We start from the raw sequence: 143073 nt of genomic DNA on the forward strand, positions 1-143073 counted from the left end.
AGAAAGAAAGAAAGAAAGAAAGAAAGAAAGAAAGAAAGAAAGAAAGAAAGAAAGAAAGAAAGAAAGAAAGAAAGAAAGAAAGAAAGAAAGAAAGAAAGAAAGAAAGAAAGAAAGAAAGAAAGAAAGAAAGAAAGAAAGAAAGAAAGAAAGAAAGAAAGAAAGAAAAAGAAAGAAAGAAAGAAAGAAAGAAAGAGACCCGCAAGGTCGTCTCCAGTCGTCGGTACCTGGCTCCCTCTGGTGGCCGACGGCAGTACTGCAACAACATGCCTGTATCGAAATCGTCATCTCTCGTTGGATGGACCAGACAAATAATAAAATATGTACAAATGACTTTATTGGATGGTGTACATGGTAAGCCTGAGTACAAATGACTTTATTGGATGGTGTACATGGTAAGTTTTGGGCTTCTTAAGTTTAGAAGAAATAAATAAGAGGCTAACTGGTCAGCTGGCTAGCTATAAGTTTAGAATAGCAACTTGTTAGCTGGCTAGCTAGCTGGCTAGCTAGCTAGCTCTCAGGTCACTGCAGCTTAAACAATGAATAATAGGATGGTAAAGGTAACTATTGGAATGTAATTTCATGTCTAATAATGTTAAAAACCATATTTAGAAATGTTTAAAATGCTTCATTTAGGCAAAAATACATAAATGTGCAATCTTTTGACTAATAATAGGCCGTATTCAACCACAAAACAGCTTGATTTATTTATTTTTGAAAATGGAGTGATGCCATGGAATTCTAAGCGCAAAGTGGCGAGTACACAGGAAGTATGCCTGAAGAGTAATGAAGTCATTAAATGGTGACTAAACAAAGATTAGTTGACATTGACTTATTATTAATGTTGGCTTTTCCTCGTGTGCAATACACACAATGTGTGAGGACAAGCCACATGGGCGTGATGGTGCTAGCAAAGACGGAGCTAGTAGCAAAGCTAAAAAAAAAAAAAACCTTTTGTAAAAACTTTGACAACATTGGGCTAACACAAATTTTCAACCTTTTCATAATTCAAGCAGACCAAAGAGCAAACACACATTCACTCACGTGCTGTTTTGCTAAATATTATAAATATTACAGCTATGAAGGAGTATTTGGGCCACATAAAAAAACTATGACATTTTGAGAATAAAGTTCAAAATTGATGAACAATTGATGTACATTTATGAAACAAATGTCAATTTACAAAAATAAAGTTGTAAATTTAAGAAAATTAAGTCGTGTATTTACAAGAATAATTTTCAGGAGGAAAATGTCCTTCCCTCCTGAAGGACGATGCTCTATTTTCACTCGGACACAACTTTGTTGTACGTTTACATTTTATTCTCATAGTATTATGACTTTTTTCACAGACATTTCTGACTTAAAGTCGGGAATTACGAGAAAAAAGTTAAATAAAATAAATTTACGAGAATAATTTTCATAGATTTATGACTTTTTTTCTCATAAATTGATGAGGAAAAAAATCACTAATTTAAGAAAATTAAGTCATAAATGTACAAAAAAGAATAATTTACAACTTTAAGTCAGAAATTTCGGAGAAAAAAAAGTATAATACTATGAGATTAAATCATAAATGTACAACAAAGTTGCGCCAGAGTGAAAATGGAGCTTAGTCCTTCAGGAGGGAAGGACATTTTCGTCTTGATTCAGGCAAGCTTTTATTCATAACGTGGCAGCAAAAAGGAGTAGTTGGGCATAAACAAGTTATCATGTCTCATGCCTGTAATATAAAGTTACATTTTTCTTCTGGGAAATTTCCCACTTTATTCTCAAAATAATTCCATAACAGGCATTGCCTGAGACACCTATGAAAAGGGAGGACTTGTGACCTTTGGCCTGGAGCAAAGACAAAATGAAGACTTTTTTCTCCTAAATGTACAAGTCTACTCTAGTAATGTCTGAGTTTTTTTTTTCAGTGTGGCAGTGGTCCTGGTACTCGGTGGGATAAAGCTCCAAATTGAACCTAAATGCATGAATGGAATCCCGACAGTCTCTTATAAATAAAATGGATTTAATAACACAGACGCGCTCAATAACAACCTGAGGAGAATATGCTGAAGTAGGAATAGAATATATTTACAACAGGAAGCGTGTTAGACGTATTTGAGCTAATGCTAATGCTAATGGTGGTGTAGCCAGTGGTGAGTCCCATCCTTCCTATCAGTGAGTGTAAACAATAGTGTGATTGGATGCTAGAAACAAGAAGCTTTCAAAGGGAAACTGGAATAAAGCAGATAATACGGAAGATTCAATAGCACCTGACTAGTTTACCAGTTCATGGGGGGGGGGGCATGTATTCAGTGCAGCGGTAAACCGTGGGGCGCCATCATTGTTAGTACGAGTGTTCCACGTGGAGCAAAGAGGCACTTTTTATGTTCTGGTTTGTCCAAGTTCAAACTCCGTCCCTCTCCCGCTCTCACACATGCAGGGAATAGCACCGTCCTCGGACACGAGGAAGTTTGGAAGCCAAGTGTAGGGAAGTCGGGATGGCGACGGTGGTTGGTTGGAGGTGGGGAGGGGGGGCAGATGTCTTGATGATTATGTCCTCTTCATGCACACCTGACAGCGGCTTATGTGGGTTCGCAGATTTCCCGCTTTTAGCGTCGTCGGGACGGGTTTCCTGGGGATGAAAGCGTCACAGGTGACTTTCATGGTAACGTTCCCATATTATCACATTCCAATCCTATCAATGACGCTTTGCATGTGTCGCCAGGAAAAGATGGGAAAAGGGGGAGCGGACAGGAAGTGACGTGGAGCCGTACAGGAAGAACATGCAAACTCCACACAGAGATGGCCGAGAGTGGAATTGAACTCGGGTCTTGTTACAATACTATTAATGTTGCTGTACTATCATAATTGTGAAGAAATCCTCCTAATGTGGTTGTTATATTTTACTTATGGCCAAAATAGGGTGTGATACAACCGTTTGAATCCTGATCCGAACATCACAGTTGACATCACATGACACAGTAGTTGTAGTTGCTAAAATATCGTGATACTGTTGCCAAAATATGATATTGTTGGTATACAGTCGCTAAAATATTGTGATGCAATCATTGTATTTCCAAGATCATGATACTGTTGTTATAGTTGTGATATTATCATTCATCATCATTGCCAATATCTCATGATGTTCCATTACTTACGTAAACATCTCGCTGTCTTCGATGGTCGCCAGCCAGAAGCTGTAGGAGTTAGCGTAGTAGTTGCAGGTTCCGCGACCGTGACACTCAATGAACGGTGCACTTCGGAATTCCTCCAAGCAGGAACCGGGAGAGGCCAGAGCCTGGCCTGATCCCTCAGCACCAGCGCTGGTATGCTACACAAACGTAGGGTATGATCAGTAGGGCTTGGCAACAATATGGCCGTACCATACGTATCGCCATACCAGGCTCACGATACCATATATCACCATATATCACCATATATCACCATATATCACCATATATCACCATATACCGTGGAAAGAAGTATGGTGATATATGTCCAAAACCATATTTTCCTCCACCCCAGTGATCAGTGGCATGGTACGGATTGTAGCAGCCAAGGTGAACAAGGACTTGAACCAAAGTCGCCTTGCGTGGTCAAATGTGATATTTTGGGCTTTTTGCCCCTTCAGGGATCCCGTACACATCCTGCTAGCATCCAAAAGCACCTGACCCCGTCTGGCTCACCATGACAAAGGAGTATCCGATCCACAGGGAGTCCCAGCCGTAAGGACACGGCGGGATCATGATGGTCTGACTGTGGACCGCTATGACCATGGCCGGGGCTTCGCACACGGCGCACCTACAGACGGATACGGCAGGAAGTGACGATAGAACACGATGAAGAACACGACGCCGACAAGAGTGGCACACCTGCTGATGAAGGGTTTGATGCTGTCCCCGGTGACGGGCGCCATGCTCATGGGCATGGGTTCGGGCGAGGTGAGCCAGTAGGAGTAGTCGTTACGGGAGGCGAAGTTGCACACGTTGTTGATGTTACAGAACAGGAAGGGCATCGGACTGAACTTCCTGAGACAGCTACCCGCCGTACCTGAAACCCCAAGGATTAGAAAACCTCCCTCCATATTCCTCACCGGTCTGGAATTCTCACCAAGATCCTGGCCGTGGGAGCGTTCGTTGCCTTGCACGTAGAGCAAAGAGTAGCCGTCATAAATGGGTGAGGTGCCTTCAGGACAAACTGGAATCTCCACGGTTTGGCTGTGACGAGTCACCAGGAAACCGTGATCCATTGAGGAGGGTCCGGGCGGTCCCACTTGTCCTGGAACACCATCAGGTCCTGGAGGGCCGGGATACCCTCGTGGTCCTAAAGCCACGATACGTTAATACTTGTGAGGACGTGATTGGTATGATACGGTCTTCTAACCCTGTGGTCCTTGTAAACCGGGTTCTCCTTTGGATCCTGGCTGGCCGTGATATCCGGGGAGGCCGTCTTCTCCTTTTGGCCCAGGAATGCCAGTCACACCTGGGAAAATGGACATAAACATAAAGTTCTTCAAGTAGGCAGGCGGAGACCTTCCAGATGATTCCACTGGATCATCACCTTGTTGTCCTTTCTGTCCTGGCAACCCAGATGGACCCTGTGGTCCTGGTAAGCCCGCAGTACCCTGTTGGCCAATGTCTCCTTTGATAAAGGTATGTGGGCCAGGGGGACCAGGGAGACCCACATTACCTGAAAGACAGTGAAGACAAGTACTTCGATAGCGTAGCTGACCTTCATCTGTCCAGGAGGAATGTCCGCATGACCTTCAACAGGATCAGCAGATGGCTGTCAATCATCTTACCCTTTTCTCCCGGCAATCCTCTGTCTCCAAGTTCTCCCTTAAATCCCAGGTCCCCAGAAGAACCCCTAGTGCCTAGACAATAGCACAGCGCTTTCTTTAGAAGATGTTTGCTTTCATACACCAGACCAAGGTGGAGTTCTACTCACCTGGGAAGCCCGGCACACCCTGAAGACCCCTCTCACCTTTGGGACCATGAACACCTGGAAGACCAGGTTGCCCCTGGACAAAAAAAGCACGCAAAGCTAAAGACGACAACCTGCGGAGCTTTTTCCTCAAGAGAGCGTTAACGGCACATCTCCTGTATCACGTTACGTACGGGGAATCCAGGACCACCAAGGTCACCCTTTTGTCCCGTCTCTCCCTGGAAACCTGGCAAACCCTGATCTCCTTTGTCTCCCTTATGGCCGTCTCGTCCTGGAACACCAGAAGGTCCTGGAGCTCCTATACTTCCTGTTAAATAGTGACGGAATGCAGATTATACATCTGGCCTTCTTCTTCTTCTTCTTCTTCTTCCTGTACGTGGACTGTAGACCTGGTTCTCCAGGTTGTCCTGCATCCCCCTGATCTCCTTTAGGGCCCTCAAGAGAGATTCCTGGAAGTCCGATTCCTCCTGGTTCACCCTGGTTCCCCTGTGGTCCTGGAAGCCCTTTGTCACCTTTGATACCAGGGACGCCGGGATAACCTGGGGTGCCAGGAAAACCAGGACTACCCTTGTCACCTGGAGACCAAGACACACAGGAGATGTTCTCACAGTTAAAACCTCTTTGATCATCGGGAATTGTGGCTTATTTCAACCATGGAAGGGAGTTGCACCTTTGCTACCGAGCTCTCCGGGGGGTCCCGGAATACTTAGTCCAGGTAAACCTGCAGTAGATAATTATACTTATAAGTAGTACACATAATTACTTATAATCATATTTATAGATTTCCATATGTTCCTTTGGACTGGTTCTTAAAGCGCTAAAAGGCATAGGAACCTGGATCGCCTCTCTCCCCTGATGATCCAGGGATGCCATCTACCCCAGCGTCTCCTTTCTCTCCAGGAGAACCAGGTGGTCCCTGCAAGCCACCCTCACCTGATGGAGAAGATGTTCAACAAGGATTTCAGAACTTTAGGACCAGCAGCTGAATTTATACTTGCATGGATATTTGAGGACTAGACATGTTCCTTACCGGGCCGACCATCACGACCAGGCTCTCCTGCAGACCCTGGTAGCCCGGGAACACCCTTCTCGCCCGGTATGCCCGGCTGGCCTACATGGATCACATTTGGAATCAAACCTTTCATCTTCTTGGATATTTGGAGCAACAACACACTTGGAAATCTGACCTGGAGTCCCAAGGAATCCTTTTTCTCCCTTAACTCCTTCATGTCCTGGCATGCCGGGTGTTCCCACATGACCCTTCTGACCCTTCTCCCCTCGTGGTCCTGGGAATCCTGCTTGACCGGGCGTACCCTTGGAGAGGACAACCAATAAGGCGCCACGTAACGTCCAGGAAGAGGCTAATAAGAGCTCATCATTTTTGGAATCCTAATATATCGAAAAGTATCATTCCAGCAAGTAGATTACCCTTTCTCCTGGAAATCCTGGGAGACCAATTCCCGGCTCACCAGGCGATCCCAGTTCTCCTTTCTCTCCATCCGTGCCTCTGAAACCAGGATGTCCTGGTGTCCCTACATCTCCTTTAGGACCCTGCGGACCAACTGGACCTAAGACAAAAAATGGAGTTTTTGTTTTCCATTTGTGTCCAAATGAAGCAATCCGGGTATCCCAATCATTCCTGGAGTGGACACGCCCCCTCGCCGTTTTGGGGTTTGATCTTCGCAGCGTCGCTCTATCACCATTTTACCAAATAAATACATGATCATTGTTTCGTGATGGACTACCGCCAATTATTAGTCAAAATATGATGCATATTGGCGCATAATATTTAGCCACTCCAAGCTAAAACTCAAACCGCAACCTCTGACATCACTTCCTGTCCTCCACACGTCCAGAACACGTTTATTACAACACACACGACCATGAGTCTTATTAATGTCTTAAATGGATTATGTGAACAATAATGGTAATATAAGCGTTAAGGTGACTATAGGGGTGTTATTTCATGCCTACGGGGCTCTAATAATGTAAAAAAAACATATTTTGATTGTCCTAAATTGGTGTTCTATGTTGGTTGTAAGTATGGAAATATTAGATTTATGAATAAAGAGTACTCTGCTGAAATTCACTTCAAATAATAAAATATGTGACATTAGACAGATATTAGCAATTAGCTTACCTGGTATTCCCATCTCTCCCACCGTGCCCTTCTGTCCTGGTGGCCCCATACTGCCTGGTTCTCCAGGAACCCCAGTGTCCCCCTTTTCACCTGAGACACATGAACCAAAGAAAACCCTTAACTAGAAGTTCCACAGACCACCCAACATGTGCAGCAAAGGCATTTGGTTCTTCTTCAATTCTAATCCTGCCATCATCGTCATGTTGGGAATATGGATTGAGACCTGGCTGTCCGGGTAACCCGGCTTCTCCATTTTTGCCCGGCATTCCAGGGTCTCCCGGTAGTCCACGATAGCCTTTCTGTCCTGTGACTCCAGGGTTTCCTGAAAAGTGAGAGAACAATCTGGTGTGAGACAAGAGTGGAATTTCATGTTGCATGGACTTCCACGGGCGTTCCCACCTGGGTCTCCAATGTCTCCCTTCTCCCCCTTCATATGCTCCATGTCCACTTTGCTCATGTTCCCTGGAGGTCCCTGAAGACCCTGCTCCCCCCTCTCTCCTTTAGGTCCGGTGTCTCCAGTTTGTCCTCGTAAGCCAGGAACACCAGGATCACCTGATAAAGACATGTTGGAAATGGGAATGTTGATTTTCCAGAAGTACAAACACCATCACCCTTAACCAGCTACGGAACCGGGTAGCGACCCATCCCACTTGGGACACCCGTAGTGGGATGTACATCAATTATTGTTTATGATTCATCACCTCTCAAGCCTTGACTTCCTGGTACACCGGCTGGTCCGGGAAATCCTGGCAATCCTGGAGTCCCAATGACTCCCATTTCACCTTTGACACCTGGCCAACAAACACAGGACACACAAGTTGACACCAGATTATTATTAGTTATTATTATTATATTAATTTATTAAAAAGTCTTTGTCACCTTGATTTCCTATCAGTCCATCCCTTCCTGGTAAGCCTGGTGGTCCTGGCAGTCCTTTAACACCAGGGGCTCCCGGGAAGCCAGAAACTCCTTTTTCTCCCTGAGGCCCCGGCATGTCGAGGCCGGGAGGACCTGGATGGCCCTTCTCTCCTTTTTCGCCTACTCTACCTACAAGTACACGCACTATGTAGTAAAGGAACTATCTAGTACTGCAAAATTACCAGGGAAAAGATTCCTATTGGATCCAAATGAGTAAAAAAACAGAACTTTGTACATACCAAATGGACCAGGCTCTCCAGACAGTCCTTGTGGTCCGGGGGCACCTGGCAACCCCTTTCCTGGAGCCCCTGGTAACCCCACCACTCCAGGAGGCCCGGGGGGGCCCATGCTACCTAAAACCCAAAGAAAGGATCGTAACAGTATCGGGGTCCTTCATCTAGACCACATGACCAGAGTACGGTACCTTTGACCCCCTGAAGTCCTGGTGGTCCTGTTACGCCTTCTTGTCCAGGAATGCCAGGCAGTCCCATGCCACCTTTCTCACCTGGGAAGCCAATAATTCCAGGAGGACCCTGTGAGCCTTTTGTGCCTGGGAGCCCCATTCCTGGTTCACCCTGTCCAGAAACGGGAGATGATTTAGATTCGTCCATCAGTCCATCAGGCGTTTGTTTGAAGATCGTGAATATGACACACTTTTAGTCCCTGTGGACCAGGTTGTCCAGAAATACCATCCTGTCCGGGTCTTCCTGGCTCTCCTGGCAATCCCGGAGCACCTGGAATTCCACTGATTCCTGGAAATATAAGCATAACCTGTCTAAAATAATGTTTATATATGAACAACATCTTTTCAAAGAAAGAAATAAGCAAATGTCAAACATCATAAAGACAACATTCCCAAACTCAAATATCTCCCAAAACACGTGGATCTCCATGAGAAGATTGGCATGGCTACGGAGGAACCAGTCAATGTATGGGAAGTTACGGAAGAAATAGGAACAGCGTGGAAAGTCTACCTTTGGGACCAGTCGGGCCGGGAAATCCAATTCCAGGAGGCCCTTGTTCACCTTTTTGACCAGGAAAACCGGGTATTCCAGGGTCTCCTTGGAGACCTCTGTCCCCTGCAGCCAACGAGATGCTTTGATCAAACAGGCTGATTCCGTCAAATTCCCATCGAACAGACAACATCTTCACCTTGGAGTCCGTCTCTGCCGGTCTCCCCTCTTGGTCCAGGTACCCCTTGTGGTCCAGGGGTGCTCACCCCTTTACCTGGCTCACCTTTGGCACCTGGACACAAATGACATATTTTGCATGTGAGTTTTCAGAACCTTGTAGCAGGGCGCATGAAAAATTCCCGATTGGAATATCATACCAGGGACTCCGGGTGATCCAGGAATACCTGGACTCCCCTGGCCTCCCTTGTCCCCAGGAACACCAGGTCGCCCATAGCCCGGCAGGCCTGGAGGACCCCTGTCCCCTGGCAGGCCTATAAGACCAGGGTCTCCAATCTGTCCCCGATCACCCTTGACGCCGTCTTTGCCCTGAAAGTAAAACGTGTCAAATGAAGGAAGGCTACAGTTTTCCAAGTTCTCTCCAAGTTCTCTTACAGGTTCTCCTTTGTGGCCCGGGACTCCGGCAAGGCCATCCCTCCCTGGTTGCCCATCCAGGCCCGGCTGTCCTGGTGAACCAGCCAGCCCGGGAAAACCCTTGTCCCCTTTCAGACCAGGGGCGATAAAAATATCTCCCGGTGCTCCAACTGCACCCGGTTCCCCGATCAAACCGGGAGCGCCATTGAGGCCCTAAATATTCAAATATATTCACAGACGAGCCATATTGACCAAAACCTTTTAGCTGCTACTTACAGGTCTTCCTGGAGATCCCGGGGCTCCTGATTGACCCTTGTCCCCTTTGCTTCCCACAGGACCAGGAGGACCTAACAACAGGAACATGTCCAATCCTTCCTGTGTATTGCTGACCTTCTCCAAGGTCCCACTAGTAATTGGCCTCATATGGCATAAGAAGCAAAGCCACTTACCTCGCTCCCCTTTAAGGCCCTGGGGTCCGGCTATTCCTGGGGGTCCGAACCCTTCACACTGAACACAAGCGTCCCCTTTGTCTCCTGCATAAAAAGATCATGTGAATATTACAGGAGTCAAAGCTCAAAGTTGGATTTCATTGTGTGCACCTTTCTGTCCCAGCTCCCCTTGAAGCCCCGGGGGTCCGGGTGGGCCCGAGGCGCCTTTTGCAACGTTGCATTCATTGGGGTCAACTGTTGAATCCCAAAACACGTAAGACAGGAAGACAATCTGCGTCGCCCGTCCGTCAAAGTCAGCGTGACAATGTAGCATACCTGGGGGTCCTGGAAGTCCTGGGGGTCCCTCTGGTCCTGGTTGTCCCGGGGCTCCGACCAGAGACTCACCTTCTAAACCCTGGTCTCCTTTCTGACCCATGTCACCCTTTTGGCCGGTCTCTCCACGAGGGCCTTCAAGATAACGTCCTGGAGACCAAGAGATGATGTTAGTACCACCAAGGTGAATCTGGGGGGGGCTGTGAAGGACCATGAGGTTGCTGACCTGGTGGCCCTGCTTCTCCTTGGGGACCAGCAAATCCTTTAAGAAGACAACAAGACGGGGACTAAGCATAAGGGACTCGGGGGCTGCTTTAGGAATGGTATGTTTGTTGAGGGCATCGTTTTACCTTTCTCTCCTTGTAGCCCAGGTAGACCACGAGGACCAGGGGGACCAGGGGCGCCACTGGCCTGTAAGCCCCAAGACCAAGAAGCATATTTTAGTGCTTCTAACTATACGTAGTATTTAGTACATGTTACTGCCTTCTTATCAGGCAGGAACATGTAGCATGTACTACTAGCCAATCAGTAGCGACAGGAAACCATAATAATGAAAATATTTGAATATTGAAAAGTGTTTGAATATTTGTATGTACTGAACAGATATTTAAAACACACACAGACTCTATTTTATGCTTATAATATTCCTTGAATTATTATTAGGTAGAAACCAACTGGCAGGCCGGATTCAAATGCTTGGCGGGCCGCATGTGGCCCCCGGGCCGTAGTTTGCCCCCCCCTGTTCTACACCCAATAAGTGAATTGTCTTCTTGAATATTTTCATAGTTAGAGTATTGAAAACACAGATTTTTAACATTAGATGCTTAATGCATGCTTAATTAAAAAATGCTTAATTAAAAAAAATAATCAAAAATATGTAACATTTGCTTAAATGACTAACAATATTCAACCACAAAAATGGCATTATTTGTAATTCATATTCTTGAAAAAGTGTGAAGAAAGAGTGAAGGCACGAGAGTTGGTTACACAATAAATAAAATTATTATATGATAAATGCTGGGTTCAAAAGTAGAAATAAAAACCATAGCTTACGTATCCGGGGGGTCCTCTCTCCCCCTTCTCACCCTAGCAAAAAGCAGAAAACACCATCAGATATTAGAAGTGTCATCAAGTGTTTTCTTACTGTACAAGCTACTGTACAGGCTACTGTACAAGCTACTGTACAGGCTACTGTACAAGCTACTGTACAAGCTACTGTACAAGCTACTGTACAGGCTACTGTACAAGCTACTGTACAAGATACTGTACAAGCTACTGTACAGGCTACTGTACAAGCTACTGTACAAGCTACTGTACAAGCTACTGTACAAGCTACTGTACAGGCTACTGTACAAGCTACTGTACAGGCTACTGTATGAGCTGCATTGTTTACCTGAAGTCCAGGATAGCCAGGATTTCCAGGAAAGCCCTTTTCTCCCTGCAAACAAATGTATTACATTTTACAGATGTTACAAATATTTCATATCATATGATCATATGATATCATATTTAAAGTAATAAATAGAAATGTGTCTCTTATGTGTTCTTACCTTCCGCCCTTCCTCTCCTTCCTTGCCGGGTTTGCCCTAAGAAATGAAATCATATGCAAACGTGTTTTTTATTTTCATTCCATGAATGCCACACAATTGCAGGAATCGCTTTCTCTGCCGCTTACTATCGGTCCTGGGGGGCCTGGTTCCCCCTTCACGCCATTCTGGGATATATTGCAGACGCCCTGCACAGCAACACCACATTGATGAAACATGGTTATGATTCATGTACCATCCATGAGATACCATAGAGACATCTACTAAATACTAACTTTATCGCCCTTCTCGCCCGGGTAGCCTCGGTTTCCCTGTGGACATAGGACATATAGGAGATATAGGAGATATAAGATATAGGAGATATAAGATATAGGAGATATAAGATATAGGAGATAGGATATATAAGATATAGGATATATAAGATATAGGAGATATAAGATATAGGATATATAAGATATAGGATATATAAGATATAGGAGATAGGATATATAAGATATAGGATATATAAGATATAGGATATATAAGATATAGGAGATAGGATATATAAGATATAGGATATATAAGATATAGGATATATAAGATATAGGAGATAGGATATATAAGATATAGGATATATAAGATATAGGATATATAACATATAGGATATAGGATATATAAGATATAGGATATAGGATATATAAGATATAGGATATAGGATATAGGATAGAGATAAGAAACTACATATTAACAAAGATGCAACAACAAAACAAATGATGCTATCATGCTACATATTAACAAACAATAAAACAAATGATGCTATCATGCTACATATTAACAAAGATAACAACAAAACAAATGATGCTATCATGCTACATATTAACAAAGATAACAACAACAAAACAAATGATGCTATCATGCTACATATTAACAAACAATAAAACAAATGATGCTATCATGCTACATATTAACAAACAATAAAACAAATGATGCTATCATGCTACATATTAACAAACAATAAAACAAATGATGCTATCATGCTACATATTAACAAAGATAACAACAAAACAAATGATGCTATCATGCTACATATTAACAAACAATAAAACAAATGATGCTATCATGCTACATATTAACAAAGATAACAACAACAAAACAAATGATGCTATCATGCTACATATTAACAAACAACAAAACAAATGATGCTATCATGCTACATATTAACAAAGATGCAACAACAAAACAAATGATGCTATCAAGCGTGAATGAAGTACCGGTGGTCCTGGTATGTACTCGGTGCCAGGACCCTCCACTCCCAGAGACGGGGGTCCAGGGGGGCCGGGTGGGCCTCGGAAGCCTGGTTCGCCCTGCACAGACGCAACCATGTGACTCGTAGCGTAGACTGAGAGGTAACCAACGATACATCGTAGACTCAACAAACATGTCAGAGAAGAACTTTAGAAATGGAAAAAATGTCCTCATTATAAAACAGTATCAACGAATACAATAAACGACAAATATATTTTAGCCGTGTATGAGTATCAGAGAAACAGTTATGATTTCTTTTTTTGGAGGGGGGGGGGATTTCTAGTGCCATATATTAGCGTTTATGAGGGCAACCACATCACAAAACAATGCAGGTGAGTGTTGAAATGTTTATCGTCCCACAAATTGACACTAGATGACATTTCTGAGACCAAATAAAGCGCTGTTATGATCATATATAATGCTAATAATAATACCATATCACAATAACGTAATATTTCCTAAAAACTCACCTTGTCTCCTTTCTCGCTCACAAAGGCCAGCCTGTCACCCTTGGTGGAGTAAAAAACAAGGAAATGAAATCCATATTCTCACAATGGGTGTGGCTCCTATGTTTCCAAATGTACCTTCTCTCCAGGGGGTCCTGGCAGGCCGGGATCTCCCTGTAAGATGGCAAAAATAAATGTTATTATACCATTTATTATACACCTTCCTGAATTGAATGGATGGACCAGAACCGGAATAGCTCACCTTAGGTCCAATGTAGCCCCGAGGTCCTGGTGGACCAGTAGGACCAGGAGGTCCCATGGATCCCTTGAGAAACAGGATGTGATTAAAGTCTGAACACACGTGCAGAAGCTTAGCTTGTATTGATCGTGGTTTATTTCTATTGGACATGCTCAACAAATATACTCAAGTACAACACGGTTGGAATATTATTACTATGATAGTATCACGATCCAACATGTCCCAAAAGGAATTTTGGGAAGGATTTAATCCTCATCCCATCACGGATAGTTTCAACTAGAAACAAATAGAGAATACATTTCAACAAATTAAGAGCTTTCATGGAATGTGTGGACCATAATCATCATCAGAATGATAGAAATAATAGAGGAGTGCACACACACGCATGTACACACAGGTACACACAGGTACACACAGGTACACACAGGTACACACACGTACACACAGGTACACACAGGTACACACACGTACACACAGGTACACACACGTACACACAGGTACACACGGGTACACACAGGTACACACAGGTACACACACGTACACACAGGTACACACACGTACACACAGGTACACACAGGTACACACAGGTACACACACACGTACACACAGGTACACACGGGTACACACAGGTACACACACGTACACACAGGTATACACACGTACACACAGGTACACACAGGTACACACACGTACACACAGGTACACACAGGTACACACACACATACACACAGGTATACACACGTACACACACATACACACACGTACACACACGTACACACAGGTACACACAGGTACACACACGTACACACAGGTATACACACGTACACACACGTACACACAGGTACACACAGGTACACACACACATACACACAGGTACACACACGTACACACAGGTACACACACACATACACACAGGTACACACACGTACACACATGTACACACAGGTACACACAGGTACACACGTACAGGTATTCCAGGTGTACCAGGAAGTCCTCTGTCTCCTTTTAGAGGAATAATTCCAATCACGCCGCCCGGATCACCCTGCAAAGTCCAAATGGGCGTTATGATCCAAATGGCGCATGGAAGGTGAGATGTGATTGGTGGATGTTGGCGTCATGTGACTGCAGCTCACCTTCATTCCAGGAAGTCCCGGGATGCCCTGAAAGGAGAGAAGAAGGCCATGAAATGTAGCAAACTGATCTCGGGTCAGTCATGCAGGTGGGTGGGGGCGCTTACGGGTGGTCCTTGAAGACCATCAAAGCCGGGACTGCCGTCTCGCCCTCGGTCGCCCTAAAAGAAAAGACAAACATCTCAACATGGAAGTGCTAATAATTATGAAGCTAATTGCGCTAATTCTGGTCCTAAAGGAAGCATTTCCAAGCATGGATTAAACCAAGTCAAATGCTTGTTTGTCTATATGGGCCCTGGGATTGGCTGGCCACCAGTCCAGGGTGGACCCGCCTCTCCCCCAAGACAGCTGGGATAGGCTCCAGCAGTAGCGGTAAAAAGCGGTAGAAAATGAATGAATGAATGAATGAATGAATGAATGAATGAATGAATGAATGAATGAATGAATGAAGTAAAATAGACGGCAGATGACGCTTTGTAATTGACTTTTGTAAATGTAGTATCCCACATTGACCACTAGGTGTCAGTGTTTGCTGCAAGTTGAAATGATCTCACATGTTAACAACACGGGCTACTGAAACTCAGACATGTTAGGTATAAATGTAAATGGGACTATAGGGCTGTTATTTCATGTCTGGAGGGCTCTAATGATGTTAAAAATCTATTTAGAAGATTGTAAACAGGTTTTTTATCCCAAAGGAATAAAAATATTCCATTTATTAATATCGAATCCTACTTTGCCGGTTCCAATTTCCAAGGATAAACGAGGGACGACTACATTCCAGAGTCAGCAGCTTACTTTAGTCCCGTTGCATCCTGGGATACCATGAGGACCCGGGGGACCGTCGTTTCCATTGATTCCCTAAAAGAAGAAGAAGAGCAGGATTAGAAAGAATAATGGGAATAATGCATGAGGATGATGCATACACACTTACTGGTAAACCTGGATTTCCTGGGAATCCTGGAAGACCAGGAGGACCCTGCAAGTGGACAAGTACATGACTTTTAACATTCATTCACAATAACGTGTCAGTACAGACTTTTCCCAACGATGCTTACCCGCACTCCTTTTATTCCAGGAGCACCAAACTGACCCGGATCTCCCTGAGAGGAAAATCATATAGAGGAGTTACGTATGGACAAGAAATATGTTTATGAAGATGATACATTTGAGTAGGATGGTGTTCGTGTCTGCTGACCTTGGGACCCATGGGTCCGGGTGGCCCCTCATGTCCTTGCATTCCTGGGAATCCCATATTACCTTGAAGACCGGGGAGTCCACGCTCACCCTGAGATATGCAAATCAGTCTATTCATCTTTGAGTGTAAACTTCACTGGAGGAAAATATTTTTTGTAGTGAAATCGTAGTGAAAGGTTTTAAAAGGGGCTCAAAATGCCAAAAAATTAATAACTACGAACTAACACCCTCCAAAATGTAAAGAATTAGCTCATATCTATCATTCCGATCAATGTTTTGTTGACAATCAGAGTCCCAAAAGGCCCCGCCTCCGCCCCAGCGAAATACACTGGCGTGTTATTTCCACCATCTGCCACAAGAGGGCGGTATTACACAACGATGGAGCTGTTTGCTCCCAAAGCAGAAGGAGAGGGAGAGCAAAAAAAAAAAAAAACAAAAAACTGGCAGCTTGCTGTGAAAACGTATCATGTTTGGATCAAACTTAATCCCCCAGAACACTTAACACCTGATTGACATCTGTTGTGTGAAATGTTGCGGTTTGAGCTCCGGGAGCCGTTAAGAAGCTTCCATGACATTGAACAACCCAGATGGGAAAGTTCAGCCAGTCTGTTTATTGGCTTGATTGTGGACACCATGACACCCACATTGACCCTACCAAGTGGTCTCTTGTTGTTACCGACATGGAAAATATGTCAATATGGCCAAGCAAGGCAGAGGCCTCAAAGAGCACACAAATGCCTGAAACTGCTGAGAACTTTGCTAACATTGTGATAAGAGTTCTTACCTTGGTTCCTTTCACGCCGCTGCAGTCACATTTTCCACATGATGCCCCGCAGCCCTGATGAGGAACAGAAGCACCTTCATTATATATTATATATTAGTTATATTAGTTCATGTTGGTTTTATTAACCATATTAGTTCATGTTGGGCTGCTACAGTATAACATAGAGTGCAGGACCAGACCTATGGGATCAATAATAATAATAATACATTTTATTTGTATAGTGCTTTTCAAAATACTCAAAGACGCTTTACAGTGAAGAAAAATAGAGTTGAGTAAAAAACAGAGTAAAAGATGCATTAAAATACAACATTTGTACATTCATTCAGAGCTAAAAACAAGGCTAAAAGTGGCTATCCATTGACAAGATGTCAAAAAAATATATATATATACATTAATTGGAAAAAATTTATGATGGAAAATGCATTATCATGTAAATAATCTTATGAATAATTATTAGAAATTTTATAAATGTATATATTATAAATTCTTATTATAAATATATATTTTTACAATTGATATTATTTGATTTAATTCCAACAAATATAATCAATGACTTGTGTAATTATTGGAATGTGCCAAATAAATAAAAATGAATAAAAATGTAAATCAATAAAACAAAAATTCTAAAATAAAAAAAGCAATGTTAAGTAAAAACAGGTCCAAGTCCCTCCGGTTTTTCCTTTGACTGCTTTAAACCAACTGGTGAGAAGGTCCATATGATGGGAAATGCCATAAATCTCTCCAATTTGTCTTAACTGATGTCAGGCGGGACATCAACACAGCTGGTCTGAGAAGCCCCCCCACCCGCCCCCGCCCCCTTATCCCCCTGCTTCCTCTCTTCTGGGGTCTCCAGAGGCCGGACCCTGGGAACGAAAACGAATGAGCATCTCTTCCCCTTCCACTTTCCCCTTCCATAGTGCAGCTGTTTCTGGACTCACGTGCCAGGCGCCTGGCCAGGACCCTGTCAGGGGTTGGGGGGGGGGGGGTCTGGCTATGCTCTTTTTAGAGTCTTGTGGAGAAGACCACAAGAAATGCCTTGCTCGTTCTCACAGCGGCAACAAATAAGCAGCTCAACGTGAAACCTGCATGCTGATTTCTACTCTTCCACGCCATCTTCATGCCATAAGTGGAGCAACATGTGCACCGCAGTCTCGGAATATCATGGGAATCTCTCTCAGACGTTCCTACTGGCTCTCTGTTTTCACGTGTGGCCTCGCTAATGTGCCTCATTTCCCTCTCCAACACCTTTCACTGCAGCTCACCTCTTTTCTTGCTGAACGCACCTGCTTCACGTCACGTTAGCACCAACCCGACCTGAGGATCTGCACTGGAAGGGGGCCCCATGTGGGCTTCACGTCACGTTAGCACCAACCCGACCTGAGGATCTGCACTGGAAGGGGCCCCCATGTGGGCTTCACGTCACGTTAGCACCAACCCGACCGAGGATCTGCACTGGAAGGGGGCCCCATGTGGGCTTCACGTCACGTTAGCACCAACCCGACCGAGGATATGCACTGGAAGGGGGCCCCATGTGTGCTTCATAGGGGAACTAAAACCAACCTGAGGATCTGCACTGAAAGGGGGCCCCATGTGTGCTTCACAGGGGAACTAAACTGGGGGCCCGCAGCAATAAGACCTGCTCCTGGTGTTGGATTTCCATAATTCCTTTTGTTTTTGCGTGAGAGAACATGTGGGCCTTTCAGGACCACCTCCATGTAAATCACATCTGGAAGGCCAGGAAGTCCAAAAAGTACCCCGTAAAGACAACACCTTAAGGTATTCATTATGGAGGGAAAATGTATTTTTACAATAACATTACATTTTATTATGATATTTATGATATTTCTATCATGGTTGGAGGACAAGCAGCATTGAAAATGGTTGCAATGCAGCCTCTGTCCACCAGAGGGAACCAGAGGACCTGCAGCCCACAGGGAGGCTGATGTCATTGCAGCACGCCAATGAATGCATTGCTCGGATGCAATGTCTTATGGGAAAACTTTAAAACATGTTTTAAACACATACTGGCACATGTTCTGAAGTACACTTTTGGGGTGTTAAGTTGCTGTGTGATGAATTGAGTGCTTTCAGTAAAGTGTTCTTCATAAGATGACACCGTGAGTCAGACCGTTACGTCACACTGCAGTTACTTGGATAGACCTCCTGCCATTTTCAGCTGGTTGTGAGTGCACTGCTTGCTTGTGATTGGCTCCTGCCAAAGAAAGACTCACAATCGGTATCGTATTTAAAGAAGTAGTATTTCTGAAGTAAGATTACAATTTATCCATAGATGCAGGGTTGAAAGTGTAAAACATTTTAAAGACATTTTTTCATTTAAGAAAAAACATCATATTTCCAGTGTGTGAGTAACAGGAAGAAAAGCTCCGATCACTCCAGACCACTTGTTTGCAAACTTCTCTTGCAAAAGAGAAAAATATAACATTCATTTTTATTTTCTTGCAATGAAAAAGATTGCGTGAGTGACAGGAAGAAAAGCTCTGGCTGGTGATTTGGTGCCGCCTGTTGCTCTGCATGTATTTACAGTATCTGTAGACCCCAAATAGAAGACACGGGAAAGGTTATGGAATGATTTCAGTAAAAGCCATCAACAGCAGCGTTCCCAAGACGATCCACGGAACAAACAGAGCAGTCATGAGTCATGAGGATCGCTTGCCGGCAGCCTCACGTGTCTCCGGGTTCTAAATGTGGATGACGGCAGACAAGGATTCCTGTGAAGAACCACCAAGGTGTGTTCTCGTAACCTTGGATGCAACACAAAACACGGCGTAGCGGCGGAACCGTGCTTGTTTAGCACATGCTAGCCAAAGGAGGATGTGGCGGTGTGCGTGGCGGCGTGCGTGGATGGATCCGTGCGTGGGAGTCAGGAAGAGGTTGAGCATCCGTGTCCTGGTAACTCTGACAGGATCTCAAACGTACGTCATTTTGGTCAGAAAAGAAATGACCCGCAAAAAATGCCACTTATACTCCGAGCGACTTTTTATACCTTTTTTTTTCTTTTATACCTAATTATGCATTTTGGCCTTGTGCCACTTATAGTCCAGACAATACGCTATACGTATAAGACATTTCATATTTAGAGCACAGGAATCCTTCTGGTAGTGGGTAAATCCTTCTGCACTGTGTGTGTATGCTAGCAGCCCCGCCTCCACCCACTGAGACTGTATGACTGACAAAAGGGTTCACTCCGTTCGTGCCATTGTTCTATGGCGTGTTTTACAGCCACAGCAGCAACTCCTGTTAATAATAATAATAATAATAATAATAATAATAATAATAATAATAATAATAATAATAATAATAATAATAATAATAATAATAATAATATTATTATTATTATTATTATTATTATTATTATTATTATTATTATTATTATTATTATTATTATTATTGTGGTTGCTGTGAGATCATTCAAATATCAAGTCTGGTGCTTGTGTGTCCCACCCAGCATTACAGTAACATTACTGACACCCAGTGGCCAGTGTAGAATACTACATATCACAATGTGAATGCATCTTCCGAATGCCTTATATTTGGCAATTTTCATGCCTGAAAATGTAAATTGAGGTAAAAATCATAAATATATATTTTACACATTTATGAGCCATTCATGATATACAAACCTCCTAAAAAAAAGCCTTTGTGTCGTGTTGTATTACGCTTCAACATTCCCAGGATTTAAGTTTGCCTGTAGGGTTGATCATGACCTTTCATGACCTTGAACACATTTTTGGGAAACATGTTATTTTAAATCTGATTTTTTCCGGCAACATATCGCCTCATGTAAACACGTTGTTGCATCACTATGGGGACAACTTTTTCATCAAAATGATGCGACGTCGCCACCCTGTGGCCTGGATGGTTTATTACAGCCAGTCTGCAACGTCGTTTGTTGGCCTGTTGGACTTTCCTGCTTGATTCCTGGACTAATTGATGGTAATAACATCAGGCCGTGTTGCCCACGCAGGGTCTAATATGTCTAATATGTCTAATATGTCTAATACGTCTAATATGTCTAATATGTCTAATATGTCTAATATGTCTAATATGTCTAATACGTCTAATATGTCTAATACGTCTAATATGTCTAATATGTCTAATATGTCTAATACGTCTAATATGTCTAATATGTCTAATATGTCTAATATGTCTAATATGTCTAATACGTCTAATATGTCTAATACGTCTAATATGTCTAATATGTCTAATATGTCTAATATGTCTAATATGTCTAATACGTCTAATATGTCTAATACGTCTAATATGTCTAATATGTCTAATATGTCTAATACGTCTAATATGTCTAATACGTCTAATACGTCTAATACGTCTAATATGTCTAATATGTCTAATATGTCTAATATGTCTAATATGTCTAATATGTCTAATATGTCTAATACGTCTAATACGTCTAATACGTCTAATATGTCTAATACGTCTTATATGTCTAATATGTCTAATATGTCTAATATGTCTAATATGTCTAATATGTCTAATATGTCTAATATGTCTAATACGTCTAATACGTCTAATACGTCTAATATGTCTAATACGTCTTATATGTCTAATATGTCTAATATGTCTAATATGTCTAATATGTCTAATATGTCTAATATGTCTAATATGTCTTATATGTCTAATATGTCTAATATGTCTAATATGTCTAATACGTCTAATATGTCTAATACGTCTAATATGTCTAATACGTCTAATATGTGTAATGTGTGTAGTATGTGTAGTATGTGTAATGTGTGTAGTATGTGTAACATGTGTAATGGTGATTTCATTGAGCGTATCCTTCAGTGTTCATCTCCTGTTTGGCTGAGCAGTGAAATGGTCCTCGGATGACGCGGTGGTCACATGACTCCTTCATGGACCATCAGGTGTCATAGTTGATGTAGAGCAGCAACGTCGTCCTCGTCTGAGCTGTTTAACTTTAGTAATCATCCGTAAAGATGATAAACCACATCATGACTTCCATATGCAGACGGTCGGGATAGCGTCGCCCCGCATCCATGTCAGGATTTTGGGAATTGGAATTTCCAAGTCTGAGAAGTCAGGTAGAGCTCGGACATTCCTGACCTTCTCTGGTACTGACGGGTTGGGATGAAGAAAGAGATAGAGAAGACCGTGAGTGGAATTTTCTTTCCATACTTGGAAGACCAGCCTCCCGCTAGGAATGTCTCCGTAAACAGCGTCAACGTGTGCGGAGGTGAGCTGGAATGTTGTGATGTCCGAATGTTGATGACGTCAACTTGAGGCAGCAAATGAAACAGGAAATGGCGGGCGGCACATTTTACAGTCAGCTGGATAGAATGTCATACATTAAGATGGTCTTCTATTCTATTCTATTTATTCTTACAATCACACATTTATATATGCTACTACGTACGTAGCGTACGGGTTCATGTGGACTCAATGTATTATTATTATTATTATTATTATTATTATTATTATTATTATTATTATTATTATTATTATTATTATTATTATTATTATTATTATCATTATCATTATCATTATCATTATTATTATTATTATTATTATTATTCTCTTCTGTTGTCATACATGAAAATGAATGACTGAATACATCACACTCTACTGCACTGTGTGTGTATGCTAGCAGCCCCGCCTCAATCAAGCTGAATCAGACTTAAATGACAACTAAGACAAAGCAGTAAAACATCCCAGGTGTCCAACCAGACATCCGTGTTCCAGGATATGGTACGGTGTCCAACCAGACATCCGTGTTCCAGGATATGGTACGGTGTCCAACCAGACATCCGTGTTCCAGGATATGGTACGGTGTCCAACCAGACATCCGTGTTCCAGGATATGGTACGGTGTCCAACCAGACATCCGTGTTCCAGGATATGGTACGGTGTCCAACCAGACATCCGTGTTCCAGGATATGGTACGGTGTCTAACCAGACATCCGTGTTCCAGGATATGGTACGGTGTCTAACCAGACATGTTCTGAAATAAAAACATCTTCATTTGCTGATGTAGAACATGTCCTGCTTCTGTCTGCGTCCATTCATCTTGGAGCGCTACAAACAATGGAGGCCGAGTGTAACTAAAAGCAGATGCATCTACGGAGATGTTCCCACACACACGGAGGCCAAGTAAAACACGCCGGCGGGCGGGCATGAGTGGAAACACACGTGCAAGGACGTAAACATGAAAAACAGGCAAATGAAAGCCAGACATTGGATCAATGATCAAACGGGATCTACTACACGCTGGTCACCACCAGATCCTACACAAATCCACCTACAGTCACAGCATGGGACATCGTGATGGGGAAATGACAGCTACCACATCATGTTCATGTGACCCAACGGGGGGGGGGGGGGGGGGGCTGCATCTCCGTCTATGGCACCACTCACTTTTATGATCTTTTCTAGTGGTGGACCTGGGGGGGTGCTGGAGCCTATCCCAGCTGTCTTGGGGCGAGAGGCGGGGTCCACCCTGGACTGGTGGCCAGCCAATCCCAGGGCACATATAGACAAACAACCATTCACACTCACATTCATACCTATGGACAATTTGGATTGGCTAATTAAGCTAGCATGTTTTTGGAATGGAGGAGGAACCAAACATAAACATTCCAAAAATGTAAATATTATTTATGTCTTAATTGTGTTGTGCCTTATTTTCTGCTATGTTTACTATAAATGTGTGCAAAAGTGACTATAGGGGTGTTATTTCATGTCAAGAGGTCTCTAATAATGTTGGAACCTTATTATAGAAGATGGTAAAGAGGTTTTCTATGCTCTATGAACCATAAAAATATCCCATTTCTAAATAAGGAACCCTACTCTGCAGTAATTCTCAGGTCTGGACAGAAACTCCAAGAAATCGGGTCCTGCTGCACTAAAATTCCGATGCTTCCAATGACTGAAGAGGGCGCCAGGGAGCAGAAACAAAAACCCTCACAGGCCGAAAGGCCGCTGACGGGATTCCAGTACCAAGCAGTCCTTGCAAAGGCATCCACTGGGACAACTACAAGATGTCAGCAGCTCTGCAACATGAAGCGAGACATTAGGCAGAACTCCGAGCCATGCAGGAATACTCCGATGTACAAAAACGAGCCCCGTAAATGGGAAAATGGTTGGAGGGCATTTCTCAGGGAATGACACAGGGAATGCTGTGTTTCAAGGGAAGACGAGGGAAGACTCCAACAGCAAACTAGTGAGTGTGGGAGTTAAAAGGGATGCAAAGAGTTAAAAAAGGTGCAAACGTGTCAATTAGCTGAATGAAATGAGCTCAGAGGTCATCACGCCCGACCTTTAGATGTTGATGGTCACATGGAGGCGACGCAGCGCATGAAAGCCCCCCAAAGAAGAAATATGTCCTCAATAACTGAGGTCTTTGACCCCCTCCTAATCAGTGGCATCTCATCTTGACCAAGTCGCATGACCCCGCCCGGCTCATCCTGTTGACCTTTCACCCCTGGTGAGGTCATTAGAAAGGATTTCAAGTCAAAGAAAAGCCTTCAATACGAGAACATCTGGATGAAAAGATACTTTGTTAACTCATTAGGCAAGGCTCTAATCATTGCACCTTAAGGGGGGGGGGGGGGGGGGGGCTTTACTCCAAACACACACATCTGATGATAGTTGGAAAAGAGTAAAAGACGCTTTTTTCCTACTTAATTCTGACTTTATTCTCATAAAATGACAACTTCTTTGCCGATAATATTACTAATAATCCATTGTAATAATACATTGTAATAATACACTGTAATAATACATTGTACTAATACATTGTACTAATACATTGTACTAATACATTGTAATAATACATTGTAATTGCATTTTCCTTTGAATAAAGTATGACAACTTTGTTTCTTGTGATATTCATGACATTATTCCAGTCAATTAGGACTTAAGCCGTATAAAAGTGTGGACTATTCTTCCAAGATGACGCCATCTTTTTACACTTGTATAGTAATAATATTTATTTATTCCCATAATTCATTAACATTTTCCATAATATTCCAGAAATTCCAAAGAATGTTAACTTTGTTCATTGTTTTGTTAGTTTGAAATGACTACAAAAATGACAATGACTACTTTTATTGGTTAGAAGTCTTTCCTCCTCATACTGTCGCTTTATTTTGGTAAAATTGCTGCAGATTTTTGCATTTCTGCTGTCGTTGTTGTTTTTGAATGTGATTATGAAATGATATATTTGGGATGTGGCGATGCAGGATGGAAGTGCCCCCCCCAGAATAGCGAGGATGTTGCGGGTGTGGGAGCGTTTTCTAAGCGTGCAACGTTCTGCCACAGCGTTTGCTGTCAGCTGGGCGAGGAAGGCGTTGAAGAACACTTGAGCCGTGCAGCGGCGTGACACAGGATGTCGGCTTTGGGAAGCCATTCTTTGTCCGATGAGGAAAGCCTCTCTTCCTTGCCTTTTATGCTCACAAAGACAAGAAGGGCTGGGGTCAGGCGGTCCTCTCAGGAGGAAAGAAATGATGTCAGCCAAAGAACCACTAGAATATTCTCACAGCAGCGGACGCTCACCGGACACATTATTAGGTACACCGTGCATGTCACGGTCACGGTGTCATGTTTCTAATGTTAGAAATATATCCCAAAAACTTGTTTAGACTCTCTACTCTTTTTAGAATCCTAATAGTTAAACAGCAACATTTCCACCATCATTATTTAAAATGTTTAAAATGTAAGCTCTATCACCTCGTACCTTGTACTTCGGTACATGACATATAATTTAAAAAAAAATAAAAAAATAAACAAAATTAAAAAATATATTTAAATATTTAAAAATTAAAAGATTTAAAAATTAAAAGATTTTTAAAAATTAAAAAATTGAAAAAAAATATGAGGAAAGCAGGAGGTGAACAAACGGAGGTGAACGTGAAAGATGTTTTTGCCTTAAAATGCCTTCAAAGCATGCTGCATTGAAGTAACCCTGCGAGTTGACTTGCCTCAAAGGAGCCTTTTAGTCCCAACATCCCTGTGATGATTGACAACCATCTCCAGGCCCAATTGGCCTCTATTGTTGTCTTGACATGACATCACATGACATGACATGAATCACATGACATGACATGACATGACGTCATGCTGCCGTTGGAGCACGCAAAGTGGCAGATGCTCAACATTTGATGACAAAAAGTACTTTTAGATAAGATAACAATGACTTAATGCACCGTTGGGACTCCAGAAGTCGTTCATTTCCTTCACGTGAGGGGGGGGGTCATGTGACCCGCTGAACTGGCTTCCTGCTGGAAGTGATCTGATTACGCTGACTTGTGCTCGCAGCGACAACAAGGTAGGTGGAGATGAAGAAAGCATGTGCTCTTCTCATCCAAAGTGGTGAAAGAATGCAGGAGATTCTGGGATCGAAAGAACGACCACCAACTCTGGCTTTGCAATCAGGCCCACCATGCCGATGGACGAAACAGACCACAAACGTTTGGCCGGGGGGGGGGAGTATGCGTCTTCTCTCATGTATGTGAGGTCACGTGGCTTTACTCCCACGTGCACGTCCCACTTCCACAAATACATCATGGACGCCATAACAATGACAGTCAGTACCTTCACTATTCAGCAACCATCTGACCGATAAACGTTGTTACAAAGTTGTATACTAGGCTTCAAGCCTTATATGGGCATGCCCGGGTACAAGCTGAGTGGGGCCAATCACAGTGGAGTGCATGGGTCTGGAATAGCTCGGTGCAGATTCCGGAAGATCTAGAAAGCTTTCTGTGCGGGTTATTGTGTGTAGCTGCTCTATAGGAGTCAGAAAATGACCATCCAGGACGCTCGTCTCCATCTTGTCACAGAGATGGAAGCTGGCTGGGAAGAGCTGAAGATGAAAAGCAGCCAAACTTCCCTCTTTGTGGTGATAGATGTTTGGACGCCATCACCAGCATCTTCATATCTTCGTGAGCAGCAACAAATGGACGTGCGGGTCAGGACGCAAGCCAATGACCTTCATCTCCATCACTGCTCACCTACGTGTCACACGGATCTATGAATCAATAACCATTCCAGGAGATAACGTCCATGAGGACTTTTGCGTGTGAAAAGTCGAACACAGCTGTGACAAGTCACAGCAAAACGACGGGACCACAGGGAAGTGTTTGGCGGCTGTCAACTCAATCTGGAACGATTTGGCTGTGGAGTCCTGGATAAAGGAGCCCAGAAGGTCACAGGTTGGAGAACATCTGCTGGGAAATACTACTAAATACTACTAAATACTACTAAATACTACTAAATACTACTAAATACTACTAAATACTTCAATTGGGGCTGCTTGGTTGAGGAAAGCAGGCGTTGCCTTTTTTCAAGGCTATCACAGGGTATTATAGGGTAATGGTAATGGTAATGGTAATGGTAATGTAATGGTAATGGTAATGGTAATGGTAATGGTAATGGTAATGGTAATGGTAATGGTTTAATTTCATTTGAACATGCATCAGATTCCAATTGAGTGCATCCCATAATCAGTTCCCAGTTCCACATGTCCAAAAGGAGTAGGAAGAAGCAAAGCTTATTAAATCCTACCCCTCCATCTGGTACTTTTACAATCACTAACTCTTACATTTGTTCACTTCCTGCTTGCCTAATTTTTGTTGTTGTCCCGTACCAAAGTACTGTGTGATATGAGCATCCAATGCCATAATGTGTACCATAGTGCGTGTCAATATAGTGATATATATAGCACATCATGACTGGTTCAAGACTCTTCATCCTTGGATTTAGCAAACATCAACTGCTTGTATTGTTTCTTGAATTGGCTCATCGTTGTGCATTGTTTGATTTCCTTACTCAATCCATTCCATAGTTTGATTCCACATACTATTATTAGGCGCCTTTCACACAGAACCCAGCAGAATGATTGACAGCACCAATTGCTTTCATCACTACCAGTCTGCAAATGTAAAAAGTAATTGGTGACAACCAACAAGGTTGCTAAGGACGATGGCCACCATGAACAACAAAGTCAAGGAACTCAGTGAAGATCTAACTTGGAGGTACGTATTCTGTTGCAATGGTGGGAAAACACAATCAGACGTGTCCGTTACCGTCTAAAAACGATCTGTCTGCAGCTTAGGGATCGAGCCATGTGGGGGGTTTTCGGGCCGATGCCGATTTTTTTCACCCTTAGCTGATGGCCGATTTTGCTTGGGCCAACATTTGTAGCCGATACTGCTTTTGCTCCCACAGTCGCCACACCGCTTGAGCATCAGGGTCAGAAAAGACTTCCCTGTGTTGCTCATGAGCTCCTGTCAAAATAGCGACACAGCGTCACCATGGCAACTCTTCCAAATGTAGGCATTTTTACAATGCCGAGAACAGGAGGTCGGGAAGGTTACGCCTTCCCAGGCCTGCTTGGCTGGTGGCCCGTCACCGTGAGGGGACCAGCTGTCGTCTCGGGAGGGTGGCCGACTTGTTAGCTCGATTGGGCGCCAAAGCAGAACACAAGCTTGGGCACATCGCACTGGAAATGGCCGACAGGTTGGAGAATCCCTTCCGAGGCATTCCTCGGGTTGCGGGAGGATTAGCAAATGTCACAGCTCCCTGAGGGCCAAACCAGGACCAGAGGTTCCATTTCCCTCCAGCTACCAGCTAAACTTCCAACGCATCCCACACACAAACGCTCCCCTGCAGGAATCTGCTAATCACCTAAGCTGGAATTCTCCTCCTCCTCTTTCTCCTCAAGGACTCATTAAGACCACCTTAGTGACCACCTAGGCAGAAGAACCAGTGTGACGCTGAGCTGGAATGTGACGACCATTCATTGAAATTTAGACGCGGAATGGTTGGAGTTGGTTGCAAATGTGGGATTTTACAATGGGAATTCATGGAAAATGTGGATCTACGGAAGAATTGGCTCATTTTGAAATGCGGAAATCAGATGGACCAGATGTCTCCAACCAGCTGAAAACATTTTGACGGGTCAACGCTTTGAACGGGTGGGAATATGTGGATGTTGTAAGAATTCCCGAAATCAAGATTTTGTGTAATATTACCACTTTATTCTTGTAATATTACAATCTTGTGCTGGAGAAGGGGGCCGGGGACCGGAAGTCTGGGCTTCCCTACTGAGACTGCTGCCCCCACGACCCCAACCCGGATAAGCGGAGGAAAATGGATGGAATTTGTGACGTTTTTCTTGGAAATTTCTGACTTTCTTCTTTAATCTCACATTTTTTTCAATGTGTCCCTAATACTCCGTCCTAGCCTGGAAGTTTTTCATCTCTAATTATAATTTGGCGCATAAAAGGTGTGCTATCAAGCATTTCAAAAGGAGCAAGAGGTGAAAGGAAGGACGATGATGTCGTCCTAAAGTCAGCCTGACTTATTGCACTTTGCTTCAGGGTTGCGGCACGACGCCGTGTTTATACGGTATATTCATTCACGGCCTTGGTTCAATAGCAGCCATTGTGAAATAAAGCAAACAACACGTTAGCGTCTCAGCGTTGGGTCCTGTGAAGGACACACAAAGGAAGTATAATCAGTCAAAAGATGACAAAATGGATGCAAGATTGTGTCAATGTTTGACTGGAAATATGCCTGTGACGACACCCACCCCCCCCACACGTCTTTACGCCGTCCCAATATTCCAAATAAGCCACTTTCATTGGTGTCATCGGATCAGCCGCAAGATGTTCAGCCAAACCTCCTCGTCCTCCAAAGTTCTTCAGAGTCTCTTAATCAGTCCAGATGCTTCATGTCACTTGGAACGGAGATAAGCTGACAGCTGTACATTTGAAACACTTCTATGCTAGGACTACGTTATGCTAGCCATAGCATTTCAGTATGTGGAATCAAACTATGGAATGGATTGAGTAAGGAAATCAAACAATGCACAACGATGAGCCAATTCAAGAAACAATACAAGCAGTTGATGTTTGCTAAATCCAAGGATGAAGAGTCTTGAACCAGTCATGATGTGCTATATATATCACTATATTGACACGCACTATGGTACACATTATGGCATTGGATGCTCATATCACACAGTACTTCGCTACGAGGTACATTATTTAAAAAAAAAAAAAAAAAAAAACAACCTTAAACTATATTATGGAAAGCAGGAAGTGAACAAATATAAGAGTTAGTGATTGTGAAAGTACCAGATGGAGGGGTAGGATTTAATAAGCTTTGCTTCTTCCTACTCCTTTTGGACATGTGGAACTGGGAACTGATTATGGGATGCACTCAATTGGAATCTGATGCATGTTCAAATGAAATTAAACCATTACCATTACCATTACCATTACCATTACCATTACCATTACCATTACCATTACCATTACCATTACCATTACCATTACCATTATTACATATGAGCAGCAACATCTACAAAAATAAGGAGGTGTCATTTCCTCTCATTGAGTCTGGTCTTCATCTTCTTGACACGGACAGAGATGCTGCACCAACATCTCCGCCCCCTCACCTGGACCAGCATTACTGGTCTGTGTGGGTGAAGAATGTTCTGGTGTGTCATGATAGCAAAGCTTTTAAGCAGACTCATCTCTATTACCAAAAAAGGGCCAACTCGGCTGGATTTCGGAGAAGCAACCAGACTAGGTTCCAGAAAAGTACAGTGGATCTCCACGTATTTGCGGTTCAAAAAAGCGTGTCAGCGCTAACTACACGATAGCATAACACACTGAGTCTCACAGGAAATGCTTAGAAGCAAACTTGTACTCTTCTCTCTGCTAAAAAGAAGCTTAGCAGCAGCACGACAGATGAAAACAGATGTAATACTTCCTACAAAAAGCTAAATGTTATGACAATAAAGTAAATATATTATGGGAATAAAGTCATACCTAAAAGAACATTTAGTAAAAAAAAACATAAATATTTGGAATATGCAAAAAAACACCCAAGACCAGAGAGTTGAAATATATATAATATATATACATATATATATACATATATATATATATATATGTGTGTGTAAAGCTTCGGCTTAGGTTGTCTGATTGTCGCTCGCAATCTATTCTAATAATCACAACAGTCCCCTCCCTTTATTGCAAATGTTGATCCAAAGTTAGCAGGAGACTTTGGCTTTCTTCCATTGGGGTATTTTCGATGTGACTAACGTGAGCATTTTGGCTGATAAGCGATGGTTTGAGGCCATTGAGCCCAATGAATTCTACCCGGCAACAGGTGACAGCGCAAAGAAGTGAGCAGGAAACAGAATAGGACTAATTATGAGCCTTTTTTCCAGAATAATAGCACCATTTTTGTCTTCTTCTACAGCTGCGTCATGCTGACGCACACGCCTCGCTGTTGCCCCCTGCACAGCGGAGGAAGTACTGCAAGAAGAAACACTTGTGGAATTAAACCTACTCTGATTTGAGGGGGATGGATCAATAACAGCACCATCATGTGGGGGATTGTTCATGAAAAACAGTAGCAGCATAGTAGTGCATGTATTCATAAATAAATATGTTCCCATTATGTTCCCATTGTTATATGACCCACACATACATACACATACGTACACATACATACACATACATACATACATACACATACATACACATACACATACATACACATACATACACATACACATACATACATACATACATACATACACATACATACATACATACATACACATACATACACATACACATACACATACATACATACATACACATACATACACATACATACATACATACACATACATACATACACATACATACACATACACACACATACATACACATAGGCCCTGCCCAACACCTCCACCCTACCCCCCGTCCCCACACGCCCGGTTGGGGTGGGGGGGTCAGCCTAAGACTGGGGTGGGGGCCAACAGCAGCACCAGAAGAGCAAGGAAGAGCGGCATGAATGAACTCTGCACAAACTTTGAAAGCATTAAAGCAAATGAAAGCAAAAACATGGCCGCCCGACCCACGTGACACACAGTGTGAATAACAACACAATAATAATAATAATAATAGCAAGCATAGCAAGAACAATAAAAAGGGCCATTTCCGCTCCAGCAAAGGACTAACCTCAGCTTCGACCATCCCCAGCCCGGACGACGAGAGAGCGGCCAGCAGCGTCAGCGTGGCCGCAGGCAGCAGCATCACGGCGGCTACAGAAGGAGCGTCTCCCCGCAAAAAGCGCCTGAATCTCGGCCTCGCGTTCAGCGGCGGAGAGCGTCGGCCTGCATGTTGTGGTCCACAGGCGATATGAAGTTCTGATCGATGCGAGAGCGGGTTTAACTTGGGGGGCTTCGTTTGCGCCACCCCACCCCAGCCCTCCCCTCATCCACACCCACCACCCACGGCAACGACCACCCTCGCCCATAACGCGCACCGACAAACACTTTGGACTTTTCGGTGTAAGGAGAGGGTCCGCTCGGCACCCTTTGGTGGCGTTTTGGGGGGACAATAGTCCAGGAAGTTCGCCGTGAGACGTCCCGGGCAAGCCTGAGGTGAGTGACGCCTTCACGTCCGCTTTAATGGCTCAACTCGGGCTTAAGTTGACTTTTATTCAGTCAAAATATGTTCGTTACATTGGGGGTCTTTGGTGCGTCACAGGTGGGCTTCAGTCATGCTATAAAAAAAGTTCCACGCGGCGTGGGACTCGTTTTGCACAGGTGGAACTATGCAAGGAATTCGCAACAGAGTGACGCATCTGAGGTGAGTTTGTGCGCCAAAGTTTCCTGCAGTGGTTTCCTCCAATCACAGCCCGCCGTCACCTCTACCCGGAAATCACCTTGCAGGTTGCTGATGCTGCTGCTGTGGGTGGCCGTCCTCGCCTCAGGTGTCCACGCAGTAAGTACACCCCCCCCCCCAAACCCCCAACTATCGCCTCCTCACGTGGTGTTTGTTGTTGATTTATTGCATGTACTATGTATGTAATACATGTAATACATGTAATACGTGTAATACATGTAGTACATGTAATACATGTAATACGTCTGTGCTTGACATGTTCACCTGCACGTTGTTTGTTGTTGCTGCTTTGAAAGATGGGGGGGGGGGGGGGGGAGTCACGTGTAGATTGTAAGAGTGGGCGTGTCATGAGAGGAGGATGGCTAAATGCAAGAAAGGCCTCAGTCGGTGACGATATAGATTTTAATAACAACATCATTTGATATCATTTATTTACGGTCTACTTACTACACAGTATCATGGACTCATTCATTCATTCATTCATTCATTCATTCATTCATTCATTCATTCATTCCTTTTCTACCGTTTATCCTCACAAGGTTCACGGGGGCGCTGGAGCCTATCCCAGCTGTCTTCATCTTATTGTAATACTTTAATGGGATGGAGGAGTTTGAATTGATATTGTTATGAGTAGAACAATACTGTGTGGAGTGTGGATAGCCTAGCCTGTGGAAGCTAGCCTAGCCTGATCAAGAGCGCCCCTGCTGGTTGCACCAAGTAGTGCACTCCATTTTAGCCTCAACTACGTATTGAGACATGTCCGTCTTGCTGTCCCACCTTCAGTCAGCAGTCTACATAAGTCAAATGATGGATCATCCGGCTGTCGTTTGGGTGTTCCCACCAGGGGCGTCACTAGGTTCTTAGGATGGGGGGGCTTAGCCCCCTGGAGATGCACAGGATATGGAGGAATGTAGTAGATATTCCAAAAAATCCAAAAACCAAATAAGGAAGAAGAAGCGGGATATAAGTTTCCCATTTTTTGACAGATTTAGTAGAGATACTGAATAGTTTTAGGCCACCATTAAATGTACACAAGTACACACAATCTATACTGCAAAACCGCTGCTCAAGCTCTGGAACCATTCTGTTCAGTGGACAGTCATCAATTACTATATAATAATCATTATTATATTATTAGAAAATACATCCATAAGTGGCATTTTTTGCGGGTAATTTATTTTATGACCCAAACAGACATTAGGTCCTCTTGGAAGGCAAGTTGTAAGAATAAGAATAGAGAACAGGCTGAATAGGTGTAAGATATGCTAACACAATGCTAATTCAGATACACAAACAATAAACATGAACACAAAAGGTGTCCAGTGTTTTCCATGTATAAGTCGCTCTGGAGTATAAGTGGCAGGAACAGCCAACCTATGAAAAAAAAGTGCCACTTATAGTCCAGAAAATACGGTATATGAAATTTGTCAGAGATTTTATTTTGTAAAAAAAAAAAAAAAAAAAGAATAAATAAATAAATAATATAAAATGATGAAGAACATTTTAGGGGGGCTGAAGGCCTAATGACGCCACTGGTTCCCAGCATTGTGTTGCATTATTATTCCCATCAGTTCAGACCATCCCTGAAACTTAGACCACAGGGTTTTTACATGGATGGCGTCCGTCTGGATGTCCAGTCAACAAAGATCTACATTTCACCCGCACACGTTACAATCATTGCTGAAAGAAGTGGTTTTCACACACGTAACGAGTGGACTGGTTCCCATTAGGGATCAGGGGTTGTTCACTCAGCTGCACGTTAGAACATTAGAACATTAGAACATTAGAACATCAGAACATTAGAACATATGTTTCTGTTCAATGTCATATCCAAAGCGCACCCACGGGACTGTTTTGGATCCCTCACCCACATCCCCACCTCTGCGCCTCAACAACTTTTTCCCACCATCCATCCTCACTCTCCGTGTTTTACATGGAGGACCCCCCCTGCCCCCTCCCGCCCCCCCATTCTTCATTCAGTATCCAGAATAACACGTGCAAGATGTTTTCCATTTAAGATTGGATCATTTGTCTACGCTCTTTCCTGATATTATGTAGTCAATGGGTTGGGGGGGGGGGGGGGTAGTTGGGAAGATGATAAATGGATAGATGGGTATGCTTTTGGCCATGCCTGTATGCTGGAGCCTATCCCAGCTATTGTATTGAAATAGGTTCCACTGTACGGCTATACGGAGGGAAAGCAGAAGCAATCATACTTCTTCACTCATCCGTTGGAGGACGGAAGGCTTCCGAGGTGCCAGATGTTAGCAGGATGTCCCGTATCACAGCCTTTCATTCAGCTTGAGAAGATATTTCAAGATGATGCCGGAGCGTGAGGGAATGAGGCGACGTAGGTGGAGTTCTGGCAAGGAATGTTACGGGAAGACAGATTTTCTACTCTACCTGGCAACCGAGCAGCATCGTCTGCTTTACCAATGACTTCCTTTATTGTGGTCAGAGTTGTTTCAATGTGCTCTTTAGCTTTGGTGTTCGAGTCAAACTTGGAGTCAAACCTATCAGCCAAGGTTTGGAGGCTTGGCAACCTCACGGGAATGTTATCACTGGGCCAAACACAACACGCGTGAAACGTGCAGGAGATGTGGTTTAACACAACTCCTTCCTTGCCGTGTTTTGGACTTGCTCAGCAAAGGACATCAAGTCAAAGAATATTTTGCACGGCAGGGGACCCTAATTGTGGTCATGTTGCGGTCTCTCTGTGTGTAAACGAGGCTGTTGAGTGTCAAGATGCCTTTTGCGCCAGTCATTGGCCAGTCTACATCACATCAGTCCAAGTAGAGTGGTAGGATGTGAAAAGGAAGGAAGGTGTTGACCAAGAAAAGGCGATATTCCCAAATCACGAGACGGCGTAGCTCGTGCATATCGCTCATGTGGCATGCTTGCAAGTCAGGAGGAAGATGTCTGCCCGTGATAAACCAAGGAAAAATGTCAGGAGTGACGCCCGGCCAAATGTGCTGGTGACCCAGCTGGCCCCAACAATCGGGGGAAGAGGCCATTGTGCTGCGAGGCAGGAAGCCAACACCACCGTACGCCAGGCGGCTCGGCTATCATGGCCGAGCCACGGAGGAGCGGTGGCGTGTACGTTCCATCCAGGTGTTTCCACACCTTCACCGCTGACCTCCTGTGACCTTCGTACTCGTGTCTGCCGTGGGACCTTGGAGTGACGTCACACCAGATTGTTGCCTCCAGGTTTTGTTGGCTGCACAATGACTCTATTTTCTCTCTCGGAAGGATCACGATGTTTGGCTCGTTGGCACACAAACGATAAAACGGAATGGAAAGTCGATAATTGGAAGGGGTGGTTTATTTCCGTCTTTTAAATGCTAGCTTGACACGGACAACACAAGTCAAACTGGGTCACCTTCATTGAAGACCTGATTGTTGCCAAAGACGCCATGTGGCGGCGAGATCAACACAGCCACCACCTGCGTGTTTTGCCATGAGTTATTTCTCGTTTCCCGCCTCTTCTCTGCTTTTGTTTTGATGCCAAAGAACGTTACAAGTACCAACATTTGACTCATGTCAAAACATGAAGGTGGTGTCCGTGTTGATCTCGCTGCCACGTTGCGTCTTTGGGAACAGTCGAATCTTCAATGAAGGCAAAGTAAATGTATTCCCTCAATTTGTCATTCATGTGTACTTGGAATATTATATGTATGTAAAACTATTTAGCATAACTGTGTTTGTTAGCAAAGAACGATAGATTGATAGATCGATAGATCGATAGATCGATAGATCGATAGATCAATAGATCGATAGATAGATCGATAGATAGACTTCTTTTATTGTCATTGCACAATAACACTGCAGTGAAATTGCCAACAAAATGTCGTTGCCTGGCTCCCGTATAATAATAATAATAATAATAATAACAACAATAATAATAATAATAATAATGACATCATAGAGGGGCGACCTAGCTGACTTCCGCTTCCTGTTTCTACGTAGCATCAAGCTAGTAGCATGTTGTACACAAAATTTAGGCGTGAAGTTTTAAGGGTAACCAAAAAATACAGATGTTCCACCCGACTTCAAATGCACCTACTGCCACCTTGTGGGCAAGATACTAAGAGTACAGTGTACTAAGAGTACAGAGTACCAAGAGTACAGAGTACCAAGAGTACAGAGTACCAAGAGTACAGAGTACTAAGAGTACAGAGTACTAAGAGTACAGAGTACTAAGAGTACAGAGTACCAAGAGTACAGCGTGCTAAGAGTAAAAAGTAACACTCCCAACAAAAAGTACGGCAAAAGTAGGTCAAATTTGGTCCCAACTATGAGAAAGTCATCCAGTCATTGGCCGATCGGCCGCTGGTTTTTCTCCTGCACATCAAAGACTAGTTTTAAAGTGATGGGACCAAAAACTGCGCCAGTTTGAGCCTCGTTAACGCTGCTTTAGTACGAGCACGGATCGGCCTGCTTCCCTTCCTTCGTGCGGCGAGCGTGGTTGGAGTTTATCGGAGTCTAACAGGCTCCATGGGACTTTTATGGGGAACATCCTGAGCCAGCCCAGCATTGTGACGAGCAAGTAGATTATCCTCACAAACAGGAACAGGAAGGGGGGTGGAGGTTTTGTACTGGCCCGTCGGACCTTGCATATTTTGGCTACTGGTAACCCTTTGCTTACTGGAACTACATCTACTTCATACTTATTGGAAGAATATGGACTGAATGTCCACAGCTAGAACCCTCGTGATCACAACAACGGCTTGGGATGGGACCATATTCCTCACCGAAGGACGTGAGGAATGTCAGGTTTAAATGCTAGATTGATGCCGAGTCATTGCTCTTTGTTCGAGTCTTCCACACGACAAAATAAGTCCTAAAAGTATGTATGATTTATGCCGATATCACGTATGGACCTGTAGTCAAGGCTGCAATATCGATATCGTATCGGAAGTGAAAGATCGTATCAGGACAGCCCCGATTGGAAGTCTAGAAGACACCGCTGGTAGGCTACCATTAGCCACGTTTACATGAGGAGTTTTACTCTTTCCCAATGGAATCTTTAAGAATGACTTTTCCGAAAACAATGGTATCCATGGAAAGGAATATTCCGATCTCTTGTCTCCATGCGCCGCTGTAATCAACCAGAACAGTCAATGGGGCATGCCCAGTAAAACGTAAACACCAACATCACGTGATACCAATGCTTGCCAACCGCCAATAAACAACAGAAGAAGAAGAAGAACAGTCTGACAACTTTCCATTTGAGCGGGTACAAGATACCTCAATCGGATTGGGGAAAGGAATATTCCACCTCTGGGAATCCCATTATATATTCATTGGGATTGGCCCTTTTCTTTGGGAATGAGGTGTATACAAAGGTTACATTCTTTCCGTTTGGATGCAATTGGAATATTTGGGTCCATGTATCCGTGGCTAATGTCACCACTGTTTTATGAACGGAGTACATTTGGGAAAAGCCACTGACGTATACGTGGAAAATCCCTATTTAACATATGTGACCTTTACTCCACGTCTTTCTGATTCATGAAAAGAAAGAATCCCAATTCCTCATCCCTTCCTTTTATAGCCAAGCTGGTCACCATCTCTGTTGTCTGGCGTCCCCCCCGCCCCCCCCCCCCCATGCTCATTTATCTCCATAACGGACGCCGTGCGTCCTGTCCTCCCTCGCTTCCACTGTTTTCTCCGTCATGTGACTGGTTGCTGGTCTACGGGTCAGGAAGTTTGGTCCCAAGCTGAAAGATCCAAAGTGTAGATGATGAACTGCTCGGTTCAAAGGGTGTTCACATAACGAACGCATCTGTTGACGAGCCGCTGTTTGATTTATTCGGCGGTGCAGATGGTACGACTCAGCGCTCACCGAGCCTTCGTGTGCACGCCTCCACCTTCCCGTTTCCATGGCGGCTGGAACTGGTTATTCCGAGTTATCTCACGTCATGGGAGGAATGTTAACCCGGTTACAGGCAAGCTTTGTCATCACGTGACCGCCTCCAATTCCTCCTCCTCCTCATTCATCCGTCCGTCTTTCATAGAGAAGATGTTTGATGTTTGATAACTCATTTGAGGTTGGGGACCAAACGAATATGCACATTAGACTCAATAACGTCATCACATCGTCCCGTCATGCATTCCCACACAGTAGCAGCATTTGGGGACAAATATGACATGAAGACAAAGGGGAAGACAGGATAGTAGTTTATCTGTGCAGCTAAACGGTGCGTTCAAGGACCATTGAACAAAGCGGGACGGCTTGCTGATAAACATGTAGGATTTCTAACCATACACGTTTTGGAATGAAATAATGGCCCATAGTCCCCCCTCGGCCATCTCTTGTGGAGTTTGCATGTTCTCCCCGTGCATGCGTGGGTTTTCTCCGGGTACTCCGGTTTCCTCCCACATTCCAAAAACATGCTAGGTTAATTAGCCACTCCAAATTGTCCATAGGTATGAATGTGAGTGTGAATGGTTGTTTGTCTATATGTGCCCTGGGATTGGCTGGCCACCAGTCCAGGGTGGATCTTCTTGCCTGAAGACAGCTGGGATAGGCTCCAGCACCCCCGTGACCCTCATGAGGATAAGCGGTAGAAAATGAATGAATGAATGAATGAATGAATGTCCCACAATTCCAAAATGTTATTTCTTTTATTTTTGATCACTGCGCCTGAAAGTTTAGCAGCATACGTACGCCATCACTTGTTCATGAAGTTGTAGGATGGTGACGGTTTGACCCTGGAACAGATTGAAGGGCATATGAAAGCCAAACAAATCCAAGGTTGAAGTGGCTAAGAAATGACGGATGAAGCGTATTTTTTCTCGATTCTCAGGCGTCTCCCATTTTGTCAATTTGATCGTTCCGTTTGCTTGTCACTCATCATCTCATTGTGGGATCGAACAGTGGGAACTTTCACCATAACACCGCCTGACAGGTGGACATGTGAGCACGGAGGTCCAGAATAGAACGGGGACTAATCTCATCTCCATTTAGTGGCAGGAAGCACAGATTAGGAGCATGGCCCACTGGGAAATGAAGTCCAGGCTGTGGTGTGACCCACAGCCGGCCAGTGGAGGGGGGGGGGGGGGGGTGGGGGGGGGGGGGGGGCGGAAGGGCAGGTCCAGCTGTGTCAGGCTTTGTGTTTCCACTGGAGCGTTGCCAGGGAAGCGCAGCGGGGGAGTTAGCGGTGCTTTCAGGTCCTGGTCCAAATTATGACCTGTTCTTTGAAACACTTCCCTGACCCCCCTCCCCCCCTGCCCCCATACCACCTTAGTTTTAGAAGTCTTGGCAAAACATGTGCCAAAATTGAAGGAAATAGCAGCTGATTGTCGCAAGTGATTGATGCTTACGGTGCCCCGCCCCACTTTCCACATGACAATCATGAACATTCGGCAACATTAGCTCCAAACTAAAAGACAGCAGGGAAATAAGTCGATGATGACGACAGGGAATTTTGTCCATGGCCGCTTTGTCAAGCTTGAGCGGGAGGAAGGACACACAGTTGCAGATATCTGCTGGAGAAGAGCATCCAGAGCATAGCCGCATAAAGGGGAGGGAAGGACACACAGTTGCAGATACCTGCTGGAGAAGAGCATACAGAGCATAGCCGCATAAAGGGGAGGGAAGGGACACACAGTTGCAGATACCTGCTGGAGAAGAGCATAAAGAGCAATAGCCGCATAAAGGGGAGGGAAGAGAGCTTATGTTGTGTTGCCAACAGCCACAGCGAATGTATACTGCTATACAAGCTGTACACTGACTACTCTAAAGTATACCCAAGTTGACTATCTCTAGTGGTGTCCTTGAGCGGCCATCTTGGAATAAAAATGGCCGATGAAATGAAATTGAGTGAGATGTGTGACCTCGTTTGCTTCATAGAAAATCACATCAACTCTTTTCCCGTTTCCTGGTGTTTTTCCGATTGTGGATGTGTTGTTCCGAGCTGATGTTCCAGACTGTGACAGGAAGTTGCCACAGGACGCTGGAATAAAGCAATGCTGGGAAAAAACACATGAACAACCTTCTAGCCAGCACTCACATTTTCCTGATCGCCATAACGAAGGCCTTTGGGATGAAGATACGCATCGGCTGGGAAAACAAAATCCCACACAAACAGTTTGGGTTGGTCAGTTAGCTTGTTAGCTTTTGCTGGAATGCTATTGACTGATGAGTCGGGACGTCCGAGGGCTGGTCCACGGTGCTACCCCACTGTGACAGGAAATGACAAGACACATTGGTCAATATGTGATGTTCCACATATCGGCATCGCTTGATATCGGAAGTGGAATTTGTGAGTTTGACGATATCGACATTTGGGTTATCAGCAAAAAGCCGATATCGGACATTTGACGTACTCCCCGCTGGTTTAGCGTGAACAAATCAGTAAAGCATTTCCGCCGTTCAATCAGTGAGCAAGGATGGCTGCCAAGCGAGGAAAAGGGAGGATCTCACACCCACGCTGACGTACGACACGGAACCGCGTTCCCATCACAGATCTCCTCCCTGAAAGCCGCCGCTTTGCTCTGATGCGCCATCATTAGTGTAAAACATGGCAGCTGTTGTCCTGGCGTGAACAGACCCGCTTTGGGAAGTGAAAACGCACGGGACAAAGAACCATTCATGAAGATGATGACGGAACGATACCGTGTGATACTAATAGTAATGCTGGTTAGCAAACCTTACTTTTATTTAGGTTGAAGGACCATCTATTATCATCAGAGCATCTCTTTGGTGGACCATTTCTTCTCTGACCTTCCCAATGATTTCATCTGTACTCCGTCCACAACAAAAAGCATCCGCAAATAATTCCAGCTTTATAATAGTCTAAAACAAAATGGCGTCGGGTGACCATATTCAAGCATATGAGTGGCGACAACCAGCACTGGCATGAAAACAGGAGTTCAGAACATTCATAGGGGGACATATTTTCACTGAAGTCAAATGATAGATTGAAGTTGATCCCAAAGCTCCATGCTGCTCCACAAGCCCCATTGCTTGAACTCTGAGGTGTTTAGTTGGTCTACAATTTGGTACACGCCTTTTGGAGACGGACGAGCACGTCTCAGACGTTTTAGCAAGATTGGAAAAACATGGCCGTCATCAACCAAAAACTGGCATGACTTAGCAAACCAGCTGGATGCAGGTGATGATGATAAGATGTCCAGGCAGCATCTCCACGGGGCGGCGCCCCTTAAAACTAAACTAAACATTGCGTCAGACGCTACTTGTTGACTCAACGCATTCTCCGTGACCATCAACACTTTAAATCTCCTCCTTCCCATCATGTTGTCCTCCTCAGGTTCGTCATTCTCCACCAATCTCACATCAAACCATGATGTCCTCCATGATCCCGTTCATTTGACACCACCAGCTGTGGGGGTTCCCTCACAAGAACTATTTATGCCCACCATGTTGAAAGATGAAGAAGAAGAACCCATCACAGAAGGTCCTTTGACTGCCTGACTCTTTGTACAACAATGGATAGAAGATAGTGTTCAACCTGCTACAGAAGGTCCCAGATCAGCCCTAAAATCACTTGTCATGTGACTCAGCTCCTGGATCTAATGAGTCTTTTACCGTAGGAGATGAGAAGAGCGTACAGCTGCCGTGTCCACGTCGCCAGATCGCTGTTGGCCGCATGGCGCTCTTGTTCTGCAAACAATCTTCTCAAACAAACCAACATTTGTGCGGATTGGGCTGAACGTCTTTCCGTGCGAGACATTTCAAGTCCGTCCCACTTATGGGGCTAAAGAGTATTTAGTACGACGTTAGATTGACATTTGTGTATTTCTTTATGGTGGTGGTACTTTTGTTAGGGCTAAAGAGTATTTAGTACGACGTTAGATTGACATTTGTGTATTTCTTTATGTTGGTGGTACTTTTGTTAGGGCTAAATGAACTTATGGGGCTAAAGAGTATTTAGTACGACGTTAGATTGACATTTGTGTATTTCTTTATGGTGGTACTTTTGTTAGGGCTAAATGAACTTATGGGGCTAAAGAGTATTTAGTACGACGTTAGATTGACGGGACGTATGTTGCTTCTGTTACCTCCCCCGGTCTTTACCGTCTCATTCCGGATGTGGGTCGATGCTTTCAGATAGTGTCCAGTAAATTTAATATAGCCAGCTGGATCGACACCCCCCCCCCCCCCCCCCCCCCACTTCTGTGTAATTTGTGTGTCTGCAGGCTCCATGTTCGTTCTGGATGAGGTTAGGATTCAACAACCAACTGCTTCTCAGCTTTGTCATACAAGTAAAAAAGCGTATTTTTAGTATGACCTTTGCTGGGGGGGGGGGGGGGTTCCCATTTTTGTAGGTTTTTTTCAAAACTTTTTCCAAACATTATAACTTTTTCCCTAATCTTACAACTTACATTCTCTCTTATTTCAACTTTATGCTCCTAAAATGAAATATTTTCCTCATAACATGATGAAATTAGTTTGGCTTTTACAACTTAGACCCTTTTTTCGTTAGATTCCAGCTTTTTTCTCTGCATATTTTGCCTTTATTCCTGTAAAATGACTGCAGATTTGCGTTTTTCTGCTGCTGTTTTATAATGACATGATATTTTTAGGATGGGCCATAAAAAGAAACATGCTAGGGTCACAAATGGCCCCTGTGCAGCACTTTGGACACCCCTGGTCTAATGATTAGAAAACGTTGATGAACTGTGATTTATGCACGCTAGCTTGTCTGCTAAGCATGATAACTCCAACCCATAGGGGGCGCCACTTATGTCATCTACAATCACTGCTAATGCAGCTTGAAGCTGTTGGAAAAAAGCAAAGATGATGATCCTGATCTTAAGCCGTGTTTCCACAAAGCGGTACAGTCGGGATCAGGTTGGCCCGGATGGAGTAAACAGGATACTGCTTTTGTTTGTTAGTTGAATCCAGTCATCTGCTATTTTTGGGAACGGACGCTACGTTGCTCTCCGTCAGGAGCTAAAGTCCTCTATGCGGAAATGACCTAGTCCATTGTTTGATTTTGTTGTCTCAAGGTGGGAAGGGGGTCAGGTGGGGACTGTCCTGCATCCACATCGGGGTGAGGTGATTTCCTGTCTTTAGCCAACGTTCGGAATCGGATGCTGGGTCCTTTATCCGCCTCCCAATTAGGACTACACAGCCAACAAAGACCATCGGGACGACCAGTATCGTGTGTGGAAAAGATGAAAGCCAATGAAACCCTCATTGGCTTTAACAGACCTTAACACAGAAATGCCGTCTTGGAGATGAAGAGGCTCTTTTAGTTGGAGTGACTAGTGGGACGAGTGGGACGAGTGGGACTAGTGGGACTAGTGGGAGCGTTGAAGGACGATGGTAAAAGAAGGCCTTTGTGTGTGCGAGGGTCTCAATGTCGTCCTTTGTCAGCAGAGGGGGGATTATTCTGATTCCTGAGCCACCAACGTGGGCACACATTGGCCACTTTCTACCAAGGAATGGAAGACAGTTGGCACCCTGTGGTATTAGCGTGTGGGTGGAAGACGTGGGACATGAACACATAGGATGGACTCCAAACCGCATGAGCCAATTTCAGCTCAGTCACCCTTTAACATGGTGACTTTAACCATTTAACATGGTGACTTTAACCATTTTAACCATTTAACATGGTGACTTTAACCATTTTAACCGTTTAACATGGTGACTTTAACCATTTTAACCATTTAACATGGTGACTTTAACCATTTTAACCGTTTAACATGGTGACTTTAACCATTTTAACCGTTTAACATGGTGACTTTAACCATTTTAACCATTTAACATGGTGACTTTAACCATTTTAACCATTTAACATGGTGACTTTAACCATTTTAACCATTTAACATGGTGACTTTAACCATTTTAACCGTTTAACATGGTGACTTTAACCATTTTAACCATTTAACATGGTGACTTTAACCATTTTAACCGTTTAACATGGTGACTTTAACCATTTTAACCATTTAACATGGTGACTTTAACCATTTTAACCGTTTAACATGGTGACTTTAACCATTTTAACCATTTAACATGGTGACTTTAACCATTTTAACCATTTAACATGGTGACTTTAACCATTTTAACCATTTAACATGGTGACTTTAACCATTTTAACCATTTAACATGGTGACTTTAACCATTTTAACCGTTTAACATGGTGACTTTAACCATTTTAACCATTTAACATGGTGACTTTAACCATTTTAACCATTTAACATGGTGACTTTAACCATTTAACATGGTGACTTGAACCATTTTAACCGTTTAACATGGTGACTTTAACCATTTTAACCATTTAACATGGTGACTTTAACCATTTTAACCATTTAACATGGTGACTTGAACCATTTTAACCATTTAACATGGTGACTTTAACCATTTAACATGGTGACTTGAACCATTTTAACCGTTTAACATGGTGACTTTAACCATTTTAACCGTTTAACATGGTGACTTTAACCATTTTAACCATTTAACATGGTGACTTTAACCATTTTAACCATTTAACATGGTGACTTGAACCATTTTAACCGTTTAACATGGTGACTTTAACCATTTTAACCATTTAACATGGTGACTTTAACCATTTTAACCATTTAACATGGTGACTTGAACCATTTTAACATTTAACATGGTGACTTGAACCATTTTAACCATTTAACATGGTGACTTTAACCATTTTAACCATTTAACATGGTGACTTTAGCCATTTTAACCATTTAACATGGTGACTTTAACCATTTTAACCATTTAACATGGTGACTTTAACCATTTAACATGGTGACTTGAACCATTTTAACCGTTTAACATGGTGACTTTAACCATTTTAACCGTTTAACATGGTGACTTTAACCATTTTAACCATTTAACATGGTGACTTTAACCATTTTAACCATTTAACATGGTGACTTTAACCATTTTAACCATTTAACATGGTGACTTTAACCATTTTAACCATTTAACATGGTGACTTTAACCATTTTAACCATTTAACATGGTGACTTGAACCATTTTAACCGTTTAACATGGTGACTTTAACCATTTTAACCATTTAACATGGTGACTTTAACCATTTTAACCATTTAACATGGTGACTTGAACCATTTTAACCATTTAACATGGTGACTTGAACCATTTTAACCATTTAACATGGTGACTTGAACCATTTTAACCATTTAACATGGTGACTTTAACCATTTTAACCATTTAACATGGTGACTTTAACCATTTTAACCATTTAACATGGTGACTTTAACCATTTTAACCATTTAACATGGTGACTTTAACCATTTTAACCATTTAACATGGTGACTTGAACCATTTAACATGGTGACTTTAACCATTTTAACCATTTAACATGGTGACTTTAACCATTTTAACCATTTAACATGGTGACTTTAACCATTTTAACCATTTAACATGGTGACTTTAACCATTTTAACCATTTAACATGGTGACTTTAACCATTTTAACCATTTAACATGGTGACTTGAACCATTTTAACCATTTAACATGGTGACTTTAACCATTTTAACCATTTAACATGGTGACTTTAACCATTTTAACCATTTAACATGGTGACTTTAACCATTTTAACCATTTAACATGGTGACTTTAACCATTGTTTCAATGGCCATTGAAACCTATAAAGGTTTACAAGGGTTGTTTTTTTTTTTGGAAAGTGCAACTTGAAACTATTTTATTTTTGGTCAGGCTGCCAAAACGGTGGTAATTAATTTCTCCAATTAACACAAGCTCGTGCTGCTCGCGAGTCAAACAGTAGCTCTTTTTAAGTTGTCCCATAATGCATTGCGTCTCAGCAACACATTCAATAGGGTGCTGCAATGACGTCAGCCTCCCTTTGGAGTCTCTCCCTCTAGTGGACAGAGGCAGCACATTGCAGCGTCATCATTCCATTTTCTATGCTGCTCGTCCTCCAATGAAATGCTTAGCTCAGATGAAATGCATGATGGGAAAATTTCAATATATTTAATTTCAACCTTCTATTGGTACATGTTTGTATATTTATTACGTATACCTTTGAAGCTATGTAAGACGACATCCATTTACAGTGGTAGACTTGACTACATCACATGATAATTGTACTTCCTGTCGCTCACTCAACGTGTTTCCATGGGAACAAAAAGCATCCCGTTACCAATACATGTATCGCTACAGCCCGACCTTCAACAACCACAACAGGCTGGTAGAAGCTGGTAGAAGCTGGTAGAAGCTGGTAGAAGCTGGTAGAAGCTGGTAGAAGCTGGTAGAAACTTTACACCGCTGTCCCGGCCCGATGGCCTTCCTTGTTCCACGGTTCCATCTTTGATACTCCGTTTGAAGTTGGAACCTGTCATTCCAGCAACCCAGTAAAAGGGCGCCATCAAACGCTCCGTTTTCCCTGTTTTGGTATCTGCTCCCTGCGGCTAATAGCTACATGTGGTATGTTTGTGTCCGCAGGGCGGGAAGAAGCTCAGCGGTCCCTGTGGAGGAAGAGACTGCAGCGGCGGCGGCTGCAAATGTTTTCCAGAGAAGGGTGCCAGGGTAAGTCCCGACTCTTCTACATCGCTTGATAAATAAACCTCTGGGTCGTCACACCGGGACCGCCATATATGGCCGCCATCATGCAGCAAACGTCTGCAGGGGTTGGCAAAGGTGCAGCAGTCAGGCTCAGCCTAACTACCCCCAGCAGTCAGGCTCAGCCTAACTACCCCCAGCAGTCAGGCTCAGCCTAACTACCCCCAGCAGTCAGGCTCAGCCTAACTACCCCCATCAGTCAGGCTCAGCCTAACTACCCCCAGCAGTCAGGCTCAGCCTAACTACCCCCATCAGTCAGGCTCAGCCTAACTACCCCCAGCAGTCAGACTCAGCCTAACTACCCCCATCAGTCAGGCTCAGCCTAACTACCCCCAGCAGTCAGACTCAGCCTAACTACCCCCATCAGTCAGGCTCAGCCTAACTACCCCCAGCAGTCAGACTCAGCCTAACTACCCCCATCAGTCAGGCTCAGCCTAACTACCCCCAGCAGTCAGGGTCAACCCTAACTACCCCCATCAGTCAGGCTCAGCCTAACTACCCCCATCAGTCAGGCTCAGCCTAACTACCCCCATCAGTCAGGCTCAGCCTAACTACCCCCAGCAGTCAGGCTCAGCCTAACTACCCCCAGCAGTCAGGCTCAGCCTAACTACCCCCATCAGTCAGGCTCAGCCTTAACTACCCCCAGCAGTCAGACTCAGCCTAACTACCCCCATCAGTCAGGCTCAGCCTTAACTACCCCCATCAGTCAGGCTCAGCCTAACTACCCCCAGCAGTCAGGCTCAGCCTAACTACCCCCATCAGTCAGGCTCAGCCTAACTACCCCCATCAGTCAGGGTCAACCCTAACTACCCCCATCAGTCAGGCTCAGCCTAACTACCCCAACGCCTCAGCAACGCCTCAGTTTCCATAGCAACTGTCGCACATTCGAGCTCAAATTCCAGCATTAGCCACGTTTACATGAGGAGTTTTTCTCTTTCCAAATGGAATCTTTCCGAATGACCTTTCCGAAAACAATGGTATCCATGGAAAGGAATATTCCAATCTCTTGTCTCCATGGGCCGCTATAATCAACCAGAACAGTCAATGGGGCATGCCCAGTAAAACGTAAACACCAACATCACGTGATACCGACTTCCTGGAGTTTTTCTTTCCCGTGTTGGAATAACTCCGTATTGCCTGAAATAACCCAAATGGAGTAGGAATATTTGGGTCCATGTACACGGGGCTAATGTGTCTCATCCTCAAGCACCACAAGGATGCAGAAGATGAGGTGGACTTCCAGTCATCCAGGAGACCCGTGACGTAGAAATACAGAACTTTTGTAGCTGCTAAAGCCGTGGAATTGGAACCAATTGGAACCAATTGGAACCAATTGGAACCAATTGGAACCAATTGGAACCATTAATCACCGTAGAAGCAGAAGGTGAAATGTGGAAGTGGTGTGTAGCGTGTGGGAGAGCCGCTAAGGAAAAGCAATGAAAGACGGATACAAGTGTGAGGAACCCGATGCGAGGGTTTAAAGCCGTCCGGTCAGACGTAGACTAAACACGCTGGGATCATCATCCCCCATCCAATGACGACAGGCAGCCTCCTCGGAAACACGTGTGTCCATATTGGTACATGACTTCACGTCCTGTCCTGAAAATGGGACAAGCCACGCCTACCATTTGGATCTCCGTCTGCTCCATAGAACCACTTAGGAACCTGTCAGCAAGATTGGGAAGAACGTCTGGGCAAATCAGCCGTTCATTGCTTCCGGATCACCGTGATAAGTGAATTCCCATGAAGTAGGATTCCTTGTTTAGAAACGGGTGTGTTTTCATAGTTAGACCATAACTATGTTAGACCAGACCATAGAAAACCCGTCTAGCACCCTTCTGGTCTTCTGGTCATGAACTAAGACCCCTATAGTCAACCTTACCATTGGCCGCTGGAGTTGGCTTAGTAAAGAATTTACTTTTAAGACAGAAATATTACGATTGTTAGTTACTAAATTCCATCATCAAAGCTGACACACGTCCGGTACACTATTGTGGTAGCGGATTAAAAACACAATGGTGCCTTGCTCAATGTCATGAATCCATTCCAGGAGGTCCAACTCTCACCAAAGCAAACTTCGCCCTGGAAAAGAATCTTTGGCATGTTCTAAGATAGAACCGTAAAGAAACGCTAAACCGGCCACCGCTTCCGGGGGCGGACGTTACCCAGGTACCCAGGTACCCAGGTACCCAGGTACCCAGGTACCCAGGTACCCAGGTACCCAGGTACCACTCTAGTCGGAAATACTACAAAGGAGAACTTTACACTCCAGGTTCTTACATCGTCATGTGACCAAAGGTGCTCCTACCCAGACTGAGACCTACACAAGATGATTGACTTTACAGTAGCGCTGCCCTTTGACCCCAGCCCCCCGAGGAGGATACAGGAAAAGTCCATAAAAAGGCGACGCGAGGCGCGGAGAAGGAGGAAGTTCCACATTCCACATCTGAGCAATGTGCGACGAGACGGTCAACAGATTAGCTTTATCTTCCTCATCCTCGCTATCTGCGTCAAAAGGATTTCCATCACGCAGTAAAAACGCGATAACGACGTGCCGAGCGTGAGAAGACATCACAAGGAGGAAGTGTAGCCCCGCCCACAAACGCTTTATGTTCCTATAATAAGATAAGATAAGATAAGATAAGCCTTTATTCGTCCCTCAGTGGGGAAACTTGTACTGCACAGCAGCAAGAGTACAGAATCAGTTAAGCAGTACAAAGTACAAAATACACAATAGAAACAATAGAAACAACCCAAGTATTACCAAAGCAACAATTTTACCAGGAGTTCTATCCAATTGTATACGTAGAAACAATGAGAACATTGACTGTAGCTTCCTTTTCCCTAAAGGAACATGCTCTCCAAGTACAAGATGTTTCCTTGCAGATGTGTTGACGCTCGTCTTACTTCTCCTTCTTCTCCTTCTTCTCCTTCCTCCCAGCCGCCTGATTTGGCCAAGTCTTTACTCAGCTGCAGTGCTGCTGGATGACGCTCCTTGAGACGCCATCCTAGCATGCTAGCAGAGTGATACAAAGGGGGCCTTAGTGGGAACCAAATACGCTAGCCTCGTAAATCTAGTCCTGCATCCCAAGCCCCACCACCCACACCCCTGGCAGAAAGGGGAGGAATGCTGAAAAACATCTCCTCCATCAATCATTCGTCTGCATCATTGATGATGGTGTTGTGAAGACCGTAGTGTACAACTAATATAAATATATATTTTCCCCCAAACTACTATTGGAACACGTAACATAATTCCACTGTTGGTTGTTTTATTTGACATAATTGTGTGTATTTTTATATAATAGTATTTCATATCCGTTTCTATGAAATATACATCAAAAATATGAATTATATTGTGGATATGACTTAACTCCATTGTGTTTATTGAAAAAGCAACCAAACTACACGACGTGAATAGAGACTCAAACCTAGCATTTGATCAGGAACAACACACGTGGCAAAGGGTGTGACGTTTAGCTGCATGCTGGGAATGGGAAACGCTAGCACCATCTGGTGGACAGATGTCAAAATGACACGGTGAAAACCTTTTGTCCCATGAAGGACTGCATTCGTTTTATAAAGATACATTCATTCATTCGTTCGTTTTCTACCGCTCATCCTCACAAGGGGGTGCTGGAGCCTATCCCAGCTGTCTTCAGGTGAGAGGCGGGGTCCACCCTGGACTGGTGGCCAGCCAATCACAGGGCACATATAGACAAACAACCATTCACACTCACAATTTGGAGTGGCCAATTAACCTAGCATGTTTTTGACAGAGATGGCCGAGGGTGGGCTTGAACTCGGGTCTCCTCGCTGTGAGGTCTGGGCACTAACCACTCACCCACCGTGCAGCCCGTTAAAGATACATGTGGGATGAACTTTGGAATGGTTTGCAACGGTACAAACTTCCGTTTTTCACGATTCTAAAAATGAAAATGAAAATGAAAAAATGAACATCCTCTGATAAATGACACCGATATTTCTTCAGAAAATAGAAAGCAGAACAGAGCTCAGCATGTGGCCCGGATCTCCAAGGAAGCTCACAAGGCCGCTGTTGAGGTGTCATCAGCTCAGTCAATAGTCAACACAGACCAGAAGGGTCCGAGTAGAAGAAAAGGCAACTCTGTCCTCACCCAGAAGGCATTTCTAGCACATCAATGGCGTCTTTTGTTGGACCTTCTTCATCCATTCAACCATCACAGGCTCTCAAATGCCTTCAGACGTAACCCAGACCAAGCGACTTGGAGAACAGTCGTGTCTGTTTGAGGCCATCTTGGTGATGTTTGGGTATCGGTGGTGTAGACGTTATGCGGATGTGGGGGGCGGGGGGGGTCCCTTCCATCCTGGGAAACATTACCCGTCAGCTGATATTGGGACAGGAAATGACACATCTCTCAGGAAGTAGAGTACAATGACAATCCAGTGGTCTGTTTCTGGTTCTATAGTGGCTTCTGTTTGGGTGGGAAAAAGATCACCCGGGTTTTGGTTTTGGTTGTTTTTTTTTGGGGGGGGGGGGGTGCAAATAGTGGGATGGGGATGATTGCCAACAGTGGCTAAAAATGGCTGACATTTCCATTCTGTTCTACATTGTGGTTCCATTGCCCGGGACCAGGACCAGGACCAGGACAGTGGCCCCACGTGGAATGTTTAGTTCAAGGACTTTAGAGAGTGTTTTCACCGCAAAGGATGGAAGTCCTTTGTTGTTTTTGATAGCTTCCCTCTAAAGGATCCCAAGCACTTGGAAAAGCCCTACTTTATAACCCTCGGGTGCGTCGGATCATGCCAGAACAATGGAAACGCTTCCAGAGGCGTGACGTACATGCTTGGTGGAGAATGCCATTTCTTAAGCAAACAGGAAACTGTGGATGAAGACTAACCCTTGAACTTGAAACTCTGGATCACCTCCCGGATTCCTTCATACTGGAGCATCCGATTTAAGGTAGACGGTGAACCCCTGGGCTCCTTATTAGATCCCCTAAGATTGATGGCAGCGAAGAGAAGGACCAACTGTTTGGCAAAGAAGAAAAATGGCGATTAGTTGAGGGGATGGGAAAGTCTGGGAAGTTCACAACCTGTTGCTGTCACTGACACTTGGGATTAGATTGTTAGGCTTGGACCTTCTCCATGTGGAAATTAGACAGAAACGGAGATCTTCTTGTGTGTTACCATGTAGTCGGACTTTAGGAATGACGTTCACCATTGGCAACTTGTGAGCAACAGGTGCGGGATTTTAAGGATGAGATGTTTCGTCCAGTTAGAAGAACACTAACAGACAACGTGTTCTTCAAAGAACTTAGAAGGATTTAGTGCAAAAACGTGGAGCACCGGGTGAGGTTTGAGCGACGCACTAAAAGAATGTTCTGCTGTGTTTCTACTCCACAAACACGACGTGGATGAGATGACAACTACCGTATTGCTACATATATTAGCCATATTGCTACATATATTAGCCATATTGCTACATATATTAGCCATATTGCTACATATATTAGCCATATTGCTACATATATTAGCCATATTGCTACATATATTAGCCATATTGCTACATATATTGCTACATATATTGCTACATATATTAGCCATATTGCTACATATATTAGCCATATTGCTACATATATTGCTACATATATAAGCCATATTGCTACATATATTAGCCATATTGCTACATATATTAGCCATATTGCTACATATATTGCTACATATATAAGCCATATTGCTACATATATTAGCCATATTGCTACATATATTAGCCATATTGCTACATATATTGCTACATATATAAGCCATATTGCTACATATATTAGCCATATTGCTACATATATTAGCCATATTGCTACATATATTGCTACATATATTAGCCATATTGCTACATATATTGCTACATATATAAGCCATATTGCTACATATATTAGCCATATTGCTACATATATTAGCCATAGTGCTACATATATTAGCCATATTGCTACATATATTAGCCATATTGCTACATATATTGCTACATATATTAGCCATATTGCTACATATATTAGCCATATTGCTACATATATTGCTACATATATTAGCCATATTGCTACATATATTGCTACATATATTAGCCATATTGCTACATATATTAGCCATATTGCTACATATATTGCTACATATATTAGCCATATTGCTACATATATTAGCCATGTGACTCAGTGTAACCAAAGTTACAGGCCATGAAAGCAAAACAATAAGGGGAATGGTAGAAGAATGAGCCCTTCACGTTATTTATGCTACCTTTCATTTAATGGACCCCTAACGGCCCCCAGAACAGATGAGCCTCACTGGCAGCAATAACAAACAAGGATCTGGAGACATTTAGTGCCAGACTCCCTATGACTCATAAAATAAATATCACAAGATCACACCGCAAGGAAATGATTCTCCTTATCTATTTTTTTCCCAACGTTCCAGTCGGATCCAATCCATGTTTGGCTCTGAGTGGTGCGCCCAGCTGTGTGTCTAATTCCGAGTGTTAAGATGATAGGTGCTGCTTCTGGAACAACGTGACTACTGTTGGCTAATAACTATGAAAGCAATCTTCACTCGCTAAATGTACCGCAAAAAGGTCAGTAAGGATAATTCATAAGGCCGCCTACAGAGAACATACTAACTCCTTATTTCTACATTCACTAATACTTCAACTTGCTGATATAATCATAATAATATATTATTATTACATATAATAACAATAATATAATAATTATTATAATATTATTATGATTATATCAGCAAGTTTAAGTTTATTATTATTATTAAGAATAATAAGTGAGGTTTTTCTAATATAATAATAATAATAATATTTATTATGATTATATATTATATATATATATTATTATTATGCTCTGAGAAGGCAGCATTTCATCTATGTACTGTTTCCAGGACAAAGGTGGGCCGCAGACATTTTGTAGATTTTCAAGTGGGCCCTGAGTTGGTGAGGTTTGGGAAGCCCTGCTCTAAAGTAGCCAAAATGCTTATTAATGTCAATCAATTTTAGCAAAAACAATTGAAGTAAAGAACATTCGGAGAGAGCAGTTTCCTATCTGAGAGGCTCCGTGTTATTTGGATAAAGTTCATCTGCAGCTGGAAGCATAAAATATGCCTGGCTGTATTTGTGTGAGGTTTTTCTTTCCCCACAAAGGTGCTATAAATCAGGATGCACAGTTATGACAAGAACTGTAACGCCACACGTTCCAAATATGAGAGCTGCTGCTAAAATGTGTCTAACATCTTACCGAATGACCACTCTGGTCAATAATGACAGATCGACAGAAGGGCCGACTTCAAGCAGCCTTGTCGGGTTCAAGATGGGAGTCAAGGTTGGGAATTCTAGCATGGAAAATGTAACGTGGGTCATTTCTTTGGACGATACGGTACCTTACAGCGTGTACCTTACAGACAGGAGTCAGGGTAACGTAATGCTAAATGAAGAGTGTCCTGGAGTCGCCACGGCGCCGCCATATGTTCCCCATCAGGTTGTGTTGCCAGAGCTCCTTGGAGAGATGGCCGCAGAGGAAACAATTCCTCGTAAATATACTTCCCGCCCTAGATTCCATTTTTCTCAGAAAGACGTTGTTTACAGTACATTGAGTTACACGCTCTTAGGGTTTTTACTGCATGAGAAAAGGTCAAGGTCAAACCAATTTGGACATCCCACGCCTGATTTGTTTGTGACCTAACGGGGAAAAAACAACACTGGCAATTTACCGTCAAATCCCATATATGCCATACATACATACATTGTATATATGTATATACATGTACTATATATACATACATTGTATATATGTATATACATGTACTATATATACATACATTGTATATATGTATATACTACATGTACTATATATACATACATTTTCTACCGCTTATCCTCACGAGGGTTGGAAGGGTTGCTGGAGCCTATCCCAGCGGTCTTCTACCCTGGACTGGTGGCCAGCCAATCACAGAGCATATAACATGCTAGGTTAATTAGCCACTCCAAATTGTCCATAGGTATGAATGTGAGTGTGAATGGTTGTTTGTCTATATGTGCCCTGTGATTGGCTGGCCACCAGTCCAGGGTGGACCCCGCCTCTCGCCCCAAGACATCTGGGATAGGTTCCAGCATGCCCGCGACCCTGGTGAGGATAAGCGGTAGAAAATGAAGGAATGAATGAATTTGTTTGATCAATTTCTCGGAGCGTTCTGCACTCCTGTTTCCATGCCAGTGTGGCAATGAGCGGAATGAAACTCAAAAGTGGGACTGATTTGAAATTTCTCACACAGCTCAATGCTTCTCTACAAAACAGCCACGTAACTTTGGGGTATTTAGCCGAATCACGGCTACATTTGGTACACAAATGTACTACATTAGGGTGCCCCCCCCCCCTTCATCGCCCAATCATCCCGCCCTGTCACCCCTTGTGTCACTGCATAGTATGTTGTATATGTATGGACGGATGATTGCACTATTTGGCTTGTACTCGTGTATATAAGTATATAAGTGACAGGAATAAAGGGCTACATCATCATCATCATCACACCTTCAGGGGGCTGCCAAGCACACGTGTGTCAAATGTGAGCAGGACTGGTTCTCAAACACGGTCAGCATCAAGCGAAACGTCAACACGGGACAGGTGGGACTTAGCAACCACGTCCCCAGACGTCATTGAGCGCCACATTCAGGGTAGAGACCCTCGAAAATGTGAGCCAATATAAATCAGTTGTGTAATGGCGTCCTAGGACAGTGATAAACGTAACCATGGGACCCTGAAGGCAACACGCCCTTGATGGATCACATTACACGTAAACACAATCAGACATGGCGCAGACACGCCATATCCACACGCTTTTGGGCAACACCTCATTCGGGGGCCGTGCGGCGGCGGTTTTTTCTCACGCACGTCCGCCACAGCTGCGTCCTGTTTCGACACGTGTGCACGCTCTCAGTCGGCAGGCGTGAGATCTCATCTCATTCCTCAGACCTGAGGCAAGAGTGCAGGTGGACAACCCCTGGAGGGTCGTTAGGAGTCCCTCTTGGTCCTCAACACAAGCCACTGGTCATTAAACGCACCACTGGCTGAACATTCTAATTGTAATGCAAACTGGCTCGGGTCCTCGTTCACGTCAAATATGTCCGCCTGTCTGTAGCCTCGCTTGGACACCCAGTGGCTCGGGGACGATGGAGAAGGATGCCGCCACCCCCCGCCCCCCCCCCGCCCCCCAGCCCGGAGATACAAACACACTCTCAAAGATATCTAAACATCATCTGCAGATGTTTATTTACTCTTGCCTGAACCCCCCTCCCTCCTTACCCTCACCCCCCACCAGGGGGAAGCTGAGCCCCAGGTCGCCCTTGAACATCACCACGGAGATCTTCAGGAAATGACTTCACCAAAGTTGCTTCCAAGACAAACTTGTACATGGACGTGCAGATCAGCCACGGGACAAGGAGGTCTTCGCTCCCTCATGCTAATGCTAATGCTATGTCCAATTCTGCTAGTTGTGAGCATGATGTACAATCTTCTGCTCTCTATTCTATGGAGGCTTTTAAAGATGGAGCACCCCTGCAGATGTAGTTCTATTCCATCTTTGGCGTGCCAATATTTTGGCCATGACGGCATAAAGGCTCACACATGTTAGCATGTACAATGAAAAAAAACACGAAATATACTGCAATTCCTACATTCCGTTCTTTGCACACTGTGTGTATGCTATAGCGGCCCCGCCTCCACCCACTGAGACAAAGAGACTACATGACTGGCAAAAGGCCTCCCTCTGTTCATGCCGTTGTTCTATGGAACAGAGCAAAGTGAGCGACGAGGAAAACACACGTGGTTGAGGCTAGCATAATTAGCAAGTTCATTTTCATCTCTCGTGTGATGAATTCATTTCCTGTTTATTAGCATCCCAAGCATCCCAACACGGTGCCCACGAGAAGGAGAAATCTTGTCATGTTTTAATCTCGCAAGATCTTGTGACGCGAGCGCCAAAGAATTACTTAAAAAACCTGAATCGAGTGAAGCGGCTAAACCGGAAGGATTCCTTTGTTTCCGAGAGAGAAACAGCCAATCAGAGGTTGGCTAATTATTCCCGGTCTGTTATATTTTATATTTATACCATTTGAGGCAACAACTACTTCCTTCTTGTCATTTTCCCGTTTTCCAGCCAAGCCATGAAGCAAAAAAAGGAAGCTTTGGGACGGCTCATCACTTGATTTTTTTCCTTCCCTCAGAGGTCAGAGGTCGGTGCGCAGGGCCGTGCATTTCTCATCCGGTTCTTATTGGGCCCGTCCCAAATGGTCCTCCACGGGAGACAGAGATCCCGGGACCAGATTAAATTTACGATATCAGACGGAGGGACTAATAGATGATGCCATTTAAGAATAACAAACGCAAAGAAAATAGAAAACGGGGATGTGAAGAAGCGGGGGAGATTTTCCTGATAGATGTCGCGGAGACAACAGGAAATACATCACTTTCATAATCTGCTGCACGGTCACATTTGGTCATACGAGTATGACTAAACATACAAATGTTGGTGGTCTGGATTAGATTGTAAAAACAGTACGGCATGTCAAAAAAGACACCAATAACATCTACAACAGGAGGTTGCCTACAGCCACAACGGGTTGACTCTGCCGTTATTTGCTTTTGTCCGTGTCGCACCCCAGCAGGGTGCAGGGCGGCCTATTCTGATGCATGGAAACAGGTGTTCAGAACATTCATAAGAGTATTTGGAAAATACATTGTTTTTTCCATAGTCCATCAATAAGATCATTGAAAGTAGGGACGTCCCGATCCGCTGTATTTTGGAGATCCTATCCGATTGCCACTTTGGGCAGAACCCACTCCAACATGATAGGTGCGATAATGCGCCTCAAAGCTGGCTGCCACTCGCAAGAAGAAGAAAACGCAAGACCGCCACACAGACGTGTTCCGTGGTGTACCGTGGTGTACCGTGGTGTACCGTGTTGTACCGTGGTGTACCGTGGTGTACCGTGGTGTACCGTGTTGTACCGTGTTGTGTACCGTGGTGTACCGTGTTGTACCGTGTTGTACCGTGTTGTGTACCGTGGTGTACCGTGTTGTACCGTGTTGTGTACCGTGGTGTACCGTGGTGTACCGTGTTGTGTACCGTGTTGTATCGTGTTGTACCGTGTTGTACCGTGGTGTTCCGTGGTGTACCGTGTTGTACCGTGGTGTACCGTGTTGTACCGTGCTGTACCGTGTTGTACCGTGGTGTACCGTGTTGTACCGTGTTGTACCGTGTTGTGTATAGCATGAGGTGGCCTGTCCGTATGTAGTGGATATGTCATGTGACACCACTTTTGGCTTTTTGTCCATGTCTCCTCCTCTATCTGGACTCACATGTTGCATTTAAGGGAAGGGAGTCCAGCTGCAGGACACCCATGTGGGACGTCTTTAAAATGTCCATATTAAGCTATTGACATAGTATCTGTCTGTGACTGACGTGTTCAAGAGGGTCGGTCACTGTGATGGGTTCATGTGCGTGTGTGCGTGTGGCATTTCATGCGTCCTAAACGAGGCGAGAAGTGAAGGGATAAAAAGCAGACGCCATTTACCCGGGCAAGCGTGGGAAACGCTGTGGTTTGATTGCTACGTTACGATGGCGCCTCTGGAATGAGCTCCAATTTAGTCAGCTATTCCCTTATTTATGTTCTAATTAGGTCATTTAATCACTTTCTTTATTTTATTACGGGCCTGATTTAACTGGACCCTAGAACTGAAGGTTGTGTTTGTGTTTTGACTTCCAGGCTTTTTTTTAGAAATACACATTTTAATAATACTATGTAGATTCCACACATAAATGATAACTTTTTATATTTAAAGTGCAATCCCCCATTCTAGAAATACAATTAAACAAGGAAAATGACAACTAAACTGGAAGAATAAAAACAGAGCAGTCGTTGTACAAGTATAAGGAAAAATATTAGGAGAATTCAATGATAATATTTTCTTAATAAATAAAAAATAAAAAAGACTAAGAATGTACTTTAAGTCATAATATTATGAGAAACAAACAAATCAAAGAGTAAAGTCACAACTTTACCAAATTGAGGCTGGGTAAAACGCACAATATTACAAGTCAAAATACTATGAGAATAAACACACAATATTAATAGAAATAAATGAGAAAACAAAGGTGAAACACTTGTAAAAAAAAAAAAACTTCAATATGAAATATAAAAAATAATAAAAAAGCATCAAGTAAGGAGAAAAAATGAATGAATTTGAATAATATATCCTTAGATTTTTCCACAGCCCTGGTTCTTAAATGTCAATCTGTCTTAACAGATGTCAAATGAAGTTAAATGTTGCATAATTCCCATTTTGAAAACAAAATCCATGCGCTTTTTAACGTTTTCACTATCATTCAGGTGTAAAAGCAAGTTAAGGGAATGTGTGCCTCGGTGGCAGACATCTTCACATAAATAGTATTGTCAACAGCCATATTGTACTGAGCAACCAGGGCACTGATGCTTTCTCTTTTGTTATCTGCCGCTCTTGTCAAAAGAGAGGCGGAATGAGGTGAACAACTTTGACGGCATGTGACAAGGACTTTGGGGAGAGGACAAGAAGAAATCCTGGGCGGAAGCGTTGGCGCGACTAGATAACAATACAAGCCGAAGGAAGGCGACTGAAGGAAGTGAGAGGCTTTGCTCGAAAGTGGAATGTTGAGTGTCCATAGTGTCCTTGATGTGGTAACATAAATCATGCGAGGTGTTGTATGAGGCTAGCCCCCACCCATGCTACTAAAAAGTAACACAAATCACGTATGATACGCTAAAGGTTGATTTAAATAAACAACACTGTCAGCACAATAATGAGTAGCAACAACTACCACACAACTTCTTCAAGTTGTGTAAATGGACAAGTGCCAATAAAGTTCAATTCAAATGAGTACCTGAAGTTCAATTGCCAGTAGTATGTGAGACAAGATGGCCGACACTGTTGATGTGTAGAGAGGTATTGTACTTACTTTTATGTCAATTTCCACCCAGTCCGATTCTCTTGAATCTTGAATTGAAATAATGTTCCTCCTGATAGCTCAGTGTAGCCTTCAATTTACTCCTCTCCCTAGCTAGCTAGCTAGCAAGCCAGCTAAGAGTGTCACCTTCATTACTTCCTGTTTCCCTCATTCACTTCCTGGTTCAAGCTAGCTTGACTCAACTTTTACTTTCTTTCAAATTGAGCCTTTTATCCACAAAAGGAATTGAAAAAGCCCACGTGAAACATCTAGCAACGTCTGCTTTTAGTTTACTGTACGCTTACATTTTAATACAAGCCTGCTTACTTATAAGGGAGGAAGAACCCCCATGTTAGTGCAAGCTAACTTGGTGTTCATTAGCTCAAGCTACATTCAAGGCCACTGGGAATTTGGAAAAGTCCCACAAATTTGAAAGTAAACAACTACCCCTGGTGATGAGTTATACCTTATATATTTTTTAAATATAAGAACAACATAAAATAAAAAAATGAAATAAAATACAACATAAAGCAAAAAACTAAAAGATATCATAATTGTGAATGAATGAATGAATAACAAAAACATATAAACATGAACATTAATAAATTGCGACTCAATCTCCTAAAAATGGCATTCCAGTATGTTTTTGTTTTTCATTGTGCAGCAAATGCATCACCCTGACTCAGCCAATATTCCACTAAATTACTTACTTATCGTCCTGATCTTACTTAGATGAGGCTTTGCATCTGTAACATCTCTTTACTTATTATAACCTTGTCTGCATTATTTGTGTAATCGTGAGTCATGACCTGCGGAGGCTGCTGCAGTGCCGCTATGGCGCCACCTTGAGGTAGAGTTGGGTGTGGCGTGTTTAGACAGCTGCGGAGTCGAGACTGAAGCAAGACAAAACACACACACACACACCTCAGAAAAGCTTGTAGACAAAACATTGTAGGACACACACTCATGCATGATTTGGAAGTGTTCACGTCTAGCCACTACATTTCTAATCATGAAATATGACTAAAAGTAGCAGAAAGTATGTATTTTCTAATAACGAGCTTGGCTCACATTCTCAACGTGTTTGCAGCATCTGCTGTTCTGTGACACTTCTACCCACACTCGTCACTTAAGCCCAAAATATTTCTCTGTGGGTGTTTTTGTTGGTTCTCACAGGAACACAGCCAGAAGTACAAACCTCAGAGGTCATCGCCGCCTGACCTTTTGGGACTGTCAGACCAAACAACACCATTTCCCATGAGGTCACAGACCGCACTTTTCACAACCATTTGCAAAGTCATATTGTTGTCTTTCCGTCGTTGCCCCCCTCCAGAAGCATGACTAGAGACACACAAAGAAGCAGTTGCTTCTCTTTTGGTCGTTGTGTTTACATTTGTGGCCTTCCGGTATGCTATTCTTTTCATTTACACACTTAGAGCTTTTCCCTGTTGTACGGGAGGGCGGATGTAGTAGCACAGTTTGACCACTAGATGGGTGTAAGGAGCTTTGAATGCTGCATCAGGGATGCAAACGGTGTGAGGCTTCGGACACGAAGTCATGAATTAGCTCATTAGTTAAGTTACAACTTTAAAAAATGTAATCTGGAAACAATTTATGAATTAATATAACCTGTAAAAAAATACAATATCATTTGTGTAATTTAACAAATTACATAAATAAAATAAAAAATCAATTACAAATGAATGATTTTATTTTAATTCCTGTATTCTCAACAGCTCAGTTCATTTGCAAACTGTTTTGTTGATATAATGCATCATATTATCTTATCCCAAAACAGACATTATTTTTTGCTGTGGCCTTGAAAAGAAACGGCTTATTATTCATGAATCTCCTTCCTATTTAGGGTAGTCATGGACCTGTTGGTCCTCAAGGTATCACAGGGCCCCCAGGGAGACCAGGTGATCCAGGCATCCAGGGACCAAAGGGGCAGAAAGGTGACCCTGGCCGTGGCGGCATCATTGGACCCAAAGGAAACATGGTAGAGTGTCCATCTGGGCTTTTATCTGCGTTTCTATGTCATTCATGACGTATTATTTCCCTCAAAGGGAATGACGGGCGTACCTGGCTTCTCTGGAAACGATGGAATTCCTGTAAGCATCCCATTTTTGGCGTGCTCTTACAGATGCCCTAAACATGCTGATGCCACACTGATTATTCCACTCATCAGGGCCATCCAGGAAGTGCTGGACCCAGAGGGAAGCCCGGTGCAGACGGCTGTAACGGTACACACGGAGAGTCCGGCGTCCCAGGTCTCGTCGGCCGTAATGGGGTACCCGGTTTTCCTGTAAGTAAGCACAACTCGGTTTTATGTTGCTGTGTAGCCGCTGTCTCACTGTGTGGCGGGTCCTTCCAGGGACAACTGGGCAGGAAGGGGGAGAAGGGAGACAACTTGGATGTGGCCGTGTTCGTACAGAGATTCAGGGTGAACATTTGGGAACAATACCTCACGTGAAACTGGCATCGCATGTACATGACACGGATATTTGCACCATCTCTCCACAGGGAGATCCAGGCACACCAGGCATCAATGGGATATATGTAAGGCACTGCCTTCCTTAGGCATGTATGTATTCTAAATGAATGTATGTTGTCAATAAATATTACGGTGCGATATTTGACAGGGTCCTCCAGGTAACAGAGGATGGCAGGGTAACCCGGGTCTCACAGGGCCAAAGGTAACAATCATAGATTTACTGTATATTTTTGTATTCATGTTAACCATCCAAAAGTGCTTACATTTGCATCTTTGAATCTTCTCCAAGGGTCCACCGGGGGCCCCGGGTCCACGTGGTCCAAAGGTAACCATGTACAGTATTTGTGTACAGTGCATCCCCGCAAATGTGCTGATTTTTTCCAGCAGAAAAATCCATTTCATCCACCTTAAGTGGGTACTCATTTATTAATATGTCATACTACAGCTATCAATGCTAACGCTTTTTCATCAAGCACTGCTGCTGGGGTAGTAGATAGTAGTAGATAGTAGTAGATAGTAGTAGATAGTAGTAGATTGTAGTAGATCGTAGTAGATAGTAGTAGATCGTAGTAGATAGTAGTACTAGATAGTAGTAGATAGTAGATAGTAGTAGATAGTAGTAGATAGTAGTAGATCGTAGTAGATAGTAGTAGATAGTAGTAGATAGTAGTAGATAGTAGTAGATAGTAGTACTAGATAGTAGTAGATAGTAGATAGTAGTAGATAGTAGTAGATAGTAGTAGATAGTAGATAGTAGTAGATAGTAGTAGATAGTAGTAGATAGTAGTAGATAGTAGTAGATAGTAGTAGATAGTACTAGATAGTAGTAGATAGTAGTAGATAGTAGTAGATAGTAGTAGATAGTAGTAGATAGTAGTAGATAGTAGTAGATAGTAGTAGATCGTAGTAGATAGTAGTAGATAGTAGTAGATAGTAGTAGATAGTAGTAGATAGTAGTAGATAGTAGATAGTAGTAGATAGTAGTAGATAGTAGTAGATAGTAGATAGTAGTAGATAGTAGTAGATAGTAGTAGATAGTAGTAGATAGTAGTAGATAGTAGTAGATAGTAGTAGATAGTAGTAGATAGTAGTAGATAGTAGTAGATAGTAGTAGATAGTAGTAGATAGTAGTAGATAGTAGTAGTAGATAGTAGTAGATAGTAGTAGATAGTAGTAGATAGTAGTAGATAGTAGTAGTAGATAGTAGTAGATAGTAGTAGATAGTAGTAGATAGTAGTAGTAGATAGTAGTAGATAGTAGTAGATAGTAGTAGATAGTAGTAGATCGTAGTAGATAGTAGTAGATCGTAGTAGATAGTAGTACTAGATAGTAGTAGATAGTAGTAGATAGTAGTAGATAGTAGATAGTAGTAGATAGTAGTAGATAGTAGTAGATAGTAGTAGATAGTAGTAGATAGTCGCCCCACCTCCACCAAGAGGGCCCACTCTCTCTGTTCATTCCGCTATAGAAGCAATCCACACAGACACATGTGGAGTGAACCCTCTTGTTATCCACAAAGGGAACAGGGAACATGTCCAAAACGGGGATGTACTGTATCGTACTGCAGTATTAGAGTGTACTGTATGAGTACTGTATGAGGTTGTTGTGTTGTCTGCACAGGGCACCATGACTAAAGTATTTAAAGGGGTTAAAGGCGACCAGGTGAGTGTCTGCATCTCTTGGCTGGTTGTGTTGTGTTATGTTATGTTATGTTGTGTTATGTTGTGTTATGTTGTGTTATGTTGTGTTATGTTGTGTTATGTTGTGTTATGTTGTGTTATGTTGTGTTATGTTGTGTTATGTTGTGTTATGTTGTGTTGTGTTGTGTTGTGTTGTGTTGTTCTTTAACATCCGCAAATGCTACATTTTCTTCCCGGAATACATATATTGACTTTGTTCCCATAATAATGAACCCCCCCCCCAACCTAATTTCAACACTATACTAGTATTATTTTCCCTCGTAATATTTTTTGTTTATTCTTGTTAGAATACAACTTTTTTTGCGTAATATTTTGACTTGATTTTTCCCTTTGTGTTATTTTTCTCAGACTTTATTCCCATGGCATTATACTATTACTATTTTAGTTGTTCAAAACATTACAGCTGAATTTTGTTTTTCTCCGATAATATTATGGCTTTAAAAACTTAAAAATATATATTTTATATTTAAACACAATGTTACTAAAATTAGATAATTTTTCCTCATAATATTCCAAGTATATTCTCATTTAAAAAAATTCTTGACTATACAATTCTTTACAATTTCGACATTTTTTTTCTCATAAAATGACAACAGCTTTTTTCCACCATTGCTTTCTCGTAATTCTGACTTTACTCACGGAATATTAGGACTTTATTCACATTAGAATTTTTCCCCCTACCTAATTTTCCAAAAATTACAACACATTCTCTGAATATTTTGACTTTTAATTCTTGTAAAATTAGTGCTGATTTTTACATTTTTGCTGTTCTTGCATAGTTTTTTTTTATTTTTCATGTTAAATATCTTTAGACCGTGCCGCAGGCAAATCATAAAACAGCCACGGGCCGCACTTTGGTCACCCTCGCTTGGAAGTCTAATCCTAACCAACCAATCACTGACAGCATTATGTCAACCATTGAAACTAATGAACAAATCAACGCCTGGTACTCTCTGTTGTTGAGCAAACAAAAGCGGCCACTATATGAGGGAACACAGTAGCATTAGCCGTTAGCATCCTCATATTATTGTGTCATCTTACTTACCACAGGGGGAGATCGGGCCCCCAGGGCTCCCGGGTAACTCAACCCATCCTCACACTCTGCCCCCATACGGACCTTTGGTTTGTACATGAATTACATTATCTTTACTTCAAATAATATATATTTATTTATTTCATTATCAATGATCATGCCGTTCATTTCAGGGACCTCCTGGACCTCAGGGTGTAAAAGGAGAACAAGGAGATCTGGTGTGTGCTTCCTGGTTCCTTACACTAGCAATTGAATGTAAAGGCATGGTCACTGTTAGCTACCCTCCCTTCATTGCAGGCTGACAACAAAGGCGAAACCGGCATTATGGGATTCCCGGGATCACGGGTGAGCCTGTTTCTGCATCTTCCTGTCAGACTTAAAACCTCTTTAAGACATTGTGTTTTACCATGTGTACTGGGTGCTGTTCTAGGGTCTACCTGGTACACATGGGAGGCCTGGACCAAGGGTAGGCTTGTCACTCTTCTGTTTGATGACTTTTCTGATTTTTGGCATGTGTGGCACACTGAAATGTTTCAGATCATCAAACAAATTGAAATTTTAGTCAACATTTTTTAAAAGGAAACTTTTTTTATTGTTAAGGGTGAAAGAAAATCTTACATTCCCTCCCTGTGTGAAAACGTGATTGCCGCTTGTTAAAACATAACTTAACTTAGATTAAGCGAGGTCTATCAGTCAGGAAAAGGCTTTAAAGCCATTTATAAAGCTTTGGGACTCCAGCAAACCACAGTGAGAGCCATTATGCACAAATGGCGAAAACACTGAACAGTGGCGACCCCTCCCACGAGTGGCCAGCCAACTAAAATGACCCAAACCACGGCCCATCCAAGAGGTCACAAAAGACCCCGCAACAAAATCCAAAGATCTGCAAGCCTCACCTGCCTCAGTTGAGGTCGGTGTTCATGACTCCACCATAAGAGACCCATGGTTCCAGTATCACAAATGCTTGATTGCAGTTGTTGCTGCTAAGGTGGCCAAGCGGTTATTAGCTTTAGCAGCAATCAATGTTTTTATTATTATTGAATTATTCTCTATTATTCTCCCGTCTTCACACCACTGTATGTTACTAATGCTGCTGTCCTTCAGGGGGATGATGGCGAGCCGGGACCAGTTGGCAGAGCTGGACCAAAGGTGGGAGCTCGGCTTTAGCCAAACTAAAATACAGTAAAAATACTACCACAGTACTCTTTGGAACTGCAGCCATTAAATAGCAATCAATTCCACATCATGGACATTACAAACGACTCAGCCAATCGGTTGTCGAGTCCAGGACCATTTCTGATCAATCCCCTTTTCTAGGGAGTGAGGGGTGAAGCAGGAGAACTGGTTTCACCAGGATCCTGGTCCTGGTTTTCAGCAGGTATGCCAACTAACCAGCTTAGAACATCAAGGTTGATCATTCTGCTCAGATGCTAATGAAGATGTTTTTACCTAATGAGCTGGTGCCCCCGGCCCCCCTGGTGAGCAGGGTGTACAAGGGGAGAGGGGCCCCATAGGAGACCAAGGCATTCCCGGACCGCCAGGCCATCCTGCCTCTCACACGCAGCAACAAGGTCTGTAAACGGACAAACTTCCAATCACTCCATTTTCCTCATATAATGGTCTCCACTCTAATGGACGCCCCCCTTGAATAAATGCCTCCTTTTCCACTCTAAAACTATCAGGTGTTGCTACGAGGCTCCTGTAATCACTCGTCACTCGTCAGCACGGAATCAATCAATGCTGTCACTCTTTCCTTGTTTGTCAGTCTTTGATTTTGGTGGACCGTTTGGAAGGAAAGGCGGGCCAGGAGACAAGGGCCAACACGGAGAACCAGGAAGTCCTGCAGTCACTGCTGGCGCTCCAGGCGTTCCTGGTCGTCCGGGTCATAGGGGGCCTCCAGGTCCCAAAGGATCATGTGAGTAAAGGACGGACTATGGATGTGAATTCGTTAGAACTTTAACGTCTGCTTGTTTTTCATGATGTCTCCAGGGCAAGAGTTCTTCAAGGGGTCTCCAGGAGGCCGAGGGAGGCCCGGCAATGCGGGCTTCAAGGGAGTCAAAGGTGCCGGTCGTATCGTTTTACCTAAGAAGGACTGGTCGGGAATTCAGTTTATGGGTTTGATTCCTTTTTGTGTCTTCAGGTGACCACGGAGAATGTGAGTGCACCGTCAACAACTCCCCGCCTGGACCTCACGGCCTTGTCGGTGACCTCGGAGACGCCGGAATGACGGGCGAGTTTGGCCAAGAGGGCGACGTGGGAGACCCGGGTCCCCCAGGGCTGGATGGATTTCCGGTAAACAAAAACCAGACATGATCATTTCAAGCTTGGAACTTTTTTGTGTGCCCGCTCACCCGTCATGTGGTCCTGCAGGGAACTCCGGGGCTCGCTGGTGACCCGGGTCCAAAAGGCAGAAAAGGAGACACGGCGGTGGCCACGCAGAAAGGTGGGATTTCATGCACAATATGTTTTTTAGCATTATTAGAGCCATGTAGATGTGAAATAACACCCCTATAGTCTCCTTTACTCCTAGCATCCTTTGTATCCACAGCTTGTAGCATACGTAGCAAGCTACCAAGCTAACTAGTTAGCCTCCAATTGGTCTATTTCTATTATTTATGAAACTTGTGACAAGGTTTCAAATGGAGCGAGGAAGAAGAAGGACTAATTAAGAGGCCCAAACTTACCACTTCCACACAAAAAGTAGCTGCCATGGCTGACTTCAGGTCTAATAATACGCCATGATCAACCATGAAGCAGCCATCATTTATACATTGATGAATCATTTTTCAAAAGCCGTCAATTAATGTTAATGTTCCTTTACCATGTCCAGGCTATCCTGGAGACCCTGGGATTTGGGGTCCAGATGGTGAGCCGGGAAATCCTGGGGCTCCAGGTCTAGTTGGTCTGCCCGGTTTCCCCGGCAGTCGGGGTCTTCCAGTGAGTACAGTACTGGCCATCAGTCATGTCCTTATGAAAGTGCCTGGAATTGTCATGTCGGAATGTCAACAGGGGGACAATTCCAAAGGAGAGCGCGGAGACAAAGGTTCCACCGGTCTACCTGGTCCACCTGGTGCTCCTGGACCGAGAGGAGAGCCAGGTCCAGAGCTGGAGGGTTTCAAAGGGCAACCTGGTCTACCCGGTGATGCTGGCCTCAACGGTTATCCTGGAATTCCGGGAACACCCGGCAGCCCGGGTAAGCGAGGCACCTGAGAAGGACACTTGAATGCGTCTCCTTTTCCTAAATGTCTCAGTTGATCTTCTTCATCCTCACATGAACTCTTTTCATTCTTTTGAAAAGAGTATGAATGGCTTGGGAGTTAAAATGTGTAAGCATGAAGTATCATTTTCCATTGTACTACGTATGTACTATCGTACTATGTACTACATTGTACTACATTGTACTACATTGTACTATGACCTGTCCTTCTTTGCTTCCAGTTGTCTCCTTGTTGCAGGGCCTGCCGCCATCAAACCAGCTCGGCCCGAGCTTGTTTGCAATAATGCTTGTGCTTTTTGAATAATATCTTGTACCCAACGTTGCTCTCCTTCTCTCCTTCTCTCCCGTTTGCAACCCAAAGGCGGCTGTACTCCGACAGGAGATGGAGGACAGTGGGATGTGACAGGTAGCGGGAATAATGATGTTTACCACTCACTCAGCAAAAGCTTTGTTGTGCTTAGCTCCCGTGTGCGTGTTTGCTATTTATCTGACGTTGACGTACGACAAGTCAACGTCGCCAATTTAAGAATTCTGTAGGAGAAACTTCACGCTGGGCACCGAAGTGGCCTCCATTTTAGCTTCATCAGATCGCTGTATGAATATACGATATCTCGTCATTCATTTGTGCCTTTCATGTCTTTTTAGGTCCTTGTGACACTTTTCCAGGACCTCCTGGACTTCCCGGCTCTGCTGGGCAGAGAGGGCTACCTGGTCTCCAAGGTAATCCAATCCAATCCACTTTATTTATGTTTATGTATATTTAGTTTATAAACAGAGTTTATAAAAGTGCGGCACAGACTAGTCAAATGAAAAGTACAAATAACATTGAATTTAATCCAAAACTAAAAGTAGGACTAAGAAGTAAAATAGATATTAAAATATTAAAAACAAGAAGCAAAGCAATAAAAGTATAAAAAATAAAAGCAATTAAAATAAAAAGAAAGAACTAAAACGACTCACTCCGAGTTCAAAGCCAGGGAATAAAAGCGGGTTTTAAGACGAGACTTAAAGCCTTCGATCAGAAAAGGCTCGGTCCCCCCTGGTCTTAAGTCTCGTCTTGGGCACCTCAAGTTGGAGCTGGCCCTCGGACCTCGGACCTCAGTGACCACGCTGGAGAGTAAATTTGGATGAGGTCTGAGATGCATTTGTGGGCCAGCCCATTCAACGCCTTAAAAACAAACAATAAAATCTTCAAATCAATCCTAAGCGAACGGGCAACCAATGCAGGGATTGCAGAATTGGGGTGATGTGCTCCCCCTTTTGGGTTCCTGTTAAAAGTTCTGGACTAACTGTAAGCGGGAGAGAGACTTTTGGCTAAAGATAGATCGATAAAAACGATGTAATTTTAGATCAAAGCCGAAGAGGATAAACCAGGATTTGCTACCTGCATTGATTAGTTTGTTGTGTTTCAAATCCCCGTCTATTAGGACCCAAGGCTGGTGGCTGAGGGGCCAACCAGCCTTGAGGACAGTAGGACTTACTATGTCTTTATTTCATCACCCATTAGGTCTCCCGGGTGAAAAGGGGTTCCCAGGTTTATTTGGACTCCAGGGAGAAAAGGGAGAAACGGGAGACTACGGCCCAGGCGGCCGCCCGGGACCCCCAGGCAAGACAACATCAGTGAAAGATGAGTGAAAGCTTTGGTCTTGTTTTACTGACCCGAGTGATCACTCATGACAGGTTTTTCCGGCCCCCGTGGTGAGTTGGGCTTCCCCGGGAGAAAGGGGTCGGTGGGATCTCCTGGCGTTCCTGGGCTAGCCGGACGGAACGGAGCACCCGGGGACAAAGGAATTCATGGTGACATCTTGGGCGCATCGCCTGGACCACCTGGTGACCCAGGATTGTATGGGCTGCAAGGGAATAAAGGTCATGCCGGGGATCAAGGAGAGCCGGGTTATCCAGGTGGGTCTGACTTGGAAACCTTTTAGGTCAAACTCAAACCCGGGAAGCTCGATTAGAAGCAGGCGGCCATTATTTAGAGATGACGTCTTATTTGATGGTTTGATTATTCTGGTGCTCCAGGGATGGGGGGCATGCCTGGCATGATTGGTTCCAAAGGCAACATTGGCCCTCCTGGTCCACAGGGGGCTGAAGGGAGTACTGGACCGCCAGGCACTTATGGATACCCTGGAGATCCTGGCAAAGCTGGTCCACCAGGGCCGCCGGGTGCCATCGGACAACCAGGTGACTAAGATCTGCCTGGGACTTAGCCATGTCCTGGTTTGTATCCAAGTGCCTCCTTGCTTCTTTCTGTACTCAAGGCTTCACTGGAGAACGAGGAACTGAAGGAAACCGAGGGCCTCCAGGTCCGATTGGACTAACAGGGTACCCAGGGGGGCCAGGTAATGATGGTGTTCTTGGAGAGAATGGCTCACCAGGTAACGCAGGACATGCTGGACCGGATGGACGACCAGGAGCTCCAGGAATGAAAGGTAGGATTTCATAATGTGTCCCAAAGGTCAACGTCCAAGGTTCCAACAATGTGGTCACCGCAATGATTGTCCGTTTTCCAGGATACAAAGGGTCTCCTGGCATGTCAGGCTTTGCAGGGATCACGGGTAATACAGGCACTAAAGGTCTGAGTGGGCTGAAAGGAGACCATGGACTATCCGGTCAAATCGGCCTTAAAGGAATGACGGGTCCAAGTGGAGAAAAAGGTGCCACGCTTGTTATTTCAAGCTTATTTAGAAATACTTTCTCATTCCCTGTCATCATCCAATTCCAGGTGACCGTGGTTTGAGGGGTCCGCCAGGGAAGAAACCTGACATCCCCGCAAAGTTGATCGTGGACATGAAGGGACCCAAGGGGGACCGGGGGAACCAAGGAAATAATGGCTTCACCGGGCCAAGAGGTTCATCAGATAGTTGCCATCCCTGAAAACATTCCGTGGCTTCTCGCTTCCTCACAGGTGACTGCTTTCCACAGGCTTGAAGGGTTTACCTGGCGTTCCAGGCCTCGAGGGAGGCCACGGTTTCCCTGGTGACCCGAGTCATGAAAAGGGTCTCCAAGGAGAGCCGGGTGCACAGGGGCTACCGGGGTTGAAAGGAATGCCGGGTTTTACCGGGAATCGAGGAATTTCTGGCTTTGAGGGGATGAGCGGTGGTAAGGTGAGTCTTTGGAATGTTCTTTGGAATGTTCTTTGGAATGCCTTGTCCTGTTAGTTTATGGACTTCATCTACCTTCTTCTTCTTGTTTCTAGGGGGGCAAAGGAGGTCCTGGTGCCTATGGTGCATCAGGAGAAAAGGGCAGGAAGGGAATCAAAGGTAGAAACTCCAGACAGGATCGGCATTCTAATACGATCCCTGGCAAAAAGGATGGAATCACCAGTCTTGGAGGATGTTCACTCACTTGTGGAATTTGGTAGAAAAAAAGCAGATATCAGAAATGCCACAAAACGAAATGATTTTGTGGATCAAGCAGTAGGAAAAAAACGTGGAATCACTCAATTGTGAGGAAAAAATGATGGAATCATGAAAAACAAAGAAACAAGAAAGCCTCCAACACAGCACTCGTGCCACTCGGACCACCTCTGGCTTTTATCAGAGCTTGCGGTCTCTGAGGCGTAGACTTTACAAACGGCGGTCTTCATCAATCTGATCCAACTTTCAGCTTTGCAGATTGGACGCTTGTCCTGAACCATTTTATTCCGTTTCCACCACTAATTTTCAATTGGATTGAGATCCGGACTATTAGCAGGCCGTGACATCCACCTGCTGTCTTTCTTCAAGGAACGTTTTCACAGTTTTCACTCTATGGCAAGATGCATTGTCATCCTGGAAAATGATGCCATCATTCCCAAACATCCTTTCAATTGATGGAATAAGAAAAGTGTCCAACAGGTCAACGTAAAGGTGTGCATGTATTGAAGATGTAAGGACCTTTACTGACGTGCAGCCCCTTATCATTTGGCAGCTTTTCTTCAGGCAGTCGTCGTCATAAATCTCATTGGAACGCCACCAAACAAAAGTCCCAGCATGGGACTTGCCCAACGCAGATTGGCGATCCATCACCGAATATGACCTTCATCCAGTCATCCACAGTCCACCATTGCTTTTCCTGAGCCCATTGTAATCTTGGTTTGTCTCTTTGGGTCTTTAGAGCTTTTCTGTCTGGAAATCCCATTTCCTTTCCGGTTGGCTCACAGACTTCCAGTCCACTTGCTTTCCTCATTTCTTGCTGTGCATTTTCTCTTTTCAAGATATTGCTTCAAGTTTTGTGTCTTGACGCTTTGATGTCCTCCTTGGTCTACCAGTAGACCAAAGCAGACCAGTAGTCTACCAGTATGCTTGCCTTTTACAACCTTCCCATGTTGTTTGGACTTGGTCCAGATTTTAGACACGGCTGACTGTGACCAACATTCCGTGATGATTTCCCTTCCGTGAAAAGTTGGATAATCCTCTCCTTTGTTTCAGTGGACATCTCTTGTGTTGGAGCCGTGATCCATGTGAGTCCTCATGGTTCAACAGGTCTCCAAGGTGCGAGGTCTCTTTCTTAACTGCAGACCAATGAGCAGATTTCATTTGATGTTCGTTTTGGAAATGGAAATTTACAGGGTGATTCCATCATTTTTTCCTCTCAATTGAGTCATTCCATATTTTTCCCTACTGCTTGATCTAAAAAAGAACTTTTTTTCTTGATTTGTGTTTCTTAAAGCCAGAAAGTTGCATTTTTTTTTTTTTGAAACGGCTTTAGTTTTGTGGCATGCCTCCAATCTGCTTTTTTCTCCAAATGAAGTGAATGAACATCCCATCCTTCCAAGACTGGTGATTCCAGGACTTTGCCAGGGCTTGTACTTGTTGGGAAATAGCTTGGCATTTCTACATATTCTACATACTCTTATTAAAGGTGCCAGAGGCCCTCGCATCGACATCCCAGGACCAACTGGACTAAGAGGAGAGGTTGGGTCCATTGGAGACCCGGGTAGGACAAAATCAGGTTTTGCACTTCAGAGCTTTGCTTTGCTTTTATGAAACGAGTGATTTCAACTCCAATAGGTGGCAAAGGTTTACTGGGACTGATTGGAGACCGGGGTCTCCCTGGTTTTCATGGTATCGAAGGGAAAAGAGGCCAGTCGGGCGATGCGGGCGATGCGGGATATCCAGGTAAGGTGTTTACGTTGTTTACATGACAGGATACAGGATTAGTCCTTAGTCTTGGACCCAACTTATACTGCAATTGCTGTTCCACATATTTCAGGCTCTGATGGACAGAGCGGGACTCCAGGCAACCAGGGTCAGAAGGGTTTTCCTGGAACACCTGGAAAAGAAGGGCATCCAGGTTTCCCTGGCTTTCCAGGGAATAAAGGTAAAGGAATCTGAAGACCAATCGACTGTCATCCTTTCTGCAGATACGCCTGTCAGTTCTTATGTTTGTCGTTTGTTTGCAAACGTACGCAGGCTTCCCTGGTCTTGTTGGTCTTTATGGACTAGATGGTCTGAAAGGACAAAAGGGAGTCTCTGGGATCACAGGTTTTTATTTCTGCTAGATTTAGTGTCAGATGTTCAGGCTGTTGCTATCAAAGGTTTCTGTTGCCAGGTTTGGATATCATCGGACCAGCTGGCCACCCGGGGACCAAGGGCCAAAGGGGGGAGGGCGGCACCGCCAACAACCAGACGGGTGCTCCAGGTGTCGCGGGTTCACAAGGATTCCAGGGAGATTTCGGTACGGGATTTTGGTTCCTCAACTCTCGCTTGACCAAGCATTGAGCAATTGGGATGATGCTAAGATCACGTTGGACCCACGTTGGATCTGTTCAGGTGACCGAGGCCAACCTGGACCAGCAGGGTTCCGTGGGCCCGTAGGACCAGATGGGAAACCAGACAGACCAGGAACTGCTGGGGATAAGGGCTTCAGTGGACCTAAAGGGTACCAAGGTTAGGGAACTATTGGATGTGTACCTGAATCGTAAAGGGGTCTAGTGCTGTTCCCGGCCCATAGACCCAATTCCAGGAGAAAACTTCTCCATATTTCTCACATTCCGCTTGTATTTCCTAGGTTTCCCCGGGCCCAGAGGTTTTCCTGGTATTGATGCTGCCCCTGGAGAAAAGGGCATACCGGGAACACTCGGCTTTCCCGGAGTCCCCGGCAGGAAAGGGTTTAAAGGAGACCACGGTCCATTTGGATATAGAGGACAGAATGGGATTTCTGGGAAGAAAGGTATGGACCAGGTACCTTTCCAACGGGAAGATGCCCGGTGGGATACCCTGTGGTCCACGCTGTGGTCCACGCTGTGGTCCACCCTGTGGTCCACCCTGTGGTCCACCCTGTGGTCCACCCTGTGGTCCACCCTGTGGTCCACCCTGTGGTCCACCCTGTGGTCCATGCATTTCTAGACTTCTTGATTTTCCACCAGGTGACAAAGGAGACCAGGGTTCCATGGGGATTCCCGGTATGATTGGGGTCAAAGGTGATAGAGGCCCAGTTGGCCCTAAAGGGGATACCGGACCTCCAGGTATGGTTTTAGCCATCCCGTTGGTTGGGGGCGGACGCCTGTCAAGGATGCATTTGTCCCATTTGCAGGCTTCCGTGGGTTACCAGGGAACCAGGGCTCGGCCCCGCTGCCCATTACACTCCCGGGAGAGAGGGGGCCTCCTGGACCACAGGGCATTCAGGGGCCAAGAGGTGTACAAGGGGAACCAGGACCACGGGGACCTCTTGGTGATGCTGGTAAGTTTTTGTTGGTTTTTTTTAATATTTCAAACAAAGAATTTAGTGAAGCGGGGCTGCACGGTGGTCGAGTGGTTAGACCACCCTCGGCCATCTCTGTGTGGAGTTTGCGTGCATGCGTGGCTTTTCTCCGGGTACTCCGGGGATAACCTAATAATAACCTAATAATTCTATTTTCTGATCTCTTTTTTTCCAAAAGGTTTTTTCGGGCCCACTGGGCAGAAGGGCATGCCCGGAATAGGTGGCAGACCGGGAACGCCTGGATTCCGTGGCGAGCCAGGCCAATCGGGCCATGCCGGTCTGCAAGGCATGGAAGGTCTGTTGCTTAAACGATGAGCGCTAATAACCTCGGATTAAAGGATGGGGAAAGTCGGCGCAGGTTTAGGTTGCAAACAGATTTCTTTGTTTTGGTGAAGCAAAGACCCCCCCCCCCAGGATATTTGTCTTCACATGGTGTGTGTAGTAGCATCCTACAGTTTGCTTGATTTTGCCTCATCACAGGTCACCCGGGCAAGGCGGGCATCCCGGGATTACCCGGCATGCCCGGCCGCAGTGTCAGCGTGGGGTACTTACTGGTCAAGCACAGTCAGTCCGAGCAGACCCCCATGTGCCCCGTGGGGATGTCTAAGTTATGGGGTGGCTACAGTCTGTTGTACCTGGAAGGCCAGGAAAAGGCCCATAACCAGGATCTTGGTGAGTTGTTCCCATTCCCAATAAGGAAAGCATTCATTAACATGAATCCCTCCTCTATCCCGGTTCATTGGTTCCGTGTAAGTCCATTTCCACCAAGTTAGTACATGGAGTATTTTTGTAAACACAAAACTAAATACATTATTAGAGCCCTCTACACATGAAATAACACCCCTACAGTTGCCTTGACACTCTTATGGCCCAACATAGTAGAGAAAATAAGCCATTTAAGACATAAATAAGAAATGCGTACGTCGCCCACGTGTGGAGTACGAATACGTTACCTGGTGTTGTCGTCGTCAGGTTTGGCCGGCTCGTGCCTCCCTCGTTTCAGCACCATGCCGTTCCTCTACTGCAACCCTGGAGACCTCTGCTACTACGCCAGCAGGAACGACAAGTCCTACTGGTTGTCCACCACCGCCCCGCTTCCCATGATGCCCGTGGAGGAGGGCGACATCAAACCGTACATCAGCCGCTGCTCGGTGTGCGAGGCGCCGTCGGTGGCCATAGCGGTCCACAGCCAGGACATCACCATCCCGCAGTGTCCCGCCGGATGGCGCAGCCTCTGGATTGGCTACTCCTTCCTGATGGTGAGGGGCCGTGGTCTCCTTGCTTACGTCTTTTATAGGCCAAGGGCCCGAGTGGCGGGAATCTGTTAGGGGTAAGGCATCCACACCCTGGGCCAGCACACGCCCACCTCGCTCCCGGTGCAACCAAAGGAAGCGAGGAACACGCCTCCACACATGCCAATACTGTATACTGCTGGGAAGCCCGACATGTTACCCAGCATGCCTTGCGGCTTATAAAGGACTATGGAATTCTGTTACAATGTCATTCTGTGCAGTTACAATGTTTCTTTGTTTTCTTTTGTTTTGGTTGCACCGTGAGGGAGACACTTGGTTTGATGAGCGCCTGTTGCAGGGGTGGCCAAACTTTTTCACTCGTGTTAACACAATTGTGTGGGGGGCCAGACTATATATTTAACACACACACACACACACACACACACACACACACACACACTATTTTACTCTTATAATTCTAACAGTCCGCCTTGAATTATTAGTCTTTATTTTATTTGTAAATACTATCAGCTATATGTTCTCATTTCCTTCAAACTACAAATTTGAATTTTACAGTTTTTTTTACTGAATAAGACATCATGTTAAAAGTTGAAATACTCCCAAACTAACTGGCGGGCCGGATTCAAACGCTTGGTGGGCCGCAGTTTGCCCACCCCTGACCTGTTGGTTTGTGTTCAGGGTTTAGCTCTCTGTCGTTTCCAGTAGATCTGGTCTGGGCAGGCAGGCAGGCCAGCCTTACTGTAGTCTAACAAACGTATTTACACATCACAGTTTTCACTATTTAGCCAACAGTTCATGAAAAATCATGTTAATGTCACATTTCATCATTGGAAAAGTATTGGATTGACTAACTAGTAATCGTGTATATATATATATATATATATATATATATATATATGTGTGTGTGTGTGTGTGTGTGTGTGTGTGTGTCATCATTTTTCGTGGGCATGCCCGAGACGGTAATAGGAAAATGAAGCCTAACCCTAACCTTGCTGTGGCGCCCCCTGCTGCCCCAAGCGGTAACTAACATGAAATAACATTTCCGCAGCACACGGCCGCGGGAAACGAAGGCGGCGGTCAGTCGCTGTCATCGCCGGGTTCCTGCCTGGAGGACTTCCGAACGACGCCGTTCATCGAGTGCAACGGGGCCAAAGGAACGTGCCACTACTTCGCCAACAAGCACAGCTTCTGGCTGACCTCCATCGATCAGTCCTTCCACGCCGAGCCGGCATCAGAGACGCTCAAAGCGGGCCAGCTCCTGTCCCGCATCAGCCGCTGCCAGGTCTGCATGAAGAACTTGTGATGGCCTTCTCCTCGCCTCTCCTCTCCTCGTTTGCGTCATCACGCCGTGGATCAGGATCAACACCAAACCGCAAAAACTGATTGGTGCCCGGAGACGCCGTAATGGAGCCAGCAGCATTATGGGTGTTCTACGTATGATTGTCTGCTATGGTGCTTACTCTTCTAACTTATTACCTCAGGCCATCACACCGACGCTCTTCACTACTTCTTAACCACTCATCTACTTTGTTTTGTACTACACTACGTCGTTACTACCCTCCGTCAGTCTCTTCCTCGTTACTTGCTGTCCTGTGTTCACTTCTAGCCACAGTCATGTTGGATGTTCATATACTGTAGTATGCTACACAATATTTATCTTAATGTTCACTTCTAGCCACGGTCATGTTGGATGTTCATATACTGTAGTATGCTACACAATATTTATCTTAATGTTCACTTCTAGCCACAGTCATGTTGGATGTTCATATACTGTAGTATGCTACACAATATTTATCTTAATGTTCACTTCTAGCCACGGTCATGTTGGATGTTCATATACTGTAGTATGCTACACAATATTTATCTTAATGTTCACTTCTAGCCACAGTCATGTTGGATGTTCATACGCCGTATGCTACACAATATTTATCTTAATGTTCACTTCTAGCCACAGTCATGTTGGATGTTCATACGCCATATGCTACACAATATTTATCTTAATGTTCACTTCTAGCCCCGGTCATGATGGATGTTCATACACCATATGCTACACAATGTACTGATTTCTCTTTTTTTTAACTTGACCTTCCATTAAACTTTAGAAATCTACTAATCATTAAACCGCCGGGAGCTCACAGCGTAAACAACCCAAGTCCAAAAGTCTGATGCTTTGATTTGGACTTTTTTTTAAGTTTGGTCGCTTCTTGGCAACCCCCCCCCCCACACACACACACACACCCGCATATACCGTGTTCCAATCCGGGAGGGACGGTAAACCTCCAGGCTGAATAGAAAAGACGCTGTTTTCCTTTGCCTTGAAAAAGTGCATTAAAAAGGGTGGTCTTATATTCAGGGTCAAGTGTTTAACATACAAATCAGCGGGTGGTGCAAACACCCTTTCCCCAGGCAAGTGGAGAGTAAACATAAACTTCCATATGCAAAACAACGTCTGCCTATGAGCAAGTAAGAGCTTTTCTTCCTGAATAGAAGACAGTCCCCTTTACCCAAGAACGAAGTCTAAGGATGGGTCGTCTTATATGGGGGCTAAAGACTTCCACATACAAACCAACCAGCAGGGACGTGTCCGACTTTTCCTTCCCGCCATTCACACACGGATCACTGACCTGGAAGCCTGCTTGGAAGAACAAAGTGTCTGCAAGGTTGTTAGCAAAGCAAGAAATTTGACAGCTAAGAAATGAAATATTAAGGCAATGATATTGACATTTTTTGTAAATATTTCTCAATTGTTGTCTTACGTTCGGGTCCCTGGTTCTCTACTCCTTCAACTAAATCCATGATTATTTCATGATATTGGCAATGAAAACGAATGTTTCTAAGGGTCACCACTCGGCGCCAACTGCAAAATAAAAATCTTTATTCCGACATTTTGTCATTTGTTGAGCAAGAGTCCGTGTGCGGCATCTCCAATCATTGATGGACTACAGCAAGGCCACAGGAAGGAGGATGCAGGCAGGGAAGAACATCTCAAGAGATCCATGAAGGTGTGATGATACAGAGTGCAATGCGCCACCCACGTGACAATTAGTGCTGTTAGCTCCGTGGAATTCTTCCCAACATAAAAAGGTGGTAGCAAAGTGTACTTGGCGGCGGCAGCCATCTTTGGTTCAGGTTGCTGGCACAGGTTTGGCTTCACAGTGTTAATGTTGCGGTTTCTCCTTCGATGCCTATACTAGTGGTACCATCGGTGGTTAAAACCCCGCCCCCTTCTAAGAGGATCCTAGCAGCATGAGTGGCGCCCCCGCTTGCCGCCGGCGCCCCTGCAGTCCTCCAAGTTCACGGTGGAAGACTGCGGGTTCTCGTTCCTCTTCCTGAGCATGGAGGGCAGCACCAGGTCGAACAGCGTCTCGAACAGAGCGTCCACGTTGTAGCCCGTCTTGGCGCTGGTCTCGAAGCACATCTTCTCCGCGGGCATGCTGCTCCTCTCATCGCCGCCCTTGTAGCGAAGTATCCTCCCGTAGACGGCCATGGCGTCCTCGCGGCACACCTGCTTCTGCAGCGGGATGACCGGGATGGACACGGGCGAGGCCGGAGGCGTCGGGCAGGCGGAGAGCAGCTCCGATCGGTCCTCGGCCGATTCCGTTCGGTCCTCCTCCTGGGACAGATGGGCTTTGGCGTCCGTGAGGTCCACCTTGTTGCCCACCAGGGCGTAGATGCAGTCGTGGTTTGCGGTGTCCGTCAGGGACAGGAAGCGCTCCTCCAGCTCGGCGAGGCTCTGCCAGTTGGTGACGTCGTAAGTCAGGATGATGGCGGCGGCGCCCCGACAGTACATGGAGCCCAGACCGTGGAACTGTTCCCGGCCTGCAAAGACATTCCTCAAGTTTGATGCTCAAAACAGTCTTACAGGGGTGTCCAAAGTGCGGCCCCGTGGCTCGTATTGTATTGCTCCTTTGTAGAAATAACGTTAAAACAAAAAAGGGAAAAGGGAAAAATATGTTTGTTCTGAACCTAATTTTCCAAAAATTACAACTTTATTCGTTGTTTCTCATAACATAAGACTATCCATTTTTTGGTATTTCAACTTTTAGCTGCTAAAATGATGTTATTTGTCCTCCTAATATGACAGCCATCCATTTTCTATGCCACTAATCCTCATTAGGGTTGCAGGGGTATGCTGGAGCCTATCCCAGCTGACTTCGGGCGAGAGGCGAGGCACACCCTGGGTGGGTTGCATAATATTACATTCTTGGACATTCTTATACAACTTTTTCTGTTTCTTCCTATTAAAATCTGGACTTTATTCTTAGAAAATGACTGCCAAGTTTCCGTGTTAAATTCCCTGAACTAAATTCTTAACAGCTTAAGCGATCATAATACCAATTGCTAACCCAGAGCCGACAATACTGCAATATGATTTCAGAAAGCAACTTCGGGAATACAGTCATGACCCCAAAGAGGTAAATATAGCTATGATGAAATCCTCGGGTGCTGAGACATAAGGTCTTCCTGTCACAGTCCTGTCATGTGACTATTAAGAGGAAGCGGGTAAAAAAACAGGTGAAAAAGGGTAGCGGGCAGCTTTGTGTTCAAAACATCCAACATCTTTCCCATGAATGACGTAGCATCGATTCCACAAAAAAGCACACACGCAGACAGGAAGTGACTCAGCAACCATTCCTTATCTCCCCAACTGTGTTTTTCTAAGGATTTTTGTGTTGACATAGTCGAGACAAGTAAGCAGAAGTCCCGCTACGATGATTCATGACCCAAGCAGCACGGACGGTAAACATCATGAAGGAAGATTATTATCTTTTAGATGAACTATGGGACGCACGTACTTCCAAAGCTTGCGTAATCAATTGTACGGGGAGCGGGAAGGGGACAATCCTTCCTTTGTGTCAGACCGCTGAGACGGAGCTTGTCATGGACTTTTGGAGCAACATGAAGGCAGACATTATTTCACTTTCAGTTGCCGCCGTTGACTCTCAAAAAGTTCATTCAAGTCCGTGCGTGGAGGGCCCTAGCATCACAGCATATCATAGCAAGATGATGATCTTGTTTGGCCGGAGGATAATCGGTGTGCTCTCATGGATGACCACGCAAATGTCACATCTGAGAATATGTACATTTTGTAAATACAAAAACAATGAATCCAATACCAAAATAGTTGTTAATTAATTGGATAATGATTAATCATAGATTAATTGTTGCAGCTCTACTATAAACAACAGCTTAGCCTATCTCAAACTAAACTCAGCGCTGCGTTTTAGCTTGTTGTGGGCTATGGAAGCATATCATATATATCAGCGTAATGATTATTGGGCCTTTTGTGAGATCATTTAAACCGGCATTGTGAAAATTACTGACACCTAGTGGCCAATGTAGAATACTACATTCACAAGTTGGTGGTCCTTATTGCTTATACTGCAAGTATAGGCAAGCTAATGTTGATATCCGCCTCCACCTGACTCTCGATTGGGGGGACACACTTTTTAAACAAAACATATATAATAAGAATAATAAAACGTGATATTACCAGCAGTGTCCCATATGGAGATGTTGTAGGGTCCCCACTGTTTGAGAAAGAACGCCCCTCCAACCGTGCTAATGGTGTCTTTGAACTTCCTCTCCGTGTACCTGTGGAGCAGCGACGTCTTGCCGACATTCATGTCTCCCAGGAGGACCACCTTCACGTCGGGCTTCCTCATCTTGGACGACTCGGGCATGTTGTCCGCCGCCACCGGTACCAACTTATGCTGACAGCAGACTAAAAAAGGACAAGAACGAGGACGACTAGCTGGTAAAAGTTGCCATGTTTAAGTGTCCAAGTATAAAATGGTGGCTATTGATGGCGTGCTGCTCATCCTCAAATCAAAGCTGTGTGACTCTTCCTGAACTTTGTGCAAGTGAGGTGAAACAGGAAGTGAACATGAGGAACTTTGTCCTCAATCACGCCAATCGGATTCAAGAAGGGACGCCATTGGCCACGCCCACTTTCAGCCTCGCGCACAGCAAAGCTTTTGGTTCAAGTGATTTTGGTGAGCGGATCGATCCAAATATCGATGGTATTATACCGATGGTAATACCGATAATAGCGGGATGAATTCGCTGTTTTTCTATTTTCAGAAATATCTGTCGGGATATAAGACAAATATTACACGTGATGACGTTGAAGGGTGTTTCTAATATTATAGTGGTTTTATTTTGCAGACATTATTAAATACCTGTATCGTCTTACAGTATGATGCAGTGTAAGTCTAGTATACCACTACAGACTGCGGTACAAAAAATATAATAAAAACTGTGTTTATGAAAACTTCAATAGCAGATTTGTAAATAATAAGGCCACAGAACTCCATGCAAAACAGCAATTATTTTGATTGTATTGCTGCTGTAGCTCTTGCATCCTTTTGTCTATTAAATTTGGAAGTTAAATGAAATTAAATGTATAGCTGGAAACCACACATATTTCTATATTTAATTTGTATATTAAATGGATAAATGGCTTATTTGTTTGTGGTTTTTGTTTGTTTGTACGTGTTACTGCCTGTTTTGGCGAAATCCTCAATTCGAAAAAACTTTATTGACACAATAGGCCACTGGAAAACGTTGTAAATGTCATAAACCATTCTCATTGCAATACGACTGAGTTTACATTGATATATACTCAAAATTACATAATAAAAAAATGTTTTTTTTATCTTCGTGCCACAGAATTGAACATTTCTTTCATCGGATTTAGAATTTTCCGAGTAGCCCATGAAGGCATCGCGAACTACTTCTTCCTGTATCGCTGTTGGCAAGGAAAAGCCTCATGATCAGTCGTGTTTGCGTACACTTGTCAGCGTTGAAACGCACTTCCACTTTAGGTAAGAAGTGTGTGTTTTTCACCACGGTGGGAATCCTCTTTGGGGGGAATAATGTCGGTGGGCCATGTTGATGAGCGTCTCACCAAATGAATGTCAACATGCTGCAGCAGCCAATTCAGATGTTCGCCTTTTTGCTTGTCAGCGTCACTGCGTCCATTTTCGCCACGTTGTACTGTTTGAACTGGGAAGGTAAAGTGAAGCATATGTTTCATGTGTTCTTAAGTTACATGTGTTGTGTTAAATGCACTGAATTATAGCTAATGTTGATAGCTTCACGCCCAATGTTGTTAGCTTAGAAGTGTCGGGCTTTAGGACCCAGCGGACACCTAGCTCGGGCGGGTGGAAGCAGGCCGTTCCCCTCCAGAGGACCGATCAGAGGTCAGTTTTGCAAATTGTACCAAAATGATCCTTGCTTTGGGAAGCTGGTCCTTCGTCAGTTTATGTGGCATTTTTTGTGAGCGACGTAAAAAGGGGGGATAAACATGGCAAGGTTTAGCTAGGATACAGAGATTCGACGTCTCAAAATTGAACAATACACACCATTGTAGGACAATCAAGCGGTTAGGTAGCGACCCCTCCGGAGGTTTTGGAGCCTAAAAGGGAGCAGGCCAGTACATCCATCATCATCAGTTCGGCTATGCTGCTCAACAACACAACGCGGGGCTTCCTTTGGTCGGACGCGGAGACCAGGACCTTGCTGAACATCTGGGGGGAGCAGGACGTCCAGGAGGCGCTGGACGGAAACTTCCGCAACAGCTTCGTCTACCGCGACGTGTCCCGGAGGCTGGCGGCGATGGGCTTCGAGCGGACGCCGGAGCAGTGCAGGGTGCGCATTAAGAGCCTGAAGAGGCAATACTTGCTGGCCAAGGAGGGCAACCTGCGCAACAACAGACAGTACCACAAGATAGCCAAGTTCTATGACACCATGGAGAGGATCCTCAGCAGCCGGCCCGCCCTGGTGGACCCCCAGGAGTTCATGGACGGCGGCACCGGAGGGGAAGAGGCCGTGGACGGTTTGGACGAGGATGCGGAGGATGCTCAGGATGTGTACTCTGAGAGTACCGGAGACTGCCCCTTTCCTGCCGAGACCGAAGTCAAGCTGGAGTACCCCACCGTTCCCATCCCCATCCCGGTTAAAGTCACAGTGGGCAATAACAGTGAGTACATGTGGTTTAGCGCATTTGTCTGTTCCAGGGTCAAACTGTCCCCACCGTAACATATTGTAACATTTCCACTATCATACAATTAACCCATTCATCCAATTAACCCATATAAACGAGGGACGAGCGTACTCGGAGTCTCGGAGCTCACAGCACGCTAGCCGTAACATGAGCAGCTAACTTTACAGGTGACACTGAAACGCCCCGTCTCAACAGTACGCTAGCCAGTTGAGCGAAAGCGAGCATCAGTAGCAAACGTTAGACGTGGTAATGTGTTGCTAATGTTAGCATGTTGACAGTGGAACTTAATTAGCTCCCCTCGTGGATAATAACATGCTCATGAAATGCTCCGTCCCTCAGCAAACATTAACGGCTCCGATACATCCGTGATGGAACCCTCGTGTCTCTTGTCCACTTCAGGTACCTTGGAAAGGCCGCACAACAGCAGCCAGTCGGCAGGTAACTGCTCCGCTTCCACGCCTAAGCAGAGAAGGCGGCGGCGCGCCAACTTCCCCGTGGAGAGGCTAATGGAGCAGTTCTTGAAGCAGAGCGCCCAGGCCGAGGATAACTTCTACCGTATGGAGGAGCGCCGCCTGCAGGCCGAGGACCATCGGCGGGAGGCGGAGCACGCCAGGGAGCTGCACATGCTCCAGATGCTCGGGCAGATGTTCTCCAACATCTCCGCACGAGCCGGCTCGGTGGCGGCGGCGCCCACTCCCACCAAGACCGCCCATGCTCCCGTTTTCTCCCAACCGTCGCCCACGTGTGCACGCCGCCAGCCCTCCCCACAGACAGATAGTTTGTCCCAACGGGGTCAGCTGCTGAGCCCAGACCCTCACGCATTAGGTATTGATAGGTATTGATAGGTATTGATGGGTATTGATGGGTATTGATGGGTATTGATGGGTATTGATGGGTATTGATGGGTATTGATGGGTATTGATGGGTATTGATGGGTATTGATGGGTATTGATGGGTATTGATGGGTATTGATGGGTATTGATGGGTATTGATGGGTATTGATGGGTATTGATGGGTATTGATGGGTATTGATGGGTATTGAGGAGACCTCCAACAAGGCTTTGATGGCTTTGACAACAGTTTTTGATGCAATCGTCTAGATTTTCTGAAAAAGGGTGTGGAATTGATCCATCGATGAGGCCAAACATGGCGTGCACTACTTGGCAGTAGCCAGCAGAGGCGCTGTTGATTCAGTCTTAACTTGTTTGCCGTCTAAGGAAGAACATCGTTATATAGATAGCTATAGTTATATAGACGCTATTGCACAACTCCTCTTGGCTTAATGATCCAACACTGATATGGAAAATAAGTTCAGAAGATTCAGACAGAGACTCTCAAAGTAAATATCAATAAATCATTTGATTTTCCCCACTGCCGAAAATGAGTCAAGTGAGTATTCTCCATGGTATGATCATATCATTTTTTAAATTGCATACATTTGATGTCTAGATATTATTTGTATTTAACTTCATACATTTAAAAAAATATATTTAATGTAATGTTTTTTTATTTACTTTACTTTTTATTTTGGCCTTAAATACTGTATTAATTTAATGTATTTTTTTCATCATTGTGATTGATGTGCTAATAACATGTTAGTAAATTTTATTTTCACATGCTGATTTCTAATTTAAATGGAGAAATAAATAGACAAATATCGTTTGATTTTAATGTGCTGGGTATGTGGAAGCTAAAAATTGCATTTATTAATGTTACATTATTTTAATATGAATCCTATTTTAACAGATTAGGTTGGAATATGTTTGTATCTGATCTAGCATTAATTCAGGACTATATTGACTATGTGAGAAATGAAAGCATATAATTAATGTGTTTAACATTTTCAATTCATGTTCTTCAGAGAGCAAAACATTTGCGGCAACAGCGCCCCTGCTGGTTGTAGCCAAGTAGTGCATTCCCTTTTGCATTCAATGGCGTCAGTGAGCGAAGCGCCAATTCCACACAATGACAGCATTTCTTCTTCCAGACCTCCAGTGCTTAAACTTCACGTTATCCCTGCAGTGTTTGAACGCCACCACGGCGTGGGCTCCGCCTCCCACGGGGTCATGGAAGAGCACATCCTGTCTCTGGTGAAAAAGATAGTCCCGCCGCTGTCTGGCCATAAGCACAAGGGACAAGACGGCCGAATCGGGATCGTGGGCGGATGTCAAGAGTATGCTGCGTTCACACCCTAATGGGGTTTCAGGTGTCTGTGTTGATTGCACTCCACTCGCCCTCATGGCTTCTCTCTGTTCACTTTAAAGCTACACTGGAGCGCCCTACTTTGCTGCCATCTCTGCGCTCAAAGTGGTAAGAACACATTTACCTTCTTTTTTTGGGGGGCGGGGGTCCCACCTCGGTGTTTGCGTGTGTCTCTTCCGCAGGGTGCTGACTTGTCTCACGTGTTCTGCACCAAAGATGCTGCAGCTGTAATCAAGTCCTACAGCCCGGAGCTCATCGTGCACCCTGTCCTGTAAGTACGCACCAAACAATTGGTTGAGTGGAATTTCTTTATGCAACGGGATGTTTGGGTAATACAACAGAATGCTGGAATACGGGACAGGGATGCTGTTTTGCAGCTTCACCGTAGAAAATGATGGAAATGGAAATCCCTGGTTTGTCACGGTTAATTGGTTCCAGGCCTAACCGTGAGATGTAGTAGGATGACTTATTTCCAAATAACATAAGGGGAGGAACTCGGGACAGTTGTTATACGATGCACTCCACTTTAGAGCGCTAACGTGTGGATGTGTGCCTTTTTAATAAGGGACAGTCCCAACGCAGTGGAGGAGATCGAAAAATGGCTGCCGAGGCTGCACAGCCTGGTGGTGGGACCCGGTCTCGGGAGAGAGGACTTCTTATTAAAGACCGCCAAGGTAACATTTCTCTACCTTTTAACCACAACATGCATTAGCATGGACATTTTTTCTTAGTTTGTTTTTTGCCACGGGTGTCCAAAGTGTGGCCCTGGGCACATTCTGAAAATATAACTGGAAAAATCTGCATTCATTTTAAAATCAATTCTAAATATTAACAGAAAAGTGTCATCATTTTACAAAAATAATGGTTTAATATAAAGTTGGCATGAAGTTGAAATTAAAAATCAAAACATTCATTTTCTACCGCTTATCCTCACGAGGGTCGCGGGGGTGCTGGAGCCTATCCCAGCTGTCTTGGGGCGAGAGGCGGGGTTTTTGGAATGTGGGAGGAAACCGGAGTACCCGGAGAAAACCCACGCATGCACGGGGAGAACATGCAAACTCCACACAGAGATGGCCGAGGGTGGAATTGTACCCAGGTCTCCTGGCTGTGAGGTCTGCGCGCTAACCACTCGACCGCCGTGCAGCCCAACATCAAAACAAGAAAGTTGTAATATTTTGGAAATTTAGGCTGTGGAAAATGTTGTAATGTTACGTGAATTATGGGAATAAAGTCGTACTTATGAGAAGAAAACTTGCATGAAGAAGCTGAAATAGTTGGGGGGGGGGGTAGCAGAACTTGGGAAAAAAACAATTTTACAAGAATAAAATGAAAATATTGAGGAAAAAAATGTGTTTTATGAAGAAAAATAATGACATTTTTATGGCGTAGAGTTGAAATATTAACATTTTTCAAAGTCCAGGCTGTGCTCTTATAAAATGTACTTCTAACACATGTGGACGTTTTTTTTCAGCTTAAAACTGCATAGGTCTTTGGTAGCGACTGAGTTCAAGAACAGTACATACATACCGAGACCCTTCATTTTTCATGATGTGGCCCTTGGTGTAAAACGTTTGGACACCCCTGCTTCACAAATGAAAGCAACATGATGGCATGCGTGTTACAGCCTGAGCATCGGGATTGTAAGCGGTGTTTTTTTCCCACACAAACATAGGAGGTGATCGAGAAGTCCAGAGCGCGAGATATACCGATCGTCATCGACGCGGTGAGTATTTGATGTCATGTTGACAGTGTTTTGTTTCCAAAGTCCTACCTGTGTGTGTGTTTGCCTCTGACAGGACGGCTTATGGCTGGTCACCAAGCAGCCGTCTGTGATCCAAGGCTACCACAAAGGCATCCTCACGCCCAACTTCATGGAGTTCACGCGACTCTACGAGACCCTGGTGAGTCTCCAATCTGGATCTGTGCTTCTATATTGTAGTGTGTCATTGTTTTTCTTTTTCCCAGCAACATAAGCCTGTGGACAGCGGAGATCACCGTAGTAGCGTCCTGCAGCTGAGCGAAAGCATGGGTAACATCACGGTCCTGCTCAAAGGAGAGAAAGATCTCATTGCGGATGGCAGCACGGGTTTGTATCCAGCCCGTTTCATGTAATCAGCAAATGTTTGCGACTGATCGAAGGCAGCGTTTCCTTGTTTGCAGTGGTCACGTGCAGCACGGAGGGCAGCGCGAGACGATGTGGAGGCCAAGGGGATCTTCTGTCTGGTTCTGCTGGTGTGCTGGCACACTGGGCCCACGCTGCCTCTCAAGCAGGACTCATCACAGGGTAATCTACCCGATAGGACACAGTGTGGCAATACACAGTACTTAGTAGACGCAATATTCGGTCTGATGTGTTGATTGATGTGAGTGAATATGTTCTGTCAAACCGAGGCGTGCTTCTAATGCAGTGGAAAACAATCCATTCTAAGATTTTACTTAACCTCTTTTGTTTGTTCAATTTGTCCCATAGGAAATAATGCACCTGCCGTAATTAAATATTATTACCTGTCCAGAATGTAGTTTAAGTAACATTTAACATTACGTCACGCAAGTGTAAAAATGTATTTTTTGTGACGAGCAGTCCAGCTGGGATAGGCTCCAGCATACCTCTGCGACCCTACTGAGTATAAGTAGCATGGAAGGTGGATGGATGTTGATATGATTGTTCTCCACCACAGTGTGAACCCGTCGGTGGTTGCAGCAATGGGGGCGTCCTCACTCACCAGACAGTGCAACAAACAAGCGTTCCAGCGACACGGCAGGTCCACAACCACCTCGGACATGGTCCAAGAGATTGGGCCAGTCTTCAAAAATCTATTTGAAAGATGAAAGGCGACACATCACACTTGTACAAGCGACATTCTGTACCCAAGACAACTGTTACTTTAGTCAAGTGCTATGTGCTACATGGGCAAAAGGGGGCAGCCTTGACCGGAAAAATAAAAAGTGTGTGTGGCCTATACCTCCTGTGTTAATGAAACAGTCCGTACACGCCACAAACTCAAGTCTTCCTAAGTGTAAACATATTACACTTACTGTCATTTTTACCTCAAAAGAAATAAAAACGACTGTGGGAATCTCTTTAATTGATTTTGAAAAAATCAAATTAGTGGCTCAGAAGCATGCAAGTGTTTGTGGATTCTGCACACCATTATGGCGGCAACCCGCGCAGGGAATACTACTTAGGTGGATGCCGACTTTACGAGCCTATTCAAGTCGACTGTCCTTGCTTGTATTCTGAATGGCCATTGGCCACGATGGCGGCTGTGTGACGCATGCGCATGTCAGTCACCCTGAGCTAACGGCTAGCATGAACTGCTACAGGACAATATAGCCAATACCTCACCGGAGCTGCCGTTAACATCATTATATTGTCGTCACGGTTTGCTAGAAAGCCAACAACAGTAAAGAAGTGATTACGGAGAAGGGGGAAACGTATTCTCTCAGGTAGGCATGTTTTGGACTTATTAGCCGTTAACTAGAAATAGAAGTGCTGTTTGCTTTGCAGTGATAAAACGACACACAAGGTACCAAGAAGAAACTCTTGTTAAATATTTTCAGTTTAGCCAAAGCACATTTAACTGACGTTAAACGGCAACTTAATGTATATATAACGCAACATTGAACCCGGTTGCTAAATGACACTTTTGGCTTGTCAAAGGAACATTTAATGGTACTAGTTTACGCCAACTCGCCGAATGGATGGCGAGCTAGCTAGTTCGCATATGCATAGTTCATACGCCAATTACTACCAACACGCCACTGTTATTTACACGGTAATACACAAACTCTCAATTAAATTGGTTCTTTTAATCGACAGTGACTGACTATTTACCGTCAATGTTGTCCATCTGCTCAAGTCAAGATCCGTCGTGAAATCGCCGGGAAAACGAGCTAACCTGCTAGCTAAGCAGCTCGCTAACGGCTTTGCCTTAGCGGCGGTGTCTGTTGGAAGAAAACAAACATTGTCGGGTTTATATAAATATAGTTTATGAAATATATATGTAGTATATACAGTGGTAACACCCAAAACGTTATGTCTTTCCACCTGTGGCTATGCGGTATTGGACATATTACTTACTGTACTTGGAGTACAGTTGACGCCATGACGTCACTTGGCCCCTCCCCTTTTAGCTGCCGTTCACATTTTCGCATAAAAACTACATTTGGAAGTCTTCTTGAGTTACAAACATTCATTCATTTTCTACAGTATTTATAATATTCTATATTTCAGTTCACTGGAATTTGAATATAACAAATATTCATCCATTCTAAAACTAATTTTCTTCCAGGTGTAAGCAAAATGCTGAACGCCACAAATGGCGACCCGGGCCACGTTGTTGTCAATTATGTGGAAGAGTACTTGGACCTGGTGGAGTCGCTCCCTTTCGATTTGCAGAGGAGCGTGTCCCTCATGAAGGAAATTGATGCCAAGTATCAAGGTACAGGATGTTTGTATTTTTTGAAGCTGTGGTGGTGGGCTACACGAGAGGTGGGCTGCCACAGCTGCTGCTTTTGCTTTTTTTCCATTCATTTTCTACCGCTTATCCTTGCGGGTGTGCTGGAGCCTATCACAGTGAGTCAGACTATTCGTGAGTTGGCTCCGGCCAAAGAGAGATCCATGGTGTCCTCACTGACTCGAGAGCGGCCCAGTATTTACACGATCAGTAGTAGTTCTGAAGTAAAGGAGATGATTAGCACTTAGTAGATAAGCTGCAGGGTTCAAAGTTGATGACAAAATGTAGCTCATCAGTCGGGTAAATATAGTCAACATTTTTTTGTACCATCAGTGCAAAATGTAATCTTAATTTGTATTAAAATTAGCAATTAAATCACAGTAGAATTTTGAATGTAACAAAATGTCAGATTAAATCATGTAAATATGTGTTTGTATAAAAACAAAAAATGTATACATGTTCTCTAAAGTGAATCATTTGCATGTCTGAACAATTTCTATTTTGTACTGCAACGAATATATAGTTTAATAAACTGGATGGTTATTACTAAAATGTTAATTTGTTTTATTAAATGTAACATTTGAATCAAAAATACAAAAAAAGTAAATAAATTGTATTTATAGTGAATAAACAAAGAATAGCACAGTTTAGGAGTGCAGGCGTTAGAGGAGATGAAAATGTGACTTCAATAGAGGGTTAATAATCTGTCATTATCAACAGGAGTAAATATTCCTGTATTTTTCTGTTTCTCAGACGTTCTGAAGGAGCTCGACGATGCTTACGAACGCTATCGCAAGGAATCCGACTCACCCCAGAGACGTAAACTTCAGATGTCCATCCAGAGGGCGCTGATCCGCAGTCAGGAGCTCGGAGATGAGAAGATTCAGATTGCTGGACAAATGGTTAGAAAATAATCTCACCGCATTGTAATCAGAACACGGATAAAGCAGTTTATCGGCCACATCATCCACAAAAGCAGCAGTACCTTTTTCTGATGAGAGTCTGTTTCAGGTGGAGTTGGTAGAGAATCGAACACGACAGATGGACTTGCACTCGGAACTCCTCCTCACCTCACAAGAAGTCCCGGAGAGCCACATTGCCGCAGCGCCATCCATGGCGACCACTGCGGCCTCCATGTCGTCGTCCTTGTCGTCCGCCATCACGCCGAACAAAACGAGCCACCACGACAAGAAGCGCGACGAAGCCACGCCGGGCTTTGTCGGAAGCGGAGGGGGAGACAAATCCGGCGGGAAGCGCTCCAGGCGGCAGAAAAACGGCGACGGCAGGGACAGTTATGGCGGCCTGGACCCCGCTGAGGATGTCGGAGCGGGGGCGTCCCGGGAGAAGAGGGCCAAATCGTCATCCAAGAAGAAGAAGAGGTCAAAGGGGAAGTCCGAGAGAGAAGTGTCTCCTCCCGACCTGCCCATCGACCCGGACGAGCCTACGTACTGCTTATGCGAGCAGGTGTCCTACGGCGAGATGATCGGCTGCGACAATGACGAGTGTCCCATCGAGTGGTTTCACTTCTCCTGCGTGGGGCTCCACCACAAGCCCAAAGGCAAGTGGTACTGCCCCAAGTGTCGCGGCGAGAACGAGAAGACCATGGACAAGGCTTTGGAAAGGGCCAAGAAGGAGCGGGCGTACAACAGGTAGCCTCGCCAGCACTTGTGACATTTTTATTATTGCTATTAGCCTTTTTTTGGTTGTGTAGTTGTGTAAATAGCTATTTTTCTAAGACGGTCAGGACTTCTACGAAGCATTCTGCCTTTGTTTCTACATGCATGCAGCATCTTATTCGACTGTACATGTCCTGTTAACAAATAAATCATCCTTCCACACACAAGTGTTTGAACTGCTTTTTTTGTTTGTATCATTTGCCACGGGACACTCACACTAAGTCATTAAGTTTTTGATGACATTTTGGCAGAGCTGCTGGAAATGTGAATTTCTCTTCCATACTAATAAAATTCCTTGTGACCCACCCAAGATTTTCCCTTCAAAAATGCAAAACTTTATGCCAACAGTACGATTTGGACTACAGGCCATTTTTTGTAACTTGTTTTTGTCCACCCAGTGGTGTGGCACTTTGGGTTTTTTTTTTATTAATTTTAATGTTAGCTGGCATTCAAAATTGAGAAAAATGTATTCTCTCTTGTATATACTGTAGTGAAGTATACTGTATTTACCTGCTGAATACTACTAGCATGTGGCATCAACACACATGAACACCGCCCCCCCGTCCTCACAACTCAACCGCCACAATACTACTGTACCCCTTCTGACACCTCTAAAGGGTGATGGCAAAATGTTACGTAATGATGCAACGTGGGATTGTTTCGAGTCTAAATTTAGGCATCTCAACACGACACCAGAAGAGCAGTGTGTCTATTTTTGGTCAAATGTATAAAATGTGCCTATGGGTCCTTTTTACAAAAATGACATGGGAGACATCCAGTGCAAAATCTGTACATATATTCAGATGCAGATTTCTTATATACACACACGAGTATTGTTATACATAAGAGGGAGGAGGTATGGATGTTCAATCTGTCGTGCATGCGTAAAACATGGTGTAACAATTTTTGGAGTCCACGATGCTCAGAAGGTGGGGGAACATTACCACCCGAGACCTTAAGCAAGTAAAGTAAAGCTGGAGCCCACAAACAAGGCAAGATTTAGGGCTAGAATGATAGATATAAAACCAGATTCCCTCTTGGCAGGCAAATCTATGAAGGGAAGTGGAAGGTAAAGTGCATAAAATCTTAAAAAAAAAAGGTAAGGAGATTAAGAGGCTAACTTGAGCTTGCTTGCCCACCCACGGACACACACACACACGCACACACACACACACACCGCTTTAACTGGACGAGGTCAGCCAGGTCAACTGTCTCGCCAGCTTCTCTCTACGATGGCGGACACCCTCTTCTCGTACTCACGCTTGTTCTCCTGGTACAGCTGAGCAGCCTGGCTGTTGGCCGGACTGTTGGGGTTGGGTTCATCCAGCAAAGACTAGGAAGGCGCAAGGAAAATGATCTTTTTTTTAACCGACCAAAGCAGGTATTTCACTTACCAAACGATCTTACCTGGATGGAGGTAAGAATAGAAGACACGTCATAAGTAGGACTCCAACGATTCTGCAGGATGTCCAGACAAATACTACCATCTGCATAGACTGCACAAACAAACAAGGAAACACAATTACTTTTCCTACATCATATTCAGGGGTATTAGATCCCACTAAAAAGAAAATAATATGGTATAATAAAATTACAAGGGCAAAGTTCAGAACTCCTACTACTATACTGTGCCGCTCAATATAACCCACTATGTCAAATAACACAGCAACTTAACACTCAAAAGGTATACATAAGAAATATACAAACATGAACTAATACAAGTTGAAATAGGAGAAAACGTTTTCTCATGATACATTGCAGGAGAGCACCATCTATTCATCCATTTTCTATGTCACTTGTCCTCCAATGAAATGCTTTTGGGTTATTGTTATTGTTTTGGTCTGCAACATATCAGAAATGAGGGAATAATGTCCATAACTCTTTTCCAATCTCAAAGCTGATGTGTGTGATATTCTTGTTCTTCCTAAAACACAAAGATAATAGGTCTGCTTTCAGGGATGATGGAAATGAAAACAAAAATCATTCACAGAGGATATTTACATGGACTATTCCATTCAACTTGGGAAGTTTACTTCTTCACCTCTCAATGACCCGGGTAGGCTACTGCTTTATGAAGTAATACAAGTTTTCGTGTCAGACCAGGAAAATATGGGAAGGACAGCTGGTGTTGGCTCCGGCCACCCGCATTGTGCTAAAAAAATAATAATAATAAATGGAGGGATAGATTCAATCCGTGGCAAAGATGGATACACCATCTTTGAACAACACTTCAACAATGTGATTTGGGGTTGTTGAGATGAGAAGCACTACTGAATTCAAAAAATAGCTTGTGGCAAAACAGGAAGTTGGTGTCTGTGTTGGTCCATTTTGGTTAGAGCAGGAATGAATTAATGACGCTAACCAAGGTTCCACTGGATTTTCTCAAGAGCCGCAACCTTTTCTTGTAATATTACCACTTTATTCCCATACAATGGACATGTTTTCTCCTTAAAATACAATAAACACTATCAATCCATTCTTGCAATATTTCTACTCCGTTTTCTTTACTGTTTACTTCTTTTCAGTGCAGATACAGGATGAGCACTATGCAGTCAAGAGTCCTACCGTTGGGATGAAACATCTTTGACACAAATCGTACTGTGGGAGGCTTGTTCGGGTATTCTTCTGTGAACTCGACAATGAGTTTAAATGTACCTGCAAGCAAAACACAGATCAATAATTACTAATCAATAGACATTATCAGGCCACACGTTCACACTGATGGATAATTCGGTGTTCCAATGAATCTAACGAGCACGACTGTTGTTAGAATGCACGGGGAGAACTTCGCATGGCAGATAGCCGAACCCAGACTGAATGCAAACCACCTCGCAGCCAAGAGACCGTGATAAATCATGAAAATAAAACACCTACCGTCTTCAAACGGAGTTCCTTCAGGGCTGAGGCACAAATAGGAGAGTTAGTGTATTGACAATGTCAACATTTCAGATTTGTAATTGCCTGTTGCACAATATGGCTTACCCGAAAATGACGGCATTCCACACCATAATGTTGTTTTCAGATGGGGCTCCACTGACACCAGCAGGGGGGTCTTCTTGTAGCCTACATTATGAAAATAACGTTTTAACACATTTACAGACCTTTGGAGCAGTTAGGGGCTGTTTAATCATGCAGGTGGTGCATTTGAAGGTTAACGTAGACATAATTAAGAAAAAAACGATTTTACTAGAGGCTTATTTGCCTGTAAATGAAAGAAAAAGTTAGTATTAACACGAAGCAAAGTGGTCCACGACAGCACCGGACACACTGGTTTCCGCCATTGCTCACTTTTTTAAACTTACCAAACACTTAAGGACATTTAACAGAACAGGTATTGGGTAAGAGATAAGAATACTGCATTAAATTCAAGACTAATCAAACAGTCGCCTACTCCATTGCTAATAAATGCTAGCTACGGAAACAAGCGGGCGGCTGACGTGTTTCATACTAGTGCGGTTTAGAAAACTTACTTTGACTGACATGTCTCTATCCAGACATGGAGTGTATCGTTCGTATTAATCATCTCATTTTAGTACCTTCTATATGAATAATATGAAAACAGCCCGGTGACACTAACTCGCGACGAGCTATTCTGCTAGCTTGTCTTGATGTTAGCCGAGCAACTCACCGTTTAAAATCTCTCATGAGTCTCCTTCTAGCCGGTGTGGACATGGCCTAAGTTTGACGATGTACTTATCAGGTTATTTGGTGTATTGGTTGTATTTATACCACTAGTATTTGTCTAATAACATCCTAGTTGCCCCACGGTTAACGTTGCCTTCGTGCTCTGGTTAATCCCGTTTGGCAAGCCCTAGCGCCTTTAAGTGGATGATACCACTTGCGACAGAACAGAGGGGGTTGAAGATAGAAATTATAAATACATGACTAGCAGTTAAACAGTCGCGCTTGATTAGATAAATATATCCTTATGTATATGTAGTACAGTATTTATTATTTTTACAATTTCTCCCTCCACAATACACAACTGTGGGCTATTGCGTAAATGTATATTGTTTGTGCTCCCCTCATCCAAATGTAGTGTCGCGTGACGGGGCGTGGCCGCAATGACGTACTGTTTGTGCTGTACAGTGGTGGTGAAGGTCGGCCTGTTCCTGACAGGTGACCAGCCTCTCAGCCCCGACTCAGCCGGCATCGAACACGTGAGCAACGGTCCGCCCCTTATGCCAGCCCCATTCGCTTGTTTAAAGAGATACTGCACGCAAAATCTCTTAACCCAGTTGGCTGTATACCACACTTTTTCCACCGAATGCCACATACAGAAACGTACATACAGAAATAAAAAGAACAGAGCATAAGAAAAAAGTAAAAATAAAAATGCAAAATTGCAAGAAAAAAGTTATGGTTAGTATTTGGTTTTAATTTTACAGTCCTAATAATGTGTGACATACCTATAACACATTTGTATTACAAGAAAGTCAAAAGTCACAATGCATGGAAAAAAATCTGTTATCAATGTAAGCATAACGTGGAAATGCAAAGAAAAACATAAGGTGTTAAGTCTTATTTTTGCACATTTTCTTGATTTTATTCTGGTAACATAAGTTTGTACAGATAAAGACGTCGGCAGTGCTTTAATGAAAAATACTTTCAAGATATAAGGTTATTTTACACAACATAAACAATCGCTTTAACAACACAATTTAGGATCCTACACCTTCAATTACTTACAAAAAATAAACACACTGGGCCTGCCCTTTACAAGCTGAAATAGTCACTATCTTTAAGGCAAATGAAGGCTTGTGCGAGTTGAAAGTGTAACTTCAGGCTCCGTGGTAGAGGAGCATGGTGCTGAAGAGAGCGTGGTCGTACAACTGCTCTGCAGTCACGCACTTCTGGTGCTCCACTTGGCTCATCTCAGGTGAGTCCTTGCCGTAGGTGCGTGGGTCATGCAGATTTTCTTCAGCTGGATCGCACCCAAAAGCAAGCTGTGGCTGACACTGACCGACTGAAGAGAATCCCACAGGGAGGGGAGGGGATGGAGGAGGAGGAGAAAGAGTCGTGAGCATATAAATCATTTCTAGACCCAATTCCCGAGGTGACCTGGAAGCTGAAATAAAAATTAAAAATAGCTAGGTCAAGTCTTTTGTAATGGGGCTTCTACACTTTACACAAGATGGATCAATAAATTGTGAAAGACGTTGCAGAACTTTACATGATGCCTACAAGTCCTGACCCCCCCAGTCCCTCCTTTAAATAGGTCACATCCTCCTGGTTGGTGCACTGCATGACACAGTGAACTACTTTACTCCAGTTCAAAGCGTTGACGGCATAATGCCGATGCAGGATGAAATATACAACAAAGTATTAGGGCCACATTGAGGAAAATAATCTGAGATTTCAAATCAAAAAGATTTAGAAGAATAAAGTCGTGAATTTACGAGAGAAAAAAAAAAACTCTGAATATTGCAAGATTAAAGTAGTAAGTTTTAGAAAGAAACCTGTATTACAAGAATAAGGTAAATGTACAAGAATTAAGTCCTAAATTTACAAGGAAAAAAACTTTGACAGTAAAGCCATCAATTTACAAAAATAAAGTTTGAAACTTGAAATAATACAAGAATCAAGTCGGACATTTGAGAATAAAGTTGAAAATTGACAAGAATAAATGAGTGCATTTCTGAGAAAATTACAAGAAAAAAAATTGTAATAGAAAATCAAGTCGTAAATTTACGAGAAAAACATTTTGTAGTATTGTGAGAATTAAGTAGTACATTTCCAAGAAAAAACTTGTAATATTGTGAGAATAAACTTGTAAATTAAAGTAGTTAATTCATAAGAATAAAGTCATAGGCCGACAAAAAAAACATAATATTGCCAGAATAAAGTAGCACATTTAGGAGAAATCTTGTACTATGACGAGAATAAAGTCATAAATTGGAGAATAAAGTTGTAAATTGAGGAGAAAAAGCTTGTAATATTACGTGATTGAAGTCATAACTTTAAGAGATACGATTACGTGTCAAAGGAGAGAGTAAGAGGAAAAAGTCAATAAGATGCATAAAATTGATCAACATTTAATGATTTAACATCATTAATCTTCTCAGCACTCCAACAATGACACACAGTAAAAACTTGAACACATGTGAAAAAAAATGTCAGTACAATTGGTGACTGTTCAACTATGCTGAAGTCATAAGGCAAAAAGATGTCGAGATCCAAGTATACTTCTCGAGCTGCGCTACTAAATGAGAATGAAAGTGCCTTCCTCATGTGTCGCTTATGCTAGCACAGTAAATCTCCACCATATGTAAGCTTAAAAAAAAGCACAGAAGTCCAAATGAACACACATGTAAAATACACATTAAAAGCCTCTCCCATCATTAGAAATGATTCATACCTCATGCACTACATTCACGTTGGGAATCAGGCATTGGTTAATTATTCAACTGCATCATCTACGAGCAGTGCTCATGTTTTCATAAAAAGGACAGCTAAATCTACATCAGGAGTTGGACATTCAAGGGGTTTAGTGATGTAGTAATCGCTCGTTTATCGCTGTTAATTGGTTTGAATTTCCACAAAGTAAGATTCTTTAGTTTTAATTAGAATATATTTGTAGGCCATAGAAAGCCTGTTGACGACCTTCTAAAACCAGTTATTATTAGAGCCCTCGAGACATGAAATAACATTCACATTGCACAAGATAGTAGATACAATACAAAATAAGCTACATAAGACACAAATAAGACTTGTGTCATGTTATGCGTGTTGCTGTAAATGTGTTCTGGTGGGGCGGACAGGAAGTGACATTGGGGGTTCAGAGTTGTGTTTCGGGTTAGGGCCACAAGAGTAGCCCATGTTTGGCATTACTGTTTCGGAGATCATTCAAGCATGAAATAAAGGCTTGTTCAAGTCTGGTGCTTGTGTGTCTCACTGAATATGACAGTATGAGAGTCAGAGCCTTTCGTCCTGTCACCCACGGCGACTTGGAGAGAGACAGCAGCAGTTTTGTAAAAGTTTACAAGGTGCTAATTTGAAGAAAATGGTGACAAAGTAATTGAGTCACTTGTGACGCATCTTTTGCTTAAATTTGCTTGTATCACTGACATGACAATCGGATTTAAAAAAAAACTGTCAAAAAAATGAGTCTCAAAAAAGAGGCATCGTCATATATTTGGGTCAATATGGTAAAACCTCAAGAGGAACTGTTCAAAAACTGTGCCCCCACAAGATGCGCATAACATATATGCATAAACATTTTAGCATAAATTTAGTGTGGCCTTCGGAGGACTTTATAAAAGGAAGAATAGTTGAGGAATATTATATTTAGCAAAAGGGGCACAATTCCAAAAGAACTTTTTTTATTTTTCAGCTCTATTACATCACATGGGTATTATCTTATTAAACACGGCCAAGTTTCCCAACCTTTTCCAAATTAGTCATCAACACAAACAGAAGCTACTGAGATGCATTTATAAGAACATTGACATGTGAAGCAATACACATCTACATTGGAATCGTGAAGATGAGACCAGTACTCTTTGATGACAATTGGCATCACGACAGGGGGACATACAAAATTCTATATTCTATGAAAATGTCCTATAAAATTGTGCAAAATAAGTCTTGTTTTAACAAAGAAGCTAAGAAAATTAGCATCATAATTAGATAAATGCCTTAAATATAATTTACGACAACATATTTGTTTTCGCCATATGATTGGAATCATGGAAATGTGGAAAAGCCACACATACATACAGGACATGCCCACTGCTGCACGCTGCCTTTGTGCATACAACAAACAGCTTGATTAGCTAAATATATACAAGACAAATGGTAATATTTGGAGTGTGCCAGCAACGCGCGCACACACACACACACACGAGCGCGCACACACACACACACACACACAAACACCACCCCCCTACAAATAAGCATAAGAGTTGGTGCAGCGACAAGGCGTCTGCATGGATGCCACAGTGAAGACCTCCATCTCTTTGGTAGCAGGGCTGGACCTGTCATATTGATCCATGGGCCCCGGCCCGTGCTCTGCTGGTGCCACCCCATTCAGCCCTAACGCAAAGGGTCCCGGCCCACCTGAGGTTACAGTAGACGCCAACTCTACGGCCATGCTCTCCATCTGGGCGTCTCCGGCACCACCCAGTGGCCCGTGTCCATTCTGCATCTCAAGTGGCATGCCCAGACCTAAAAGACATTAGCGACGCTTCTAAGTACAAAGCACCCAATCATAAAGACATGGTTCAAATGACTAAGAACTGTGTATTATCCTTCTGTGTACAATTTTTGATACAGCGCTTGCATTGGATCTCATATCGTGCAGCCGTACCTATTGTGGGGATGAGCATTTCTAAAACGATTTGACTTGGGAACTTTGTAAGTACAATACTATAAACTGTATGCCTGCGTCTTCTTTTCCCTGCAGGGGTCACAGCAAATCAACCGCCTCCACCTGTCTTTCACACACCAACTACCCTCATGTCCTCCTTCACTACATCCATGAACCTCCTCTTGGTCTTCCTCTACGCCTCCTACCTGGCAGCACCCTTTACCAATATATTCACAATCTCTCCTCTGGACATGTCCCAACCATCTCCAAGGCCTCTAACACGTAATGTCCATCTGATGGATTAGTTCCTGATCCTATCCATCCTGGTCACTCCCAATGAGAACCTCACCATCCGCATCTCTGCTACCTCCAGTTCTGCTTCCCATCTTTTCCTCAGTGACACTGTCTCTCGGCCAAAAAACATTGGTTTCACCGCAGTTTTGTGGGGCATACCCACTAACAACATTCAACGATAGCTCAAGACTCACCCTATCCGACACACTTTTTACCTCCAGGACATTCTTAACCAACTCCTCCTTCAGAATAACTCCTACTCTCTCTCTCTCTTCCCATCTACACCATGATAGAACAACTTGAACCCTGCTCCTAAACTTCTAGCCTTGCTACCTTTCCACCTGGTCTCCTGGACACATGGTATGTCTACCTTCCTCCTCTGCATCATGTCAACAAACTCTCTACCTTCTCCTGTCATAGTTCCAGCATTCAAAGTCCCTAATCTAAGTTCTAGGTTCTTGGCGCTCCTCTTCTCCCTCTTCTTACGGGCACATCTTCCTCCTCTCCTTTGACCAACAGTCCATTTTCCACCGGCACCCTGTAGGTGAACAGCTACGAGACGTTGTTAACCCGGGCCTCGACCGATCCAGTATGCAAGTCGTGTTGTTGATTTGGCTAAATTTTACGTCAAATGCCCTTCCTGACACAACCCTCATAAGCATGTTTAGGGCTTTTGATGGGTGCATTTTTGTACATATTGTATGCCTAAACTAAGTCTTTTCAAGCATACAAATGGCAAAATGAAGTAAAATACAAACATAAGGTATTGGGGAGATGTATTTTAAGAAGTTAGTTGGTTAGTTCATCTGCTACACAATGCATGTGACATACTTATCCAGCCCAAATAGCTCACCGTTGGGTCTTGCCTTCTTCACCGGATTGACTTCCTGCCCATCGAAAGACCTCTTTCTGTTGGGTAGGCCGTTCAAGAAGCTGCGACCCTGGATAGTGGGGTGAGTGTGGCCCCCGTTCTGGGTGATGCCACTGAGAAAGGCCCCGTTATGGAACTGAGCCATGTTTTGTTGGAAGTTCTGGGCATTGGAGAGAAGCTCAGCGCACTCCCGGAATCCTTGGGCATGGGCCAGGTCGGCAGCGGTCAGCCCACTGGCATTCCTCACACTGCACCAATGGGAAAAGTTGAGTGTCAGAGGGACGTACTGCAGGTTTGCTTGAGCACAAAAAGAAAACCAACAGGACACGCACTCACACATTCACACCAACTCATCAGGCAAGCTCACAAACAAGACACGTACAACGATGAACGGAATTGCCTTTGTCATCATCGTGACAGATGATGACGGATCCCTTTTGGATCGTTTGCATCATCTTTTCTAATGAATGAATGATTCTTAATAGTAAAAAGAGTCTGCTGCGAGAGAGACGGGATTAAGACAAACGCAAGTTATGCAGTTATTTATCTTGTACCTGCCAGGACCAGATACAAGAAAACAGACTGTGTCACAAGAAACATTTGTATCGATTGAGCTCTCCGAATGCAAGAAGGCGTGCCACAGAAGAAGTGGAGCATGAAAGGACATCTCAAAGTCCAACTGGAAGCGGCAAGACGTTCAGAGTATTTGAAGCATTTCAAGTCAGTCTGTAAGGTAAAATGGCCGCATGGCCGGAAGAAAACACCAATGATAAAGTAGCTAAGAATGGCATGTGGCCGAAGCAGGACTTCAGAATTCCATCCAGTGAAGTCCAAGAAAGATTGGTCTTCTGGGTCCATAAGTCCATGTAAGGCAATAAAACAAGGACACAAAGTTGGGTGATGTTCAAGCACCTTCATGTTCAAGTCTTCTCTGGAATGTTTGGACCCTTAAGATAAAGCCTTCGTCCTTGGTTGAAGAGTGATGGATGCAAACAAGTGTGGCTTTGTGGATTGTTGTGTTAATCACGCCTCTTTGCAGCAGACTTTGTGTGCAATAATGAGCGAGCAAACAGTTCTTGTAGACTGGATCAGCACCTTTTGTGGAATCGATGTCACTTGGCAGTAAAACCCATGATCTGTCAATATTATGAACTTATCCCAAGACTATGTTCCATTATGTTATTCTAGCAGTGACGCTTTCTCGCTTAATGGACTAAATATTTTACCGTGAGGTAAATCCAGATTAATGAGCGGTATTTCCTCCATTTACAAAACAATACCGCATTTGTTCCGTGCGGAGGTTCATTTGTTCTCCACGCAAACAGCAAAGTCTTTGTCAACTAAATGAAAGCTCTGGAAACCAGCCCGGATGGTGCTTGTGTTGCGAACGACTATGGAGGACGCCCCTGACATGGATGAGATATCACTGCAAAAGTCCGTTTGGGTCAGAAGGTTTGTTGTTTTACTGTGACCAAGTGGCCCCGGCTTCCACAATATGTGACCACTTCCAGCACAACTACACCGCTTGCTCTTATTTGGTTTGGTTTTTTTCTCTTTGGGTGTCATAAAACCTTTCAGAAACATCAGTACATGAAACTTATTTTGGACAATCAAAAGTAAATAAATAAAAATCACATTGTTGCACATCACCCGCCCCCATTTTCAAATTAACGCTTCCAACACGTTGATCAAATCAAATCATTTGCATTTGAAGGCAGTTTTATGGTCAGGTTGATGTACTTGTCTCACTCTCAAAGGAATAGAGCCTTTATAGGAGGTTGTGCTTGTGAGCACACCATAAAGGCCTATAGTAACATTGTGGAACCAGCCCTATCCCTATCATTGTGAATAACCTGGCACAATTATTCTGTCCTCTTCTCGGTTCCAGGACTAAATTCCAGCAGAGTGACTTTAAACACACCGCTCCCTACAAGGAAGACAGCACTTCTGTTTATTTATAAATGGGCACCTGCACAGATTTGACATTTTCAATGGAAAAAAAAAAAAACAAAAAAAACATGGAGTGTTCTGCCAGACAAAAATGATCTGTACGTGCAAGGTTCTCCATGATAGCTATTGCACTAATGGTGCAGACTGAAATCAATTCGATGTTCACTGACTTTAATTGAAAGTAAAAATCAGTGCATGCATTCACAACAACTTGAAATGATTTAAAACAGAAAAATAAAATGAAAAACTACTCAAGGTATTCCTTTGGTGAGACGTGACATCTCCAGTGAGCATCATTGAATTACTTTGGTTTGAATTTCTCTGAAAAACAAGGAAGCGTTAATTCTTTTTAAATGCCTGGTATGCTTTGCTTTTCAGTTCTAGGCACATAAATGTTCTCTAACTAAATGGTCTAACCTCCCAAAGGCAGCCTATTGTCATGCTACTGCTTTGACATGGGACTCACGTGATTAAACCTGTCCATATAAAGGGATCCTATGGTTAGTTGACAAAATAACATTTAACAGATAAATAAATCTCAGGCTAAAAGTTAAAAAAATACTCTAGATACATGGATAATAAGCAAAGCATGCAGGTCTAAAAAGGTCAAGTTCAAGTGATTCATTGACAAAAAAACCTAGCATTAAAACCAATCACCGCAAGAAATACCTCAACAGTTTGCCAGTGTGTAGATAGGAAGCGATAGTGAGAACACTCAATGCCACAACAGTGCGGCTATCCCAGGGAACGGGGCAGACTCAGCAGTGTCTATGCTCCCCCTTTTCTAGGATTACTTGAAAAAACCAAGTCATTTCCAACTCAATGGCTGCAAAACAATTGAGACGTACGGTTTTGTTTCAGCAGGTCAGTAAACTTTTCTCTTTTTTTCTTTTCTTATGGTAACTTATTGTCACTTTCATGAAGGAAAAGGTGACAAAGATTAGAGGTCAAGAAAGAAAGACTAGGAGATTGTATCAGGTTAATAGACTGTGACAGAACAATATGAAAGACATTTCTTGGCACAGTGACATGACAGTGAATAAATAACCATTGCAACAGGATGATTGTTACCATTAGACAGTTAATGGGTCAGTACATGGCGCTAAGCTCAGCTGCGTCTTACATTAGTGTCTGCTCTCGTCCTTGACTGCAGCGTCCCAACATGTCCTGCCTCCTGACAGCTGGCTAACGGGCCGCTTTTACCCTTCCCGAGGCTCATGACAAATTCAACTAACAACAAACAGTATTTATTCGTAATATGCTACTTTAGCATCAACACTTACAAATGTGACTTGTATATTTAATGTATATTTGAAATCTAAACTTACAGTTTGTTATAGTTTAACAATTTTGCAATTAAATTGATTTATAATAATTTAGCAAACACGATACACACAAACCTACAAATTTCCCCACTGAGGGACGAATAAAGGCATATCTTAACCTGGCTGTTTCATTAATAAAATGCATTGCAAATAATATTTACCATAGTTTGATAGCTTTATGGGGCCTATTTGATTTGTATGCAATGTTGAATTTTTTTGTACTATACAGCACAGATCCATCAAAAGGAGTGTATCTGGAAGGTGAAGCCCAAGGGACACCAGTGTGAATGTAAGACCAGTTCATCTCTCATGTCAAAAATCAGGGTCTCCAAGTGGAAGCTGGAGCGCAAGAAGACAAATGTGGTAAGAGGTTCCAGGGTCCGGTATTGCTACGGTCCAGGTCTGCTAGGCGTGTAGAGTTTGAACATTCTCAATGAGCTGCAGACATTCTGGCTTTCTCCCACATGTACGTTAATCCCTGAATTGTCCCGAGACGATAACGGGTGTGACTTACGCTGAACATCTGTGTAGCTCCCTTTCTGCTCACTTCTTGGGACATACTGATGGACCAGTCGCAGGTACGACGAAAAGGTGCATTCAATAAGTTAGAGAATTTGTCATGTAGAAGTGCTGGGATATTGGAACAAGCCTAAAATTGGATGCTTACCATTACTCTTTACGATGCTCGTGTTAAATGGGTGTGTTTTGGTGCAGTTTTAAGACATGTTAGTGTTTGTCAAGGACGTTTTATAGTGAAAATTAGTGTAACAATTGGATGTATTATTATTATTATTATTGTTATGGATGTTAAATTGTCATGAGCCTCATTCCCAACTAACTTCCTTGCCTTAGTTTGTGCCCAACTACATTATCCATTACTTTAAATAATAAACTTCATAATAACAATAACAACATAGACTAAAGTGATCTAAAGGGGAGGGAAAAAATAACATCATTTTCATCACATATACATTTACTCATCAGGTCATAACCAAATGCACATTGCCAAGAATTGGAACATTGAGCAAATGAATTTAGTTTTAGCACTTTGGGGGAGGCCAAGCCAACTGGGGTGTCATGGATGACAAAAAGTAAAATTTTGAACGCGAGTAACAACAGACATTAACTTGATTTCTATTCAATAAAAAATAACATCCATCAGAACCAAGGCATAAAAGTTGGCAAGTTTATTTTGGTGTTAATAAGTACTGCTTTCCAAATCGAAAACTGTTTCCAATATGTTATAATAATAGTAATAATAATAAGGAGAAGAAGAGTTACATAAATGGAAAAGTTGATATTTTTCTCTGACGTGTCAATCAGTACATCCGAATGCTCCCTGGTGGATTTGGGTCTCTGAAGGCCAAATGTCAGCCAAACAACTAGCCGCAGAGCAGGTTGCAAAGTATGAAACTGCATGTCAAATCATTTTTAGAAAAAATAAACTGAAAAATGTGCCTTAGCGCTTATATTTTGTGGCTGAGATGCCCTAGAAAGACCATCCTGAAACATCAATAATCACTGTTCATATTCATTGTAGCATTTTTCTTAAGAAGGCACAATGTGCCATTTGAAAATAACAAATTAGGATTCTGATTTGTGATATTTTAATCTGTTACTGAGGAGATGCAAGGGCTTTCTGTGTTTTTAATTACATTTGAAATAATTATATTGTAAAAAGCCACAAATAATGTATTATGAAAAAACAGGGTCAGGATAGGCTGCACGGCCGCCGAGTGGTTAGCACGCAGGCCACACAGCCAGGAGACCCAAGTTCAATCCCACCCTCTGGCATCTCTGTGTGGAGTTTGCATGTTCTCCCCGTGCATGCGTGGGTTTTCTCCGGGTACTCCGGTTTCCTCCCACATTCCAAAAACATGCTAGGTTAATTGGCCACAGGTATGAATGTGAATGGTTGTTTGTCTATATGTGCCCTGTGATTGGCCTCTTGCCTGAAGACAGCTGGGATAGGCTCCAGCATGGCCGCGACTCTCTATCCTCGTGAGGATAAGCGGTAGAAAATGAATGAATGAAAGGTCAGGATAATCTTTGTTATACATGCAGGACAATAATATGAATCATTTTAAATCAGAATTCTTGGTTTGAGTTTAGGAAAGCAAACAGTTAAGTTTAGAGTGTCCTTATTAAAAACGTAACATTAAATAGGCGACAAATAGTACAGTTAAAAACTAGTCCCAGTCCGAAGGTGCCAGGGATTTGGCACGTTGTGTTGATCATGCTTGTGTTCACATGAGGACTCATTCTTTAAAAGAGAGTTCAACTGCTCCTTAAATGACCAGAGTCCAGAAACAATGTCATATTTGGTATTCTAGCCATGATGTTGTATATCTGCAGTTCCATACAATGCAGCGTGGCTCTGGCAGTAAAAGACTTTCCTAAGGAAGCGCAATGTGCATTTGGTCATCCAGTCAAAACTGCATGTAAGACATTAACAAAAACAAACGTTAAATAAAAACAACACACTCTAGATTTAACAGAGATCATGCAACATGGCCTACAAAGTTACTGTAAGAACAGTTTATCAACATTTTCATCAAGCTGTCCTTGTGTTCAGTTGTTGCGGCCAAGCAAAAGGCTCAGAAGGCCTTTACTATCAGTTAATTATCAACTTTTATTAGCAGTTAACACACTCTCAGATTACACGGGCTCAACTGCCCGCTGAACACAAACAAAGAAGCATTAAATATTTTGGGGGTGACATGCGCACACACAAGCGGCAACTTGATGAGAATGGTTTCAATGATAAACAACAATTTTTCAGAGATGAAACAAAATGAGACACCTTTTCAAGGGCGCACCACCAAATGGGACACTTCTCGGACAAAGGCAATCGAGTCGACAGTAAATCACTGAGACAAATGTCAAGTAAGGTGAAGTCCAGATAGTGGAGTTCACAGAGAGCGCTCGCACTAGCCACTAGCTTCCAAGTGGTTATATGTTGCTATATGAGGTGTCGTTTAATCAATAGGGATGTCCCGATCAGCATGTTCAATTGCCCGTCCCGATCAAATACAATTTTCCTGTAGATTATGGAAGTGATAATGCTTTTCGCAAGTTGATAAAGCAAACAATAAAAACGTATTTCATTATATTCAGAATCTGCTAGCGCTGTTGTAAGTCAACAATCTAGTGTGGTAATTGCCATACTTTCTAAAAGACCCCACGTTCTCCACAACGGAGACGGGCTGGTTGTTTGAAGCAAAACATCAACAACCTCTTCCATGAGAGGCTTTGCCTTTTCGCTCTCTTTTGGATCATTGTCTTTCCTCCTGAAGTCCAGAGTTTGTTGCTTTGAGCGGAGCAGCCTTTCGCCAGCCGGACATCGTCCATGACTGCGTCAACGTGACAGACTTTTATGCACGTATTACATTTGTGGTACTGAAAGCAGTTCTGCTAGTACCACACCTTATTTTCCACTTCCTCAATTTCCGGGTTGCTGCAAAAACAAATTACTTTACGGCAGTGACCATAAAGATTGGGTAGGCACAAAACAGGCAGAAGAGTTTGAGCCTGGGTGCATATATCTCTTTTCCCTTGGAAACTGGATCATCATCGTTTCTTATACATACAATATACATACAATGCTCAAATAGCCCCACGATAACTCAAGGGACGATAGTCAGATTGGATTCATTTCCTCCAGGATCATGTTTAATAAGGTTGGGTCAAAATGTTTAAATATTCACCGTCGCTACATAAACGACCTTGCTGCTCTGGTTTTGGTGGTGAGCCCTTGAAAAGGCACTGTACGTCCACAGTTGGGAGAGAGCGAGACAGAAGAGAGGAAAAGAAATGATGAGCTCACAACATTGACAGCAGGACTTACTCAGCTTTTGCTCCCTGAACCAAGAGAGCGTTGATGCACTCCAGACTGCCCGCACGTGCAGCCTTGTGGATGGGCGTCTCGCCCACATAGTCCTGAGAGATAAACAGGCCAGTGCGGGTTAAACATAGAAACGCATGTTTGCGCTACATTTGTCCTTCCAGATGACAAATTTCAGCGCCGTCTGATGACAACCTCCTGAATTCACTTCAAACATTCACTTATTAACACGTAAAACACAACACAAACTATTTGGCAGATTTAGCACCAGAAATCCAAACCTATGTATTTCTTGCTTACATTAATTGTAAAAAAACTTACATTAGATCCTCTCTGCATTCTCATTTCTACATTTCCACATTTCCAGTTGTACATCATCATTAAAAATGAGTGGGAATGAGGGGTAAAGAAGAAAAAAAAACGACACACACCCTGGATGACTCATGTTCAAATACCAAGGAAGGCAGTCCAGTTCAACAGACAGGAAATTAAATAAATGCTCCGGTTTAAGATGGTATGTTTAGCCCACATGTACAGAGAACGGCCGTTTATCAGAAATAAAAAGGTCTGCACTGTGTGTGTGTGTTCATGGTGACGACAGTGTGTTATGTCATCGTGGCCTACTGATCTAATTTCTTTAAGTCTTGTCGTGGAGCATAGGCTATAATCTGGGTGCCTGGGGTTGTTCATGGAAAATACAACAGAAGAGTCGCAAAAAATGTGTGACTCTATTTTCATAGAAGACTGCAACTATGAAGAATATACACATAGTACATAATAGTAGCCTGTAGGGATAAGTCTGCTTGATGGGATAAGTCTTTACTCAAGCTGTCGCAACACTCTGCTCATTTCTAGAAACAAAACATCTCAATCGCCACTTTTAAGAAAAAAATTCCACAATTCCACCCCACCAAATAAGTGTCAAGTGAAATTACATGATCTCAGACTATTCTAACACACACACAAAAGAATGTTGCTAACCAAAACAGACATAAATAATCAGATCAATACAAGAGCTTGGAGCCCAACGGGTTTCACAATATGGACAGACCGGTCGCTCCGCTGTCTTGCATCTGGCCATGTTTATATTTGAGAGCGACAAGAGCCTCTGCAACAGGCTGTAAGGTGTCAATGTTGTAAGTCAACACTGCTGAAAACAAACATGAGTAGCTGCTGAAGAAGACTGCTTCAACATCCGTCATATGGACTTGGTTGGTATTCAAGTTGTCCGAACGTCAGCAGAAAACTACAGTATACTGTATAAGGGGCAAATTGAGGCCATGTTGGCGGTCCCTACTGACAATGTGAGTGACGTACCTGTCTATTTATGTCTGCGCCAGCTTGAAGGAGCCATAACAAGCACTCTGGGTGGCCTCCAAATGCAGAGATGTGAGTAGGCGTCTGCGCAAACTTGGAGGTCACCGTGTTGACCCTGCAGCCCACCTGCACCAGGCGCATCACACACTCCAGCTGAGAGGACAAAAGGATGATTTACAAACCATTTTGAGTTCTTCAGAAACTCCTGGTCATGTCACTGAACATGTTTGGGATACTCTGGATCGGCACATACGACAGCGTGTTCCAGTTCCTGCCCAATCCAGCAACTTTGCACAGCCATTAAAGTGAAGTGGACCAACATTCCAATCAACTGGTCAATAGAATGTGAAGGCTTTGTGTCTGACCACCTCACACTTCAAAAAAGGGACTGTATTCAATGAGTTACACGCCTGCCAAGATGGCACCAATATCTGAATATCCTGCAAGCTATATCACGTCCTCCTCCCAATGTAACATGTGTTACATGTGTGTTTTCAGCTAATGATAGCAATTTGATAGCCATTTGGCAAAGTTTAGCTAACTATCGTAACAGCAGCATGAATCAATATTGTAGATGGCCTCTGAGACTGCTGGTGTATGTATGCACCCTGAAGGGTAGATTCATGCCAACGGTATGTTATTTTATTTGGGTAGAGCGAAAGATTTTCTTTTTTTTGCACTTGAATATGTAATTGTGAAAAATCTAGACTTTATAAGCACATTCTATTCTTTAAATCCACTTCTGGTAGCATATGTGGTCACTGGTTTCGAGGGTTAAACGGATTAGTAGTAACAATATTCATTCATTAGAAGGGAGTAAAAGAGGGGGGACTTCTGACTCAAAGTTTCCACGATGATAGCCAGAGGCTTATGAGTTATTTAGTTATTATTAAGCTAGCATGAGCTGTTATATGGCTGTCGAGTCAATGCATGTCGAGATAACCAAGTCTGAAATGTCCAATTTATTTAATAATACATAATAATACACAATACAAGCTATGCGGATGAATGCAACACACGGCGTTAACGATAACTAATAGCCCGGTGTCTTCTTCCAGTTATGGCGGCTTTTGCTAATCGTGGAGGAAGCTGACGTCAGGAAATGGCCGAAATTGTTTGACGCGTCCAAAAAAATTGTAAATGAAAACGGGTCTGCACGGATTTACCTACCTTCCCAAAATGAGCCGCCCAGTGTATTGGCGTCCAGCCGTAGAAGGTGTCCTCCACGGTGAGGTCAGCCGGATTGGCGGTGCTTTGAAGGTAGGAACACAAGGCGCCGACATCTCCATCCCTGCACGCCCGGTGGAGAGGGAAGCGGCTGTTCAGCACCTCCTCGCTAGAAAATCCAGATTCGCTCGACATAGTTAGGAGAAACTGTTAAACGAACAAACAAGAACAAAATAATGAAGTCTGTAAACGAGGAGTGGGACCACGCCGCCCCGGCTGGCTGGAGTGTCTTTCTGCCTGACTACACAATACACACCGCCGAGGTGAAATTTGACACTCGCCGAGTGAGACGCAAACTATGGAATGGCGTCCTTTCTATACCAGGAATGGCGCCAATTGAACCCGGAAGATATGGTCTGGAGTTACCAAAGTGCCCGGATTGAACTTTCTTCTTCGGTGTGTTATTTTACAGTTATGACAACAGCGCCACCCTATGGCCAACCGGAGGGCGGTGCGCTCCAAAACTGTGAAATATGGCTGAGGTTGAGGCCAACCTTTATTTTATTGAACATCAAAAAACTGCAAACTAGACACAGTCAAAAAATAAAATAGACAATAAAATAAATAGAGTAAAATATCAAACTTGTTATTTACGTCTTTACAATAACATACGAGGTTAGCAATGATTTATTTGTTTCTTTCGGCTTTTTCATGATTACGGAGTCGCCACAGCGGATCTTTTTGATCCGCATCATGATATGAGAAATATATATAATAATTTGTATTCTTAAGAAACAAAAGAACATGATGAGAACAATTTATCCATTTTGCAGTAACATACCTGTTAGTGCTGGTGGTAAAAGCGGCCATGATATAAATTATAAACTGAGAAAGAAACCAAACAAAATGTAATCGTACTGTTAAATACATTAGTTCGTTTTCCTTTTTGCCACAAGATGGCAGCACACAACCAATAAGCTAATTTTAGACCACCGTGAGTGGTCACCACTGTAGACCACATGTTTACACTTTTAACTACTAGCAGTAGCTAGTAAACAGTAAGTAAACAGTTTAAAATTTCAACACAATAATGTCAGGAAATACACATGATTTGTGCATCACCACACTTGTCGACCTTGATTGCTCACCCATCCTTGCTGATATCCCATCAACCAGCATCCCACTGGTTACAGACGTCTGTTTAGCAGGGAGTACCAAGGATTATTGGCTCAGGTCTGATAATGCGTCAATGCGATAATGAGTCAACTCCACGTTGGCAAAATCCAAATAACCAAAGGTGTTTGGTAAACAACAGCGACGCTCGGTGCGAAGGAAGACACCCAGGGGCCTCATGCAAGGAACGATGCTTATCTTCTGCTGTGTCTCGGGACTGCAGGTCTGGATTTCCACAAAGACGATGGTCTTATTGTAGGAACCAAACAATCTGTGCAAAGTTGAACTCAGGAGAAATACTTCAAGTTACAACTAATTAAAGTATAAAATATACATATGTTTCTAGAATTATAGCAGAAGGATTTTTTGTCAAATATTTCAGGTAGATCCTTAAAAAGGCAAACTGCTACTACTGTCAGTAGTAGAGAGTACCCTCAGTACAATAGTCTTTGAATACTGTTTTTGTCCAGTAGGTGGCAGTAATGGCACAAGCATTGAGACATTACCTTACATTTATATTACCTTACCACTGCCATAAGTTATGAAGTCCGACATGATGGAGTAAAAAACGGTTCTCCTCCCATTCCACGTGGAAGTGGTACATTTTCAGCTTCTTAAGTTCACAAGAAATACATTACAGGCTAACTGGTTAGCTTGATAGCCCACCAGCTTGTTAGCCTGCTTGCTAGCTTGTGGCTGTCTCGAATCCCTGCAAGATAAGAGTTGAGCAGTGTGTTGCAAACAAAGAATAATAGCCGTGTGACTATATCCATCAGTAATGGTGGCGGCTTTAGTTTTAACAAAGACCCGCTTGGCCGGATCACACCTCTGAACAGAAAGGATGACAGCCGGTCAACATGGCTGACGTCGCCGCTCGTGGAAAAAGTGGTTGTTTTAATTCAACATCCTGCCTCATCCATCACTTCTACAACACCAGGAAGCTGTGGCAATGCTGGAGAAGGAATGTTCACCTTTGACCTCCATAGAGCCAGGCTGGGAGAGAGTAGATGTGACATTTTAATACACATTATGATGAAATGTCATTTCACATTTTAGAAGGAGCGTTTTGATAAAGCAATCAAAACAAACAAAAATAAGGTACAATAAGATAATCACATAAAAAAATATTCATTTTATTTATTGGAGAAACGATTGAATTCACAAAATAAAACACCCAGGTGGTGTCCGAGTTGATCTCGCTGCCACATCGTGTCTTTGGGAACGATGAAGGTAAAAATAACCTTAAATGCTCATTTCTCCCATTCATTCACCATTTCTACGCATTTGGAAATGTTTCATGCGTGTAAAACTATATTTAACTTGTGGTGGAACTGTGTTAGCGAGCAAAGAACCTCAGAGTCAGCCGCTGATGATGTCTCCGACGGGTGACAAAGTTGACTTCCGCTTCCTGTTTCCATGTGTTAGCAAGCTAATAAGATGCTAAGGACGATTTCCGATCAAAAAAATACATGAAGAACACAATTGGCGCAACATATTAATAAGGCAACAAGACAAGTACCACATGTGGCACCCTGGACAATATTGGGGACAAGGGTAAAATAAGTGTTATAGATGTTTGTTCCATCTTCTTGTTTTCATATTGTAATGACCTTTAGGAGAGATATGTTCCGGGGTTGGGAAAGAAAAGGGGTGACGGACAGGAAGTGAGGCAGAACCCGCATGTTAGAGAGTTGTAGGCGTGGCGACAGTAGCCCTTGTGAGGGAGCATTGTTCTTTTGGACCGTCATTTAAAAAAACGGTTGTTGTTCCACCCGTCTGGTCTGGTGTTTGGCTGAGCGTAGAGTGTTACAATAATAATAATAATAATAATAATCAATATTCAATATTATTCATCTTCAGCAAAGAGAAACCCATCCGTTTACAAAGACTGCAGTACTCCTTCTCGTCACCGGGTGGCAGGCGAGGTATGAGTGGGCACTGTTGTTTATCTTTCTGCATGACAATAAACAGTTTGGGGACCTTGTCATCGTCGTGTGTGTAATATATATTTCACACTAACCAAAAAAAAGTACATCAATCAAAGCTAAATTTCAGCTGTTAACTGAAAAACATGCTAACTGGGAGATACGCTAACCGAGGAGCCACTGTACTCTATATGAATTGATTCCCTTCAAGCTCAATTTCAGATTCTATGGTTATCATCGCACTTTGCACAAAAAAGCAAAGAACAGGGGGAAAAAATGTCATTTTGTCATGTTTTTTCCCTGAGCGGAGTTTGGTTGGATGATGGATAATTGTTAGTGTTTTCAGTGACAAATGTCACATGAAAAAGTATACCAACAATAAACACAGCTAGCCAATGATGCATTTTACATCAGGTGAAGTCAGACTATCCCAGTTGCTATGGTGGTTGTTGTTTACCCCCTCGGTCGCACCATGCAGCCTTGAGGAACATGTGCCTCACGGTTAGTGCGACTGGACAGGAAGGAAGTGCGCTCGATTGCCACACATTGTCTTGCCATCTGCTGTTGCAATTGTGTCGCACCAACACCAGCACGGCATCCGGTGTTTCATTTTCCCCTTCTTGTCGTCATTCAGTGAGCTCATGTCTGTGCAAAAACAACCCAGGATATAAACCCTGCATGTAACACAAGGTCGTTTATATGCAGTGCGATCAGCAGGGTGTCCTTCAGCGTGGAGGATGGGGAGGAGGGGCTGCGGCTTGGGTGGGGTGACATCAGCCGCCTCTGACGCCAGCACAGCACATATACTATAGGACGTATGATGAACAGCTTTTTCCTTCCCCTGCAGTTTGTCTGTGTGATATGTATCTCCTCAATGGGTTTTACATGCATTTAAAGGCACAGACACCACCAGCACCGTTTGCAGTTCCTCCATAGACCTTCGGTGGCCAGACTTTCCACCAAGGCGTATGGATGTGAGGGCCCGCTATCGTGCTTTTTCCGCTTGTTTGATCGATAAATTCTCATGTTAAACGATGCCAAAGTTTCAGGTAATGAGGTTTGCGTATTTGGAAGTTAGCCCTGAAGGCAGTTTGGGATGGCTCAAAACGCTCCGTTTCGGAAGGTGTGGTACAACCGTCCCTTTGTGACATCACAGAGGAGCAGGTGCCCTTATATGGGTGTGGCTGTAAGTCAGATAAGCTCCCCCCAAGCACTCCTTCTCTTTTTACGTTGCTAGCAATAGCTCATAAGGGAAAGCCACATTTGTTTACAATTCCTAAAGACGCCACCATCAGGCACAAGTGTTTTGTTTTTAACATTATTAGAGCCTTCAAGACATGAAATAACACCCCTATAGTCACCTTATTACCCCATATTAAAAAAATAATTACAGAAAATAAGACAATTTGCGGTCGAGTGGTTAGCGCGCAGACCTCACAGGAGACCTAGGAGACCCGAGTTCAATTCCACCCTCGGCCATCTCTGTGTGGAGTTTGCATGTTCTCCCCGTGCATGCGTGGCTTTTCTCCGGGTACTCCGGTTTCCTCCCACATTAGGTTAATTAATAGTTTAATTAATAATTCCAAATTGTCCATAGGTATGAATGTGAGTGTGAATGGTTGTTTGTCTATATGTGCCCTGGGATTGGCTGGCCACCAGTCCAGGGTGGACCCCGCCTCTCACCCCAAGACAGCTGGGATAGGCTCCAGCACCCCCTGTGACCCTCGTGAGGATGAGCGGTAGAAAATGAATGAATGTGGGTTTACATCCACAATGGTAGTTCTTTGTATAATGACAATTATGATTGTTATTTTGTTATATTTATTGCACCTCTGGCAAGCTAATTTAAACCTGCAGTAAAAGCGTATGGCTCCGCTGATCAAGTCTGGTGCTTGTCTCAAATGTGGAACCAATTAACCGTACCTCAAAGGTATCCAACCTTTATCGGTGCGTTAAAGGAAGTGGGGGGTGTTGCAACACCAAGCAGGAAGAACAGAGCCCCAATTACGACACGGCCTTAAGACGCTGACATGCAGACGGCGGTCGGTCAACAGCCTTTGCTTTGCACACAGCAGCCACAATAAAAACAAAATGCTGCTGGATGATCGGACGGCATAGAAATGAACACCAAATGGAGTCGATATTCCTTCCTTTGTTGGTTCTGGCAGCGTTAATCCACTTGAGGAGCTCAAATTCCAACAGCAGGAGGCTAAAATCCCAAACAGTAGACGTCAGTCCGCACATTCCGTAATTGAAACAATATTAGGAGTCCACCGTGTTTACATTCGACACCCTCGTGTACACGTTTTGGCCTGGACACGCTTTGCCAGACACATGCAGGATAATCCGGGTCTTAAAGATGACATGGCACCTGTTATCAACGCTCAGCTGTTAAATGCCAAGCAGGATTACAGCAGATGTCATGGAAGCTTTGTACGATATGAATCTTCCCCCTGGAAAGGCCTCAACTTTAATCTCATTTGTGTACAAACGGAACCTTTTTCTGTTTGTTTTTTTTCCCTTTCCCGTGTCCTAATTCCTGTCTGGCTCGTAGAGTGTCATTGCAGTAGGAGGAGCCACGAACCACAGCTGACGTAAATGCAGCACAAACGCTTGTGTGTCCACAGCCGCTACTGACAGCTCCAACCGGTTAATGCTCCCATTCCCCTTGGCCGACCCAGCCCCCCCAGCATGTTGCAGGCCGGCTTGTGATGAACCTGTGGAACACAAACACACACACACACGCACACACACACACAACACACACACACACACACACACGCTCGTCTGTTGAAATGATGCAAGGAACATCGACTGAGTGCAAGAGGTCACCTTAATAATATTTACATTTCATCTCTTATTCATCACGGTTATTCCTTATTTCTTGATTTGTAATTAAATACTTGCATAGAAAACCTCTTTACAACCTTTTAAATACAAAAATTAACATTATTAGAGCCCTGTAGACATCAAATAACACCCCTAGAGTCACCTTTACAGCCTAACCCTAAGAGAAAATAAAACATTCATTCATTCATTTTCTACCGCTTATCCTCACAAAGGTCACGGGGGTGCTGGAGCCTATCCCAGCTGTCTTGGGGCGAGAGGCGGGGTCCACCCTGGACTGGTGGCCAGCCAATCCCAGGGCACATATAGACAAACAACCATTCACACTCACATTCATACCTATGGACAATTTGGAGTGGCTAATTAACCTAGCATGTTTTTGGAATGTGGGAGGAAACCGGAGTACCCGGAGAAAAGCCACGCATGCACGGGGAGAACATGCAAACTCCACACAGAGATGGCCGAGGGTGGAATTGAACTCGGGTCTCCTAGCTGTGAGGTCTGCGCGCTAACCACTCGACTGCTGTGCAGCCAAAAATAAAACATATTTGACATAAATATAGTATTGTTTCTTGTTCTTTTTTAGCTTCCTGTTCTGTAAAGTATTCATCAATGTGACTTTACCAACACCTAGGGACCAGTGTAGAACACTACATATGTTGATGACTTTCTTAGAGTCCTGTAGACATGAAATAACACCCCTATAGTCACCGTTACACGATTCTTCATTGTTTACAACACACTGCACAACTCGTGCTGCAGGGACGACCGCCGGCTAGCAAGCTCGTGAGATAACCAGTTAGCCTCAAATTTATTTCTTCAAAACATAACAAGTCAAAAACTGACCACTTCCACACGAAACAGGAGGAGAACTTTTATTTTTACTCAAAAAAACAGAAGAAGTCAAAAACTTACCACTTTACTGAATGGCAGGAGAACTTTTTTTTACTCTAAAAAACAGAAGTCAAATACGTACCACTTCCACGCGGAATGGGAGGAAAACTTTTTTTACTCTAAAAAACACAAGAGGTCAGAAACTTACCACTTCCACACGAAATGGGAGGATAACTTTTTTCATGTCGGCCATGCCATGGCTGACTTCATGCAGTGTTAAGGTTCATTCATTCATTCATTTTCTGCCGCTTTTTCCTCACGAGGGTTGCGGGGGGTGCTGGAGCCTATCCCAGCTGTCTTGGGGCAAGAGGCGGGGTACACCCTGGACTGGTGGCCAGCCAATCACAGGCCACAGCAGTGTTAAGGTAATGTCTCAATGTTTTGTGTCATGATGTAGTATAAATGTAGTATAAAGTGTAGTTCATTCAATCTGAAGTAAAAGCGTTTTTTTTCCCAGAAACAATGCAGAAAAACGGTTGCTCCAGATTTCCATGAATGATGGGTAATTCCATTCAGAGTTCCTGGTACGGGAAATGTTCCCTCCAGTGTGCAACCATTGTGAAATGGAAACATTCTGTGCCTGCTTTATGATGCAACGGAGCCTAAACGCAAACCACAAGCCAGCTGACTCAATTCAGCAATTGTCCGACAATATCAGCATCACAACATTCCCATCGTGTGTGTTTGAACGGCGCGTGTCCGATAACACAACGTAAGGAGCCTGGAAGGCCAAGCTACGATTTGCCTGAGGGCGGGGGGGTTGTTGGGGTGGGGTAGGGGGTTTTGACGGATCATGAATAATCTGCCGTGCAAGTCAGTGTTTAGCAAGTTTCAAGTAAAGATGTGCTGTACAAGTCAAAATGAATACTTAATACTTAATAAGACTTACTCACAGAAAAAAAAGAATGCTGACTTAGCATTCAGGTTTTAGTCAGTGCACAGAAATGTAATCCACACCCTTCTTTGTTCTTAAACCTGATTGGACGTTGGGAGATGCTTTCAAAGAGGCAAATTCAAAGGGCAAATATGTTGTCTTGCTAGAAATGAGCGAACAATCACGTCAGTAGAATGAATGGGACACGTTTTACTCAACAAAATAGAAATATGGAAAAAGGAAAAAGAAATGGGACAGGATGCAAGGGCCACTTTGACAGTTTGGAAAGCAACACATTCCAGGAAAAAATGCATCTCAGCTTTGAGGTTAGTATGAACTTCAGGCTTTGCTTTTTTCAATTTTTTACAAAATTGATTAAAAATAAAAACCTTTTAATGACATTTTTTTCTAATATTTTTTCTAATATTATAATTTTTTAAAAATAACCTTTTTTTCCTTTAATATTTCAACTCTATGTTACTAAAATCACATTTTAGTAGCATTTTTTTCCTCATAAAATTAAAGCTGCTTTGTCTATTTCTGATTTTTTAAAAACTTTTTTCTTATAAAGTTTATTGTAATTACTATTACTTAATTCCCGCAATATTTTGACTTTATTCTCCTAATGTTCAAACTTTTTTGGAAACCTAATTCTCCCCAAAAATTACAACTTTGATGTTTTGTTTGTTTCTCATAATATTAAGACTTTTTTCTTGAATCTTTGAGCGTCATGCTACTAAAATTTCAGAATGTTTCCTCGAAATTAAGATTTTTTTAATTTCATTGTGTAAAATTACTTCTGATATTTTCATTTTTGCCGTTCGTTTTTTGTTTTGTTTTCCTGTTAGATTACATTTTTATCAAGTATCGCTGACATGGTAAATGATGCATTCATGTTTGTTATTATTGATCATTATTAATTGCACCATTTTTGTCCACCTCAGACATCCATGCTGTCAGAAGTGGGATCATCCGGTGTGGGAGTTTGATGTTTGAATATTTTACGTGTTTCAAAGATTGTGTACCAGGCCAATTGGATTGAAAGTACTCCTCATCAGAAATCCCTGGTGTCAGAAGTGGGATCGTGAGATGCGATGGTCGTTATTTGATATGGAATACGTCATTACCCTCACGCCAAAGAGCTCTTTTATCGGTTGAGTGTACTTCTCCTCAGACATTGGTGGTGACTTATTGTGACGACAAATCACGACATGGCCCTGAAAGCAACGTTTCAGAAGCCAAGATGGAAAGAAAGTTAAATCCTTCCAGGTGATCTGGCTGCTCGGCGTCCATATGGTCAGTCAGCCCCCCCGCCCCGCCAAAGCCAGATAACACTCTATCTCAGAGACAGGAGAAGGAAGAGCTGACAAGACATCCTCGTGCCTTTTTGCATCCCCTTCCAACCTGAGGGAGTACAGACCAAATCATTAGAAAGGTCAGAGACAAAATAGTTACACTAAAAAGATGCTTTGATGATAATAGATTGTCCTTGAACCTAAATAAAACTAAAATCATGCTGTTTGCTAACAGCAAAAAGGACACGCACCAGCAAATACAAATAGACAAATTATGGCATTGGATGCTCATATCACCGAGTACTTCCGTACGAGGTACATTATTAAAAAAAAAAACAACAAAAAACCTTAAACTATATTATGGAAAGCAGGAAGTGAACAAATGTAAGAGTTAGTGATTGTAAAAGTACCAGATGGAGGGGTAGGATTTAATAAGCTTTGCTTCTTCCTACTCCTTTTGGACATGTGGAACTGGGAACTGATTATGGGATGCACTCAATTGGAATCTGATGCATGTTCAAATGAAACTAAACCATTACCATTACCATTACCATTACCATTACCATTACCATTACCATTACCATTACCATTACCATTACCATTACCATTAGCATTAGCATTACCATCACTTTGTATCCCACACACTCCATTCCTTTATTGCTTCCTTCCTTCCTTCCTCGGCATGACCTCTGACAATCGGAGAGCAAGCGAGAGCAACGTGCTTTTGATTGTGCGGCGTGGAAGCCGAGAGGCGTCCGCCAGAGGAAAGAACAGCTAAGTGAGGATTAGGAGGTCTAATCTGGGTGAAGGAGGGTGTCTGCGAGCCAGCGATGACACCGGGGACATCTGTGCGGCCGCCTGCTCCAGCCATGTGAGCGCCAAACCTGGGCAAAGGGGCGGGATCTTCTTGTATACAGCAAGGCCGAAAAAGGAAGTGCGAGGAGTGGGGGGGGTCAAGTAGGGTAAATGACTCGTGTGCTGCAGGACGGGTCGTATACGCTCATCACGAGTGATGATAAAAACACATACAGTTCAATGATGAGGACATTGTTGGCCAAGGGAGGTCTTCCGTAAATCACCTCCAGCTGATGTGTTGACAAGCACGATGGGAACATAGTGCTTGATGTATCTCCTGCAATGGTGCAATAACTGCAAGAGAATGTGCAAATAAGCACACACACCCCCGCGGGGTCCGCCAGTGCAGCATATCCTGTTCTCCTCTCTCATATGTCAGGGATTGGAAAGCTCCTGGAACAATAAATCCTGAAAATGTGCTCCAGTTGGAGTCGTCATGTTGGTTCAGTTCTAGGAATTCCGAGGATTTCTGATCTAAAGGTCCCCTGTTATGCCGAATGGGCTTTTTAATGATGCTGAATGGGTAACGGGTCCACAGGGACTGTTCATCCAGCATCCATCTCACTTCTTTGCTCCACTTTTGGGAGACGAGGCAGCCTGAGCAAAGAAGCCCAGACTTCCCTCTTCCCGGCCACTTCGTCCGACTCCTTCCGGCGGATGCCGAGGCATTCCAGGTCACTTGGGAGTCGAGAGTATCTCCTTGTTTAATTGCCTCCATGACAGTAGTTATGCAGCACAAAGCAGCAGGGAAGCTTTCAATGTGCGCAATCACAATGGGCTCCGTTTCCGTAGACCAGGCGACGTTGTAAAAATCTAAATGTAAAAAAATAGCCGCCAAAATGGAGCAAAAAATCTGCAGTCATTTTACAAGAATAAAGTCAAACTTAAGTTAAGAGAAAAAAGTTGTTATCTAAGGGGAACCAGTCGTAATTTTACAAGAACAACACCGTAATATCGTGATTTTAGAAGCATAAAGTTGACATTTAAAGAAAAGATCATAAATAAAAAAAATCTTAAATTAAGTTGTAATTTTTGGGAAATTTTGGTTGCGGAAAAATTTGCTTTCAAAATATTACAGCAATAAAGTCATAACTATGAGAAGAATATTTAAAATCAGACAGTTGAAATAGCTGGAAATGTTTAAAAAATGCAAGAAAAAATAAAAATATTAAGAAAAAAGATTCCTAATTTAATGAGGGGGAAAAGGTTGCAATTTTACAATAATAAAGTCATAATATTATGAAGAAAAATAATATAATTTTAGTAGCAGAGAGTTGATATATTAAAGAAAAGATGTTTAAAGAAAAAATCTTAAATAAAGTTGTAATTTTTGGGAAAATTTGGTTGCGGAAAAAGTTCCGAATTTAGGGGGAATTGAGGGGAAAAAAGGTTGCAATTTTACGATAATAAAGTCATAATATTATGCTGAAAAATAATATCATATCAGTAGCAGAGAGTTGATATATTAAACAAAAGAATGTTATGGAATAAAGTCCAAAATGTACATGGTATGTACATGTTCTTGTAGTCATAATGCAATTTGACTTTTGAATACTACGTATGCATCAACACAGACATTTTAGCAGCAGTGTTGCCTTTGACCTATTTTTGTCCAAAACTTTACCATTAAAGTCCTCCATGGCCCCATGGCCCCATGGCCCCATGGCCCCATGGCCCCATGGCCCCATGGCCCCATGGCCCCATGCTGGGAGTCAAATATCATGATCGCAGCATGATGCACATACATTCTTCCGAGTAATTAAAGTCAGGCTGAAGGTGACATTTCTACAGCCTTAATTATGGGAATGAAGGAAGTGTGCGCGAGGTAGTTTTCCTCCGTGAGTGACGGAGGACGTATTTTTGCCTAATTGATTCTTGAATCATTCTTGTTTTGAATGATGGACTTCTTCTGAGCTCCTCAAGGAGCAATGATGTCAGCAGCCTGCGTCAAAGTCTCAGGGGCACGTTCGCAATCCCCCCTGAGCCGGACTGAGCCTTCCATTGAGATCACACTACACGCTGATCAAATCTGCAACCCGCAGGGCGGCTCTTGAGCACACGAGACTCCATGGTGTCTACCACAGGGTACACAGCGAAGACTGGAATGGCCTCCGCCATTATTCATCCACACTCACTCTATCATTCATAGACACCACAATTTTGTCATTCAGATTTGTTGTTGTTGTTTTGTTTTTGCCACATTTGATATATTTGTGTTACCTTTATAGAGTGGAACGATATCTTTCATTTCATTTCAATGGGAGCTTACCAAATTGTATACCTTTATGGATACCGCTGTCAAAATTCATATATTATATTATGGTAATGGTAATGGTAATGGTAATGGTAATGGTAATGGTAATGGTAATGGTAATGGTAATGGTAATGGTAATGGTAATGGTAATGGTAATGGTAATGGTAATGGTAATGGTTTAATTTCATTTGAACATACATCAGATTCCAATTGAGTGCATCCCATAATCAGTTCCCAGTTCCACATGTCCAAAAGGAGTAGGAAGAAGCAAAGCTTATTAAATCCTACCCCTCCATCTGGTACTTTTACAATCACTAACTCTTACATTTGTTCACTTCCTGCTTTCCTAATATAGTTTAAGTTTTTTTTGTTTTTTCATTTTTATTTTTATTATTATTATTAATATTTTTTTAACCCAACCCAATACACTACCTCTCCCAGGCCACTCCCCCACCCCCCATTCCAATTACCCAAGAGCATGCAGACCTCACAACTAGGAGACCCGAGTTCAATTCCACCCTCAGCCATCTCTGTGTGGAGTTTGCATGTTCTCCCCGTGCATGCGTGGGTTTTCTCCGGGTACTCCGGTTTCCTCCCACATTCCAAAAACATGCTAGGTTAATTAGCCACTCCAAATTGTCCATAGGTATGAATGTGAGTGTGAATGGTTGTTTGTCTATATGTGCCCTGGGATTGGCTGGCCACCAGTCCAGGGTGGATCTTCTTGCCTGAAGACAGCTGGGATAGGCTCCAGCACCCCCGCGACCCTCATGAGGATAAGCGGTAGAAAATGAATGAATGAATGAATCCCACTTCTGACACCAATGACATCTGAGTAATGCCGTTCATGACACGGTGTAACTTTTGAAGAATATTTTTGGAAAAAGTGCAGCTTCCCAGGGATACGACATAACTGAGAAGTCTTCTCTTTCAAAGTACGGGTGCAGTTCTTACGTTGGCTGTCATTAGACAACAGACATCAGTAAGACTGCAGCAACCTTTAATTCCACCCTGCAACCTGCAGTTCTTGGAGCCCCCATCTTTTAGACATGATCTAATCAGTTTTTGCCCCCACTGTGCAATATACTAAATCCATTTCAATATAAGCAGCTCAATTTTATAAATCCCCTGTTGGGTCAGATTGTGTGCGAGCGCGTCAGCAGGACTTCAGACCTACACAACGTAATGTTGTTTAGTTTTGCCTTGATTTGGAAAAAAAGCCAAATAAAAGTTGCGTGTGTGCAACATGATCGGCATCATTCTGTGAAAAAGCTACGTGCATCACACAAAGCATGTGGGTGGAATTAATCCTGCCTTTTTAGCCATTGATATCCGCCACCATTATTATGTTCCATCTACTTTTCCAAATCACCTTCAGGGTACCCCCTCCCCCAGTCCAGGATAATAGACTGATCCATGTTATGACGCACATGGCTTTCGTCTCCGGGGACGGGGTGGGGGGGGGGGGGGGGGGTGCGCACACAAGCGTTCACAAAGGCTCCGTGTTGCCTTGTGTGCAGACACGGGTCGCAGCCAGGTATTTACATCACGAGATAAGTGAGTGACGCCACAGGATTCCGATATCAGCACACCGTACGCTGATAGCACACCGCCGCTGCATTCTTGTGCAGAAAAAAAGACTTTATTGCGCTGATAAAATGTGATCATAAAAGCGGATAACAGCCAGGTATCAGGAATTCCGTTTCTCAACGTTATAGAGATTTTGCAACACGTCGTTAAGACTAATTGCATTCAGCTTGGCAGAAAAACATCAAGAGTCAATAAATGAATGAGAATGAATGGCAACTAAAACAAAGAAACGTTAGTTTAATTGCTTGGATAGATGGCGGCCTTCAACGTACGCTGCAGTCCATTTAGGGCGGGGCTTTCCATACTTTTACCCGCAAGATCACAGAGTGTACCGATATCAACCAGTACCGATACCGATATGTGTAACATGACATATATCCTGGGGTGGAATGAACACGTATGTGTTGTATAAAGCATGTTTTCAAATATTGCTTTTCATGATCGGTAAAAAAATCTGATACTGATATCAACGGATATCACAATTATTTTCCTGATATCGATCCAAAGTTAAAAAGCCATAGCATTTCAGTATGTGGAATCAAACTATGGAATGGATTGAGTAAGGAAATCAAACAATGCACAACGATGAGCCAATTCAAGAAACAATACAAGCAGTTGATGTTTGCTAAATCCAAGGATGAAGAGTCTTGAACCAGTCATGATGTGCTATATATATCACTATATTGACACGCACTATGGTACACATTATGGCATTGGATGCTCATATCACACAGTACTTTGGTACGGGACAACAACAAAAATTAGGCAAGCAGGAAGTGAACAAATGTAAGAGTTAGTGATTGTAAAAGTACCAGATGGAGGGGTAGGATTTAATAAGCTTTGCTTCTTCCTACTCCTTTTGGACATGTGGAACTGGGAACTGATTATGGGATGCACTCAATTGGAATCTGATGCATGTTCTAATGAAATGAAACCATTACCATTACCATTACCATTACCATTACCATTACCATTACCATTACCATTACCATTACCATTACCATTACCATTACCAATAATTATCGGTACTCCATTTTTGCTGTTTTTTTTCTTTTGGATCTTTCGACTTTGGCGAAACGAGCCTGCCTTTTTCAAAAGGCCCTTTCAGGACTATTGTACTTACTGGAACATGGGAAAAGTCTGGCTGCTCAGTACAATATGGGTGATTATTATTCCACTGTATATAGAAACCGGTGAGTTTATTTTCTTATTAAAAGGCCCTTTCAGTCACTCAGTTTAAGACAAATCCTAAACCCTAATCTAGTGGTTAGCGCGCAGACCTCACAGCTAGGAGACTCGAGTTCAATCCCACCCTCGGCCATCTCTGTGTGGAGTTTGCATGTTCTCCCTGTGAGTTTTCTCCGGGTACTCCGGTTTCCTCCCACATTCCAAAAACATGCTAGGTTAATTGGCCACTCCAAATTGTCCATAGGTATGAATGTGAGTGTGAATGGTTGTTTGTCTATATGTGCCCTGGGATTGGCTAGCCACCAGTCCAGGGTGGACCCCGCCTCTCGCCCCAAGACAGCTGGGATAGGCTCCAGCACCCCCGCAACCCTGAATGAATGAATGAATGGCCTTTGTCAACAAACAGAAGGCTGTTGACTCCAAAAGGACACGAGGTCATCCACCATTCCATCTAATGAACATGAAAGGCAACATTAAGTGTTGGTAAAAGCTTTGGTGGCTTCTGGAGAGATGGTGGTCTTTGTGTTTAGATGAGGCTCATGGATGCGCTGACATCATCTGCGTCATCAGCCGTGTTGCTGGACTGACGCCTGCGGATGATTCACAGCCTTTTTAGATTCATCAAATGACGTCCGCAGCGATTTTCACATTGACTTTATTCTTCTAAAATTACTGCAGATTTTTTGCTCCATTTTCACTGCTGTTTTTTTACATTTCGATTTTTACAACGTCGCAGTTGCAATCCCTGGTCCACACTTTGGACACCCCTGGTCGCATCCCTCAGAGAATGTGGCGTCTCATGGCAAAACACAAAAGCAGTGACCAAGTTGATCTTGTTGCCACATCGTTGCCGCATCATGTCTTCGTGTCACGTCTTCATCGAAGGCCAAATGAACCTTAAATGTTCATTTACCTTTAACATCTATTTAGAATATCATAATATTAGGACTTTATTCCCATAATATTTGGAAAAAAACTATACAACTTTTCCCACAAGCTAATGATCTAACAATGACAACTTTATTTCTTGTTTTGTCTGTTTCTCATAAAATTACAACTTTTAAAAAAGTATTTTTTTAATATTTCAACTTAATGCTACTAAAATTAAATAATATTTCTATTTTTTTAAATAATTGTTTTAATTATTATTTTGACTATTTATTAATTTTATTTTGTTATTGTAATATTTAATATAGAATATTTTTATTGCAATATTATTGCTGATTTTTCCATGTTTGCTGTCGTTTGTTGAATGTATTTTCTTGTTCAATTATATTTTTAGAAGGTGTCGGGCGGCACACTGGGCACCCCTGGCAAAGCACCTTCATGTCATGTCTCCAACTCAATACATTTTCCAATTTTTGGTGGGAGTGTCTTTGTGATGATAGCAAAGCGCAAACGTATGATGATGACCATAGAACAGGAAATGGAGTTTAAAGTGTTTTCTCTCTCTGTGTTTGTGTCCTGGCTGCTCAGTACAATATGGCCATGCCCACGTGGCTGTAAGCGACTACGGACTAAGTGGGTTTCCAAGTCTGCCACAAAGGGTGAGCACACAATGTATCATTTATTCTTAAACTTCTTATTACGCCTGTACTGTGCAGTTCATCAATGTTTTATGATGGCGACAATGATCATTTTTCATGATTTGTTGTGGTAAAAACAAACAATCCGGAAGGGAGGTTCCACTTGACCTATTTCCTGCATGTGCTTTTTCAAAACAAGTGGCATTTTATAAGTGTCATATTATCGGGATGCATCTTGTTTTGCAGACAAGCATGTCATGTGATGGTGACCTTGAAATCCACAAACAGCTCCCTACGGGACATTTGAATTGAATTACATCTGCAGACCATCACATTAACGGCCAGGAGTGTCTGATCTCCACTCTCAATGCCCTCCCTTTGTACGCTTTCTTTTTTCTGGCATCGGGTACACGTGGCTAAATGATGGTGGAAACGACACCACTGGCAAACAACAACGTGACTCACCGCATCCTTTTGTACAATGACTTGGATTTTTCAAAAAACAACCAAAAAACTCGGCACTACTGTTCCTTTTTGCTGCTTTTGCATGACTTTGAATGCAAGAATGTGTATTGTTACGTATGTGTCAGCACTTATGGAACATTCCATCCATACCGATGCTATCCATGGTCCAGATGACACCATGCGGATGGTGTCTTATGATGGCATGCGTCTGAGACAAGGCCTGGCTCGCCGCTGGAATGAGGAAGTAGTCTTCAACACGGGTTCAATATGAGTAGGCTTGAGTTCATTTTATTTTTTCGATATAAAAAAAAAATAATAATAAGTAAATAAATATACGCCTGTATTTTTTCTTAACTTAAATACAATAATGTAAATGTAAATGATTTCATATCTTTACCAAACGTCTTTACCGACACATTTTACAGAGAAATATGTATTTCATTAGCACAGCATAAGGTTATGTTTTGTTGTCTGTTTGTCTGTGTTTAAAATAACTAAAATAAGTAATAAAGTGATGAATGATTTGGATTACATCTTCAGCGATTGTCGGAAATGGGATATGGACGAACCAATGAAATTTTGGGGGTGATCCAAAATTCATCTTCCCTGCTACTATTACTACTCTGCAGCTACTGCCACATGTGTCAGTGCTAATGCTGACATCAGCATATTACCATTGCTAACATGCTAACATTAGCATACTAGTATTTTTAGTATTTTTAGCTATTTTCATGGATAGACAAAACAAAACACGTAGAAATGTCATGCTAGGTGTTAGCATGCTAAATTTTGCATGTTAACATTAGCATAGTAGTATTTTTATCCATTTTCATGGTTGACACTTAGTATATAAAGACTTAGCAATATCATGCTATGTGTTAGCATGTTAGCATTAGCATTGTAGTATTCTTATCCATTTTCATAGGTTGACACTTAGACTTAGCATTATCATGCTAGGTGTTAGCATGCTAACATTAGCACATTAACATTGCCAACATGCTAACATTAACATAGCAAATTATAGCCATTTTCAGAGCTAGACATATATACGTATAAACACTTGGCATGCTGACATTCATTCATTTTCTATACCGCTTATCCTCATGAGGGTCGTGGGGGTGCTGGAGCCTATTCCAACTGTCTTGGGGCGAGAGGCGGGGTACACGCTGGACTGGTCGCGGCATGTAACATAAATAAAGGACTAATATTTATGGTGTAAATCACAATATGGTGCGAACTATACTGCTTGGCGGAGGTCTGCTTTTCTATTTTTTTCTTTAAAAAGAGCTGTTATTCAAGACATACAAGAGGGAAAGCTTGAAAAAAATAAAGAAAAAGAAGACTCACGACTTCACGTATTAGTATCATTTTTAATGTTGCACTGTCAACAAAGGGTAGTTGAAACAGCATAACTAATGCTTGCCCGATAAATTTTGAAAATTTATATTTTGGAATCCCACATCCTTTTATCTTTTTAATTAAAAAAATGGACATATCCTAAAACGATTAAATTTTTACATTTAGTGTGAATTATTTTTTCAATGAATTCATTAGACGTACATGTGAATATTTTATTAATTTAATAAAATACATTATTAATCAAATTGTGTCTTTTATTCATGAAAATGTGTGTAACCGTGGTGAAAAAACTATAATGGAAAAATAAAAATAGCAAATCTCCAAGGTAAAAGCCATCCAAAAAACTATCTTGAACTAACTGTACAGTACCGACAGAGCAATTTAAGCTTCAACTTCAACCGCTGAGCCTCACCAGTTGCTTCCTCTCACTACCGCTCAAACATCACGTGGTCACACATCTCCACCACTGACGTCACCGCGCTCATCTCCCGGCAACCCCTTCATCTGCACTGACGTCACCGGGAGCCCGAGCCGCGCTGTTGCCCCGGCAACACGCGCCTTGCGCTCGTGCCCGGCCTTGCCGTGCACTGAGCTCCCAGCTCTGACGCTGGTGTGACGTTAATATGGTGCCTATCAATTTGTCATGGCGGAGGGCTGGGGAGGAGGAATAGGAGGCGGAATAGAAGGAGGAGTTCCCCCCCAGTCATAGCTTTCTCACAGCCGCATTCCGGCGCATAGCACCGGCACACACCGCAGCACAGTCCCGGGCCGAGTCACCGTATAGACAGGCGAGAACGGAAAGTTTTTCCCGCTTGTCTTTGTGCGTGTTTTTTTTTTTTTAACACGACGACGGTGTCATGGTTCCTTCGTTTTACTCTTCTTCCAAGAGGAACCAAAACAGGAGATTTGTGTAAGGTACGGCTTCTGTTTTGTTTAAATTTCCCTTTTTGTTACTAGTGGCGTCAAGTGTGTAGAGGTTGAATCATGCTAGCCACTTTCAATACAATATAATACACATCGTTGTGTATTAGCTGTGCTAAAGTCTTAGCACCATTGCAACTATTAGCCTTTTTAGTAAAATACACAAACAAAACACGATGGGTATCGAGTGTGACTTTCCTCAGGCAATAATATGCTTTTAATAAGCATCTGTGCCACTTACTTTTTTCACTGTCTTGTATATGCAATGATTTGAATACAACCATTTCCAGTTTTACTTTGACATATGTAATGGTGGGAATCAAAGGTTGTTCAAACAACAAAGCATATTATTGACACAACTATAATACTGTAAATTCTGACAGTTGTATCGTTTCTCTTTTACTCATGCAAATTGCTGACATCGTTTTTATCTGTATATTGCAGTATCTTGTTTGCTCAAAAGTTTCAGATTTTCCCAGCTTTTGAGAGTTTCCCCCCACCTTTCAACCCAGTCCTCCTGCTCACTTTCCAGTGACTTCTTCGGGAATCAACATTTGCAATAAAAGTAACTGTTGTGATTAGATTAGTTCAGTTAACAGGAATCGATATAGGAATTGGTCTTTGCTAACAGGAGACACAATCCAGGTTTAAACGCTAAATATATAATATATCCGATCCAGTATCAGTACCAGGTTTCTATACCCGTATCGGAAATGTACGATGCCGCCTGCAGAGATTTGCCATCCATGAGCCACATCTGTGCTTTGGGGTTGTCAGCAAACATAGCCAAACAGCCGTCCTCCTCACATGAGCGCTTGTGTGGCGCTGCATTTGTGGAGGGCGCTACAGTGGCTGGTATTCTTCTAGCTACATTTTCTGATATTCCTATGGCACGGTCGCGATGGACAGTAACCTGGTTCAACTCGTGTAATCAGAATCACGGTGTAGCCTTTAGCCTGGTCGTAAGGCTAGCGCTAGCAGCCTAGAGAAACAATTTACAACAACATTAAGAAAAAAAGCCAAAATAAACAATTATCCTCCAAACAGAGTGCTAAATCTCAATGCTTCATATGATCAGTCAAGCATAAACATGCAAAATTTGTGGACTACATTCCTGTTTTTATCACAGATGTATCAATTATTCCAGACTTATGGTGAATGACGTATTTTGTGCAGCAACAAAAAATGTGGCCGATTTACGGAGAAAACAAATCATATTTTATGGGCAGCCACTGTGTTATGTCGTTTACTTCAGTGCCATTTTTGCTTCCAAGTGTGCCCTTTTTCTTGTTCATGTTATGCTAACTAGCACTTTGATCTGTGCTACCCTTTTCTATTTGTCTATGTTACATATGTCATGTAACAATGTGATGAAAGCTAGCAAAGCCAGTGCCCAAGACTCCTGCATTACATTGTGCCATGCTTTCATGGTACTATTCCATAGCCTTGCTAATTTACTGGCTGCATACATGTTGTTGTGTTTGTATGATTATGATTATTTTAGCCTTGCCCCGGATCAATAATACCCTTTGGTGATGACATATTATCATGTGCATAGAATGTGAGGGTGCTTAATAATAACAGTGTACCTTTGTCTTGTATTTACTTTAGCCCGATCGCCTCATCCTCCTGCTTTGGCGCACCATGGTGATCATGTCCGAGAACAGCCGGGGGCCCCAGCCCAGCCCCGGGCCTCAGGCAAGGCCCCTTCAGGTGGGCTTCTACGAGATCATCCGCACCCTGGGCAAAGGCAACTTTGCGGTGGTCAAACTGGCCAAACATAAAGTCACAAAAACACAGGTCAGCGCCCACCTTCTTATTGTTATACATGCATGATTTCTTTAAAAATGTCCATTTTTATCCTCAGGTGGCTATAAAGATCATCGACAAGACGCGATTAAATTCGTCCAATTTGGAGAAAATCTACAGGGAAGTGCAGATTATGAAGCTGCTCAATCATCCTCACATCATCAAACTCTATCAGGTATGTATGTGTGCATGGTTGTTGTTATTATTATTATAGGACAAAGTGAAAAAGTTGTTTCGCTGCACAACCTTGTCCTTAACGACCCAGCATGTTGTGTCTTAAGTTGCGATCATCTGCTGATTCAGAGATCCCAGTAGCATTAGTGCAATCCCCTTTGACCTCTAGTGTGTGTGTCCGTGCATGTGTGTGTGTGTGTGTGTGTGTGTTTAAAGACAAAGTGGGTGCAATGTCGTCAGTGAGTGCATGAAACAATGCATCACTAACATGTAGATGTATTCATATAACGGTCATCATAGTTGTGTTGAGTGGACGGGTTGGCAAGGGTGAGGGGGATCACGTTGGTTAACGGTGCTTAGCGTTAAGTCCAATTAGCGTCCGTTGCGTCCAAGTGCAATGTGTGTGCCCGTCACGTGAAGGCCTCTCCCGCTAAGCTAATCAAATTGAAGAATTAAGAAGAGAGAATGGGCTCAGCTGGCCCTGCGTGACACACGTCTGGCAAGCAAACGGTAAACAACTGCACTTTCGTTCTACCTTTTTTGGGGCCTTTTTTTTCCTGCTACCCAACATGGGGGATTATTATTTAAAGTTCCACTTTTAAGATGGCTCAATTGTGTTCAGTTGTTTAATCAGCAGATAGACTGATAAGTTGTTTGTGTTCTTTTGTAGACCTTTATGCGGAAAGGTAACTTAAGTAATATACTATATAAATGATCTTGGCTTAACAGGAGGAGAAAATGTGTCAAGCAATTATGACCATAAAAAGGATAATACATATAATAAACCAAGATTTAATGTCAAATGCCTATAATATGGCAGGTATCTAGTTTGAAAAAAATACAATTTACAGTTTTATTTACGTAACATTAATATCACCTTTTTGGGTAAAATGACAACTCTTTCCCTCATAGTATTATTCTCATTGTGTTATTACTTTATTCTAATTATATTAAAACATTAACACTTTTTTCGTAACAGTTTTTCTTGTAATGTAATATTACAATGTCATGCTTGTAACATCAAGACTATCATATTTCCCGCAGTATTTTGACTTAATTATTTATTTTTCTTAAAATTAATTTAAAAATTCAGACTTTTTAAATCAGAATATTCCGACTGTATCCTCGTGACTGGCCGATTACTACCATTTAATAATAATAATAATACATTTTATTTGTATAGCGCTTTTCAGAGTACTCAGACGCTTTACAGTAGAGAAAAAGAAGTAAAAAATAGAGTAAAACTGAGTAAAAGATGCATTAAAATACAATATCCAAACATTCATTCAGAGCTAAAACAAGGCTAAAGGTGGGGCGGGGCGGGGCACAGCAGTCAGGTATAAAAATGTAACGTTTGGCATAAGATTACTATGTTACTCTGGTAACCTATGACCCCTTTCTTCTGATGACATAACATCTTTATTGTGGTTTGTCGCTGTGTTTGCTAGTTAGACAGCTGGACGTGTGGATGACTGTAGCAGTGACATAAGCTGCATATTTGTACAAGTCATGGGTTTCACAGCGTGGTCCGAGGGGGCCAATCCTGTTTCATGGCCTCATTTACAATGCCAATGAAAAATGAAAGGGGTGAGTGAGCGTTTTTCGCCCCGCCTTGTCAAATGTGTCACATACGCATCATGTTATTTTCTTGTCGAGTCACACTTCATTGACGCTGCCGAGTCTCCATCGCTTTCCGACCTTGCGTTGGCCTTTAACCTTGCACCACCAGACGCGCGCTCGAGGGCTCTCCAGGGCTGTGACGTCAGCTGCACCTCAAGGTGACATGCCCCCCACCCCCTTTGAGAGCTGCTCCGTCTGCCCTGCGGCTCGGAAGCACCAGGAATGATCTAACATTCTTGTGGTTGGACACAAGGCAAATGAAAACCTTGTTAGTTTCGCAGCTTTCACTCTCAGCTGGGAAGATTGGGAATGGTGTCTTTCCGGCTTGTGTTGTCAGCTGGCTGCCAAAGAGATTGCTGGGCCATGTGAGCAGCTCCTGCGAAACCGCTGTTGGGTCAAAATCAAATTCACGGAATACAACATCGCGCTCCTTTTGGAACTGGGCCGGAAGGGCTGCAGCCGGAGAACCTCACTCGCCTCCTTTCATAAAGCCTGGAAAAGACAGCTTTTTTCCTCCGCCTTTTTCTTCAGCCAGTTTTGCTCTTTGGAGTTGGGCACCAGCTCTCAGATGTTTGGATTGTGGTGTGAAAGCGATGCAACGATGCACCGATTTTGTGTGATCTGTGTGAAAGTGAGCGAGTTTATTTACCCCCGTCATCCCATTAATGGTGGGTTTCGTCGTGTGTTCTTCTCATGTATTAGGTCATGGAGACCAAAGACATGCTGTACATCGTGACAGAATATGCAAAGAACGGGGAGATGTTTGGTGAGTATGTCAGCATATGGACAAATAGAATTCCGTATTCCTTCTTGGATTGGTGCAGGGATTGGTGGTAACGAACACGTACATCCACAAACTAGTAGCGCTTGACTCAACAGGGCCTCTGCTGGTTGGAGCCTAGTAGTGCACTCTATAAGAACCCATGAATCAATCAGTTCAACACAAACTGCCAAATGAGTCGATTATTGTGACCGCTACTTGTATCAATGCTGAGACGCCAAGGATGTTATACGGTTACTCGGTGGTTTGCAGTTTTTCTCAAGGTTTCTTGTGCACAGAACACAGGTCACAATTATTATATTTGCATCTAGTTACAATCTTGTGTGTACAATATGTATTTCAGCACATAACATTTTGATGGAATAATTGTAGTTTTGCAATTGGGTGACCTTCAACTTACTTTAGCATTGGAACCCTAATTGTGGTCATCCACGTCTGATTTTTATTGTGCTTATAAGTCATCATTTTTATCCCAAACACATATTCTTCTCAAAATATTGACTTTTTTTGGATAAGATAAGAAGCAAAAAGGCAATTATGCCCTGGTATTGTCTCAAAACATTAAGTTTGACATTGCCTCAATAGATACTTCTTAGGAAAGTCCATCTGAACCATCTTTTTATTTTAATTCCAGATTACTTGACCTCAAACGGCCGCATGAGTGAAGTCGAAGCGCGGAACAAGTTCTGGCAGATTCTCACGGCGGTGGACTACTGCCATCGGCACCACATTGTCCACCGTGACCTCAAAACCGAGAACCTGCTGCTGGACGGCAACATGAACATCAAACTGGCCGGTACGTTCCGCTACATTGTTGAAGATTATCCCCAGACACTTTATGCTGTCTGCGCGCTAATTAACCGTGATAAGTGGCCGTGTACCCTGACTGTGCATGTGGCATGGTGGGAAGTTACGCCAGCACGCGGGAGAACAAGTGAGCTAGTCATTGCTGAGTGATGATGTAATGCGGGGCCATGCACTCAGAGAACTGTGTGGCTAAAAAGTATCGGGAAGCCTGGCCTGCAAAGGCTGGAGAGAGAGAGCTTTTCGTGATGTCAGTTTCTGCTAGCTCAACACGACGTCGTGTTCCAACTCATCGCATGTTTTCACACCAACAGCTGAGTAGGTACTAAGGATCGCCAGATACATCGGCTGGCCGATATTTGCGTCCTTTATTTGAATCGGTATCAGCCGATACATGCGTGAGTTCGCCGATGTATTTTTCCGCCACATGATTTACAGACAGGCATCCACCAGGCAGCTTAGTGTTGCCGGAGGACCCTGCAACACACGCAGTCGCGGTACCCCTCCCACACCGCAAGAGTGGTGAATCCCAACAAGGGTAGTTTTCAACTTTTAATTAGCCTCTAACAATTCAACTTAGTTGAAATATTTCCACCTGCTTTGAAATAGGAAACATGAACGCATGAAATATGAAACGCATGAAATATACGTGCTTGAAAATATAGTTTAGTTTGTGGTCTAAAAAGCAGGAATGTTGCTGAATGCTTCATCTTTAAAAGTGCCTACCGTTGGAATTAGGGAGCTGTTGGTGCAGAAATGTTTTGCACATGGTTGAATATTTATTCCTTTTAAAGTCGATGATGCCGTTTAAATGTGCTTTTAAGAAAGCTGAATCCTACCGTGTTCAGTGTTTACATTTCAATAAATATTTATTTCAACTTGAGACCTGGAATATTTGTTCTCATTGTCATTTTTCATGTAAATTGAGAGAGCAAAAGCAGTATCTGCCACAAATATCGGCCCAAGCAAAATCGGCCATTGGCTAAGGGTGATGGAAAAAAATCGGTATCGGCATCGGCCCGAAAAAAACCATATCGGTCGATCCCGAGTAGATACATTTTAGAGCATTGGCTGACTCGGCAGTCCTCGTGACATCATCCATGTTCTATGTCTATTTTGTAGATTTTGGATTCGGTAACTTCTACAATGCAGGGGAGCCTCTGTCGACATGGTGTGGCAGCCCCCCTTATGCGGCTCCCGAAGTCTTTGAGGGCAAGGAGTATGAAGGTCCTCAACTCGACATTTGGGTAAGCTCTTATTAAAAAAAATATGTGTGTGGATGTGCTCGGGTCCATATTGACGTGATGCCTGTATTTTCCTCAGAGCCTCGGCGTGGTGCTCTATGTGCTCGTGTGCGGCTCGCTTCCCTTCGACGGGCCCAGCCTTCCCGCACTCAAACAGAGAGTCACCGAGGGACGCTTCAGAATCCCCTTTTTCATGTCCCAAGGTAGCCATTCATTTCACCACAGTGTGATTAGATCTTATCCCGGCCTGTAAAAAAGCTCACAAAGAAACCTCTCCAGACTGTGAAAACCTGATCCGGAAGATGTTGGTGGTGGACCCGGTCAAGAGGATCACCGTGGCCCAGATCAAGCAGCACCGCTGGATGCTGGCAGACCCCTCGGCGGCCCACCAGACCTTGAGCCACTCCTTGACAGAGTACAACTCCAACTTGGGGGACTACAGCGAACCCGTGCTGAGCATCATGAACACCCTGGGGATCGACCGCCAGAGGACCATTGAGGTGGCCGTGACTGTCAAGACGAGAAAGTAGCATCAGCAGTCCCGACAAAGCTAACCTGACTGTTTTGCCTCCAGTCTTTGCAAAGCAGCAGCTACAATCACTTCTCGGCCATCTACTACCTGCTGCTGGAGCGGGTCAAGGAGCATCGGAACCAGCAGCTGAGCAGACAATGCGGAAGTTGGAACCAAAGACCCAGGAGCATCTCCGACACCACCGGAGCCGAGGTGAGCGTCAGCGGTAACATGCTAGCTCATTTTAGCCGTACTCTCTTATAAAATGGCTTATCAAGACTCTACGATTTGCAGCAAATCGTCATGAAATCCGGCGATGGCTTCAGAACGGCGCCATTCTCGATTCCGGCCAAAAACTCCCAAGCTGCTCCCATCTATTCGGAGATGGAGTGCGATCAGGGCGGATTGTTCCAGGTAAATACAGGAGATGACAAATGGGATACACTTGCTGACTTCCAAAACTCTGAGCTGGACCATTGACCACTTGACTTGACTTGGAAATGACACTTTTAAAAGATGTCACACGTGTATAATATATATTTAGTATTATTAATAGTAGTAGTTGTAGTAGTAGTAGAAATAGTTTCTCCTTGCTTCAGGGGAACATCTACCCACCTAAAACGTCTCTCTTTCTCCAGCGTGTGGTCTTCCCAGTGGAGGCCAGCCTCAACCGACTGCTGTGGAACCGCTCCATTTCGCCCAACAGCCTGCTGGAGACCAGCATCAGCGAGGAGGTGCGACCCCGCGACCTGGAGGAGGAGGAGGCTGCACAAAGTCTCGGCCCTCTGCTGCCCCCCGCCGCCAACACCTCCCGCCGGCACACTCTGGCTGAGGTCCACTCTGCCCGTTTTCACCAGTGCAACCCTCCATGTAAGGAAGTCCACTGTGCTTTCTAGGAACCACTAGGAAGATGGGAAAAAGGCGTAGTTAATCATGATAATTAATTCAATATTACAATAAAAGAAAACATTTTGATTGAAAACATTTAGAAACAGGCGTGGCTCGGTGAGATATTAAAAAAATGTTTTTGCTTTTTTTTTGTATTTGCCACCTGTTCTATGGTTATCATCACACTTTCCCAAAGCAAACGCTTCAATGATGTCATGACACAGCTGGAAGATCATATTCTGGGGAATGATATGATATGCTGTGATATGTTCACCAGCCCTGAAGTCCATTGCTTTCTTTGGTTTGGAGTTCATCCTCCTCTTCCTCCATCCTGACGTCTTCTTCTACTTTCAGGTATCGTGGTCAGTCCCTCTGACGGCGCCTCGTCTGACAGCTGTCTGAAGTCCTCTTCCAGTCCCGCCCCCACTCCGCAGGCTCCCATGGGCGACGTGTCAACACCTCTGGCCTGCAGGGCTAAAGAGGGGGCCCTCCTCCCTGCCGGCGGCCCCCTGGCCCTCTCCTCCCACCTCCTGCCCCAAGTCCAGGGGAGCCTTCCCGCCGCCAGCTTCCAGGAAGGTCGCCGAGCCTCCGACACCTCCCTGACACAAGGTAGAACCGGAGAAGCGTGGTGAAATGCGGCCTGATTTTCCTCCCCGATCTGGTGTCTGACCCGCCCCACCCCCCACCCCCCCTTGCGGGATCACAAGATGGGATTGTGTAACGCATTCCCATGCCTCTCTCTGCAGGCCTCAAAGCTTTCCGCCAGCAGCTGAGGAAAAACACTCGCACCAAAGGGCTGCTGGGATTGAACAAGATCAAAGGTTTGACGCGGCAGGTGGCTCCGCCCCCGTCCTGTAACCGGGGCAGCCGCGGCTCCCTCGGCCCCGCCCTTTCTGAGCATCGCACTATGCTGGAGGAAGTCCTGCATCAGCAGCGGTGAGTCCCGCAACACACCAGCTAGCTCTGCTAGCTATCAAAACACTTAACTGTTATACAAGTGTAAAAAGAAGCTAATCACGTTTAAGGACAAATGTAAACATGTGCAACATTGATTTTGACTTTCACTACATTCTCACCTGTTAAGTGTAAAAAGAAGCAAACCACTTGATTGCTATTTAAAGGCAAAGCATTTGCCATTTAAAGTTCTATTTCATTTTCTATGGTTCTCATCACACTTTTCTTTAGCCTTCAGTCAAGAACAAAAAAGGGGAGGTGATCCTTTAGCTGCCGCTACCTCATTGGTGTTTGACTTTAGAGGTTCCACAGTAAAACAACAGTCCCCAGAGTGAGACCCGTGTTTGGTTTTTTTAGGATGCTGCAGATCCAGCACCAGCCGCAGCAACCTCAGGGCCAGGCCGCTCAGACAGGACCTACCCAGAATCCCCTGCTGTTCCTGTCCCAACAGCCGTCGTCCTCTCCTCCGCCCACTTCAGTATTCGCTCCCTCCCCGTTAATGGAGGCCTCCTGCCTCCTCCAGACCAAGCCTCAGCACGCACTGCCTCCTCCTCCTCCGGTGGTCCTGCAGCACGGCCTCTGGCAACGAGGCCTGGAGACCGCCATCAGCGCCACCTCCTCTTTGTCACCGGTGGCCTCTGCCGCTTACCTCCTGGAGGCCCGCCTGCACATCAGCCCACATGTCCAACCCCCCCACCACCACCACCACGTGGGCTTACAACAGCCGGGTGCTGCACACTTCCCCAACAACAAGCCTGCCGTGTGGGGCGTGGGCTCCAGTGCAGAAGCCGACATGCAGAAGCCACTGAGCAGCTGTGTGATGGTCAAATAATAAGATGAAGAACAAGAGGAGGAGGACGTCCTAGAAGCTAAAAGAGCAATAACCAAACTCTGCAGAGATGCAATCATAGACTTGAATGATCTTTCAATGAAAACAGAAAGACACCATCTTTTCCTTGGTTTTTGTAGTCCTGGATTGAGGACCAAAACAACTCTTCACGTGTCTTCTCGCCTCTTGTGGCTGGCGCTGTGCAATTAACACCGTTACTAGAAGGAAACTCATGTGCAAGCTGTGCAAATGCTGCTTTTTGTACCTCAAAAGACCCCCTCATCAGCCTCCACCTGAAGGAGCGTAGCATTTCGCTAGCAAAGCACAAGTTGGCACGCAGCACGTCATCCATACCCTCTCTTTGTAGTCTACTACCTCCTCAGGATGTCCAGTATTAGGACAGAAGACCCCCCTGGTGGCCCACAGTGGACAAAGCAAGCATGACTGGGCCAGTTTGGTGTGGCTCCACCCAGACTGCGAGAAAGACCGCCAAAAAACCTCATTTATTGACCTCATTCAATGAGAACAAAAAGTCCAAAAATCTCGTTAACGTAAGCCAATGGCGGTAGCTGCAGAAAAAAACATGGAGGGGCCACATGAGAAGCTTTAGCCAAAAACAAGCAATACCTACTCGCTAAAGCACAACTACTCTGGGCAGCGTTTGTCTGCTTGTTGCACAACATTGGCAGGGAAACAAGAGTTCAGAACATTCACATCCCCCCTCCCCTTAAAAAAACACTATTTTCTAACTTGGACCGAACCATGTCGCTGGCAGGTTATAATAAAAGCTTGTGGAATATTTCTATTGCAATAACGTCCACAGTGGATAGAGCCAGCGTAGTGGATGGAGGAAACGTAGTGCCACCCTACTGCAATAGGTTGACATAGGATGGTGACAGGTACTCGATGCCCCCCCCCCCAAATTGTCGTTTTTATTTCAACCAAAGAGAATGAGTGAAACACTACCGAGCTGTCTCAGTGTAGCGCAGCCGTTGCTGCTGGTTGCCGTCACATAAGCTAGCAATATATCAGCGCCGCCGACTATTAAGCTTTTTTGGGGGGGGGGGGGGGAATTCACATAGGAAATATTGCAGCGTTGATACATTTGCACTCACTACAAACCCTTGTGCCTTTTTATATGAACAACAAAAACGTGCAAGGCGCCCCCCCCCCCCACACACACACACACACACAATGCTCCTTGCTGTGTCCGAGAAGCAAAAGCAGGATTGCACTTTATTCCTACTGCTAACGTTAGCTTGTTGTTGCGACTGAAACACTAAAATACTCTCGATGCAAGACCCTTTTTTGATAAATCTTTTTGGATAAGAAGTATTTCTCGTTTGTTTCCTCATTTGTTACTTGACTGATTGTGTGTGTGTAAGAATGTCCTTTAAAGAAAGATTGTTTATTTATGTGGCTATTTATTTGAATAAAGTTCACTTCCTAAACGCCCTGGTGGTTTGTATTCTATACTGTTTTATTTTGTTTTAGAAATAGTTAGAATAACCAAAATATTGAGAGCATTCTAATGAGGGAAAAAAGTCATAATTTGACAATAATAAACCCATAGTATTATGCCAAAATGAATGTCTTTCGTAAAATGAAGTTGATGTAACATACGGTACGGCGTGGCATTTGGCCTGTGACCTTTCAGCAGGTATCACGCAAGCGTGCACGGCAGAAGACGGACACGTATTAGCCAACCGGCACATTACAACAACGGTATGATCTGTGTGCCGGTCACAGGACACGATGCGGCGACGCCAACATCATTCCCGGCGAGATAAGCGTGCCGCTGATGGAGCGTACGTGAACGTACGTGAGGGCAGAGCAGACGTGTGCGTCACAGGAAGAGAATGAATGCTTTGTGCAGCCAAAAGTCAACAAACAAGCTGAAAGAGCTCCCAGGGACTTTCTCAAGGGGAGCGGCAGAGGCAGCGGGCGGACGTTAACAATCACGCCGAGGAGGAGAAGCACTGCTGGACTCAACCGCCGTTACACTGAGACAGCGTGGCAATGCTATTAAAAAGGCCAGAACTGATTTTTCTGGGGGGTGATCCAAAATCCGGACGCAAAATGCCTTTGATCTAAAGGCTTGGAACTACTTCCACATTTCTCAACCAATCCAACGTTAAAATTCTCAACTCATTCCGGACATTTAGCCTTCCCGGTACATTTCTCTACCATGCTAGGTGTTAGCATGTTAACATTAGCACAGTTGCATTTTCAACCATTTTTTTAACCAAACGAGTGGTTAGCTCGCAGGCCTCGCAGCTAGGAGACCTGAGTTCAGTTCCACCTTCGGCT

The 143073-nt window shown here is 43.6% G+C and overlaps 8 protein-coding genes across 19 annotated transcripts; 4 read left to right on the forward strand and 4 right to left on the reverse strand.

The window, feature by feature from the left end:
- Positions 1 to 326: 326 nt before the first annotated feature.
- On the reverse strand, positions 327 to 32220 carry col4a1 (collagen, type IV, alpha 1). Its single transcript, XM_058083104.1, has 52 exons — positions 31977 to 32220; positions 16940 to 16993; positions 16157 to 16246; positions 16017 to 16061; positions 15893 to 15937; positions 15757 to 15819; positions 15066 to 15119; positions 14962 to 14988; positions 14796 to 14870; positions 13832 to 13894; positions 13708 to 13743; positions 13594 to 13632; positions 13090 to 13182; positions 12115 to 12150; positions 11968 to 12027; positions 11843 to 11878; positions 11686 to 11730; positions 11346 to 11378; positions 10643 to 10703; positions 10519 to 10554; positions 10296 to 10442; positions 10131 to 10214; positions 9981 to 10064; positions 9808 to 9878; positions 9553 to 9744; positions 9318 to 9486; positions 9140 to 9232; positions 8962 to 9066; positions 8642 to 8739; positions 8412 to 8562; positions 8227 to 8340; positions 7949 to 8116; positions 7771 to 7860; positions 7469 to 7621; positions 7293 to 7391; positions 7070 to 7159; positions 6358 to 6497; positions 6117 to 6243; positions 5960 to 6040; positions 5764 to 5862; positions 5600 to 5650; positions 5319 to 5504; positions 5103 to 5236; positions 4933 to 5005; positions 4787 to 4858; positions 4546 to 4674; positions 4369 to 4467; positions 4096 to 4308; positions 3858 to 4035; positions 3672 to 3786; positions 3144 to 3316; positions 327 to 2617 (listed from the first exon to the last, which is right to left on the reverse strand). The coding sequence occupies exons 1-52, from the start codon at positions 32049 to 32051 to the stop codon at positions 2536 to 2538; spliced, it is 4926 nt and encodes a 1641-aa protein (XP_057939087.1). The 5' UTR covers positions 32052 to 32220; the 3' UTR covers positions 327 to 2535.
- Positions 31944 to 79462, forward strand: col4a2 (collagen, type IV, alpha 2). 4 transcript variants are annotated; one of them, XM_058083100.1, is made up of 48 exons: positions 31945 to 32401; positions 32508 to 32609; positions 32693 to 32744; positions 47062 to 47145; positions 62045 to 62179; positions 62247 to 62291; positions 62369 to 62485; positions 62555 to 62623; positions 62704 to 62739; positions 62823 to 62876; positions 62964 to 62999; positions 64295 to 64336; positions 65425 to 65496; positions 65581 to 65625; positions 65705 to 65752; positions 65838 to 65873; positions 66512 to 66556; positions 66725 to 66785; positions 66865 to 66978; positions 67173 to 67322; positions 67397 to 67468; positions 67548 to 67699; positions 67778 to 67850; positions 68238 to 68344; positions 68417 to 68600; positions 68986 to 69030; positions 69270 to 69344; positions 70132 to 70230; positions 70305 to 70526; positions 70647 to 70808; positions 70886 to 71056; positions 71138 to 71281; positions 71350 to 71475; positions 71550 to 71731; positions 71824 to 71887; positions 73470 to 73544; positions 73619 to 73726; positions 73821 to 73928; positions 74021 to 74092; positions 74160 to 74285; positions 74381 to 74497; positions 74619 to 74780; positions 74977 to 75075; positions 75144 to 75290; positions 75490 to 75606; positions 75792 to 75983; positions 76284 to 76570; positions 77613 to 79462. In XM_058083100.1, exons 2-48 carry the CDS (start codon positions 32575 to 32577, stop codon positions 77865 to 77867), a joined length of 5019 nt encoding a protein of 1672 aa, XP_057939083.1. In that variant the 5' UTR covers positions 31945 to 32401; positions 32508 to 32574; the 3' UTR covers positions 77868 to 79462. The 4 variants fall into 4 exon arrangements, with proteins under 4 accessions (XP_057939084.1, XP_057939083.1, XP_057939085.1 ...); XM_058083101.1 differs by lacking the exon at positions 68986 to 69030 and having other exon boundaries at positions 31944 to 32401; XM_058083103.1 differs by lacking the exons at positions 31945 to 32401; positions 32508 to 32609; positions 32693 to 32744; positions 47062 to 47145 and adding exons at positions 60142 to 60179; positions 61357 to 61442.
- rab20 (RAB20, member RAS oncogene family) lies at positions 79423 to 82448 on the reverse strand. Its single transcript, XM_058083105.1, has 2 exons — positions 82059 to 82448; positions 79423 to 80383 (listed from the first exon to the last, which is right to left on the reverse strand). Exons 1-2 carry the CDS (start codon positions 82246 to 82248, stop codon positions 79803 to 79805), a joined length of 771 nt encoding a protein of 256 aa, XP_057939088.1. The 5' UTR covers positions 82249 to 82448; the 3' UTR covers positions 79423 to 79802.
- An 816-nt stretch (positions 82449 to 83264) lies between these two features.
- On the forward strand, positions 83265 to 89734 carry naxd (NAD(P)HX dehydratase). Of its 8 annotated transcripts, none has more exons than XM_058082518.1 (11): positions 83287 to 83391; positions 84972 to 85397; positions 86595 to 86745; positions 86837 to 86882; positions 86957 to 87045; positions 87340 to 87448; positions 88447 to 88497; positions 88571 to 88675; positions 88740 to 88860; positions 88935 to 89058; positions 89453 to 89734. In XM_058082518.1, the coding sequence occupies exons 1-11, from the start codon at positions 83337 to 83339 to the stop codon at positions 89601 to 89603; spliced, it is 1428 nt and encodes a 475-aa protein (XP_057938501.1). In that variant the 5' UTR covers positions 83287 to 83336; the 3' UTR covers positions 89604 to 89734. The 8 variants fall into 8 exon arrangements, with proteins under 8 accessions (XP_057938504.1, XP_057938501.1, XP_057938500.1 ...); XM_058082517.1 differs by having other exon boundaries at positions 83303 to 83580; XM_058082522.1 differs by lacking the exon at positions 84972 to 85397 and adding an exon at positions 83534 to 83580 and having other exon boundaries at positions 83320 to 83391.
- A 244-nt stretch (positions 89735 to 89978) lies between these two features.
- On the forward strand, positions 89979 to 93082 carry ing1 (inhibitor of growth family, member 1). Its single transcript, XM_058082525.1, has 4 exons — positions 89979 to 90221; positions 91067 to 91216; positions 91985 to 92133; positions 92243 to 93082. Exons 2-4 carry the CDS (start codon positions 91078 to 91080, stop codon positions 92882 to 92884), a joined length of 930 nt encoding a protein of 309 aa, XP_057938508.1. The 5' UTR covers positions 89979 to 90221; positions 91067 to 91077; the 3' UTR covers positions 92885 to 93082.
- A 599-nt stretch (positions 93083 to 93681) lies between these two features.
- Positions 93682 to 96732, reverse strand: ube2al (ubiquitin conjugating enzyme E2 A, like). The gene is made up of 6 exons (XM_058082526.1): positions 96536 to 96732; positions 95890 to 95970; positions 95782 to 95807; positions 95473 to 95562; positions 94315 to 94403; positions 93682 to 94240 (listed from the first exon to the last, which is right to left on the reverse strand). The coding sequence occupies exons 1-6, from the start codon at positions 96577 to 96579 to the stop codon at positions 94112 to 94114; spliced, it is 459 nt and encodes a 152-aa protein (XP_057938509.1). The 5' UTR covers positions 96580 to 96732; the 3' UTR covers positions 93682 to 94111.
- Positions 96733 to 97428: 696 nt separating this feature from the next.
- On the reverse strand, positions 97429 to 112404 carry ankrd10b (ankyrin repeat domain 10b). The gene is made up of 7 exons (XM_058082559.1): positions 112300 to 112404; positions 111987 to 112190; positions 110817 to 110969; positions 109503 to 109594; positions 102363 to 102628; positions 100966 to 101073; positions 97429 to 97873 (listed from the first exon to the last, which is right to left on the reverse strand). The coding sequence occupies exons 2-7, from the start codon at positions 112176 to 112178 to the stop codon at positions 97689 to 97691; spliced, it is 996 nt and encodes a 331-aa protein (XP_057938542.1). The 5' UTR covers positions 112179 to 112190; positions 112300 to 112404; the 3' UTR covers positions 97429 to 97688.
- An 18424-nt stretch (positions 112405 to 130828) lies between these two features.
- On the forward strand, positions 130829 to 142221 carry sik1 (salt-inducible kinase 1). 2 transcript variants are annotated; one of them, XM_058082825.1, is made up of 14 exons: positions 130829 to 131138; positions 132761 to 132949; positions 133017 to 133133; positions 135455 to 135518; positions 136168 to 136329; positions 137460 to 137584; positions 137661 to 137784; positions 137861 to 138081; positions 138156 to 138305; positions 138387 to 138506; positions 138731 to 138962; positions 139335 to 139589; positions 139727 to 139916; positions 140292 to 142221. In XM_058082825.1, the coding sequence occupies exons 2-14, from the start codon at positions 132794 to 132796 to the stop codon at positions 140764 to 140766; spliced, it is 2391 nt and encodes a 796-aa protein (XP_057938808.1). In that variant the 5' UTR covers positions 130829 to 131138; positions 132761 to 132793; the 3' UTR covers positions 140767 to 142221. The 2 variants fall into 2 exon arrangements, with proteins under 2 accessions (XP_057938808.1, XP_057938807.1); XM_058082824.1 differs by having other exon boundaries at positions 130830 to 131143; positions 140292 to 142220.
- The last annotated feature ends 852 nt before the right edge of the window (positions 142222 to 143073 follow it).

Source organism: Doryrhamphus excisus, chromosome 9 (assembly GCF_030265055.1).
Source record: "Doryrhamphus excisus isolate RoL2022-K1 chromosome 9, RoL_Dexc_1.0, whole genome shotgun sequence".
Taxonomy (NCBI): domain Eukaryota; kingdom Metazoa; phylum Chordata; class Actinopteri; order Syngnathiformes; family Syngnathidae; genus Doryrhamphus; species Doryrhamphus excisus.

Excerpts from the sequence above, each read along its gene's own strand:
- col4a1 (XM_058083104.1), bottom strand. The coding sequence starts at position 32,051 with ATGCTGCTGCCTGCGGCCACGCTGACGCTGCTGGCCGCTCTCTCGTCG. Across the intron at positions 9,879-9,980 it reads GGGCCTTAAAGGGGAGCGAG|GTCCTCCTGGTCCTGTGGGA; the intron begins GTAAGTGGCTTT and ends TCCTGTTGTTAG. Across the intron at positions 7,622-7,770 it reads AGGAAGTCAAGGCTTGAGAG|GTGATCCTGGTGTTCCTGGC; the intron begins GTGATGAATCAT and ends TGTCTTTATCAG.
- col4a2 (XM_058083100.1), top strand. The coding sequence starts at position 32,575 with ATGCAAGGAATTCGCAACAGAGTGACGCATCTGAG. Across the intron at positions 66,557-66,724 it reads TTGGCAGAGCTGGACCAAAG|GGAGTGAGGGGTGAAGCAGG; the intron begins GTGGGAGCTCGG and ends CCCCTTTTCTAG. Across the intron at positions 75,076-75,143 it reads AGGGGATACCGGACCTCCAG|GCTTCCGTGGGTTACCAGGG; the intron begins GTATGGTTTTAG and ends TCCCATTTGCAG.
- rab20 (XM_058083105.1), bottom strand. The coding sequence starts at position 82,248 with ATGCCCGAGTCGTCCAAGATGAGGAAGCCCGACGTGAAGGTGGTCCTC. Across the intron at positions 80,384-82,058 it reads CTCCATATGGGACACTGCTG|GCCGGGAACAGTTCCACGGT; the intron begins GTAATATCACGT and ends ATGTCTTTGCAG.
- naxd (XM_058082516.1), top strand. The coding sequence starts at position 84,029 with ATGCTGCTCAACAACACAACGCGGGGCTTCCTTTGGTCGGACGCGGAG. Across the intron at positions 87,046-87,339 it reads CTCATCGTGCACCCTGTCCT|GGACAGTCCCAACGCAGTGG; the intron begins GTAAGTACGCAC and ends CTTTTTAATAAG. Across the intron at positions 89,059-89,452 it reads CAAGCAGGACTCATCACAGG|TGTGAACCCGTCGGTGGTTG; the intron begins GTAATCTACCCG and ends TCTCCACCACAG.
- ing1 (XM_058082525.1), top strand. The coding sequence starts at position 91,078 with ATGCTGAACGCCACAAATGGCGACCCGGGCCACGTTGTTGTCAATTAT. Across the intron at positions 91,217-91,984 it reads AATTGATGCCAAGTATCAAG|ACGTTCTGAAGGAGCTCGAC; the intron begins GTACAGGATGTT and ends TCTGTTTCTCAG. Across the intron at positions 92,134-92,242 it reads TTCAGATTGCTGGACAAATG|GTGGAGTTGGTAGAGAATCG; the intron begins GTTAGAAAATAA and ends AGTCTGTTTCAG.
- ube2al (XM_058082526.1), bottom strand. The coding sequence starts at position 96,579 with ATGTCCACACCGGCTAGAAGGAGACTCATGAGAGATTTTAAACG. Across the intron at positions 95,808-95,889 it reads TGGAATGCCGTCATTTTCGG|CCCTGAAGGAACTCCGTTTG; the intron begins GTAAGCCATATT and ends TTTGTGCCTCAG. Across the intron at positions 94,404-95,472 it reads AAAGATGTTTCATCCCAACG|TCTATGCAGATGGTAGTATT; the intron begins GTAGGACTCTTG and ends TTGTTTGTGCAG.
- ankrd10b (XM_058082559.1), bottom strand. The coding sequence starts at position 112,178 with ATGTCGAGCGAATCTGGATTTTCTAGCGAGGAGGTGCTGAACAGCCGC. Across the intron at positions 110,970-111,986 it reads GGGCGGCTCATTTTGGGAAG|CTGGAGTGTGTGATGCGCCT; the intron begins GTAGGTAAATCC and ends TTGTCCTCTCAG. Across the intron at positions 109,595-110,816 it reads GCGCAGACATAAATAGACAG|GACTATGTGGGCGAGACGCC; the intron begins GTACGTCACTCA and ends TTTATCTCTCAG.
- sik1 (XM_058082825.1), top strand. The coding sequence starts at position 132,794 with ATGGTGATCATGTCCGAGAACAGCCGGGGGCCCCAGCCCAGCCCCGGG. Across the intron at positions 133,134-135,454 it reads ACATCATCAAACTCTATCAG|GTCATGGAGACCAAAGACAT; the intron begins GTATGTATGTGT and ends CTCATGTATTAG. Across the intron at positions 135,519-136,167 it reads AAAGAACGGGGAGATGTTTG|ATTACTTGACCTCAAACGGC; the intron begins GTGAGTATGTCA and ends TTTTAATTCCAG.